At 42.7% G+C, this 137,819-nt stretch overlaps 7 protein-coding genes across 19 annotated transcripts; 5 read left to right on the forward strand and 2 right to left on the reverse strand.

Annotated features, from left to right (window-relative positions):
- Window positions 1–3,211: 3,211 nt before the first annotated feature.
- Window positions 3,212–76,391, reverse strand: SLC66A2 (solute carrier family 66 member 2). Of its 2 annotated transcripts, XM_066189640.1 has the most exons (6): window positions 76,313–76,391; window positions 75,639–75,995; window positions 60,257–60,390; window positions 55,982–56,035; window positions 26,505–26,721; window positions 3,212–5,992 (listed from the first exon to the last, which is right to left on the reverse strand). In XM_066189640.1, exons 2-6 carry the CDS (start codon window positions 75,839–75,841, stop codon window positions 5,785–5,787), a joined length of 816 nt encoding a protein of 271 aa, XP_066045737.1. In that variant the 5' UTR covers window positions 75,842–75,995; window positions 76,313–76,391; the 3' UTR covers window positions 3,212–5,784. The 2 variants fall into 2 exon arrangements, with proteins under 2 accessions (XP_066045737.1, XP_066045745.1); XM_066189648.1 differs by lacking the exon at window positions 55,982–56,035.
- An 11,154-nt stretch (window positions 76,392–87,545) lies between these two features.
- On the forward strand, window positions 87,546–89,329 carry HSBP1L1 (heat shock factor binding protein 1 like 1). Its single transcript, XM_066189683.1, has 3 exons — window positions 87,546–87,653; window positions 87,783–87,849; window positions 88,729–89,329. Exons 1-3 carry the CDS (start codon window positions 87,609–87,611, stop codon window positions 88,839–88,841), a joined length of 225 nt encoding a protein of 74 aa, XP_066045780.1. The 5' UTR covers window positions 87,546–87,608; the 3' UTR covers window positions 88,842–89,329.
- Window positions 89,330–91,602: 2,273 nt separating this feature from the next.
- TXNL4A (thioredoxin like 4A) lies at window positions 91,603–100,120 on the reverse strand. 2 transcript variants are annotated; one of them, XM_066189660.1, is made up of 4 exons: window positions 100,051–100,120; window positions 99,714–99,887; window positions 92,823–92,926; window positions 91,603–92,084 (listed from the first exon to the last, which is right to left on the reverse strand). In XM_066189660.1, exons 2-4 carry the CDS (start codon window positions 99,864–99,866, stop codon window positions 91,913–91,915), a joined length of 429 nt encoding a protein of 142 aa, XP_066045757.1. In that variant the 5' UTR covers window positions 99,867–99,887; window positions 100,051–100,120; the 3' UTR covers window positions 91,603–91,912. The 2 variants fall into 2 exon arrangements, with proteins under 2 accessions (XP_066045757.1, XP_066045766.1); XM_066189669.1 differs by lacking the exons at window positions 99,714–99,887; window positions 100,051–100,120 and adding an exon at window positions 98,323–98,400.
- A 100-nt stretch (window positions 100,121–100,220) lies between these two features.
- On the forward strand, window positions 100,221–108,667 carry LOC136293211 (probable 2-ketogluconate reductase). Of its 7 annotated transcripts, none has more exons than XR_010722110.1 (7): window positions 101,149–101,438; window positions 102,002–102,244; window positions 104,340–104,724; window positions 105,965–106,136; window positions 106,939–107,117; window positions 107,799–107,948; window positions 108,330–108,413. XR_010722110.1 is itself a non-coding variant. In XM_066189695.1 (7 exons), exons 2-7 carry the CDS (start codon window positions 102,050–102,052, stop codon window positions 108,484–108,486), a joined length of 1,185 nt encoding a protein of 394 aa, XP_066045792.1. In that variant the 5' UTR covers window positions 101,178–101,438; window positions 102,002–102,049; the 3' UTR covers window positions 108,487–108,667. The 7 variants fall into 7 exon arrangements, 6 of the variants coding, with proteins under 6 accessions (XP_066045837.1, XP_066045792.1, XP_066045801.1 ...); XM_066189695.1 differs by having other exon boundaries at window positions 101,178–101,438; window positions 107,852–107,948; window positions 108,330–108,667; XM_066189704.1 differs by having other exon boundaries at window positions 101,181–101,438; window positions 106,942–107,117; window positions 107,852–107,948; window positions 108,330–108,667.
- A 316-nt stretch (window positions 108,668–108,983) lies between these two features.
- On the forward strand, window positions 108,984–116,024 carry LOC136293244 (probable 2-ketogluconate reductase). 2 transcript variants are annotated; one of them, XM_066189754.1, is made up of 6 exons: window positions 108,984–109,940; window positions 110,257–110,641; window positions 112,030–112,201; window positions 114,175–114,353; window positions 114,562–114,658; window positions 115,463–116,024. In XM_066189754.1, the coding sequence occupies exons 2-6, from the start codon at window positions 110,260–110,262 to the stop codon at window positions 115,617–115,619; spliced, it is 987 nt and encodes a 328-aa protein (XP_066045851.1). In that variant the 5' UTR covers window positions 108,984–109,940; window positions 110,257–110,259; the 3' UTR covers window positions 115,620–116,024. The 2 variants fall into 2 exon arrangements, with proteins under 2 accessions (XP_066045851.1, XP_066045861.1); XM_066189764.1 differs by having other exon boundaries at window positions 108,984–109,865.
- A 4,301-nt stretch (window positions 116,025–120,325) lies between these two features.
- Window positions 120,326–125,114, forward strand: LOC136293249 (probable 2-ketogluconate reductase). Of its 4 annotated transcripts, none has more exons than XM_066189789.1 (7): window positions 120,326–120,412; window positions 120,881–120,952; window positions 121,440–121,824; window positions 122,458–122,629; window positions 123,593–123,771; window positions 124,276–124,372; window positions 124,760–125,114. In XM_066189789.1, exons 3-7 carry the CDS (start codon window positions 121,443–121,445, stop codon window positions 124,911–124,913), a joined length of 984 nt encoding a protein of 327 aa, XP_066045886.1. In that variant the 5' UTR covers window positions 120,326–120,412; window positions 120,881–120,952; window positions 121,440–121,442; the 3' UTR covers window positions 124,914–125,114. The 4 variants fall into 4 exon arrangements, with proteins under 4 accessions (XP_066045886.1, XP_066045877.1, XP_066045906.1 ...); XM_066189780.1 differs by having other exon boundaries at window positions 120,881–120,934; XM_066189809.1 differs by lacking the exon at window positions 120,326–120,412 and having other exon boundaries at window positions 120,691–120,952.
- Window positions 125,115–125,494: 380 nt separating this feature from the next.
- On the forward strand, window positions 125,495–133,625 carry RBFA (ribosome binding factor A). The gene is made up of 7 exons (XM_066189822.1): window positions 125,495–125,667; window positions 126,678–126,720; window positions 127,326–127,502; window positions 128,793–128,905; window positions 130,082–130,166; window positions 131,790–131,863; window positions 132,904–133,625. Exons 1-7 carry the CDS (start codon window positions 125,558–125,560, stop codon window positions 133,295–133,297), a joined length of 996 nt encoding a protein of 331 aa, XP_066045919.1. The 5' UTR covers window positions 125,495–125,557; the 3' UTR covers window positions 133,298–133,625.
- Window positions 133,626–137,819: the final 4,194 nt, after the last annotated feature.

The raw sequence follows: 137,819 nt of genomic DNA on the forward strand, positions 1-137,819 counted from the left end.
CTGACTGCAAACCAGCAAAGGGAGCATTGGTGGGGGGACAGTGTGGCCTGGAGCTGAGGGGCAGCACTGCATCTTCTGGTGGCATTCAGATGCTCAGCCTTAAGGTGGCACCCAGTAGACTCACTGGGTAGACTCACAGGTTCACTCCTCATGGGGATTTGGTTCATGCATACCAGGTGTGTTTCATGCTCCATCTCCAGTGTGAATGAAGTGACCATGGCTAGTGGACATGGAGGGTACAGAATTCATCTCCTTAAGGTGGTGAAACCCACAAACTGCAAGCACCCTTACCTTTCTGCTAGAAAAGCCACATTGGAGTGGACATCCTTGCAGAATAAAGTTTCACACTTGCAGTGCTAGCAAATAACCATGAGTCAATGCAGCTTTTGGCCTTGCAGCATGACAAAAGCAGTGCTGGGACAGCAAACTGCAGCTCAGCAGCTGTGCAGAAAAACAGACTGATGACACATACCAGCATTAATCAACAGTATTATTGCTGTTCTCCATCAAGTTGCTATTGTCCTACAATAGTCAGTTCTTTGTATTTTTCAAAAGGCACATAATTAATTCCAGCATGCACAGAGTTTTAATAAAGTGACAAAACCCTCTCATTATGTCGCCTAGTCAAAGCCTGGCTTTCAATAAAGTTTCATTTCATCTACTGGGATGACAGATGAGGAAACAAATATAAACCAGGAACCTTTTAAACAAATTATTTTTGGAAGCTGTATAAAGTTGTGATGCACACATTGCCAGACATAAAAGACACTTAGAGGAGAATGAATTTCACCCAGGGCAGCTGTTGTTATGGGTGATCCTTATTACTTTTGATCAGCTGCTGGAGAATGTTGCTTTTGTTGTGTATGGTGGTTGGGGTTTTTTGACACAGCACACAGATTATTTTAAGGCCATTTATCTCTAACTATAATAAATGACACACTGCTGTCTGCAGGCACACCGGTGCTGGCAGGTAGTTTTATGTGTTTCTTTGAACAACTAAGTGCATCACGATTGCAGCACACTAATTTTGCCAGAAGGAAAAAGAAAAAAGAAAAGGAAAAATAATGCTCCTCTCTCATATGGGACAAAGACTCGAAATATGTGAGCAAAGCCACCTCTTCTACATGTCCACCTTGGTGGCAGCATGCATGCATCTGAACCTAAAAATTCTGGCAACACTTGTCATGAAAACCATAACTTAGGAGAGTTAAGGATGTGTTAACTGGTAAAGGAGCAGGGGTAAAGAGAATGACACAAAGTCAAACACAACTTCAGCTCATACAGTGCATGTGCACAGCCACCTCCTACCGCACAGCAGCCTCAGTTAAGAAAAAGCAGTAATGCAAAGAAAAAGGGGACGCTGGTGTCATCTCCTCAGCTGTAAGCTGGACAGAGGCTGCTGTCCCACACTGCTGAGGACAGAGCAGGCACAGGCTATGGCAGACTCACGGCAGATGCTTCAGGGGGCAAAGCATCCTTGGCCTTACCCTTGACACCTACAAGCCACAGCCTTAGAGGACTGTGAAGCCTTGGTGTGGAAGAGGACAGAGGCACATGGAAGGGCTGCTGGCCCATCTGTGGCTGAGCAAAGCCCCTCAGTCTCCCAGTTAGCACCTACCAGAGCCAAGTGCATGTAAGCTGGGACACAGAAGGGCAGGAGAGGGGGTCTGAAATGCTGTGTTTGCTGTCAGTGCATTTCCAGATGCTGACGTCTGCTTGGGACAGGCTGCTTTACAAGGCTGTTTACAGGAAGACCTGTCCCTGCCCTAGGGTGAACCTCCCATTATGTTCTGGTCCCTGTCTTTTATTTACTGCTGTTGGCACAGATATCCAGGCTGTGTTTATTTATTGGCACACTGTTGACTTATGCATTGATGTCTTCTTTCTTACAGAAAGCTTCTAACATGGCTACAGTTTTCAGTCAGGTCCTGGAAGTTTGCTTGGTCCTCAAGCCTAAGGATCACAATCAGATTTACCCAACAGAACCTTTGGGCCAGTTTTTGCTTTATACCCAGGACCAAATGTGAGCTTTATTTTATGTTTTAAAATGTTTTTAATTGCACCTAACTGCATGCATCTCAAACATCTAACCATGAGATTTCTCCCTCCATGGAGTCGCACTGCCTACCATGCACAGCATGCTGCTGCTGCCCTGCCTGCTGCAGCATCAGAGATGGGGTTCCCCATTGTTTCCTTTGGGGCTAGCCCCATCATTGACTTCCCCACAGTGAATGTCAAAGCAGCAGCCAATAACACCAGCAGTATGTGAGAGAAGGTGCAGGCACTGTGAGTGTTGAACAGGCTTGGCTGCTGTGTGAACTGCTTGGGTCTCCACTGCCAGCAGAGCGCAACATAGCAGGCAGGGTTTACTCCTCACCCTCACATTCCTCCTCCTTTCCCCCACACTTCACTGATTTGCCTACATTTACCTTCATGTTCTGGTTTTCCTTCTTTCCCTTCCCTTCAGGAATATCACCCTTCAGGTCCTTATTTGAGAAAGCTCAGTCTCCCCCACATCTCTCCTCCCACCCTTCCCACCCCTCTCTCCTATGCCTCCAGCCCTCTGTCCTCCCCAGCTCCCCTTCTTCAGCTCTTGCAGTCATTGCACACAGCAATAGCAAACCACCTCTCCATGCCAGAGCAGCCCAACATCCTGGATCAGCAGCCTGGCAGGATTCAGGAGGTGCACAGCACCTGCAAGGCTGCTCCTGACAGTCTTGGCTTGTTTTCCTATCCAGAATGAACAGGGAGGGTGGCCAAATCTTCTCTTAGAGCAGCAGTTGGCCATGAGATGACAGACTCAGTGTCCTCATCTTCGGTGCAGAGGCTGCCAAGAGCACATCCCTCATCTGTGTCCCAATCTTCAGACTCATTCTGCAGTCTGCATGACACAAGGTTCTTTTAAAGTTACATAATAATCTATTAGTAATACGGTTTTTACTGTGAGCATTGCAAACACAAACAAGTATGTAGTCTCAATGGTTAAGTTTACCCTGGTATGTATGGAAGAGCAGGAGACAGAAATCCAGAACCCCTGCTGTGCATCATCACTTCAGGACAATTTATGCCTTGTGCTTACTCACTCATCAGAAGGAAAAACCACACTAGTTATTCATATCAACAATGCTCCTGACAAGATGATTTATAATAAGAGTTAAGAAGCATACATTTTGTACCTGAACAAAACAAAGCAACACTGCAATTTATATATAATAGGTAATTTTTATTAAAAAAACCATTGCAACTGACAGAAAAAAAAGTCCATGAAATGTGCCATACATTCAGAGATGTATTTAAAGTAAGAGATTTCTTATTCTCTGAGGTGATCATTGAAACAGATACTTCCTGACAATTAGAGAACAAAACAAAAGTTCTGTAACACTTTGTCCCTAAAGTACCTTTCAAGAAGTTCTAGAGTTCCTGGCCAAGACTCCTACTTGCTAAATGCCACATACAGAAGATGAATTAGACATGGTTTCACTGGCTTCTCTTCCAGCATTTGCTGCTCTGGTGTAAATGAGACTGGTCTGCAGAGCTTGCTGGTTTAGGTACTGATGACAGACTCAAGAATCTGCCCAAGGAAAAATCCCAAAAGGAAAAAAACAGAAATTGTTTTATCCTCAGTAATATCTGTAGTTCAAAGCCAAAGAGGTGGCCAAAAGTGTGCACTCCCAGGTGAAGTTGTAACATACAAAAGCATGTTTCTTATGAACCATTTATTTCTTACATCCATTTTGCAGAATATTAGAAAAAGACCACCAAATACAAAAATCTTACCATTACAAGTTATTAAAAAAACCCTTCAGACCATTAAAACAGACAAGAAAGTGGTTTTTTTTCAAACAGTAGAAATCCAATCCTCATTAAAGCAGCATACCGGAGAAGCCAGTTGTTAAGTTTTCAATTAAAAAAGACAAAAGCCCAGAGGTTCTTGTAACACAACCAGAACACTGCAGAAGAGAGAAGAACAAAACATTCATAGTCTGCCATGCTGAGTACATTGTCTTTGTAAGGTCACTTCAGGCCTAGAAGAGTATGGTATCAAACAAAGAGCATGGAGTCAGTGCCGTGGGCACAGTGTGATTCCCCTCCACTGGACAGTTTGCCACCAATGAAGACAGTCCAGACTCAAGTCATGAGATTCCCAAAGAAAGCACGGTAGGGGAAGTATCTGACTTACATACAGAAGTTATCAAACCTCAGACTTGCTGCCACTGCTAAGAAAACATAAACTCTTGGGCTATTCTTAAGAGAAAAAATCATTCTGAAAAATCTGTCCAGCACCTTGCCTGTGGCCAGACGGGACTCATCCAGCAGAGGGAGGAAGCCTCATGAAGGAAGCAGCACGGGCACAGCTGTTCCTGGGACCAAGGGCCTTGCTACAGCCTCCTCACATCACCCGAGGCAGTCACAACAGGAGCCCAGGGGCTTGGTCACAGCCCCAACAGGTCCACACCACCAGCAGCTGCATGTGAGACAAAGCACCGTGACCTGTGCTGGCTAACAGCTTTTAGAGACAACACCTACATAAACTCTGCTCTTTCAGCTTTCTCAGTCCCCCTCAGAACAAGCTGCTGATTCTTCTAAAAAAGGTGAATCTCTTCTTTAAGAGCCTAAAAGTTCACAACAGTAAAAGAAAAACATTGACTCCTTCCTAGTTGGGCCAATGTAGGAAACACCCCAAAACATAATCTGGCTCTTGTTTGGCATTGAACAACATGAACACGAATCTCAGCCTCAACAAATCAAGCTGTCAGATGCTGGTCCTACTCCAGGGGATAGAGCTTTTTCTCTGTCTCAAAGTTTTTCATTTCTGAGCCACTGAAAGTGGACCTGCTTCTATCTTTGTGGTTCAATCACCATCTAGAAATACTTGCCTGGCAATACTGGCAACACCCATCTGCTGGTCCCTTGGTTTGGGAAAGACACCCTATAGCCCAGCTCTGTCCTGTGCACAGCTGCAGGGGCAGTGCTGCCCCCCAAGTGCAGGATAGGCTATTCCCACACCCCAAAGCTTCAAAGCATGACTACGTAAGTTCCCTGCAGCCTCCTGCTGGCTCCTCCTTTTGCCTGGATGCTTGACTGGCTGTGCCAGCTCTAGACATGACTCCAGAACTATCAGACCCTCTCCATCATCTCCATGTGTCCTCCTGCAGCAGGGATGAACACCTGCTCACTCTTTAGCTTTACAGCATCTGTGGCTGGCTCATTTCTGGCTGCTCACCTCTTTGCAGGGCCTCCCACCCCCACCTTCTCTCACCAGACACCCTTAGAGAGAAAAGAGAAAGCCCCTGGATTTGCTCTTCAATACTTCTTCCTCCATCGTGGAGATACTGAATGCTAGTATATGCCACATACTTCCCGCCAATATACAGACAAATTGTATTATATTTATATAATACAATTATTATATTATATAAATAGGTAGAAGTTTCAGACAAAATATCCTGTAATTTCTGTGGTGTAACATTTTTAAATAGCATTAAAAACACAAACCATCCAGCCCTTGTGATTAAATATACAAACATCTGTGAATTAATAAGGCTCATAGGTACGTATGCAAAAATAAAGTGCCCTCCCCCCATCAAGAAACAGTTCTGTACAGCTAAGTCTGAAAACAGAGCAAGTTATTTAACACAGAACTTCCCGAGCTGGATGTGCTACCATATTTTCCATCCTAGTTCTTATTTCTGCTTTCAACTTGGAAAAACAGGAATATTTACAAGTGGAAGAAGAGATGCCATGGCTGACTCCACTGACCTGCAACCTGCCCAGCCAAGTTCCTCACAGGGCCTTGGTGCTGGCTGGGTGTGCAGTGTGGGACACTGGCTTCTGAGGGTAGTGGCTGTAAAAGTAAACCTGCAACAGGATAGCGATGTCCACGAATACCTGCAGGAGTCCACAGATGGAGAACTGGAAAGGGGCCTGATTCAGAATGAAGTAAACAGTCTTGAACGTGTCCCCACTGCTCCACATCAGCACCATCTTGATGCTAAAAGACAGAAAAAAGGGAAGAGTGTTTACTGAGAAGGACTTGGCTTTGGATTAGACCTGCTGTGCCAAAGGATCCCACCTACTGCAGCTACAATTTATACCCAACAGTGGGTTGGGACTCTCCTTGACAGGGGCAGACAGCGTGCCTAGCCAAGACAGGCAGCACTGTACTTGGAAGGGAGGATCAAATTCTCTGCTCCACAAACTGCACCACTCTTATTTCAGCAATTACAGCTCCAAACACCTGTGGCTATGAAGGTATCCAAGATTTTAAAATATCCAGCTAGGATATTTGACTCAGTGGTGTTCTGTAAACATGACTGCCACATGCTGACGGCATTGACCATAAACCAAAGTAAAAGACTGCATGGAAAAGAACAGCAATTCATCCCAGCAGTTACTTCTTGTGCATGCCATTCTGTGCTCATGCAAAGTAAAGTAACACACAGATTGCTCTCTCATGCATGCATACTTCCAGCACCTGCTGAAACAAAGTAGATAGAAGAAACCACTCCTTACTGCAGAAAATGCGTAACCGAAAAAAGCAGACAGACAGATTGTCCAGTAATACAGAAAGAGGAAAAATTACATGCCTGCAGCTGTTACTGGAAGGATGAACAGCACTAGGGATTTTTATCAAGGACACAGATCAAGAGCAATGCTCAGAGTTCCTTTTAATAACCAAACTTGCTTTCACCTTGCTCTTCTGTTGAGCATTCATTGTCCTGTAGTCCAGCTCCTGTTCCCCCACATCAGGAGAAACTCTGGGGAATAGAAGCAAGTTCTTCAAACGGACCAAATTATTTTCAATGTCCTCAACAAAACGTGAACAACCAAACCTGAAAGGCTGTTTCTGAGCTTCATACACTTTACCAGAAGAACTTTTTAAGCAGCTGGATAAGCTGCAGTGGACAAAAGCTTTGTAGTTCACAGTATGAGCACTGTACATGATTTGTCATAATTACAAGCAATTTACATTTTGCCAGCACAGACACCACCACACACAGTCAGGCCCATGCAGCAGGGCAGGACTTAATGTTCATTTTTCAAACACTAAGGCAGGAGCTCACAGGATTTGTGTTTTGGGCACAAGCACACAATGCCATTGCAAGCCAAATGCTGCAGCCCATTCTTTCCCCACATGGGAAGGGTGGCCAAGAGCATCAGTTTGTACAGCCTCATCACACTATGGAAATGGGAACCTTTTGTAACTCAGGTCATGTGACCCAGAGCAAAAAAAAAGAGCTACAATAAGGACCTTCCACAGAACCTGTGTGGAACTGCAAGCAAGGACATGGCGTTGAGTGAGAAGTCATTCCCCACCCAAGGTCATTCTAAAAATGTAAATAAATAATCAGAGAAAGAAAACAACTGCTGAACTCTACACATCATTTGTGCTTGGTGCATACAGCCTGCATCACCTGCCCTGTGCCCGTTTCCAGTCACACCATGTCACCTTACATCACACTTGCAGGACGTTTATAGATACAGGTGGTAGTCAGAATAGATTGAGATTTTAATTAGGAGGGCAGTAAACTCTGAGAGTAATAAAACTGGCACCTTGCTTGCTGTCAGTCAATATTTCTCCTCCTTTGATTTTAAGAGTATTAGTGTTTGCTGGACAACTGATCACAATTTAATTGTGAATCTGTCCTGGCATAGCTAGGCACTCTCACTAAAAGCACGTGCTCAACCAGGCCAATTAAATTAACTGCTCACTGTTGACAGAAGGGCAATTCAGGGATACCATGAGATAGCTGAATAGGAATTTAACAAATATTCTTAATACAAAGGATATTTGCCACTCATTTCCAATGGGGAAAGCCAGCTGGGTTTTTTGACCTTAAAGTGCAGTGCAGTTGTGGAGGAGAAGATACAGAGTCAGAAGATGTAAAGCCTACAGAAGAGTTAACCCCCTCAAAGAAAGAATAATCACTGAGGGAAAACTTAAGGACACCTGCAGTTCAGCAGCACCACAGGAGCCAAGCACACCTCTAGCTGTGCTACATACTGTGCCAAGTTTGCCAAAGCAAGTCTGTGTTTTGCTGGGAAGCCACCTGTGAACTCAACAGTCTGCAATACCGGCTGGAAAACTTGGTGCATGTTCTGACAGCCTCTGCACGTTCCAGAGCCCACACTTCAGCCCATACATCTGACACTGAAGGACATCATCATCATGCCTGGAGTTCTCACTAGGACATGACAACGCTCCACATACATGAAAATCTCAACTTGTCCTTGACAAAAATTATCTAAAAAAAATGCTATAGGTAGTTTAAAGAGCTAATGCCACTGGTCTGTCTGTGTACCAAAAAGAATACATCCTTCTCTGTCTAGCAGCTTGGACAAAGCACCAGAGAAAACCTGCAAATCACCAAGGTACAATGAAAATAAAATACAGAAAACACTTGACATCCCACAACACTCAGTCCTGCAGCTGCACCGAGGTTCTCAGGGCTGATGCAAAGTAGTGATGGCAGGAGTGCTGGCTGTCCTCCCAGAGGAGAGGCTGGGACTGGACAAAAGGAGCATGTCCAGCAGAGACCAAAATGTGCATGGGGTAATCACAAAGAGCTTAGCAAGGAAATGGGGACAGTGTCATGCAAGAGGTGAGAAAATGCAATGAAGGGCCACAGAAGAAAGCAAAGGAGACAGAAGAGGAGCCAAGAGGTTGGTCAGATGAGAAGAGGATAGAAAAAAGAGATTGGAACAGGAGAGGGAACGACAGGAACAAAAGAGAACTGGAAACATGGTACACAAGTCCTTGAAAATGACCTGAATTTGGGGTAGAGGGTTTGTGTGGCAAGGTTTTGGTAGCAGAAGCCAGGGAGGCAGGCTACAAAGTGACTTCTGTGAGAAGCTGCCAGAAGCTTCCCCTAAGTCCAAGAGAGCCAATGCCAGCTGGCTCCAAGATGGACCTCCCACTGCCAAAGGCTGAGCCCATCAGTGACGGTGGTAGCACCTCTGGGATAATGTATTTATGAAGGGGGAACAAAACTGCTGCACTACACAGCAGCAAGGTGAGAGGAAGTGAGAACATGAGAACATGCGAGTTGAACAGCCCTGCAGACACCAAGGTCAGGGCAGAAGGAGAGGGAAGGAGGGCAGGCACTGGAACAGAGATTCCCCTGCAGCCCACAGTGAAGAGATTATGGTGAAGCAGCTGTGCCCCTGCAGCTCATGGAGGTCCATGGGGGAGCAGACATCTACCTGTAGTATGTGAAGGAACCCACCCTGGAGTGGGTGGATGCCCAAAGGAGGTTGTGACCTGTGGGAAGCCTGTGCTGGAGCAGGTCCCTGACAGGACCTGTGGGTCCATGGAGAGTGTGGCCCAAAGCAGCAAAGCTGGAGGAGCTTTCTGTCAGGACTTGTGACCCCTGGGAAGACCCATGATGGAGCAATCCATTCCTGAAGGACTGCACCCCATGGAAAGGACAAATGGAAAGGACCCACACTAGAAGCAGTTCATGAGGAACTGTCTCCCTGGGAAGAACCCCAAATGGAGTACGGAAAGCGCATGAAGGGGACAGAGCAGCAAAAACAACATATGATGAACTAACTGCAACCCTCATTCCCTGTCCCTCTGTGCCATTTATGGGGAGAATGTAGGGAAGATAAAATAAAATTGAGCTTGGGAAGGAGGGAGAGGTCTGAGAAAGCTGTTTCAAGATTTGGGTTTATTTCTCATTATCATAGTCTGACTTTGATTGGCAATAAATTATATTAATTTCCTTGAGTGGAGTCTGTTTTGCCTGTAATGGTAACTGGTGAGTGATCTCCCTGTCCTGATCTCAACCCATGAGCCTTTCATCGTATTTTTCTCTCTCCCTGTCCGGCCAAGGAGAAGGAGCAGTATGAGTGGCATGGAGAGCACCTGGCATTAGCCAATATCAATCTACCATGAGGGTAAAGCTAGGGAATGAGCAAAGAGGTTTGTGCTGGCCCAAGACCCTCATCTCACCACTCCAAGCACCCTGGAATGCCCCCACTACCCTCTCCAAGTCAGTATGTGTCTCACTCCTCCAGTGCCCACTCCAGGGAGGGGAAAAGCTACAACTGCTATTGGCTCTGTCCATCTCAACCAGCACCCATTTGCATACACAGCCTCAAATTTTCAGCTTGCTGAGAAACCCATCGAGTATCTGTGTGGCACCTTGGGGGAAACAGAGCTGGCCCTGCCCCCACTACCATATCACAGGCCTGAGATAGGCTGGATGAAACTTACACCGTCAACACAGCTTCTGTCAAGTCCTAGTTCCCAGATTCACAGTGCAATAGTAATGCTCCTCCCCCTGACTGGGGATATGCAATTGCTCTGTCCTTGCTGCATATGCAGAGGTCACTTGCAATGATGCAGCAGTGCTTGTATGACTATGAGAGATGGATGGCATGGATACACTGTCACTGTTCTCCTACCTTCCAGCTATTGTGTCACTTTAGGATGCCACATTGCACAGAAAATCCATTTTTTGTCTGCAGCTTCTCAATTTTACCCAGTCACCTGGGGAAGAGAGGTAATTCTTATATTTGTTCTTACTTTTGGAGTAGACAAGAAAGACACCATTCTAGCTTGGGCAGATAGCTGCCCCCCCCCCCCCCCCCCATCCCTTACCTGCCCTGGTGGAGAAAAGAGCAGGGTCTGTGAAAAAGGGAGCATTTTATTGCCCAGAGGAAATGGGAATTTTCAACTGGTTGTGGAGAAGAAAAAACAAAAAGGAGAGAGCACACCTAAGCTCTTGCTCCGCTGCTCCATTGTAACCCTGTATTTGCTGAGTGAATAACAGAATCATTAGGTTGGAGAAGACCTGTAAGATCACTGAGTTCAACCATTAACCCAAACTCACCCAACCATGCCAAATCCACCTCTAAACCACACCCCTAAGTGGCGCATCTGCACATCTTTTAAATATTTCCATATTCTGGTGGATGTCAACCAGCACCCCCAGGTCCTTTTCTGCTGAGGACCCCTCCAGCCACTCTTTCCCAAGCCTGTAGCTTGGGCTTGTTGCAACCCAAGTGTGGGACCCGGCATTTGGTCTTGGGGATGCTTATACAACCAACCTTAGCCCATGGATCTGCACCTTTGCCATGTGCCAGGTGTCATGGGCTGGTAGATCACAGACTCTGGCACACCAGAGTCTGATCCTTGGCTTCACAGTGCAAGAGAAAATGCTGCATTGCTAATGCGGACGAGGCTCTGCTACAACAGCCAGTCAGGGCCCACCATCAACACTGTCTGAGACTGGAAAGCATGGCACAAAGAGGCTGCACACAGCAAAAATTTCCCAGACTATCTCACAAAGACCAACTTCACACTCCATCTTCCTGCTATCTGCAAAGTCACACAAGCCAAGCTGTTCTGTGCAGCACTGGCTACAAAGCAAGCAGGACTTAGAGGTAAATATTTCTTTCCCAAAATAGCCTAAAGCTAAGGTGGGGAGATGCAGAAGGCAGGAAATCCTCACCTTGTTGATATGGAGGATATGCTCTAGGAGGACAGCACAACTGCTCTTAGCACATATGAGCAAGCAGGTTAGGGGTGAGTAGTGCCAGAGAGCAACCTGGGGATGTAGAAATAAACAAATGTCTGTGTGGTAACAGAGATGCCAACTGGAAAAGCAGGAACTGCATTCAAATAGCTGGTATTGCCAGAGGCTGAGGCAGACTTGTGGTAAAAATAGCACTTCCCAGTAACGTACAACAGCACCGCAGTATCCCATGACAACAAACCTCCTAAAAAGCAAGCACCTTCCTCACAGCTGAGCTCGATAGAAGGAGTTGTTAATGTAGTAACAGCCAGTGCCAAGTCTGTGTAAATTGCAAATGACCACAAACAGGAAAAGCTGGTATTTTTTCAATTTTTTCTAAAATCTGAAAGAGCACTTATTTATTCTGCTGCTGGAATTAATTCTCAGAGAGACACCAGCCCTTCTGATTAGACACTAGACTAGGGGTGGGTTGCTAAAGGATGGGTTTTAATATGGTAATGTGAAAATGCCCTGCGGTGCTGCTGTTCTCTACCACCGATAGCAGATTTCATAAACAAGCTGCACCGGTCTTCATTTGCTAAACAAATTAATGACATGCTGGAAAACAGCATTCACTTTTCTCATGGAATAACTTGCTTCATTCAGGTTCCCTGTATGTTGTATATTAATCATGAAGTGACAGCAACTAGAGGTAAAAACCAGCTATCAGTAACATAGTATCAGCAGTCAGCCAATAAACCTTAATTTTTGTAGAATTATTTCTGGAATTATTTATTTGTAGAAAGTGCTACATTCAAAAGAGAAAAAAAACCCCTAAACTATATTCTGTTGCTTTTTTCTGTGGAACTATACTAGAGGCTGAGTAATTTACAAAACACTTATTTCTGCCAGATATTCAGGTTCAATATGCCTTATCCAGGACTAATACCATTCTAATCAAAGCTTTTCAGCATCTTCATTCCTTCTGCACAAAACCTGGCTGCAACAGTCTCAAGTCTCTGATTCTCCCTCAGAGTCTTTGCACACTCTGCTCAACATCAGTCACTCACAGATCATTACACCTTTCTTCTTCCTTCACGTGAAAGAACAAAAGTTACCAAAACCAAGGATCTTGTAAAAGAATATGAGATGTGAAGCCCCCTCTTCCACTTCCCTGGTGAACCAGTCTGTCTTAAGACTGTTGCAACTCTCCATCCAAACAGCAGCAGGGCTACAGAGCAGCAGTTTGCAGAACACACGCTGGGAGCACAAAACATGCAGAAGAAAGAAGACACAGCAGTCCTTGCTTCCTGTTTGCACTGCAGATTTTCTCACACTGATGTTATGACTCTGCATGTTTGTAGCTTAACACACAAACCCAAAAATACCCTGTATGCTGGAAGACACTGAGAGAATCAGACATTAGGCAGTGACTTCCATTGAAAAATCCTGTAGTGATTTGAGCAGACGTTGCAGCACAAATAGCAACAGGAGGTACGTGCTGCCCTGATGTAATTACATCCTGCTACAGTCAAAAACTTAGGGCTAACTGTGCTCAGACATTGGACGGACTCAAAATTTCTAAGTTATATTTGATAAGAAAAAAAAAGAATATAATTTTTTGACCTTTACCCATTTAAAGAAGAGAATTAGCGCAGACTCTTTGTTCAAGAATCAGTGGATGTTGTCCACAACTTCCACACATCATGGCCCCACATCATGGTCAATTTCCCCACATCTTGGCTATGACACAGGTTTTGCCAAATCAGAAAATCTGATTAGACTGCCACAGTTTCAGACATTTCTTCATATATTAGCACTTGACTTTCATACATGTTGAAACACAGTAACAAATCTTTGAATGACGGGATAAAAAAGCAGAATAAAATAATTTAAAAGCTGACAAAATGGTATTTCATTCAGGAATAAAGTCCACATGGCAGCAGCCTGTCAGTGAGTATTTTCAACACCGCATTTGCTTTTGGGAAGTGAGGAAGAAGGTACAGAAGGTATCTCTCCAGCAACCTTTTAAGCTGCTACCTCCCACAAGCCATTTGCACAGGAATGTCTGGAAGAGAAAGCAGATTCAGTTGTAACATCCTGACTTTGGAAAACTTTCAGCTCCCATTTGCAGCTCCAAAATAGTCTACTTAGAAAAGAAAGCAAGCATCCCTAACACTGCACTTCAATCAGAGGCTGGCCTGCCTACAGCAGTGAAACCCAGACCAGAAAACATGAAACACGAATGTTGTATTATTTTTAACGCTGCACAAAACAAACAAAATTTAATAAATAGAGCATTTGTTTCTAGCAAAATGCCATATGGATTAACAAAAAAAGGAGTCCTCCTCATGCTAACCAAATTGCTTAGCCTGCCAAAAACTATTAAAAGGAAAAGAAGAAAAAACACACAGATCAGATATTCAAAGTGTCTGAAGTTTGATAACATGGAAACTAAGTGTGCATACCCTAAGACAGGTCCTTCTGTGTGAACAAGCAAAGATCTTGTTTTAAATATTGCACAGCCAGCTGGGAATTCAAGCATGAAACTGTTCACCAGTCCTACGCGCCCTGCTTGGTGTGGGTGCCTTACCTCACTTCTCAACAATTCTTCTGAGGCTGAAGCTGCACTGACCATCTCCAGAGAAAGACATCTGACCAGCCCACAGTACTAGCAGGAGTTAAGAGGAGCATGCAGCAAGAGAGATCCAGCATTTATTTTGGATCTCTGTAACCAAGCTGAAGCAGTTGAGTTAAAGCCATATCCACAAGCAATTGATACCACAGTTGGCTGTAATCCAAGAGCAAATTTTCTTAAAGTTCCTGTGATTTTCGGTGAGGAAAGATGAAAAGCAAGATTTCACTCTGAAACACCATCAGGCAAACAAACCCGAAATGGTGCAGCAAAACAAAAAAGTTTCACAGAAAAACAGGGTAAATGGGTATTTCTCTTTTTTTTTCATGAATATCTGTTTTTTAAAGTCCTGATAATGGCAGTGTCACGCATTTTGATCCCATGTAGCATATCTACCCAAAAGCTAGCATTTGCTAGAAAACGTCGGTGAAAGGGTAGTCAGGGGGAAACTACAAGACATGCTGCACAGAGCCAGTAGATAGTCCAGGATCACTAATATGGCCTCCAACTATGCCAAGCAGCTGTACCTAAAGTTCAGTCTGTAGGGGTCCAGAAACTGGTAACCCTTAACAGCTACAAAGTACTTCTAGTACTCTACAACTTGTGCTGCAGAAAGAAGGGCAGCAGGTCTTAAACAGCACAAAAAACCCCAAGGTCTGTGAAGCAGATGTGAAAATAAATCTCTTCTGTGGATCAGATGAGAGATTTGAGCCACAATTCACACCAGTGCCCTTTCTGCAGGAGACACAGATGCATGTCCGCCAGACTGCAAAGCTCAGATCTGCTTAGACATGTAGTATGAACACAGATCAGACAGGCTCTGTTTCTGCTGCTGGTGAATTGGGAAGCTTGAGGCCTGCTGACACGGCAGGGACCAGACTTCCTCCGGTGCCGGGGCAGAAAATCACGTCCTGCACCTCTCTCAATAACCACAGTCAGCTGCCAACACACATAGTACTGTCAACATAATGAGAATGGTGCAGAGCACACCTAATTACACCATCCTTCAATATCTCACTCGTGAAGTTGTTCTTAAGGATCTGTCCCTGCTTTCCTGTCTCTCACCTCCCACACACAGCATTGCAATTGCTGAAGCTGCAGGCACAGCTACTGGCTCATGCTGCTCCAGATGCTCTCTTGCTGCCCATCTTCTCTCCAGCCAACTGGCACAGCCCACCCTGGGGCCCCAAATCATGCACTGAAAGGTGGGTGATGAAAGGACTTGCTGCCATGCAAGGGCACAGGGAAACAAATCCTAGGAAGCAGCATTCCTTCCCACGGCTCACTTCCCTGCAGGGTGAGTTGGCCTCCCATATCCCAGTAGTTGCAGCCTGCCCACTGCCAGGAAGGACATCACTGCTATGTCCTGCATGGCCAATGCCAAGAAGTAGCAACACAATGTCCCTGTGCAACACCATTCAGTGTATTTCCTGCTCCAGTTCTAAATAACTTGGGACAAATTCAGTTTGAAAGGTAATAAAAAAACAGGAGGGAACAGAGGTTTGCTTCAGCACAGCTTTGTATTCCAAGGCTCAAAGCAATGCTTTTAAATCTTCCTTTCTTCCTGCCCCAGACAACCAAGAGATCATCAGACTCTTCATCCAACTCCAGGTAATTTGAGCACATTTTCCCTTCATCTTCATGTGGTAAAAAGTACATCGCTTGAGCACACTTCTAGTATTCTACTTCAACAACTGCAACTACCTCTTTGGTCAACATACACAACGCAACAGTCCCAGCTCTAGTGCTTTCCTTGTTCTAGATCACTGGAGTTCCCTTGTCTTCAAAGCCAGCATCCACAAGGACAAAATCTAATGATGTTGCAGTCACTACTTTTCATGAATAATCACATCCTTCAGTTAGTAAAAATGCTTCTCACATCCTATGAAAACACTAGGAAATTAAAACCCCAAACACACAAGTGGGTAAAATAAGTGATCGCTCAGGGACAAAGTCCAGATTACTGTCTGGAAAGAAATTACAGATATTTGCAAGAACAAAGCTTGCATTCTCCTCCAAAGCACCCTAGCACTGTAAGGAAATAATGGCAGACCTGGCAGTGTTAAGTCAGTGGCTGGACTCAGTAATCTTAGAGATTTCTTCCAACCTTATTGATTCTATGACATAACCCCTTGCACGCTCTATATGAAGGTATGTCACCTCCTAATTCTTCATCTGAAATGCCAGGTTTCTCCCCTTCCTTCCACATGCTCACGTGCACACAGAGGTGCAGAAGTGAAGTTATGGCGAGAGTGACACACCATACACCTCTATGCTGCTTCTCAATGCAAAGCCCAGTGAGAAGGCTGTGCTTTGTCAGCAGGTGCCACCACAAACCAACCCTTTCTGAGCCACTTCCCACATTGCCACTGACCCACAGTGGCTGCAGAGCTTTGAAGCCCTGCTGTAGGCAGAACTGAATGCTGTAGGGGGAAATAAGAGCATCATGATCACATCCCACACACAGTAGCATGAAATAAATCTTAAAATATCAGCCCAGTTAGGGTTTTTGCAGTTCAACAAGGATGGACATCCCCTAGCCTATCTGCCCAAACTCTTGCCATCTGCTGCACTGTACACTATGAATTCTGTTTTAGGAAATTCTCTAATACAAGACTTAGTGTCTGACAGGACAAGGCTTCCACAATTACTCTGAAAGCTTGCCTGACAATGCCAGGACATCTGGCTAGGCATGTAATTCCCTTACAGTGTGATGTAGACAAGTATCATTCCTAGCCATCCTCCCCAGAACAAATAAAAACCCTACCTTTCGGCCTTGTTGAAACAGGTGTTTCTGATAAAGATTTTTTTCTTTCTACATTCCACTCAGGAATACTATGAGCACTTCCTCACCATCTCAGTTTTTGGGCATATCATTCAGTATGTCAGTCTCTGCACTTCCCACTCTTCTTCTGTTTGCCTGTCCCTCTGTGTCTGAGAAGCAGGGGACCAAACGTACCATTACAGGTCAAAGCTGAAACGGAAAATCTCTGTAGTCGACCCACTCACATCTGCCCAGCTCCCTTTCTCTATCCAGCTATTAGTAGTCTTTCTGGACCACCCTGCAGAATCACTTCTTGAGCTAAGGATCTTTTTCTGCTGTTCTGGCTCATCTCTTAACTACCTAAATTACTCACCACTCTGCTGACTTTACAGATCTTCATCACAGTCAGTACTACCATTATGGCTGTTTGCATCCTTGCATCTCAACCAACATTTCTTCAAACCCAAACCTCAGTTTACTTCCATTCCATATTTGTAATCCCACTCAGTCCTACTGCACTGAGGGAGACAGCTCTGCAATCACATAAGCAGGTAACTTAACCCACTGACACAATTTGGCTGTGGCGAACTCTAACAAAACAATACAGGTGCTGGAACGTCAAGAACTGAGGCACTTTTGTTCCCAAATTTGTTAGGTAACAGAGGAAGACAACATTATTAGAGAACTTTCATCTCTCAGGTGTCTTCATGGCAGGCTCAATTCCCACTTTTCCTGCCTTGACCTGACCTTATCTATGCAAAATACCTTGCATGACACTTCCTTGCCAGAGGAAGATGGAACACCTAAACTTAATGGAATGGTTTTGTAACAAAAGTACAATAAATTTTCTCTTGTAATGCAAATTCTCAGGGCACAGAAAAAAGCACCTATGAGAGAGCACTCATTAACATGAAACATGTCAGCGGAGCTTTATTCCTGTTACTGTACAGAAGCCTTGAACTATTTGTAAAAGATGAATGCTTTTGGTTTGAAGTAATTTGCTTTGAGTTTATGTTTTGAACTGAGGGGATGAGGTGCCAGGGGAAGAGAATTGAGAGAGAGGTTCAATATGTGAAAGAACTTTAGCAGCCCACACTGTGCTACAACCTTAGAGATGCTTAAGGGGAGTGGATACTGCTGCTCATGCTGTCAGAAGTGCTGGGAGGCTGAGGGAAGGAAGGTCTTCCTCCTGGATTTTTCCACCTGTCTCTTCCTTCAGTTCCTGAAACTCTCAGATGTGTTGAGTGTACAGGGCACAAGGAACTGTCTTTGGAGCCTCATACTGTGCACTGTAGGTCTTAAGAGAATTGCTCTGGGGAGACACAGCAGGTGAGCACAGAGGTGACTGCAGTGCTGACCCAGCACAGCAATCCACAGGCCATAGATCTGCAGAGAGTCAAGCAAAAACTGCAGGACCTTGAACCTGGGGCATTGATCACAGGTCTGTCCCAAGTGAAAAGAGGGTCTGGAGAAGAAGAGAGAATCCACTTAATTCCTACGATCAGAACAAAGTAGTTTCAGTCCATCTGTTCACATGCTGACAGGACTCTGCCCTCATCCTGAGTGCACCGAAACCAAGCCTGTTTATTTTCCTGATGTAGTAACACTTTCAAGGGAGAAGAAATTAGAAATCTTCTGAGGACTACAGACTACTTTCTTTAATCTCTTAGCCTTAAAACAGGCAGATTCAGGAAGGGAATCTGATGTTCCTGTTGCCTATTAGAACTACAAATGAAAAGGTTAAGAGAGAAAATAAGCTGTTTGTAGTAAACCTTACAGTTGTACAAAAACCTCGTCCATCCAGTCATGAAAATTGTTCACTGACTATTATGCAAACCAGGATGTGTATGCAAAGTCCAGAAATGAAAAACCTTGGAATATTTCACATAAAAGCCACAATAAAGGACAATAGCAACCAGCTGATCAGTGCCAGGAGCAGAAGAAGAAATGTCAGCAGAGCAAAACAATCAAACAAGTAAAACTTCCCCAGAAAACTATGAATGCTGTCTGGAGACACAGAAGCAATAACAACAATTGCTATAGGCCCACAAAGAAAACTAAGGATCTGAGTAAAGAAGAGCATTTAGGAAGATGAAAGGATACAAGAATAGAATACTGTAGAATACTACAGTAAATTATATGTATAGTTTGAAATAGGCAATTTGTAAGCACAGAGACAGTTCTGATTAACTTAGTGCAATAGGAAAGGCAGCAAAACTAAGGAATGGGCTATACAACTCTAAGTACAAACCACTTCTCAATATAGTTAATAATTTTACATTTATCCAATGTAGTTCTGGCTTATGCCTAATACCTTGGTTTCTCTATTTGCCAGGGTCACAGACTTAACTTTTAGGTCTGTTGGGGGTTGGGTTTGTTCCTTCTTTCTCTGGGGAATTTTTTCCCCACGGGTTGCCAAGGGGACCAGGTGTTGGATACTTAAGAGTGCTTGGCTGAAACAAAAAGATAGACAAAAGGTGAAAGGGGGAAATAACGCAAGTAAAAGACACAGCTTGAGGCAGCTGCGTGCTTTTCTGCTTCCGGCGTTCGGGAGACGCGTGTCGGCCGCTCCTCGAGGATCTCAGCCGCCGCAAAGCACGCCGAGCAGAAGCTAGGCCGCTTTTCTGCCTCGCCTTCGGCTCCTTCGGCGCTGCTCCTCTTGCTGCAGCGTGACCCTGCACCCCCTGCGCTGCCGGGACATCCTGCCCCTGCCTGCCGGGACACCCTGCCATCCCAGCTACCAGCCCGGGACTTTTCCACTGTTTCAGCTTGGTGCTCTGAGGATCCTGCAGAGACACCGAAACCAAACTGCCCTGAGTTTTGTGAAACAAAGCCCTCAAAGTTCTTGGTACTGTTGTCGTTTGTCATTAATGCTGTAGTTGTTTGGTGGGGGGGGAGTTTTTTTTGTGTTTGTTTGCTTTGTATTACATACTAGTAAAGAACTGCTATTCCTATTTCCCAAATCTTTGCCAAAGAGCCTCTGATTGTAATTTTACCTAACAGATACCTGTCTTCCTAAACCAAGACAGGTCCTAACTAGTCCCTTGAGAACTACTATCATAACTTAGTCCCTATGATTGTCTGCACAATGCTTTATGCCATGAAAACTTGCTTCTTAGTTGGGTCAGATGATTTGAATCCACAAAACAATATTGGGTTTTTTTTGTTTGTTTGAACTAAATGGCCCTCACCTCCCATACCGCTCTTCCATGTTCTCTGTTTTGTCTGTTTAATATATAAAGCAGCAGCCATTTTAAGAATAACAGAAGACACTGCTTAATCAGCATCTGGAGGGCACAATGCCAGAGCATATGGGTAACAGTTCTCTATTCAGCATCTTCCTTGGTTAGTTAGTTCTTGACTGGACACGATTTATTCCTAATTCAGGTGTTCACTGTACTGGCCAGTGTGTGCTTTGTGTATGTGACATACTCAGAAAAGGAAATCTTTCACAAAGGCATCCATTATTCCTAGTCCTATTTCTTTGATTTTGCTCTCATCCATGCAATTTCTGACAGTGAGAAACAGGAGCTGAAGAGAAAAAAACCGTAACATTCAATATGGCCACTGCCTGCAGCACTCTCTTTTAACTTCCCTTTTTTTTAGCGCTTTTTAAGTTCTTTTCCAGTTAATTTCTCTTACTCTTTTACTGAGCCTCCCCCAAAACGCACACATATGTAACAAAGTTGCCATAACAGATGTGAAGTGCCTCTTTTTTAATGCAACTCAATTTATTCTGAAGAAGCCAATACATAGTTGGTGCCTGAGCAGAAACATCCACAAGTCTTGTTACCTTCCTCTAGCACAGGGTTTGGTTTTCTTTAAAATAATAACTCATAAGTTACTCCGAAGGAAGTAACTCACTGAAGCTGCTTTACTTATTCACAAATAAAAAATTCCTTCCGGCTAAGAAATCCCAAGAAACCACAGAAGTAGCATTTTTAGAGCACTTGCCCAATCTTCTTAAATCTAAAATCTCACTAAAGGAGACCAAGCATTGGTTAGCCAGTCCTGAGTAAAGCATTCTACATCTGTTCATTACAGCAATTGGTTAATACAATAAAGGCAGAAAAAAATATAGCAGCTTTCATTAATCTTCACAGCATTTGAATAAACCCAGGATTTGTCTCTGGGACAAACACTGTTCTCTGAAGTCAAAAGTTTCTCCTGAAAAATGATATAAAGAGCTGCATGTCTCATAAAGGAAAAAGCTATACAGCAATATTCAATAAAAGCAACCAAAAATAAAAAATTATCTCTCTAAGAAATACTGTCTTCTAGTATTTTTAATATATCTATAGAGGAGAAAAATAAGTAATATATTAAGTATATATACATATTGGAATAATTTAATAGAATTTATTTCTTTCATACCTCTTTATACCACACTCATTTCACTGGACACATTTCAAATAAACACTTGCTCATAATTAGCTGACAGCTGTAGCACACCTTATAAAACATTTCTGAATGAAAAAGCTTCTCATAATTTGGAGCTCTTGACTACAGCAGCTCTGAGACAAAAAATGCCATTTGTTTCTCTTTCAGTGATCTGTGCTTTTTAAAACAGGATAATTACTGTGACTGACCCAGCACTGCCACAGGAGGGACTAAATTAATATTTTTCTTTCATAGCACAATAACCGGATTGAATGAAATGCTGAGATTATCTTCATTCAGCCTTTTCAGACTAGATTTCTCAAGATGGTCTCCTATCAACACATAAGCACAGTCACTGATTGTGTTGGCTGTCTCCAGGCAGTGAAATTCTGCACCCCCGACCCATTGTCAGCCAAACACAACAAGCAAAGTCGTGCAAAGGTTCCTTCCAAGCCGACTGATAGCTGTCCATGAGCAAGAGGACAGACATGGGAGACCTGGGAAGCTGCTTGTAGAGGGAAGACACAGATTTTCCCTGATTGTGTCCTTCTGACCCTGCAGCTGCATGTGCAGCCCGGAGCCAGGCACAGCAAGGGCCATCCCGTGCCCAGGGTGCAGCTAGGGAAGAGACAACAGTGTGTATCAGGACCTCAACTACTGCTGCAAAAAGGCCTTGCTTTATTGAACACACATGTTGTTACATATTTCCAAGCTAACAACTGATGATACCATTTGGGTATCCAATGGACTGTGGCTTCTGAGATTTCAAGATATGCAGCCCAGCTCTGTCCTACTGCCAGACCTCTTTCTTGGACCTGGGAAGATTGTGCCATGCAGCAGCTCTGACTGAAAAGAAACTGCTTCTCCATGGGGTTTGAGCAGCAGCTGGCAGTCAAAAAGAGTTACTGCCAGGTGATTTTGAGAAGCCTTTGTAAAAAGCTTTCAATGAAAGGGCAGTTATTTTTTTCTGGAGCAGAGCAGCAGACAGGAATGCAATACTGTCCTGGAGCAAATCAAGCCTCATGCAGTCCCAAGGTTAACACTGTCCTTGGGTAGGATCACACACTTACAACTTGGTCACAGACCTTACAGAGGAACACCCTCCATCCTCCTCCTTTGGTGGAGGAAGGTCAGATAGGATTATAAAGAGAGAATAATAACAGCAGTGCCTCCCCTCAGAGGCTCTCCCCACGCCTACACAAAAGCACACACTGCCCTCCTACAGGAACTCCACAAAAGCTGTTGTCCACACAAGAATGTGATTCTCCCAACGCACTGACCTCTGTGTGCAGCAGTGCTGCTGCTGCTGCTAGATCTAGAGCCAACCTTCCTGCCCTTTCCACTGCCCCCTGTTCAACACCACCTTTTCTCACAAATGCAGTTTATTAGAAAGAGAAAGTGGCTGGGAGGGAACTATCCTAGAAGGAGTGGGGACACAAAGATAAATGACAGAGAAAGTTCCTGTCTGTATGTCTTTTGTCCCAAAACAAAAGCAGTCAATAATACAAGAAGCATCAGATCCCAGCTGTAGAATTCAGCAGCTCTGACTCCAAACAGGTAATAAAGGAGGTGTGCTCTGGATGTCAAATCTTGAAATATTTTACGACATAATACAAAAAAAATTTACAAGCGATGAACAATCTTTTAAGGTCATAGTGCTTTTTTTTCCCCTCAAATACTCTAAAGCTCTTTAACTTTGAGGCAGCTTTTGTCCTTTTTCTAACAATCAGTTATAATTCTAATCCACCCCAATAATTAATTAAACTACTCTTACTAGGTGACCTAACAGAACTAGTTTAGTTCTTGAAAAGAATGGAGATTAAGTGAATATTTCTTTGATAGGTATTAACACAATTCATTACAAAGGACTTTATCAAGTTTAGCACCATAATTTATATAAATACTACTGCGCTATTTAGGTTTGCAACCATTTGAAAGTACTTAAACAGAGCTCCAAGCTTCCATATAGTACTCATTCCAAAAGTAATCAGGTGAATTGCCAAAGAGAACATGATGAAGATTTCTGTTGCTTTGATTAGCTTAGTTGTTTACGTAGTCATACGAAAAATTCCACCCATCAATCATCAGCCCACAAGGACATACTACTCCACAAAAGCTGTTACTCAGCATACATCTCCTTTCTACTTTTATTATTTCCATTTCTTTCCAACTTCTCCTTTGGTCTCTGCTCTGTCAGAACAGAAGAGGAAGCTACAGGACCTAATAGTAATAATCCTATAAAAAGAAGGAAAATGAGAGAGGAAGTGAAAAACAAAAACTTAAGATGTGAGGAGCTCTATCCAGCAGAACAGAGATATCAAAGAACTAGCAGACTCATTCTCAGAAGCACTACAAAGCACATAACTGTGACTCCTTCACTCCAGTCATGCTCTATTACAATAAAGTAACTGTCTAAGCTGCAGATGCCCTCTGGACATTTACCTCAGACACAGAGGACATTTTCATTAGGGGACTTTTCAGGCAGTAGCAAATGGAAATACAGGGATAAGATGATAGGACCCTTTCCACAACAGACTCCTAAAGAGTATCCTAGCTGCCACTGCAGCCACCTCTCCCATTTAGCTTTCTCATGGCCCCTGGTCTCCAAGTTTGTTTATTGGGAAATGACTGCTACCTCAAGTAGAGATGTCCTCAACTTCTCACTTAAACAGGTGTTACTGGGGGGGAAGGGTTGTGGGTAGTGTGGCCTTTTTTCAGAAACAAGAGTATGAGAGAAGTCTGGCAGGATACTCTGACCAGATGGAGCCACATACTTAGACCTTACTCTCCTTTTTCAACAGTTAACCTTTTGAAAGGACTTGTTTTCTAAACAGAATTAATGTATCAGCTGCTCTGACCCAGTTCTGAGACAGATGCACCTTACAGCTTTTCTGAGCCAAACCATGAGGACCTGTGAACCACTCTTCTGGCAGTAGTCAAGACTGTGATCTTTATCAGGGACAGACACTGCACTCCTGCACAGGGTGACAGAATTACTGTAGATTAAGAAGTTACCATCTCCAACCAGGACATGATGATTGACCAAAAGGTCACTATATAGAACAGCTTAATACTCACTGCTCTCCTCATTAAACTTAAAGTCACAGAGACACTAGAAACTCATCTCCTTTTCTTTGCCACTGAGGCTTGGTAAGAGCATGGCTGGCAGCCAGCCATTCTGGCCGAGATCCCCAATGCAATTGCTTCCAACAGTGTAACCATCCACACATGCAGTTATTTCTGCCCTGAGCTGTAAATAACTGCACAGAGCAGTGGGAACCAGCTAACCAGGGTATCAGCCAGCCCTCACCTGGTAAATACCCATGTAAGTAAGCTGACCACACTGTTGCATGCTCCCTTCAGTGTTTCCGTGACTGGAGTCTCTTCTTGATATGCTCTTAGAGAAGTGGGCATAGGAAGGGACGTTCAGAGGAAGTATTTCCAACAGCTCCGTCAACAGAAGGCAATACACTGGCAGAAGTCACTCACTCACAGGAGGAATAGCCCAGGAATGCTTAGAGAAAGTCAATTTAGGATTGCACAGTACTACAAAGTGTGTGTGATACCTGCAACATATATACAACTACAATTTAACCTGAAAAATCAAAGTTCACCAGCATAAATATCCTCCCACTACAGTACCACAGCACAAAGTTGGGCATTACCTCATCAGTGCCCAGACCCATCAATGTCCAATGCCACACAAAGTACTGCTTCAAAAGTGGAACCAGAGGGGAATGCATTCTGGAACTGTGGCCACAAGTGATAAGGAACGTGGCTATACTTGAGCTGGTTCTGTTCCATGGCAAGGAAACATGAGCTTTCATGCTATTTTCTCTTGACTAAACACAGCACTCTTTTGCCAAGCAGTCTTAGAGGAGAATTCTGCAATTCTATGCTTAGCAGTTTACAAACAAAGGGGTTTTTTAAATCCTTTTGCTAAGAGCACATACAAGAAATAAGAAAACTGAAACTCACATCCCCAGGAAGGAGTTAAGGAAAAGCAAAACACTACCAGTGGCCATAATTAATATGTCATTATGATTAACAAATGAAAAACAGAAAAGGAAAAGTCAAACCAGGGCATAAAAAAGGTCTAGAAGATAAATTGCCTTCTGGATATCACAGGTACAGAATTTTCCAAGATAATGGGTGCATGAAAAATACTCCAAGAGTTTGGAAGTAAATCCTGATTCATTCCGTACCAAAGGGGCTCCCAATCAGAAAATGCATAACGCATCAAAGCAAATTTCTGAACATTTCAATATTTCAAGTTAAAGATCTCAGAACAGCTAGTATAAGCATGCTCAAGCCAAACAAGTAAAGGGAACAATGTGAACAGAGGACAGAATTGCTTTGGTTTGGGGGTGGCATGGTCAATTGTTTTGACCAAAGTAAAAATTATCCCAGCAAATATTAAAATGAATGCAGAGAATCATAATGAAACAATGAAAGAGAAGACAGAGTCACAAATGATCACAGCACTCTCTGAACTGAATCTTCTGCTATATTGTTTCTACAGACCAGTGCACTGATGCACTACAGTGAAGGTTTCCTCTCTCAAGAAGCTTCACCAGTTGCCTTTGTAATCTTAGTATTACCATTTGAGTTATCCAATAGAGTGTGAAAAGATAATCTAATTTAATGACTCAAGAGTGGGCACACAATTAAAGTTTTCTGTCCCACATTTTTACAGTCATGACTGTAAAAGTTGCATCAGAGCTTTCATAAATGTCAGTTTCAAGCTTTGACACAAAAATAAATACTGATGTCATTTGCTACAAATGTAGTAATGGATTATGAAGAAGTGATGAGCAGATATGTGAGAAAAAGCTAATTATATGAGTTACACTGATAGTTATAGGCTGCAGGCAAAGTATTTTCATCCCTTACTTTTGATATGCAAGATCTCTTTAGACCATTTCTAATTATCAGTGCAGCACAGCTTCACTAGAACTGCAACATGTTGCTAATGGCAACAGCAGCGGTTTCACATGTTTATTTCACTAGAACATATTTCACCTTGGAACTCTCCAGCTGGACGTGGATAATAGGTCAGACTTCAGAGGTGTCATGCAGCTCCCATTGCCTTCAGCAGCGCTGCACCAGCTCCTACTCACAGCAAGTCTACTCTGATTGCTGCTGTGTTTTCAAGTAAAAATTGTAGACATGACATTGCGCTTCCTGGAAAAGTATTCCCACACTGCAGAGACAACCCATACAAAGGTACACACACATGTTTGACACAGAACAAGCCCCATACCTCATTCCTTCTGTTGATCTGTTCTGGTAGTTGCGGTACAGCTGGGGGACGCCCAGCATGGCCTCAGTGAACACAGCAAGGAATCCCAGTGTTTCCACAAAAAGGGAGGAGTCCAGCCACAGGTAAGTGATGTAACCAGTCACACCAGTGAAGGTGAGGACGCACTGCACATAGTCTGTAAACTTGCTCCAATGCCAAAAATAGTTCAAGTCAAAATCTGCAACAGAACAGAAATGCAAGAAGAATGAAATATGTTTTCCCAATCAACTCAAAGTTAATCAGGGTGGAAGTGAGAACTGCAAAGCATGAGGGAGCCACAGTCTTTGATGGAAGGGGTTAGTAGAAAATGAGGGATAGGATTAAAAAAATAAAAACAAAACAACCAAACACACTTGCAATCACCCCCATCCCCCCCCAAAAAAAATGCCCACAAAAGCATCAAGAAAAATAAAGAATAATAGTCCTGATTTCAAAAACATTTTGGGGGGGAAGTTTGATAAAGAAACAAGAAAACAAAGGCTTGCAAGCCAATAAAGTATTTACAAAGATAACTTTTTAAAAGAAAGCATTTCAAAAATACCTTCCTGTATCAAACATGAAGGACTCTGGATACTGCTGTAGTGGAGCCTGGCATAGGAAATGCTTCCCAAAAACCTTCCAATACTAATAACAGGCCCCAAGCACTGCAGTCCAAGTGCTCTTTTTCTTAGGTTCTATCTCTGCCTTCCAAGTGCCTCAATCCACGCTGCTTAGAAAGTCACCTGAAGTCCACAGCTCTGTTCCCTGGTGCCGTGCAGCTGCCTGTGGTGAAGGGCAAGATGCCAGTGCAACTGCTACAGTTTTACTGAGGCAGGTAGAAGACTGAGGCAAGATTTTCCCTGGAAAAATACCTCTCACAGACATCACCACTTTCACTCCTAGGCCAAAACTTTGCTCTTGCCTTTGCCAGCACCAAGGAGTGCAGGTTGAGCACTCATTTCTGCATCCATCACAACAAAATGCTCAGCCACAAAACAAAATATCCCCCCTTGATGGAAAAAGAGAAGGAACAAACCAATCATGGCATTTGCTTGGCACACTAACAGCTTATCTCTGGAAGATACATAGCTGTCTTATTGATGAATAATAAAATACACAATCCTATAGCAATTGACTGTATAGCAATATAACAAGTTCATTTTTAACAAAGATGCTACAATAACTTCTCATTAGCAGGTGCTGTTCCTGCCTTCCTTTCATAGAAGCACCTACTTCAGACCAACGGGACTCTCTGAACTACCAAGGTGATGAACTACTGTCCTAACAGGGATATTACAACAGCCCAACACCATGCAACACACAGCACATCACCAGAAGATTTCTGTTGCTGCCACTTCAGAAGTAGTTGAGAAAGCTACAGAAACAATCCCACTGCTAACTCAAGCAAGGAACACATCGACCTCCATTGACTAACACTAACAGAAAATTCAGTGAGATGAGAGTATAGGCACTTAGCTGCCTCAGGATACATACACACAGCAAGTAATAGTTTTATTTTCTGCATCTCTTCATACCTTCATATCAGTATAAATCTGGCCCTCAGACATCCTTTATTCTCTTTTTAGTACCTGGCAAACCGACACCTCAGGACACCTCCTGACTGCAACCAGTTGAATCACTTTATTTTGCCACCTAAAGAGGAAGGCACAATCGGCCAGGAGCCATACCAAACCTGCTGCATTGTTAGCCATTACCCTGAATTGAATGAAATTACCGGGAGCAAAACCACAGTCAATGTAAATGTTGATTTTCAGTATTTTAAGGCAGTGGCTCCTCAGCCTCAGAATTCAGAGACGCAAGACTAAATAAAAGATAGACCCAGAGCTGGCACAACCAAAACCACGCGAGCCTCGGCAATGCTGGAGCTTTGTGAAGGCTTTCCTTTTTGGAGATGAAGGGCCCATGGCCCTTCACTCATTAAACCTTCCTACCAGCTGTCACATACGCCCTGCATACACTGCGTTTTTCCTCCTGTGTTCTCCATATGCTCAAGGATCCTTTTAAAAATAACCATCCCTGGACACCAAATCCTAATTTCCCCAGGTCATTTTCATAATAGAAATCAAAGAACTAAAACTACGTGGAAGGAGTTTAGGAAGTTCATGAAACCAAAAAAGTCAACATTTACACAGCTAGCATGAGGCAAACTACAAAACCTATGGATCCATGCAAACACTTGAGCATAGATGAGAAAAACACTGTGTGAAACAGGATTTCACCTGAAGCAGAAGTAGTTACTAGCACAGAGACTCTTTTGCTCAAAACCATCATGATTTCACTGTAGTAGTTTATATGTTGTTGCTTCTGCTATAAATTTTGCTTGGTAATATAGTTAAGAAAGAAGGGAAGAAAAGCAAAATAGATAGGAGTAACCATAACCTTGTTAATAGTTTTGCAGAAAAACATATGAGTTACTGTAAAAACAAAGCAATATATAATCACTAACTACTCCACTTAACAGATGTATTCTCCAGATGCAAAAGCCGATTTTAGGACATTACACATCACCTCACTCAGCATTAGCAAAAAAAACCCAAAAAGTAGAGAATGATACACCTGACTTTCCATAAGGGTTGTAGGTTATTTAGCCCTTACTTGAAATGCTAAAATGTTTTGCACATAACTTTTTAACCAAGGCTTAAGTTTATTTTCTTTGAGAAATGGTTTCAAAAATTTAGAGAGAAAAAAGTCACACACCCATCACTTCAAGGTCTGGAAATAAACTGTGACTCATTTTTCCAAGTGGTTCACTTCTCAAGGGGGTCCAGATACATTAGTTCTGTAATGGGTGTGATATTTTTTAAAGAAAAAAATGTTGATTCTGTTGAATACAGTGACAGGTATATGCAAAAAAAATAAAAATTAAAAGCTTAAAAAAAAAAGTCGTTTTAAAAACAGAACAAAATTCATGTGTGCAAACCAGTCCTACCCCAAGAAGATAGGCAGAGGACACCAATCAGTGCCCCAGACCATGTCATCTGAGAATTGAACAAAGTTAAACATGTTAATGCAAACATCATTCATGTTTGAAGAAAAGTATTAATAATAAATATCATACTGGGATTTTGCGCCCGCCCCCCCAAATCATCTCTTTTCCTTAGAAGGACAAAATAAGAAATGCCACTGTACCACCATTTATTTCTAGCAAACATCTTAAAAACTGTTTAAGTTAAATGTGGATGCATATCTTTCTACTCCCTGAAATGGGAAGGCGCTGCCTACACAGCTCACTGCATTCTGCCCAGCAAGAAATCCCTGACGTGGGTTTGTAACCACACTCAGCTGATGCAGTTCAAGCAGTAACTCCCAGTCACTAACATCCTGTGTGGATCAGAAATGGCATTACTGCCGTGAAAGGTACTGTATTTTATTACCCATGGCTGAGCTCTTTAAACCACTCAGTGAGTTGCATTTTAAGCATGTTAATCCATTGATAGATGAGAGATTTATGTTGGAAAATCCTATTAATGCTGGGGGAAGGAGCAGCTCAGTAGGTTTTTTGTGCACTGACTGAAGAAAATTCTACACAGCCTGAGGGTGAAGAAGGATGAGATTAAAAGACCTCCTCTGAGAGGCACTCTGCATGTCAGATATGAAAAATATAAAGCAGGCAGAGACAGCATTGTAAATAACAATGGTCATTACCAGTCGGGCCAAAATGCAAGTAGTAAATTCAAGATTCTGGTGTGGGATAGATGCCAAGTGACACAAAGAAGAGTCCACAGTGTCAACTTTCAAGTGAGGGCGACACAGAGGTCCAAACACTTACATTATTTTTAGTCAAGAAACATTTTATACCAAGCCAGCTACCATGCTAGTTCCTTTCGGGAAAGTGAAGCAAAGACTTTGACATCCTAAAAATTATTTACTGTAGCTCTCAATTTCTCTTACTAGTTGCATCTTATTTTGTGCCTTGACCTTTCTATTTCTGTAGTGACATCCTTGCACTACATTCACTTACACTTGTCCTTAGACATTTGACCCAGCTCCTCCTTTTTGTTGGCTCTTTCCTAGTTTTGAGGTCAAGGAAAAGCTTGCAATTTCCTCTGCCTGTCTTTGCAAGGTGGAGACTTTGCATTTGAGCCCTTTGTATAGTTTTGAAAAGGAAATAAACTCTTTTCTTCTTACAAAGGCTGCTGGTTTTACCTTTTCTCCCACTCCTTATGAAAGCCATTACATCACAGTCACTCACCCAAACTGCCTCCCGTAATTAAACTCTTGACCTCCTGTATGAAAAACACTGCTCACTAACTCCTTCTAAGAGCATGCTGAGCAGACAGTCTCTACCCCTGAATGCCCTTCTAAACAGATGATTCAGTGGTTAATCCTCCTACCCCTTGGTATCCAGCTAATTCTTATGTCTTATGAGACTATGGTGCTGTTCAAAGGACATCCATTTTCCATCACCTGGCTGTGGACCACACTGCCTGCCCACCTGACCTGTTCCTGCCACACAATCAAAGGAGTCCAGCCCAAGCATTCAGATGTCCCATGCCTCCCTCAACAACACTGCAATCCAAAACCTGGCTTAGATGCTGTGAAAGAGCCTGATAAGAGTAATATATCCATCTTGGAACAGTTACAAATGCAGTCATGGCTGGGAATTATTTCAGGTTATTATCCATGGTCTGTTTCCTGTAAAACATACACACTTTGAAGATGAAGGAACCACAACCTGCAACTCTGTGCTTCCTGTGAGTCTCAGCCACTGGGCTCGCCTCCAGAACTCATGGCCTCTGCTGTAAATGGGGTTCAGCTCTAGTTGCAGGCAAGTATGATGCCACTCTTCATCCCAGCCTGGCAACAAGGGCAACTCTTTGGACAGCTGGAAGATGCAGACTTGTATCTCCAGGCTGACAAGAGAAACTAACTCAGACCTCTCACACTTCCAATGAATGCTCTAAGCTATACACAGGTCTTGCACTCAGCCATGGCATCTTAAAAATAAATTTTGCCACATTCTCTAAAGAGGACTTGCAAGGCACCTGCCACAAGAGGTTGGGCCAAGGCAGTGGATTCTGAAAAGAAGATTTTTACAGTTATTCAGCTGCAGCAAATGCTCAGACATTTGCCTCAGGCCTTATCTGTCTCCCTGGAAATCCTGATTTCAGCTGTCTCATCTAAAAATAGCAGCAGGATTGCAGAGAAGCATGCTGGCTAGCACTCCTCACCTTGCTCATTCTGAGCAGCTCCCAGTCAGAACCTGAGTTTCTCTGATCCTCTGTTCTGAAACTCCTGAGTACCCCACAGGGCACCCAGGAAATAACTGTAGTGACAAGGGCAGTAAGACTATGTATGACTGTTACTGAGTGATCCAAAACTTTTTCTCTTAACTCTCATCATCCACATATCCAGCTAGGCACTTTCCCCTTTCCTTCCAGAAAGAAGAAAGGAAGCAGCATTACAGACAGTGAGTACTGATACATTTAAATTTTCTTCCTTTTGTAAGAACTGACAGAAACCTGCAAATGCTGTCTGAAGCCAGCATTTCTTTTACACTCACTGGGACTGAGAAGGGACTTGTTATCTTTTACTCATGGTACAAAAAAGAAGAAAGGAGAGCACAAAAAACTTCTGGCTCTAATCCAAACCACTGTCTTTCTGAAAGGACATTGTCTATAAACAGACAATGCACTTCATCTCCATTCCTTCAGGCCCATTACCTAGGAATTTCTCAAACTCTGGGTTATTTTTATGTATCTGCTCAGCTCTGTCACTGCACTACTTCAGCATCTCTCAAACATTCCCTTCTATCTGGTCTTCACATTGACCTGTACCCAAACATTGTCACTTTTTCCTCTCTAGCCCATGTAAGATGGGAGCAAAACATTCCAGAGTGTCTTGAACCTCTTCTGAAAATATCACCCCAGCCTATACCAAACCAATTACTCTCTTCCAGTGAAATCCATTTTTGACATCCCTTGGCTCATACAGTGCCTTCTCTTGGCCACATCTAGACTAATATCAGTTCATTAAAGCCAGTCCTCTTAGTAACTAACTCTCCCTTAAAGGAGACTCCCAGCATGAGTCCTCTAGTCAACAAAAAGTAACCAGCAGATTTTCGTGTGAGAGGGGGAAAACGTCAAATCTTAATCACATAGAAAAAGGCTGAAAGCCTGACCCACACAAACCTTGAAGATTCATACAAAGAACTTTTGTTTTTAAAAGCTCAGTGGAGCTTTCAGTATTTGATGGGAGACAGAACACCTGAGACTAGAAGTTCAAGTCTCATGAAACCTCCTCTACATCAACATTATCCCTATCTCCCCTCAGTCTTCTTCTCTAGTCCGAAAGCAAGTACTTGCCTTGGTTTTCTTTGTCTTATTTTATGGAGCGTCAGAATCTTCTATAATCTTCTGCACTGGGTCTCTGTTTTGTCAGATCAGGTTCATGTTTTTTCCCTCCCATCAGGATTATTACACACTCTTCTTCCCCCTTCTCAAAAACACCAAGTGGGCTGACATATTTTCAGCACTATCCTGCCTATCCAGGGTTTTTCACTCACATTCCACACTGTCCCCCAGCACACACCTACAAGCATCAGCAACTGCTTTATCCTTCCCCTTTGGGTTCTGCAGTGTCTACCTCCTCACCAAAGGTAATTAGCAATTGCATGGTTAAGAAACACGTGTGAGTTACAACTACTTCAGAAAAATCTGACACAAATGCACTAGTACATTTGAAAAAGTCAAACAATCCACACTTTATTTCCTAATACCTTGCCTTTGCCATTAATGTGCTATTTCTCTGATTTTACAGCCTTTGGTTAAGGGAACCTTCGCATACCACCTAGCACAGTGGTCCTCACCAGAGATAATTAGCAATACCACATATCTTGACCATTCTATGACCCTTAAAAAGCAGCAATATAAAAGTTACAATTTATTCTGAAAGTTTTACCCCTGCTGCTAACAACACACACAACAATAGGAATGAAAAGCTAAATCAAAATATTCATACCCTGGACACCTTCTGCACAGCTGACAGCCTTTGCTGTGTTATCTGCAGTGTAATTTGCTTTGTACACAGCTTCAGTTTATGGGAGTCTCACAGTGAAGAAGAAAAAAAATTTTAGAGAAAAATGCAGTTATATAAACCCACAAAATTAGGCTGACCTTTACCTCATTGAGAATTTCCACTGTCTTACAAAAGGATGCAGAGTCGTTTACATCAGTTGTGCTGCACTGACACCAGCCCTGTCAACATTTTAATTTGTGTGTTTATACCTAAATATGCCCGGATACATGTACATGCCTCTTCCTCCTCACAGCACAGCTGGTGTTATAAGCATGAAAAAGAAAACAAAATTATAAAAACACGCAAAGGAGAACAAAGATTTTTTTGTTCTAATACAGAAGAAGTTTTCGCAAGTATGGTATCTGTGAACAAGGTTCCAACTGCTGGGCTCGGAAATTGCTGGTGAATGCCAGCTGAGCTGGCAAATCCTCATGGAGCAGTACAGCTCAGCTCAGCCATCTCTGAACATCACTGCAGAATGAGTGTAACCAACCTGGGGCAGCCAGAAGCAAACTCCTACTCCAGTCCCTCCAACAAAAGGCATGCAAAAGAGTATGGACTCTGGACTTCTCTTCCAAAGCAAGAACATTTCTTGGGGTTCTCCAGATGGAAGATGCTTTTGAGGCAATCTTGCAGCAGGTACACGTGCAAGCCCACTACCAGCATACCTTGCACAACATATGCTAACCAAATTCTTTGCTTCCCAAGTCCAGCTGAGGGAAAGCACCAGGTCTCTACTCCTGGTGTAGCAGTAGGCCAGTAAGATTAGAAGAAAAAAAGACAACCACCACACACGTGCTAATACTGCTACAAGAGCAGGGCACTTAACTTAAGGCTAGATATATCTAAATCAAGGTACTTACAGCACTATAATCTTCTACGCTGAGTCTTCTACTGTTACTACTACTCTTGCCTGTTCATTATAGAAGTCTCTCTCCTTTTAGTTCCAATGCAGTGACTGTTCTTCTTAGTCACTGTGTCCATGAGATTGTCTCAATAGCAGGCAAAAGCAGCAATTAGCTGACTTATGACCAATAAAGGAAAAGAGCCTAATAACCAGGCAGATCATGGGGCTTGGAAAGCCACTGGAAGAAGGCAGCCGTAGCCCAAAGGATTCAGTGCTACAGAAACAAGCTCTGTATTTGAAAGGTGGAGTGACAGCAGCATGAACAGCTTTAGAAGCCATGTGACTCAGAGTGAGCATGGACCTCAGGAGGAAATCCTCCTGTAAAGTTCCAGCAGTGGCAGTAAAACAGGAAGCCCAGGGAAATGACACAGCAGAGTTTTGACAACTCTGGGGCAGCCTCTGCTTTCACTGCAAATACTCCTGATTCTGCTCACCTCCTACACCAGAAGCATCAAAAACCCCAGAGCAAGTCAAACTAAAGAAGTGCCCCCACCCTTCACCAGCAAGTAGAGCTGTGAAGTCAGCCCTTTGCTCCCAACTGTGCCAGTGATGGAGGCGGCAGATAAGAGATAAGCTCACTCTTCTTTTGGCCAGATACGCCTTCCTATGCTAACTATAGAAAGAGACTTCTTTTTCTGACAGCAAGATAAGCAGAGATGATGAGAACGTCACAGCAAGAACATGTAGTACCAAGTTTCTATTTTTACAATAATTTTAACAATATTTTACACTATCATCTGCATAGTTTATCGAAGATATCACCCACAGCCCTAGCAGGCAGTACACAAAGGCCTCCAAAAAAGACTAAAAGGAGGTAAGTTAAGCATTGCAGAGCAGGCAGCCTTGACTCTAAAATTCTTGTAGTTGGGAGTTATAAACTTTATACGAAAAAAGTTTAATTTATTTTGATTAGTACTAAAACTTATTCTTTGCAGCTTAAATCTCAGAAGATATCAAGACTACTATAATATTAGAAACAATATGCCCTCTCTCATTTAAAGACTGTAATTAAAGAAATGAATAAAAGTTCTAAACATTACAAAACCAAGCTGTGCCTTAGACCAGATGCAGTTTGACTCACTTTCTACCGTGCCAGAGATTACGATGCCAGGTTGCATGTATAATGCAGCAAGTTACTCCCAGAAACTCTGGAAGTAACGGCTAGGTAAGACTTTACCATCTTTTGAACTGCAGATCTCTGAGAAAAATGCTGATAAGTGATCCCTCTCTTTTTTTAGCCTTGTCTGAGCTTGACTTGCCTCAGACCCTATCTCCTCTATTGTGAAGACGCCACAAAAAGAAGGCATTTGTGATTTTTTTTCAGATTTCAAAGTCAGACATGCATAAATGTCTAAGTATGTACACAACACACAGCTAAATACTCTTCATAAAAATACAAACATACATAAAAATACATAAAAATTCAAAAATCTCCTCATTTAGGATTTTTGGGGGCAAGTTTAATCCTTGTTTCCTAGGTAACCCGCCACCAGCCAAGACAAATTCTAGCCCCCAAACTCGCTCCAGTAATTTAGCACCCAAGCAGAAGAATGCCGTGTGCAGCTGCCTCCTTTGCTAAAACAATGTGATGTGGCCTGCTAAACATCTCTTGGCATTATCTCAGTTAACCTCAGAATAACCCATTTTAGTATCAATAGTTGAATACTTCAAAGTTATCACAAGCATGGAGGAAATTGTAGGAAGCTTCCACCTCTTTCTTTCACTCACCTCTCTCCTCTGCCGAGTCCCTGCTACACATAGGAAATTGTCAGACATGTTTTCTTTAATTATCTGAACTGTATTACAAAGATGCTAATGTCTCAAAATGATGACACAGTCTACTCCATTTCATAGCTTCCTTTCAAATATCTATTATAGTTAATAATAATAATAAGGTAAGCTGGTGAAAAAGAATCCCGTTTTCAAAAAAAAAAAGGATTTTTTCATTTTTGTTCTACACCGGAATAAAAAGAATGACTCTGGGAAATCTGAGGAAGGATGAAGAGAGGCAAATATACAGATGGGATCTGGGAAATCAGTTTAAACTTTTAATGTCTCTGATTTGAAATAAGGACCTTCCATGTAAGTTTTCCCACGTCCTATGGCAGTGGGTCATGAAGCTATTACCCACTCAAGTCTGGAAGCATCTCCTACATTCTGACCAATTTTTACCAAATTCATTAAAATAATTTATGTACCTGTGTTTGTGCAGATGTGACCATTCACTGGTGACAACCTTTATCACCACCAATCAATTCACAAATTTCTGGCCAGCAGTAGCAAAAAAATCTCAACTTATAATTTCTCATTTGCTACCATAAAGGTCATTTAAGTGTACTGAAACTTCAAAGTGTAAAGGTGACTATGGAAATTCATCTGCTATTAAAAAAAAAAAATTATATATATATATATATATATATATACACACACACACATATAGGTAGATGAAGTTTGGCAGTAATTCCAGTCTCCAGTGCAACTTTCTAGGGAAAAAAGAATAAAAGGATTTCTGGTAGCAGGTTTTCCAGAACCTCCATGCCCACAGTGTCCCCTGACAACCATTAAACCAAAACTCATTGTATTTACAAGTCTGCACAGATCTAAATTACTGTATACACACATCAAACAGCAGGAATTTCCACTGCACTAGCAGAAAGAATTTACAGGACGGGAGACCAGTAAAATTTCACCTAAGTGCTTGCAGACTGCCTTACTGATTACAGCTCTTGTAACTGGAAGAGTCAAGCAAGACAGAGCTTTCCTGAAACAGAATTTCTCCTCCAACTTCCCAGCTGTTTGGTTTGACCAGAGATAAATCCCTGTTTTGACAAGAGCAGTGGATTTTTTTGTAAGGTGCACTTCTAATACCACATTTTCTGAACACCTTGTGCCTGCAATTCAATGCTCCGAAGCTAACAAACCTTCAAGACACAGATCAAAAGGTAGTTGATTTAAGTAAGTGGCGCTGTCATGAAGAGTTTGGTGGTGACATAGGTGTGCATTCACAAATTGTTCACATTTCCCAGAACAAGTTTAAGCTCCTTTTACCGCCTTCAATCTCTAACAGGATAATTCTTTAGCTCTCTGAAGCATTTCCCACTGAAGCCACAAAATGCGTGCTTTCCTCTTTATATTTTAGGATTTTAGACACACACAAAAGAAGAACAAGCCTGCATTTTAAGCAAGATTGGTTCACTTACTTGGTTTAAAACATAATCCCACAAACTGTTCTGTCAGTACAAGTGAGGGGGCAAGAACAAGTGAGGGGGAAAAAGAGGATCAAGACTACCCAGCACTGCTGCTAAGTATCCTGGCACCCAGCCATTGCTAGAGGCAAAAGACTTTGGCTACTATGCTCCTTTACAAATATTTTTACTTTTAAAAAGGACAACAGAAGACCTCCAAACCAAAGCAGGCAAAAGAGACTGCACTGGAAGTGTTCACCAGAGAAATGACTTGGCTACCATAGGGCACAATCCTTTTATCCCTGGCCAAGTGATTCTGGAATTTGCCCTCCACTGCTGTTGTCCCTTTCACACCGTGTACTCAGTAGTGCAGGGGATGATGACAGGTGAACCAGAAGCTGCAAACAACAATCCTGTCCACAAAATCCTCTTTACACTTCTGAGTTCTGCTGTGAAGAAATAGTGAATTTCTTTAAAGAGTGATCAGTTCTTTAACATCTACTGTACACAAAACTTAAATGAGGAACTTGTGTACAAGACTATTTTAAGCAATTTCCATATGTAGTTTGCTCTATTCCCTAAGTGCAGTTACTTGTTCCACTACAACCTACTCTCAACAGGGGGTGAAGAAAGGCATTAGGAAGTAAATAGCGTCTCTGAAGACTCAGTAAAAATCTAAGGCAAAAGACATTTTCTTAAAATAACTGCTCCTGATTTTTTACATGCCAAGGGGTGTTTTGGGGGTTAGGTTTGTTCCTTCTTTCTCTAAAGAATTTTTTTCCCCATAAGTTACCAAGGAGACCAAGTGTTGGATACTTGAGGCTACTTAATCGAAACAAAGAGGTGGACAAAGGTGAAAGGGGGAGATAATGCAGGTAAAACGCAGAGCTTGAGGCAGCTGCGGGCTCTTTTTTTTTTTTTCCTCGGCGTTCGGGGAGGGAGAGAACGGCTGTTGGTGGCTGGAAGAGTTTCACTGTGGCCAAAGGGATCCAGTCCTGGGAAATCTACTATCACCGGTTCGGCCTGAATCTTGAGTTTTCTCTGCCACCCGCGGGAGCTGGGCCGGCCCTGCCCCGCCTTCGGCTTCTTCGGCGCTGCTCCTCTTGCTACAGTGTGACCCTGCACCCCCTGCACTGCCGGGACATCCTGCCCCTGCCTGCCGAGACACCCTGCCATCCCAGCTACCAGCCCAGGACTTTTCCACTGTTTCAGCTTGGTGCTCTGAGGATCCTGCAGGGACACCGAAACCAAACTGCCGTGGGGTTTGTGAAACAAAGCCCTCAAGGTTCTTGGTACTGTTGTCGTTTGTTATTAATGCTGTAGTTGTTTGGTGGGGGTTTTTTTTTGTGTTTGTTTGCTTTGTAATACATACTAGTAAAGAACTGCTATTCCTATTTCCCAAATCTTTGCCTAAGAGCCTCTGATTGTAATTTATAATTGAAAAAAGAAAAAAAAAAGGGGGGGGGGGGAATTTACACTCCTCATCCCAAAGGAAACTGCAGTTGTTTTTTTATTATTACCTGGCAGATACCTGTCTTCCCAAACCAAGACAGGGCGCAAGGACAAGAACAGGCAGCAATGGAAAACACTGACATAAGCAAGGAGTCACTTCAAGTTTGTCATGGTTTGTATAAATGGACAAAAAAATAGGGGTGACAGGAAGCAGAGAATTTCAAGACCAGTAACTGGTTTTTCCCAAAGGCTATAAAAACTGAAGATAAGGAGGGGAAAAATTTACCTAGCAACAACTGCAGTTTGTGACATTTACAAAGCAACCTACTAAAAAGCCACTTCAAGAAAGCAGAGGATGGCATAATTTTTATTATCGCAGAGATAAATGTCAAGTTTTAAAAACAGCTACGCATACATGCACACACAAGAAAATGCATCAAACTTGTAAGGGCTACTGAAGTGTGTGTAACACCAAAGTAGTCTATGTATTTTAGAAACAGCAGCACTGGTCCTGATTTTGATGGGAAAATAATCCTGACACTCATACCTTACACAAAGAAACAGAGATATTCTGAATATTTAAAATGTTCCATCTCCCAGATTCTCTTCAGACTTCTGAGTTGCAATGGGTAATAGTAAAAAAGACAACTTTAAGCAGCTTTTAAAAATAAAAGATGTTTCCATGAAATACTCAGGATCTGTCTTCCTTTCATAGATTTCTACTTCTCCACAGAATCCGTCGGTATAAACAAGACCCTTTTTTGTAAAAAATATACAATACATGTAAAAATAAATCAGTCAGAACTGAATTCTGGGATTTGGATTCTTTCCCCCACCCATGGGAGGGAACATAGGATCCTGATGCAGAGATGTAATGCATACTGATCATAGAGCAGAGCACAGAGAAAGTAGGGCACATAATAAATGCATCTGAAAGGAAATAACTTCATAACTTCAGCAACAATGGTGGTACAGTAATAATGCTGTTTACTAGTAATCCAAGTATTTGGAGGGAGATTGTGCACACCCTGCCTCTCGCCATAAATTCACAATTCACAAAAAAAACCTTTTCTGCTGCTGATTTGAGATGATACAGGAAGCAGCTTCTCACCCTTTCTTCGCAACCTCACTCAGCCTTACGTCACCTCCTCCTACAGACATAGACTGCACACCATTCTCTTAGTTACAAGATAACAGTCTGAAGCTAAAAACATTTGCTATGAAGCATAAAACATAATCAAATTTTGAAACATGATTATGTACCCTTCTAATGAAGCCTATATTTGCCAGCCTATTAACATCATTTAAATCACTAGTGCATTGCTTTAACGAGTCAAATACTACATCTGAAGAATCACTGGCTGGTGCGCTGGAGCCAGAGCTTTGAAGGCTTTGCCTGCTTCTGCAAGAACAATTTTTCTACTTTTTCAGTTTTGCTTAATAAAAATATCTCATTTACTCTAACAAGAAGAAATTGATTGGAGCTGAATAACATCTGCTTTGTTCTTGGGTCTTTGAATAGTGACTGAGAGTATAAAAGAATGAGAAAAAAAGAGAAAATTAATTTTACTAAAAATCTATCTGAAAATAATATCCACTTCATTTGTTTTTTAGAAAGAAACATTTTCACAAAATGAACCTTTGGAGCAAACACTGCACTTCATTTACCTTTTTATAATTTAAGTAATCTTGCACTCCTATTTTAAATCAATTTTCAACCCAAACAGTTTGCTGTAAGTTACAAGTAAAAGTAATGCAATATTTGACCATTTAATTAATTTTAAAGATGATAAAAAATGTACTTTAAATGGATCATTACTAAAATACAGTTATTCCATTTACACGTATCACCACATGAATCAAACTTTCTTTAGTAAAGACACACAATAATTTATTCCCATATTTCTTGCTAGTAATTTAAATCATTATATGCAAAGGCAACTCCAACACTAAACTTTCTTTGCACAAAGAGAAAAAAACTTTTACAGTAAAGGATTTCCTCGTCAGCTTTAATGAAGTAGAGTGTTTAGAAGTGAAAGGGAGATGGTTTGGGCCTTGAAACGGGAACAACTGTTGGTGGCACAAGACTTTGAAGCGAATTCAGGAACAGCTATGACCTACAAAATAATCCTTCCACCTTAACTCTGTCTGTTCCTTGACACAATGTCCCGTACAACCCTCCAGCAGTCCTGGTTGCAATCTGGAATGTGACTGACTGTAAGCCAGCACTGCTCTAAACTGTACTGTCACACCAGTAAACGTCTAAATAATTTGCCCCAATATCTAAAGCGACCTGAAATAATCTATATCAGGTGCATGCAACAGTAAAAAGTATCAAGCTAGAAGGTGGGGGAAGATGATGTACTGCCTGTCTCTGAAAGTTGACTGTCACATCTCAGTGCAGATGAGTGTAGTTGATACACAGGCAAAATCTGCTCCACTGCAGCATTCCCATCAAGCAGCCTTCACACTTACTGCCAAGGTCTGCACCACTTCCCATAACAATGTCCCCCTCCCCAACACACATGAACAGAACTGACAAATAATTTGTAAACAAGTTTCTTTTCTTCAGCATTCATAAGTCACTCTTCGGGCATCTGTTAACTGCCTAGCATCGGAAGTGATAACTTGGCATCCACACCAGAAGGGTGTTTGGTTTGGAGTTTGTTCTTCAACACACCTTGGTTTGTAAAAAATTATTCAAAAACCAGAAATAGATAAAGCCAGCTGTGAACTTATTATTGCCAAAGAAAATCAGTAAGTAAGTAAAAGTCTACAAGGTAGGCAGCTTTCCCTGACACAGTGCTGATCTCAGCACAACAGAAGGCAGTATTTATCTCATCAGACTTGAGACAGGAGTCCAAACCACCAGGCTGAGCCTTGGATTCAGGCTCTTTGCAATTGATGGGGAGAGACTGGCTAGCCTTCAGCTTCTGCAGGCCACTCAGCATGCCATGGATAGAACCAGATAGGATGCCTTTCTCTGTTACGGAAAACACTGAGATTTCAGATGTTTCTTCATCCCAAGTCAGGAAAAAAAATCACACTAACATTAAAAGATGGGGAACCAGCAGTACCCAAATAGCCTAAGGGTTAGGATGCAGGCTTCAGGCTCCCACTGAAGGCTCTCTCTCCTGTCTGCAGCCTGGCTTACCAAGAAACCATCAGAGCCACTTTGCTGAAACTAATACACTTGGAGTTACCTGTGCAAGCAGGAGCCTTCACCTCAGTCTCCTGTATCCCATGCAAGTGCCAGGACACTGCTTTGCAGCCTGCAAAACTGGAGTGCTCAGCTCCAATCTTTACAGGGCTAAAAACATTTAGGGGCAGACTCAGACACAATCTAAATGGGCTATGAGGGCTAAACAGAGCCAACTGCATGCACCTTCTTGTGGTGGCAACAGGGCATCAAGAACACACAGGAAAGCAGGAGCACATAAGCCCCCTGCCCTAATTCATCCTTGCTCAGCATTCACATGGGATACAGAGTACCTAGGTTCTACTGCTTCATTTTCCTGCTTCAGAGATGAAACACAAAATAGAATTTCCTGTGTCATCTCTCAAAAGTAAACAGACAAGGGAGAGTGGCTAAAATCTCTCTTCTCTCTCACTTGAAATATCCTCCTAGAGTTTGAACATCCTTTTCCAATGAACCTTTGGTGCATCACTGCTTGTGAAGTGGGAGTGTGGAGTGGGGAGAAAATGGGAATCTTTTCAGAAAATAAAGCTATCACAAATTGTTCAGTCCAGGATGGTCAATGTAGTGCATTACAGGCTACAAGCATGACATTTGTGTCAAGTTATTTGTGTCAAAATAGAAAAGGGTTTGTTTCCTGTTGATAGAGCAATGAAAATGGCAAAGTGCTGATGTTTCAGTGAAAGGTGCCTCTTAATCCCTAGCATAAGGAAATGTCTGGTTAAAATGGCATTATTTATAAGACCTTCAGAAGCATTGATTTATTAAATATATTCCCTATTTCTAGCTTACTAGAAACCAGTAACTTCATATTCCCAGTGATTTTTTAAATGATTAAATAAAGCTAATAAAACATATAGGACATAGAAGGTAGTGAAAAAATCCATCAGGTTGTGAACAACAATCACATTGTACCTGGAGAAGGACCTCTACATACAGTTCATAGAACAAATTATGACATCTTAGACATCCAGTGTCACACCTGCCCGGTGCAGCATTTTAACTGGGTCCAAGTGAGCACTGCCACCTAGCTCAGCACTTCAGGTCATTTCATTGTCCATTTCTTCTACTGCATACAGTAGTGGGTATGGTTATCTCAGCAGGCTCATTTCCAACAGAAGGCCTCAACATATCAAATGAGTAGCTTACCCAAATGACAACATCTGCCTTTCCTAGGGAGTACAGCTAGAAAGTCAGAAGCAGAAAATGAGTGCAAACTATGCCCCATCTCCTGTACATGACAATCTTTAATACTGGCAGGTGTTGACTCTGATGACATACTCATTTGTTGAACTGTTGATTGCATACCGCTTATGTAAATGCAAAGATAAGGTTCTTTAAAAACTCATAAAATCTACAAAATCTGTATGTTCCAGAATCTATAACAAGACTGTAAAAATGTGCTGCAACTAGAAGTTTTCTCCCTAGCAAGCTGTCTACACAATCCATTATGTCAGAGGAGGCAGCACAGGGCAACAGTGCTTCTTTAAGCACACATCATGCCAGTCAGTCCTACAAGCCACTTAGGAAACTAAAAATGCAAGCTATCAATGTATCTGTACTAACAATTAAAACCCCCTCACAGCCTGAAAGTTTATTCTGAAGTCTGTGGGGAATTGAGTCACACTTCAAAAATTTCATCACTTACATCTTTTGCACTGTACTGGCAACTTGGCCATTGTCTAGAAAATCATCATTTCTTTTCTCAATTTTTTGCTTACAGAAACTGAGGAGAGCTGGCAGGCAGCAAAGCAGGCCATCACCGTGAAAGCCAGATAACTAATTGTCACCGTAGCTCTAAACTCACCTCTTGCCTTCCTGCATTAACAATGCTTTAATGTGCTTTCACTGGTGAGGTCTGCCCCCTACAGCTACTCAGCCCTGCCAGCAAAGCTGAGGGAGTGAAGCAGTACCCAGGAACAGGAAAGCAGGAGTTTGGGACTACCTAAATTTATGCAAGTGACAGAAATAGGATGCATCTGAGGGTGCTGAGGGTGCAGGCTGATGTATTTACAAGGCTAGTCCATCGTCTCTGAAAGATCATAGTAGTGTGAGAGATTTTCTATTACTGGGGACAGAGCAAAGGAAAGGCAAAAAACCCCACACCTATCTGCAGCAAGGAGATCAGGGAACTACAGGCCAGTCAGAATAACCTCATCCCTAGGATAGTTATGGAAGAAGTCCTCATGGAAATCACTTCAAAACACAGGAAGGCTAAGAAAAGAGACCAGGACAGCCTGCATGGCTTTACCAAGCACAAACTGCAACTGACCAACCTGACCCATGGGATAACAACCTTCCAGCATCTGAAGGGAGCCTACCAGGAACTGGAGAGGGACTCTTCAGCAGCTGTAGTGATAGGACAAAGAATAATGGGTACAAATTGAAAGAGAGGAAATTTAGGTTAGATATTAGGAAGAAATTTTTTACTGTGAGGGTGGTGAGACACTGGAACAGGTTGCCCAGGCAGACTGTGGGTGCCCCAAACCTGGCAAGTTGTCTTGGGTTTTGTAACCAAGAAAAAAAAAACGTTTATTCTATTCCATCTGTTGAAACCCAGTTGGGGAGGTATTTTTTTCTTTATCTGTTGTAACTCCAGAAAGGAGGAAGTAACTGCCTTCTCTGATAACAAGCCAGCTGTTAAAATCGGGTGAGGCATTGTTTCTTATCTCTGTTCAGTCTTCCACAGCCTCCCAAGCCAGCTGTTAAAACCAGGTGGGGCATTGTTTATCTCTGTTCAGTCTTCCACTACCTCCATGGGGATATCTTCCTTTAATGGGGCATTAAAGCTCACCAATGACATGACACATTACATCATCCCATTGCAAGATGCTCAACCTGGGAGGAGGAGCCAAACCATTTCCACCTAGATAAAAAAGAGCCACAAGTGTCATCAAACATCCAGTGTTCCCACAAGACTCCCGAAGGAAGACTGGACCCATCTTTGAACCCTTTTCTCTACAAGACTGTCTCTACTTCCAACAAGACCACATCTGCCACTCCAGGAGCGCTTACTTTTGGACTGTTTCCAACACCCTAACCAACAGGGTGTGAAGTTGTATTCTGACTCTGTCAGCGGTCTTTTGTATTATTGCATTTATTTTATTTTACTTCTTTTTTTTCCCTCTTCCTATTAAATTGCATTTCTGACTTGGAGTGTCTCACTAGTTTTGCTTTCAAACCACTACACAAGTGTCCAAGGTCAGGCTGGATAAGGCCTTGAGCAACCTGGTCTAGTGGGACACATCCTGCCCATGGTCTTTGAGGTCCATTCCAACTCCTTAAAATTCTATGATTTCATGGTTTTAAGAGCAGTCGGTGTTGTTTACAGTGCCTTTAACAAGGCTGCTGACAGTCTCCTGCAGTATCTTTATTTAAAAATTACCAATTAGTTAGTGGACAACAAAAAAGGCAGAAAATTAGCTGGATCATCAGGCTCAAAGAATTTCTCCTCTCAGAGGAAAAACATACAATTTGTGACCAGTTACAGGGCAGTACACAGTACCCAATACTAGGGCCAACACTCTTTAATATCTTTTATTAGCAACCTGGATGATGGTGAGTTCACTAATACCAAATTAGGGAGAGTAAGCAATAAACAACTTCATCCCAATGGGAAGCAGAAAGGCAGATGCTGATCTCTTCTTTCTGCTGACCAGTATCAGGAACTCAGGAAACAGCATGAAGCTGCATCAGGGGAGGTCAATTTTGATATTAGGAAAAGGCTCTTCATCCAAAGAGTGGTTGGGCTCCTCTGAAAAGTGGTCACAGGACCAAGCCTGACAAAGCACAGAAGTGTGTGGGTAACAGCCTCAGAGTCACAGTGTGATTCCTGGGGCTGTCCTCTACAGGGTCAGTTGTTGGACTTCAGTGATCCTTGTGGATCCCTTCCAACCCAGGATATTCTATGAACTGAGGGCAGCACTGAAATCCAAAGGGATCTTAGTCTGAGGATATGGGCTGACATGAATACCGTTAAGTTCCAGGTTACTGTGCAGCTGGGAAGGAGTAACCACACACCACAGTACCGATGCAGAGGGCTGATTCACTAGAGAACAGCTTCACAGAAGAGCAGAGGGTAGCCTGGCAGGCAATTTGAGTGTGAGTCAAAGTAAAGTAAAGGCACAGTAAAGGCAATCAGTCACTTTCCAGGCTGTATAGTTGGGCAAATATGTGGCAAGCAGATGCCCACTCAATGCCCACAAGACATTATCTGGAGTAATGCATGCAGGGCTTCCAAGTACAAAAAAGACACTGGCCTACTGGAGTTACCTACTAGAGTGTACTCTCAGCAAGTTCACAGATGACACCAATTTGGGTGGAAATGTTGATGTGCTAGAGAGTAGGAAGGCTTTGCAGAGGGATCTGGACAGGCTGGATCAATAGGCTGTGGCCAAGTGTATGACTGTCAACAAGGCCAAGTGCCTTCAGTCACAACAACCCCATGCAGAACTACAGGCTGGGGCAGAGTGGCTGGAAAGCTGCCTGGTGGAAAAGGACCTGGGGGTGCCTGCCAGCTGTCAGTTGCCGAAGATGAGCCAACGTGCACCCAGGTGGCCACGAAGGCCAATGACCCTGGCCTGCGTCAGCAATAGTGTCTCCAGCAGGACCAGGGCAGTGCTTGACCTGCTGTACTTGGCACTGCTGAGGCCACATCTCAAGTCCTGTGAGCAGTTCTGAGCCCCTCACTACAAGAAAGACATTGATTGAAGTGCTGGAGCATGTTCAGAGAAGGGTGATGGAGCTGGGGAAGGGCCTGGAATGTAAGTCTGATGAGGAGCAGCTGAGGTAGCTGGGGTTGTTTAGCCCGGACAAAAGGAGGCTCAGGGTGACCTTATTGGTCTCTACAACTGCCTGAAAGGAGGTTGTAGCCAGGTGGGAATCAGTCTCTTTTCCAAAGTAACAAGCAATAGGATGAGCAAAAATAGACCCATGTTGGATCAGAGGAGGTTTGGACTGAATATTAGGAAAAAAAATCTTCACAGAAAGGATTGTCAAGCACTGGAACATGCTGTCCAGGGTAGCAGCTGAGTGACCACATGTGAAGGAATTTAGAAGATTAGGTGTGGTGATTAGTGACATGGTTTAGTGGTGGATTTGGCAGAGCTGGGTTAACAGCTGGACATGATGATCTTGAGGGCCTTTTCCAATAAAGGAAATTTATTTCCAAATAATTTTATGATTCTATAAATGAGCCCAGTGGTGGGCCACCAAGATGATTAAAGGGCTCAGGTATATGGTGTACATGAAGAGGCTAATAAGACCCATTCAGCTTTAAAAGAAGGGTTCTTCCTCCCTACAACTATCTAAGAGGGGAGTGTGCAGATCATGGAGGCAGGCTCTACTTGAAGGCAGTTGGGGACAGGACAGGAGATAACAGACACAAGTTATAAGAGAAATTCCGATTAGATGGAAGAAAAGCTTTATCATCATGAAGACAGTCAGACACTGCCACAGGTGTCTGTCAGAGAGGTTGTGGAATCTCCATCTCTGGAGATACTCACAACTCACCCAGACAAAGCCCTGAGCAACCTCATATAACTGGACCTGCTTCAAGCAGGAAACTGGATCAAGTAACTTTAGAAATCCCTTCCACACCAAATTTAAAGGATGAAGCTCACCATTCAGATCTAGATGTGACCAAGTATACAACAGCATGTGACAAGCTCAAGAAGTAGGCAACTGCAAAAGCTTCTCACCTCTACCAAACCAAAGCAGTAGCTTCGCTGCAGACATGCTCCCAGATGTGAAGGATGAGCAGACAAACCAGCTGTTTGAATATTTAGATATTTCAGTGCTGATATTATTAAGGCACCTAATTATTCTGGCTCCCACCGAGAAGGAAAAGATTTTTTCAACATCTTTGTTTATTCACTATTTCCACAGCCCTGGAAGCAAGCTCAGCCACTTCTCTGAGGTTCCAGTTGAGTGGCTCAACACTGAAGTTTTGGAAACCCCAGAGCACCCTCGTGTGGCTAGATGTTGCTAGGAGTTCTCCCTCCTCCCTCTGAACTGTGTGAGGCACAAGCAAAATTCACATTTTATTCACAGGTTTATCTCCCCACCGCGCCACCAATTTGGCATGGTTCTTAAGACATAAAATATATTTCTGCTACCACACAGCTCTTCCAACAGACCCTGTTTCAAGTCTCTTCTTCTGACCAGAGCAGAGCTGGATGATAGGCCTGCCGGATGGCTGGTCAGGGGCACCAGCAGCTGGAGCAGGTACCCCAAGCAGCACGCTCCAGAAACACAGTGTTGAACCTTGCTCCTGTGAAGCCTCCAGATATTATTGCTCACGCCAGGCTGGGTAGCAACCTTCACCACCCCTCTCTTTTCTCTCCAGACTGAACAACAGTTTTTCCTCAATTTAAGGTAACACTGAAATTTTTTGGTAGCAGATAAAGATTTTTTTCTTCCCCCCTCCCACTCCCTTTTTTTTTTTTTTTTTTTTTTTTTTTTTTTTTTAAATAAAGACAGGCTGGGAGAACAACAGCTGCACTGCTTCTTTCCAGCTCTCCCAACCACTGCAGTAGGCTCCTCATGCTGCACGGCAAAGAGCAAAGCAAAGCCCCTGACACTGCACACACATCCGTCACTCCACCTAACCCGTGCCTGCCAGTCCATTCCCTTTCTCCTTGCAGCAGATAGGCTCTTGGAACAGGTATGGGCCCTTCACATGCTACATTTAGCCTGACAGATCCTCTTCAACTATAAACACAAGCACCTTAACCTGCATTAACAAGTTCATAAAACAACAACCTACCCACATTTTCATGTCAAAGACATTCAAAAGCAGCAGCAGCAAGGCTGGTGCAAAGAAGGGGTCAATAGCTTAGGTCCAAACATACTGCTCTACCACCAAACAACATCTTACTGAAATAACTAACTCAGCAGAGATTGTACCAGTCTGTGGTTGGCTATTTTCCTACTGTCTGTGGAGCTGAACTCTGAAAGGGAGCTAAATAACAATTTTAAAATGTGGCAGCAGCAGAAACAGAACAGTCCTCCAGGCTCCCTGCCCTGATAACAAGTGAACACAGGTAATTCCTTCTCAAATCCCTGTTTTAGGGATAGAGAATATGTATATTTTTTGATTACCACCAATGACAGAAACTAAGTGATTTAACATGTTATGCAAAGCATTACAAAGCTAATAGTTGACAGAGGAAATTACAAATATTTTATTTACAATCCCACAATAGTTTGGATTGGAAAAGCCTTCTGTAGGACATCTAGTCCACTCTGTTCAACAGTAACTTGTTAAAAATTTAAAAACTGAGGACATTTCATTTTACAAAGTCGTACTTTGAACCTTGCTGATTAAGAATGGGTAAATTTTTTAACTGTGAAGAAAAACCAGTTTGACCACAAGTTACTGTGTGCCCTACAACAAAATATAAACAAAATGTTACTATCCAAATTACACGAGATCAGAATAACCCCTTCAGTCCTTAAGGCTTCAGAGGATTCAGTTTAATAACTAAAAGAAGTTGCATATGGCAGTTCCAATTTCTCAAGTGTTTTGAAAGAGTACTTTTTACAATACAGCTCTCAAAGCACAGGAATGCTACTGCATTTATCACTGAATGCAAAATAATTTGTATAGTGTATCAACTCTGCTGGTGCAAAATGTGTGGATAATATGAAACAATCAGTAGTCACCATCTCCCACACACAAACTAAGGAGAGAAACATTACTGGTCAGATAAGGTTTTCATTGCCAAAGGCACCACCTCTGATCTCTGAGTGAAGCCCAAAAGATGAAATTTTTTTTGTAAAGTTGCCGAACAATAAGTCCAGAAACTAAAATTCATCAATGGTTATCAAAAATTACAGACTCTAGAACTGTTGGTTCATTGCCCACTAAAAATACAACCCAAAATGCAACTCACCCCTCCACGTGCCTTGGAGGGTGTTCATTCCATTCTCCATCCCACAGGCAACCATGACTTGACAGGTGGCAACTATTCTTCCTGCTTAACTGCTGTAACTGATACACAAGTTAAACTTGGAGAAAAGCAGTTTCCAAACTGAAAGGAGCTTGAAGCTCACAGAGCTCTCTTGTGCTACAAGGACTTGCACAGCTGAAAACATTTTTTCCCCAAGTTGTCTATTAAAGCACATTAGGTCTCTGCCTACCAATTCTAGTTTTATCTTAATTTAAGATAAAATATCTAAGTTCCAAAACAAACCCCAAAATCAGTAGGAACCTGTTTGTCCATCATTATACTAACCAAAATTCTGGAAAAAAGGACTAAGAGTTACCACCCAAATAAGACCTCCCTCCTCTGAGTTATGCTACCTACATAAAGAAAACAGCAGGTCAGCAGCAAAAAAACCCTATTTACCTGGCAGATACACATCATTCCATTTTCAGATAACTGGCAGATGCTATGAAGCATGCTGACTAAGAACATAAGACTTCAACTTGAGAAGGAGGAGCCATGTGCTAGCATGAAGTAACAGGTGCTCCACAGCTCTCATACACTACTAAACCAGAAAGCAGAATTAAGGCAGGAGTCCTTGGCATTTCTTGGACTCTAAAAAACGCTGTGCGTTTTTTTGGATTTAAACCACATTTCATCACCTTATCTTTCTCCAAGAGGCAACTCAAGCATCTGTGTTTAGGTAACATAGGCCTGTGACAGCAGGCACCCTATCAAACATGCCTGAGATTCCTGCCCTGTTCTGGAGATAATCGAATCACAGCAGAGCCTGCCCCTGCTGGCTCACACATTCATCTAGTGATCACAAAAAGCGTAAGCAGCATGCTCAGGAGGAAGAAGCAGGGATGCCTGAAATTATGGATTTTGTCTCCATCATGGCCCCATAATGAATTCCTACTTCCCCAGAAATGTCTGAACATTTGCTGATGGGAAGCAGAGAAATAAATCCTTATTTTGCTTTTCCTGTACACAGAGCTTTTGCTTCACCTATTAAAGTATTTTTATCTCAACCCAGGAGTTTTCTTACTTCTAGCCTTCTGTCACTCCCCTCCCACCCACTGCAGGGGAGTGAGTGGGTGGCTCTGCTGGGAAGAGCTGCCTGCAGGGGTGAGCCCACAACACAGGATTACTTCCTACGGCTTAACTACAACTACTGATAAGTCTGCAGCTCATGAATGGAACAATACACACGAGATCCGTTGGAAGACTTGGAACCTATTGCCTCATACTTTACATATTACTGCAGGTAATGTCAGTCCTTTCAACTTCAATTGTCCAGTTCCTCCACACATCCCATGAAAAGAAATACCCTTAGATTTTCTAAAGGTTACCACCTTAACTCTCATGCAAAGCCATTACCTGTCCCTCAGGCCTAAACCCACTACATGCCATGCATTACAAAAGTGACTTGTCCGCCTGGCTCTCTCACCACTTCATCTCTAAGCCAGTGTATTTACTGCAATTCCTCCTCTTCCCTTGCTCCTCTCTCTAGAGAACCACGTGGTCCAGTTGCCTCCAGCACAGGGAAATGAAAAAAAAAAACGAAAATGCATTCCTGACCTCTGTGGTCAGGAATGTGCTTTCACAGCACTCAGGCAGGCAGGAAACAGACCGGCCTCATGCCTCCACCTCACTGCAGAGGGTGTGTGTATTTCTGATCTCTCACCTTAAGGAAACTGCAAACTGCCAGAGGCAGGGATCATATCTGCTCAGAGGCCTCAATAATCATTCTTTGGGTTTCTCCCTTCCCAGCTGTATTTTCTGAAAGCAAAGAGTCTCTCTGAAATACAGAATTTAAAACTTATCCTTCCCTTTTATACCTTCTGAATAATACCAGATAAGCCTGCAAAAAGGTATGCCCTCCTGCTGAACCACTTCCAACATTTTCAAAAGGACAGAAAAGGCAACTTTTATTTTGAGGCCCATTAGCCTCAGGGGCTGAAGAAAGATTTACACTGAATGGAACGTCAAAGCTTGAAAGAGTATCTACTGGGAAACTGGTCCCAGAAGACAGACTGATCCAAACCCATTTTTCTCATGTTTTCTGAAAGAAAATTATTTTAGTGTTGAACTTGCAATGGTTCGGGACAAATTCCCTATGAAAATAAAGGAACAACTTTTTAAATTAAACTATTCCCTCTCTATGTCTGTAGTTTAAAAAAAAAAAAAAAGTTATCTCTTCAATCTTTTCAGTGTGCCAACCATTTCTAAGCTACTTTAAAAAAAATAAATAGTGTTCTATTTCGACTGAATTATTCTGAAATGCTTGAATAGTAAGCAACTTAGACCTCCAGCACAGACTCATACATGTAAAGACAAATTATTTTCCAGACTTATGTTGGTCTCATTTGCAACATCAACTAAACAGAAACCAAAATTATGTATTAAAAAAGAAACCAATGTTTACCACTTAAGTGTTTACTTAAAAAAAATTAAAATTGTCCCTACATCCTTATAATCTCCATTTCTTACTCTCTTTTGTCTCCTGAAAGGTCTAAAAACTGATGCTGAGAAATGGGGAAATAACTGGTCCCATTATACACAGAATTACAACCAAAGTGTCAATGCAGACAGGTGTCATTTTCTCAGGCAAAGCAGACCTGAATTCTTCAATAACTAGAAATCCATCAATTTTTTTTAAATCCTTTTTTTTTAAATTAAAAAAGCAACAAACAAACCACAAAACTAAACACAGCAAAACAAGCAAAAAAAAATCCTTTTGGCATCCTATTTTCTCACAGACATGCTATTACAATCCCTTCTCTGGGACACCTTCCCTGAAATACTAAAAAAAGTACTCTGAAATTAGTCTAATGAGGATACATATAATCCTGGGAAGGAGGATCAAAATCGTACCAAGAACACTTCCATGGTCAGTTATGCACAGACAGAGGTGGTGACAGCCCAGCAATAACTCTGCTCTCGTCGTTCCAGCTGTACAGGGAATTCAACTACTGGGCAGCACAGCACAGAAGTCCAGCACTTTCAATGAAGCCCAGGTGCTGCCCACAACCAGCAAGGAAAGCTGTGCCTCTGCTGTGTCCCTAGCTCTGCTCAGGGTGTTGGGGCAGGACAGAGAAGCACATTGTGCATGTTACTTGCAGAGCAACCCTGGAAAAACACAGTGTTTACCCACAAGCTGTGCAGGATGGCCCCCTGAACCCAAACAGAGCTAACACTGACAAGAAGAAGTCAGAGAGCGGATTAAATAAAGTTTACATCCTTCATGGCACACGTAATGCAGTAGTGCTGTTCTAGAATATGTCAACACTGTGGTGGTGGTGTTGAACAACACAAGCCAGCTGACGCCCTGAGCTAGCTAAAGAGCTCAGAGAGGTAGAAGTGTGAGTTATTCACCAGGCTGTCACACTGCCAGTGGAAACCATGCCGCAGACGGCTGCACCTGCTAAATTCACATTACTATTTTCTCCTCATTATTATGCAGATATAAGTCTGCAAAGTTAACCATACACACATCTTACATTTTTGCCCCCCTAAAAAATGTTTAGTAGTTCAAAATATTTTGCAACACTTATTCGATGAATCTAAGTTTTTGTTGTTTCATTACCACTTTTGGTAATTGTTTTTATTACTTGTGATTTGAAATTTAATGTTATTTGATGAGTTTCAAAGGTTCAGGATTCAGTAATACAACAAGTTTTAAAACCATCTTCAGAGAGGGAAGGAAATCCCAGAAATGTCTTTCAAAATGTTTAACCACCTACTCAGAAGGAAAAATAAATCCAAGAAGTCCCATACACTTTGAGGCTCACCTGCCACACACTGAAACCACTCTGAACAACTTTAAACAATACAGGCTCTTTGGAGCAATGGCAGTGTTTTGTTACTCCTTTAGTGATTTTGTTACCCCAACAGTCTCCAACCCTCAAAGGGCTCAAAATACACCTATGCAATTTGCATTTTAGCAAAACAGATTAATATACTTATTCACATTTGTTGTAAATCATCTCATCATGAAACAAGAAACAAGCAAAAAAACAAATTTCAACTCAACTGCAGCTTATTCAGCCTCAGCAGTTGGCATGCTACCAGGCACTAGGCAGAACTAGATACCAGAATTAGAAAACAAGAAATAAAGCAAAAATCCTCCAGAACTGGAGCTACTTCTTTTTAATCTTTCCTTCGCCAAATGCAGTAACCTTCCCCCACACCCTCAACGCTCTCTCAGTACTGACTGATAGAAAGTCACTTTTAAGAGTTATATGCCAGAGATAAAGGCTTTTTCAGATCACATGTGGAAAAACAGTGGTATTAAGTGGTTTCTTTAACTACTGACAATAAAATAAACCTAAAAGCAATCTCTGGGAGCTCAGCGGGAGTTCAGTTCCTATTCAAAGAGAAGCACCATACAAATGCCCTCTGTATTACTCTAACAAGTTCACCTAAATTTCATTGGTAGCCCAGTATATTTTTAGATTAATTGTTCAACAGCTCTATAACAAAATAGCTTTCATAGACCATCTTCAATTACAAACATAATTTACTACATGACCAGAAAAAGAAAGTAATATAATCATTTCTGAAGCCTAAAAATATATTGAAAAAGTTTTTACACCACTCAAATATTCAAAGGAAATTAAAAAAGCAAATCGTTCTTCTTGAGCAGAAGTTTTAATTAAACCTAATGAATGGAGAACTGAACTCCTACTGAGCTCCCCGACGTTGCTTTTAAGTCTTATTTAACCTAAGCAGGGATGGCCCTATGGCTTCAAGAAAGCACTCAGGTTAATACCACTCTTGGGCAGTTTCTCAGAGCTAACTACAGCTGGATTAACTGCATGTTGAGAAATACAGAGACACTCCTTTTGCCACAATAATGTTCTTCTGTGCCCTGGATATTGCCAGTTGATCCCTCACTAACTCAGGAACTGCAGCAGAACACAACTGGTACCAATGGAAGATTCTGAATCAGTTCAGTTAAAACCAGTCTAAAAGTTGACTTCTGTGTCAGCATAACTTCTTTGATGCAATACCCCAACTAATTTAAAAGAAAATTACAATTACTTGATTAAACTCGTCATTCCAAACTATTAAGAGTGGAAAAAATACTGCAAGACTGGTTTGCACCTAAAATTTCCTGTTCCTTAGGTAAATTAAACAACATAGATTTCAACTCTGAAACTGAAGATTGGAAGCTCTCACCTCCTTGGGTATTACTAATTCCCAAATAGCAATTTTGAGGCTGCTCTATAATGAAAAAGAGGAATATTCACAAGGATGCAGGCACTTGGCTTGAATATCAAGTGTTGTGTGAAATTTCTTATCTAACATTCTGCACACTGCTGAAAGATACTTCTGTGTATTTCCTGGTTTCCTCCAGCGTTAGAGCTGAAAGAGGACAACTGAGTCTAAAGAGGTGGATCTCTGTATCAAGTAATATTTTTTTTTGTCCAGCTTGGGGAAGGACTAAGGAAGATATCCTTGAGACATACAGTGTGGTCAATTCAACTGCCTTCAAAGAACTGGTTTCTGAAATGGAGCTGAAAGCATCTTTTCCTCTTTTCCATGAAAGCTAAAAGTGAGCAGGTGAAAAATTAAAGGAAAAAAAAAATCAGACAGCACATTTTAGTATTTCAAGAAAAGGTAATGCAAACATTCTCCATGGAAATGATCATGCAGTCATTTCCAAAAATGATCACAAAAAGTAGCAAATCATGAAATATGTAGTTAAGGGGACAACTTCATGCAGAATGGGTTTGTACAGTACATACCCAGATAGGATCTCTTGGGAGGTGCTTTGATTTCTTCATCCTTACTATCTGCAGCTACATAAAAAAAAGAGTTGAAGGGGAAAAAAAAAGAAAGGAAAGATAGACTTTTATGATTAAATGCAACAGTGGTTATTTGAGTAACAGTTTAGTCAGTTAGTACATTTTATTCATTAAAAAATAATAGCCAGACCAAAACATGCCAGAAATTTTAGTCCCTATGCTTTCTTTAAGGCTCCCACCCCACAATGTTAAGATAAGACTGAGCAGTAGAAGTCCCAGAACAGTGTCAGTGCACAACCCAACAGCAGTGTACCTATGAGAGGAAAATAAAGGCTTAAAAAACCAATGAAATAGACAGCTTGATTCTTACTTTAGACTACATAAACTCTAACTTTTCAAGATCAGAGAAACAAGCTGTTACCTCAGCAACATTGGGTGTGTGTATATGTATGTACAGACAGCTGAGACAGTAGTTGCCTTGCCTGTCTCTGGTGGAAAATGCTGTTCAAAAATACTGTCACAAAGCTCAACATCAAGAAGGACAGAACAGACCTCAACTGCAACCATGCTGCATTTTTCACCCTAACCTTCCTCTGACAGTTGAAAACCACATACAAGAGAGTTTTCCAGTGCCAAAACCAAAGCTCTTTAAAGGATCAGAGTGCTATAATAAGATACAAGTTATAAAGCAGATTAGGTCAACCAGCAAAACTAGATTAATGACAAGAGGAAATCATCTTCATGTAAAAACACAGAAGACCCTGTTCTACTTGCGCAGCCTGGGCTGCACAAGCAAGGAGAGATGTCCAACCGTCTCCTTTGAGCAAATGCTGTCCACTGGTTTTCAGTATAGTTCACATTCAGGGAGCTCAAAAATCTGTGCCAATGTCTTGTGCATAACTAGAATCTTTGTTGGAGACAGGTGGGAGGCTGATTTGGGGAAAGACAAAGAAGGTTCTTCATAGAACCTTCATTCTTCCAAGAATATGAAGAAACCGCTCTGGCCTGCCAACATTCCCAAAAGTAACCAGATGTTTTCAGCTGTCTGTATCTATTACCACCTTGCTTCAGCCACCTCTTGGCTTTCAAGTCAAGACATAGCACAAGCACCTTTTTGCATTTCACTATTCAGCTCTTTAGCATAGTAGCACCATCATGCCCCAAAATACTACAATAATTTGGAGAAAAAACAATAACCACAAAATTAACAAGAACTCTGGACCTTTCTGTACTGAGCCAACAATGCAGCATACATATGGCTGCACAGATACAACTTTAAAACAAATATGGAAAACTATCATTACCACATCAATGGCACCAGGAAATCTGCACTAGAACAGTTAAGATGCAGTGAGGTTAAATACAGGATAAAAGATGAGAAGCTATTGTTCATGCCTGCTGATTTCACCAGAAGAGACTCCATGTAGCTTTCAAGGCATTCATATAAAGGGGAGAGAATTGTCCTGTCACTGGAGGTTTTAAAATCAAATTGGGGTATGTGCTAGTTTTGTACTTTGCCTAGTTTGGGTGCTGGCTTTTCCCAATCTGAATTGTTAAAAACAGGCTACACAGTCCAAGTTTTAAAAAAAAAGTAATAGAACAGCTGGATATATGAAGAGCACTTGCTCTGTTTTCAACCAGTATGTACTGAAAGATGAAGTCTGTGTATCCCAAACGAAAAAAATCAGAGAAGGCAACAACAGCACAAAGATGGGTTGCACCACTTTCAACTTAATTTCATTTTGCAATACTAAACGGGAGCGGGGGAAAATCCTGTAATTGAGAAGTAAGTGTGAGAAGTGAAAAAATTTAAGAAAACTCACATAATCTTTTTAAGTTCTCTATATATAGAGTCTAAAAAAAAATCAAACATTACTACAAAAATCTAGGGAGACAGCATTTTTCATGCTATGATAGTTATCCTACAAATCAAAGTACAAGCAAATTGACTGAATGGCTTTATATGTTCTGAATAGTTATTGACATTTTGGGTATTTTAAGACAGTAATACCACAAAACAGGCCAAAATATACAGAACAAGTCAGGATTTGAAGAGACTGCTTCTTAATGCATCAAGATAGGAAGCAAATTCCTTCTGAACTAGTTATTACTTAAGGGACCTAATTTCTGAGAAAAATAAAAACAAAAGGAAAAGCAGCAATTCCCACATAACTGAAAACACACTGCTAAGCATATACTTATGCCACTTGGAAGAAATACCACATTTAACAATAATATAAGAAAACAGCAAATTCCCTTCCACGGAAATATTCAATTATTTCTAAGTATTTTAGATTATTTTGCCAAAACATTCAAAGGGAGGACAGAAAAGAAAAACGTTTAAAATGAAGACCAACCATGTGAGAAATAACTATTATATTATCGTACAGAAATGGTGTACCTTCCCTCAGGGTTCTGCAAGGTTAACCAAAACAATGACTTCAAACCTAGCTCTTCACTGCCCCAGTAAGTTATGAGGAAAGAAAGTAAGTACACAGATTTAGCAGCTTGCCTAGATGGCCATAAAAATTTAGAGATAAGATTAGGTGTATGATTAGAAACACAGTTCTCACTCCTACTCATATCGTGCTCGAAACCTATCATTCTGTCCAGCTTGAAAGGAGCTTTGTATGCATCTGTATGTTTATTCTGAGCCCTCATACAGCTTTCCTTACTAAAAATCAATCCCATGAAAGAAAAATATTCCAACTATTCTCAGTGTTTGTGAGAGGATGCAAGCCTTTCAATGAAAACAAATAATTAAAGACCACAAGTGGGTAAAAATTAGTCTCTCAAATTCCATATGACAAACTGAGTTTTAGGAAAAAGGATTAAATAACACAATGCAACCGTAAGGAGTTTCTGACATCTATCAAGGGAAGAATTGATTGCCCCTTAGGAGATTGCACGTCTTTCAGGGAGAGTTGCTTAAAAGAGCAGTATATATTAAACTGAAGAGCCTCCCTTTTCTGTCCAAAGGTTACTGAAGGAGCCTGCAAATGTGCGTGTATAAATGTGCACAAGAACAATTTCCTCTCAGAAAGAGCAAACAGAGAAACCTCTCCATCACTCCACAAAATGATAACACAAACAGCAGAGGAGGAAGAAAGCATACATGCCCCTCCCAAATGCTTCCTGGATTTTATCTGCTGCTAAATCTGGCTGAAAGTAGTTTTTAAAGTTGTTCATCCTGCCAGACTGAAAACCCCAGTGAACACAGCAGCTTGTGTTCAGAAGCTGGAGCATAGCTCCTCTTCTACATGAATTCACTTACCTGAATAGTTTCTCATTACACTCCACAATCAGCAGGAATGGAAGTAGCTTCCTTAACTATTAGATAAATTACCCTACTGCACAGCCAGGAGTTGCTGCCTTCTAATGATGGCTGTGGGTATCTGGAATTGGATCAGACCCTCAATTATTAGACAGTGTGGAAGAGAACAGATGGAGAGAATAAATTATGCATCCTTAATGGCAAAACAACTGACAGAAAGCTGACAGTGTTAATTCTGTTCTTGCTGGTAATAAGCTGTTACATAAAATGTTGTAAGTCAAAGTCAACACAGAGAAACAAAAACCTACCCGTCTCACATTTTTTATCTGCAGGGAAAAAAGCAAGGTATTTGCACAAAGACTGAACCTTTTATTAAGTAGAGAATAATAGTCTGACCCAACTGAAAGTATCAAAATTAACCAAAATAAAGAATGTGGGAAAATTCCAATAAATCCCAACTAATCCCTCACTAAAGCCAAAGGAAATGGTACACAAAGAGATAGTTTTGCAACTATGATAAGAAGCACCTGGGTTTTTGACAGTCAGTAAATCAAGTAAATAGAAAATTATATTAGGTACAAAAGCAAATGTTTGCAATTACAACATTTAGATAATAGTGTAAGTTCATAACTAAAAACGTGGTTAAAAGTACAGCTGAAGAAAATAACTTCTTACCCCAGCCAAGATCTTTAAAAGAAATCCAGGCTAGCAAAACAGTGTAACAATCAGCTCTATATTCAGAATGTGATGTGAAACATTAGGGAGAACTCCAATTTCTACACTGAACCAAGACCTGTCTGAAATAAAATTTCAGCTGTATATTTTTATCCAGAAAATAGGCAGTTTAAAAAAAAAAAGTTCGGAAAGTGCTACAGTGAGGAGACTGTTCAGAAGGTGTTACAGTGGGGAAACTGAATTGCCAGACAGAACTTTTGTACTAAGCAGAGTACACCATATTTTCAGAAATATTTATCCTAAAAAAGCCAATTCCTGTCACTGACCTGCAAAAGAGCGGCGTTTCACATTCAGCTCATTGGACACACGAACTTCAGTGCACAGCTTCAGCATCAGTAACATCGTAATGATCATGATAATGCTCTGCCACAAAAGCGGGGATTCAAAACGCCTTCCAAACCTAAAAGAGGAAAAGAAAGTACGTGAAACATCTAAGCACTGGAAAAGGAAATGGTAACAGGAACAGGTATGGAAGACTGAGGAAGTCAGAGCCACCAGACAGACCTAGTTGCATATACAGTAGCTCAGAGCAGAAGTATCTGAGAACCTTATTTCAACATCCCAGTGGACTGATCCTAGAGATGCTGAAGAAAGAACTTTAAGTCTTTGCTTCAAAAGCCAATAGCAAACCTATTGTTTTGAAAGGAGAATCACATTCATTAAGCAGTAAGTCAGTACCGAGAGACCAGAGAGTTCTGCCACATTAATACCAGTTATGTGTGCTCTCCACACACACACTCCAAAGATTTCACATGGACTTCTGTGCAAAATTTCCCTTTATCAATTTTACATTTCTAAATTTAGTCATAAAAACAACAGCATTTGCCCTATGAAGAAATAAATACCCACAGCCCTGTCTAGACATGAGTGGAAAAGCCAGGTTTTCAGTACACACCAACTATTTAATGATTTTTTGTCTTATTTGGACCAAGTCAGGGCAAAGTAAGGAAGTACAAATGACGTGTCATGGAGCTTCCGAGCACTTCCTTCACACAACAGAGAAGGTGTACTTGGATTGTGGCCAGTCTTGACTGAAGAGCTTACTCTTAAGTACCTTACAGTATCTTAAGAATCTTACAGATTCTGCTGTAGGAAAAGGAGAACCCTTCAGTGAAGATCATTAATGCCACAAAATCCTCTTCCTACATTACTTGATGAAAGCTCAGCAATCCCCAACACGCTCAGTAAGTGCATAAGGGGTAAAGGATGGAAGCTTATCCTATGCAGCCCTCAAAGCACATTGCATTTACAACAGGAAGGTGACACACACATGACAGTGAGCTGCTTCTCTGTGCTCAGTTCTGCCAGGTTTTATGCCTTGAAGAGAGATGCTGAGGAAATTATTTGGTCAGAACATATTGCTGTGCTCCCCAGCTCCCCCACCTGCACCGTGAGGCACACAGGCTCTTTCTAAATTTCCTAACAGCACAGTGTCCTGGGTTGAAGTATATTCTATCACCATCTTCATAAACTGTTGAAACCAGGTGAGGCGGTGCTCCCTTCCTCCTCCACTCTGGCTTATCTTCTGTTAATGGGCCCATCAGCACCTTTGCTACACAGCTCACAGATAACCCCCTCCTGGACTACCTCCTGTTAATGGGCTCATCAGGCCTTATCACATGACTCACAATCCCATTGTGAAATGCTCTGCCCAGAGGGAGGAACCAAGCATTCCAGCCTGGATATAAGCTGAGACTCTGAACACCAGAGGGGCGCTTACCCACTGGATTCCCGGAGGACCCGAGCTACCAGACCTTCCTACAAGATCACTGCTTCAGGAAGACCACCTCATCTAGACTGCTTCCATCACTCCGCTCAGGTTGTATTCTGACTCTGTCAGTGGTCTTTTGTATTATTGCATCTATTTTATTTTACTTTCTTTTCTTTTTTTTTTTCCTATTAAATTGTATCTCTGACTTGGAGCCTCTCATTTGTTTTGCTTTCAAACCACTACATTTTTGGCGCCCAACGTGGGGCACAAGGCACTGAGAAAAGTCAGAATTACAATTTTGCATTGAAGAAGACACCTGTTCGCTATGATGCTCAATATGCTTACATGTGTCTTATATCTACCTCTCTATATTTTTCCACAACTAGGGCACTATCTGCCAGTCTTAATGCTCTTGTGTAAACCAGCGTATAGTACTAAAATTGCTTTAGTGGTCTATTATGTCCATTGCTTGATAAACTCCGAGGCAATGAACATTATTCAGAATATACACCCTGTTTTGTTTTCTTGTTCTAGTCTAGGATGCTACATCTGGGGCCTCAACAATCTCACCCAGCCCCTGTGGGGAGGGGTGAAGAATGATTTTTTCCAGCTTTTCAGGCATGACACAGCAGTTTTTGAAAATATGGAGTACCCTCTGGATGCCAAGAACAGCATGATGTTGTTTTAGTCCTGCTTTGTCTTCTCTGCATGGCCCGCACCATGCTTAGAATCAAAACACTACATGGTGTGATACAGCATGTTCTGAAGGAAGAAGAAGAGGGAAAAAGAAGCAGAGCAACAGTATCAGTGTCTACACAGAGTGTCTCAGAGGCGAAAGGAACCAAAGGCAAGGCAACAGTGTCCTCATCTACACAGACCCTCACAGAAGAGAAAGAAGCCAAAAGTGAGGCAACAGTGTCCACATCTATGCAGACTGTCACAGAAGAGAAAGAGACCAAAGGTGCCATCAGCATCTCCACACAAACCATCACCAAACCGGAACAGCCTAAACCAGTAGCAGTTGCCCCCGTTCAGAAGAAGAAATCAAGAACCAAATCAGTCCGCATAGTGACTGATGAGGGTGCAGCAGGACCTTCACACTCAGCAGAAGAGACAGAGCCAGAAATCATCACTCGCTCTCTATCTCTGGGTGAGCTGCGTGACCTGTGAAGGGAATTCACCCACCAGACCAACGAGTCCATCCTGACCTGACTGCTCCGCATCTGGGACGCTGCAGCCAATGACACCATTATAGATGGAAGTGAGGCCAAGCAACTGGGATCGCTGTCCCGGGATGTGGTCATTGACCAGGGGATTGGGAAAAGCCAAAAACCTCTCAGCCTCTAGCAGCGACTGCTAACAAGTGTGAAGGATAGATACCTTTGTAAAGAAGACCTCCAAGTGCACCAAGAAAAATAGAACACAATAGAACAAGGTATCCGATGCCTGAGGAAATTGGCTGTGTTGGAGATCATTTTTTCAGAAGATGAGAGATTTCCTAAAAACTCAGATGGTGTCCAGTGCACATCACGGATGTGGTTGAGATTTGCATGGCTTGGACCCGAGATGTACTCACGTTACCTGACAACACTACAATGGAGGAAAGGTGAGGACAGGGTAGGTGTCTTGGCTAATAAACTAAGGTGAGGACAGGGTAGGTGTCTTGGCTAATAAACTAAGAATTTACAAGGACACTGTCACTGCCCCAGTTCATACCCATGTCTCGTCTGTGGAAACAAGACTGGCTGAGCAAGTCGGGAGCTTGATTGAAGAAGGCCATCAGAAACTGAAAAAAGAACTTAAGGAAAAAATTTACCATATCCAACCGGAGCCAATGAGAGTCTCTGCCATTAGAAGCAGGCACTCCCCAGCCAGGGAGAGAGAATACACACCACAAGGCAACCTCTGGTCTTTTCTTCAGGAGCATAGAGAAGACATGAGGAAGTGGGACGAAAAACCCACCTCCCCCTTAGCAGCCCGGGTATGTGAACTGAAAAAAGAAACACCTACCACAAAGAACCCATCTAGAATCAATGTTGCTCTGGTCTCTCGTGCACAGAACTCCAGACAGTACAGGAATGATGATATGACTGATCCTCTTGAAGGAACCTCAAAAACATATTTACAAAAAGAGAGCAATGTATGCCATGACCAGGAATAGGGGGGCCCTGCCTCTAGCCAGGTAGAAGAAAGAGACAATCGGATCTACTAGACTGTGTGGATCCGATGGCCTGAAACATCTGACCCACAAAGATATACAGCTCTAGTTGATAACGGTGCTCAGTGTACTCTGATGCCATCAAGGTATGTGGGAGTGGAACCCATTTTCATTTCTGGAGTGACAAGAAGATCCCAAGAGCTGACTGTACTGGAAGCTGAAGTAAGTCTAACTAGAAAAAAATGGCAGAAACACCCCATTGTGACTGGTCCAGAAGCCCCATGCATTTTAGGCATAGACTATCTCAAAAATGGGTATTTCAAAGACCCAAAAGGATACCGCTGGGTTTTTGGCATAGCTGCTCTAAAGACAGAAGGCATCAGACAACTGAGTACCTTGTCTGGACTCTCAGACGACCCCTCTGCTGTGAGACTACTGAAAGTTGAAGAACAACAGGTGCCGATCGCCAGAGCAACAGTGCACTGTCGGCAATATCGCACTGACAGAGATTCTGTGATCCCCATCCATAAAATGATTCGTGAGCTAGAGAGCCAAAGAGTAGTAAGCAAGGCTCGTTCACCCTTTAATAGCCCTATATGGCCCGTGCGTAAGTCCAGTAGAGAATAGAAAATGACAGTAGATTACCGTGACCTAAATGAAGTCACACCACCACTGAGCGCTGCTGTACCAGACATGTTAGAGCTTCAGTATGAGCTGAAATCCAAAGCAGCAAAATAGTATGCAACAATTAATATTGCAAATGCCTTTTTCTCCATTCCTCTGGCAGCAGAATGCAGGCTTCAGTTTGCCTTCACCTAGAGGGGCGTGCAGTACACCTAGAACCGACTGCCCCAAGAATGGAAGCACAGTCCCACCATTTGCCATGAACTGAACCAAATTACACTAAAAAAAAGTGAGGCTCCAGAACACCTGCAATACATTGACGACATTATCGTGTAAAGAAACACAGCAACAGAAGTCTTTGAGAAGGGAGAGAAGATCGTTCAGATTCTCCTGAAGGCTGGCTTCGCCATCAAGAGAAGCAAAGTCAAAGGACCTGCTCAAAAGATCCAGTTTCTAAGAGTGAAGTGGCAAGATAGATGGCGTCAGATTACCACCAAAGTCATCAATAAGATCACTGCAATGTCTCCACCGACCAAAAGAAAAGAAACACAAGCTTTCCTAGGTGCCATAGGCTTCTGGAGGATGCACATTCCCAAGTATAGCCAAATTGTGAGCCCTCTCTACCTTGTTACCCGCAAGAAGAACGATTTCCACTGGGGCCCAGAACAGCAGCAAGCTTTTGCCCAGATCAAGCAGGAAATCGCTCATGCGGTAGCCCTTAGCCCAGTCAAGACGGGATCAGAGGTGAAAAATGTGCTTTACTCTGCAGCCAGGAGCCATGGTCTGTCATGGAGCCTTTGGCAGAAAGTGCCAGATGAGACTCGAGGACAACCACTGAGATTCTGGAGCCAAAGCTACAGAGGATCCGAAGCCAACTACACTCCCACAGAGAAGAAAATCTTAGCCGCCTATGAAAGAGTCCAAGTTGCCTCAAAAGTGATTGGTACTGAAGCGCAGCTGCTTCTGGCACCTCGACTACTGGTGCTGGGGTGGATGTTCAAGAGAAAGGTTCCTACCACACATCACGCCACTGACACCACGTGGAGCAAATGGATCGCCCTGATCACGCAGCGCGCCCGTATTGGAAACCTGAATCACCCTGGGATTCTAGAAATTATAACAAACTGGCCTGAAGGTGAGACCTTTAGATTATCCTCTGAAGAAGAGGAGGAGCAAGTGACACGGGCCGAAGAAGCCCCACCATACAACAAGCTACCGAAGAGTGAGACACGATATGCCCTTTTCACCGACAGTTCCTTCCGAATTGTAAGTACCAACCGGAAATAGAAAGCTGCTGTATGGAGCCCCACACGACAAGTTGCACAAGCTACCGACAGAGAAGGTAGATCAAGTCAAGTCGCAGAGTTCAAAGCTGTCCAGCTGGCTTTGGATATTGCTGAACGAGAGAAGTAGCCAAGGCTCTATCTCTACACTGACTCGTGAATAGTAGCTAATGCTCTGTAGAGATGGCTGGACCGCTAGAAAAAGGCCAACTAGCAGTGCAGAAGGAAACCCATCTGGACTGCTAAGATTTGGCAAAACATCACCACCCGAGTAGAAAAGCTGACCGTGAAGGTTCGACACATAGATGCGCACATACCCAAGAGTCGAGCTAATGAAGAACATCATAACAACGAGCAGGTGGATCGAGCTGCCAAAGTGAAAGTATCACAAGTTGATCTAGACTGGCAGCACAAAGGAAAATTATTCCTAGCTCGTTGGGCTCATGATGCCTCTGGTCACCAAGGGAGAGATGCAACATATCGATGGGCTCGTGACCAAGGGGTGGACATTACTATGGACAGCACCTCCCAAGCTATCCATGACTGCGAGACCTGTGCTGCAATCAAACAAGCCAAGCGAGTGAAGCCTCTGTGGTATGGTGGACGATGGTCAAAGTATAGGTATGGGGAAGCCTAGCAAATTAACTACATCACCCTTCCCCAAACCCGCCAAGGCAAGCGCTACGTGCTCACCATGGTAGAAGCAACCACTGGATGGCTGGAGACCTACCCTGTGCCTCATGCTACTGCCCAGAACACCATCTTGGGCCTGAAAAAGCAAGTCCTGTAGAGACATGGCACCCCTGAGAGAATTGAGTCAGACAATGGGACTCATTTCAAGAATAGCCTCATAAGCACTTGGGCCAGAGAACACGGAATCAAATAAATATACCATATCCCATATCATGCACCAGCTGCCAGAAAAGTAGAACACTGCAATAGACTGTTTAAAACTACCCTTAAGGCACTTGGCGGAGGGACCTTCAAAAATTAAGAACTAAACTTAGCGAAGGCCACCTGAATGGTCAATACCCGAAAGTCCATCAATCGAGCTGGTCCTGCTCAGTTTGAATCCTTGCACACAGTGGATGGAGATAGGGTCCCTGTGGTACACATGAGAAGTATGTTAAAAAAGACTGTTTGGATTAATCCCACCTCGAGCAAGAGGAAACCCATCCGTGGAGTTGTCTTTGCTCAAAGACCTAGTTACACTTGGTGGGTGACGCAAAAAGATGAAAAAACCCACTGTGTACCACAAGGAGACCTTATTTTAAGTAAGAACTGTGTGTAAGTTTTCATTATATATATATATGTGTGTGTGTATAGTTTAAGGAAGGTATTGATTTAGGATAATGTAGATGGTAATAGAATAAGGGGTAGATAATGTCCTAGGTTGAAGTATATTCTATCACCATCTTCATAAACTGTTGAAACCAGGTGAGGCGGTGCTCCCTGCCTCCTCCACCCTGGCTTATCTTCTGTTAATGGGCCCATCAGCACCTTTGCTACACAGCTCACAGATAACCCCCTCCTGGACTACCTCCTGTTAATGGGCCCATCAGGCCTTATCACATGACTCACAATCCCATTGTGAAATGCTCTGCCCAGAGGGAGGAACCAAGCATTCCAGCCTGGATATAAGCTGAGACTCTGAACACCAGAGGGGCGCTTACCCACTGGATTCCCGGAGGACCCGAGCTACCAGACCTTCCTACAAGATCACTGCTTCAGGAAGACCACCTCATCTAGACTGCTTCCATCACTCCGCTCAGGCTGTATTCTGACTCTGTCAGTGGTCTTTTGTATTATTGCATCTATTTTATTTTACTTTCTTTTCTTTTTTTTTTTTTTCCTATTAAATTGTATCTCTGGCTTAGAGCCTCTCATTTGTTTTGCTTTCAAACCACTACACACAGTTACTAAGGTCAATCTTTGACCACATCATGCTGACCGAGTCCCAAGCCTCACAGGCATGGCAATTATTGCCCTCTTCTTGACAATTCCTGTTTTACAGCACCCTGGCAAAATGTAATTTGTTAATGCTTGGGCTACTTTCATAGCCAAGCTCCATGCTAGTAAAAACCAGCTAGGTTCACCATCACGCTGCCTCACACTACTGTGTTTCCACTGCAGCCATTTCACCAGGCAGAGATTTTTTTGCTACAAGCCAACTAACAAGGAACAGGAGAGAGACTGGAAAGACCTTGACTAGCTTCCTTGGAAATCCTGTGCAGAAGAGCCAAGCAGTCACATCAGTGAAAACGCAAAGTATTTCCTGCCTAATGGCATATAGCTGAGGAAATGTACAACTCCTTGAGCCTCCACACTACTGCCAGAGGGCCCACCAGTAACTATTGCAGGAACAGCTGTTCAGTGACTTTTAATCCCCTACTTCTTTCTACCCTGGATAGAACCGTTACTGTAACAAACTGGAGAACACTATGAGGAAGGAAATAAAGAACACCACTGATAATCATAATCATACACAGTTGTGCTCTGGGTAAGGCTTTCACCGCACTAGTTCAAAATGCAGGGGAAAAGAACAGAAGTTTAGCCTAGCCTATGGCCCCAGGCTCATGATTCCAGAGCTTGTTCAAGCTGCGTTCCTGATTGTGGCCAAGTTCCCCTCATTTACGGGAATTCAATACTATTATATTTGTCTCTTACTCGGGGATGAGAAAAAATAAGGGAAAGACTTACTGAGAATTATGGAGCAGTTAACTATAAACCAGTTTACATCAGGTTTAGAAAAACCATTTCAAATTACAAGTGTATTTGCATGTAAAAATACAGTAATGCATTTAAAAGGGGCTGAGCTAGCAGCACAAGTTAGAAGCTATTATGACAGTAAATCCAGCCACAGGTCACTGCAAGGCTAGTTTCTGCCTGCTGATGAGATTATTGGTCATTCACTAATGGGTGCCCCACATAAATACTGCTTGCAGTATAAATACCTGCTCACTACAAACACAAATAAGCATAGCTGCCTGCTTGTCTGATCACAATTAGTCATGCGATTTAAGTACCGTTGCAGATCCCCTTCACTTAAACACTAGGTGGGAAAAAAAAAAGCAAAACAAAATTCAACACAGAAGAGAGTTAAAATGGAAATTTAAAAATTCTTATGGGCACTTCAGACAATGCAAACCACCCATAAGGTTTTTCACAACCATCCAGTCAAAGACAACAAAGGTTATACAACAAAACATACTCATCTGAAACATATCTCCCCAAACACGAAACCCCAGAATGAATCTTGCAGGTAACGCAACCCTCTAAACTGGATCACATATACAGGAAAACAAACAGCTGCCATGGAGACCAACAGGCAGAGCAAACTACATCACATGAATTACACGCTACCTGGGCAGCAAAACTGTCAAGGACCACTCTCAGGTATTTGAAGCTGCAAAAGTAAAGCCAGAAGATTCATTTTGCTCAGGATCATGGACATGAACACCACTCTGACTTGCTTACCCTATTTTGCACTGATATCAGGGCCTGCTAAAGCAACACTAATCCGGTTTAAGACTCCTCAGGCCAGCTTTAGCCAGGAGCACTATGGGATGTACGCCCTGCAGGGAGAGCATGCCATTCCATGTTCTGTTTTCTTTCTGCCTCACAGACATTATTCCTGTCTCTGCGTAAGCAGTAGCCAGGAGAGGAGGAACATTAAAGTAATTAAAGCACCCTATGAGAGAAAGATGAAGAGCCTTAGGATACACTAGAACACACTTGCAGAAAAGATCAGCTTTGAAGTCCTGGGGGGGAGGGGTCATCACCATTATTCTGCATTTTCATCCCATAACTACAATGTTGTATAACAAAGAGAACAGTGACACTAGCAGTATTCAAGGAACTCAGATTTCATATGTCAGACCGTAAAGAGACAAAGAGCTTTTCCACTCTTTACTTCACTTGTAAAAACAAAAGAACCCTTTACTTCCTGTACTAGTCAAATATGCAAATAAAGGGGGAGAGAATGGCTTACATGTTATTAGTGTTTCCACAGCCTTTAAATGACTAATGCAAGTTCAGGGTGATGAAGATGAGAGAAGTGCATGTTCAAGTTAGAGCAGAGACTAATAAGTTATTGAGAAAACGACGTCATTCCATTGGTACAATTCAATTCTGCAATAATCCTGCTATTCCAGTCCTGAGTCCACTTGAAACAGCAAATGCCAATTGTGAAAAAGAAGCCTAAGCAAGACCAAACATAAAAGGTTTGCTTACCACTTTTCCTAAGACATTTTCAAAAATAAATTGACTGCTTTTGGTGCAGCCAGATCACCATCACCCTGACCACTCTGTTTCCTCCTACACTCCTGGTATGCAGTTCCAGCTTTGATCTGCTGTCTGCTTTTCAGCTCTTTTGAGATTCTAGGCAACATGGAAAGCACACAGGATACACCACACTACCAGGACAATGACACATTGCCCAGGGTAGCAGCATGGCAGCTGCCCTGAAAGCCATCCCCTACAATTACAGAATTTAACCTGTAGGACTTAAGCAGGGAGAAGAAACAAACTAGTTCTGCAACAGGATCTTTTGATGCAAAGTTCCTCTTGACATGTAAACTTCCAAGACTTTATGCATCATCCCAAACTAAGCTTCTCACTTTGGCATACAAAATTCTACTTTACTTTCTGCACAAAAAAGTAGTGCGTCTTATCCCTGCTCTCTGGCACTTATACAAAGGAGGAGGAATTGCATAACACTTTTGCTCTCAATAGCTGAGCAAGATTCCACCAGTAGGCCATACATAAGGCAATCTTTCAAAGCTGTAGTCATTCTGTCAGCTTGATTCATAGCATCATGCCACATTCCACACATGGTAAAAGCTGGCAAGATCCATTTTAGTAACAGAAGCCTTAAAAACACCAGTTTCTCGCAGAAAGTCCTTCAGACATCACTGCTTCACTTTCTGAAGTCAGAGCAACACCGGACAGAAGGGATCTGGTCCACAAGTGGCACTGTAGGTGTTACAGCATAATAAATACCTAGGAATCTACCCCTGACAAGAGCAAGTTCACCATTTCTCTGTAAATTACCTCCACCCCCACACTTGAGCCTCTAAACTTCTGTTCTTAAACAGGGAACTCATTCCACTGACTTCAGAACAGAGGGCTCCCAGTTCTATTGATATTGCTGTTTTAAGAAGACTTCTTGTTTCAGGTCAACTGATCTGGAATGGGTAGAGGGTTACCTTTGCTCAAAAATAACACAGCCTATAGTCTCCATCCTGTCCCTGGCTGTCAGAACTTGTTCCCACGGTTTGCCTTAAGGCAACTATTTTGTAAGAACAACTCCAAAACTGGATGGTTTTATTTTCTGCTTTTAGATTTCTGTGGCACTGCTGTATGAGTGTTAGGACAGTGTCCCACAGAATTTCAGCTCAAAACCTTCGGAAAGAACACTGTCTTACCGGAAAATATACAAACCCTATTTTATAATTACATCCATTTTACAAAACGTAAAACTGAAAAACATCCGAAAAAACTTCTGGGGATACCAGGCAACGTAAGTGCTTTTGACTGCACTTAGTCAAGATACATATAAAAATGTCTACACTGGTTTCTAAGAAATCTATAGTTCCTTTTCCTCTAGCTATTTATTCTCATTTTCATATTAGAAGAAACTGTAATTTATCTCTTCATAAGCTCTGTTTTAAGAAAGAAATGGCAAAGAGAAAGAGGGGGAAGAGACAGAACTCACAAGTAAGTTTTTCTGCACCCTCCACCCCCAACTGATTACACAACTCTCACCCGCCTTCTCATCTCCTGTTCTCCATCATGACAATGCAAAGCTACTCAGCTAGCAACCTGCTGGCCACACCAACCCAGAAGATCTGTGCACCTTGGTCTAGTGCCACAGGGAGCTCTGGATCCAGTCCACAACTTCCAAACAGCCTGGGACAGCTTAAACAGATAATTAATCACCTCAAAGCTCAGGGTATCCCTTGAGTAAGAACACAGAGCTAACTCAAGAAAGTATAGTAAGACATAAGGCACAAGCTATCAAAAATGGTAATGAAGTGTTTAATTAAAAATGCAGAGCGAAGAAAATTGCTATCAGGGTTTTTTTGGTTGGGTTTTTTTTGGAGCAGATTATATACTTTCATATGCACAAGAATTACAAAGGCCTAGAGTTCTGCACTGCCTCTCGATATCTATCCACAGTGCAGACCTTCCCCAGGCTGTGGGGCTGGAGAAGACAGACAGGAGAAGCAGAACTGACAATGGCAGGACTAAACAAAGGGGCAGCTGATGCAGTCATAAATCATATCCAGCAGCTATACTGGCACCCCAAAATAAATACTGCTTTGATGTGTTAGATAAAATTGCAACAATATATTACTACTAAAAATAAATTAGTATCAAATCTACTACAGCACAAAATCTGCTCTTCACACTGGTAAACAGAGACTCCCTTGTGTGATGTTATAAGCACAAACTAACTACTTTTCAATTTTTTTAAAGAATCCTCTTTAAAACAGCAAAATATTTAAATGGCCAAACTTCTACTTTCTTTCTCCTAAACAAAAGCCATGCATGCATAAATAAAGTGAAGTAGAATCATGCCCATTGCTATCCATACCTTGTCTTCATTCTTCCAGACCAACCCTTTCCCAGTGTTTTTACACTAATTCTGGTACATTGCTGGAACATAGCAAGGCCAAACACACTTAACTGAAAGTAGAAACATCTCTTTAAAGGTGACATTTTGAGACATTGTGTGAAAGAGAAGCATGAAAAATGGATACTGTGCTATTGTCATCACTAGCAAACTAGAAGTCCTCTGGGCACATCTTGAAATTAAGTGATTAGATGTAAGAAAGATAAGAAGGAAAGGAATTGCACTGAGTCCTCCTGACTTCAAAAGATGGCTTACCACTGAAGACAGTCTAATCAGAAAAACAGAATTTGTGAGAACAGGTAACTGGAAACAAGATCGTTATCCTTGATCTCAGTAGTACTTTGTTCACTGACTACTGTCAAAGTGCAATCCACCAGCTGTGTCTATTGACACATAAAACATGCCAAGAAGATTAGAAGCAAATCTCCTCTATTTGGAGGGGAGATGAAAGGTCAAACTTAACCTGCAAAACCAGACATTAAACCAAAAAAAGGATAACCTCTGAAATAACCAAGTAAATTTAGAGGAACCTGCAGAATCCACCATTCCACAAAGAGGATGTAAGGGAATTGCCCCCAAAGCTGAGGAGAAGGAAGTATAATAAAGCCATAAGGGAAAGGTGGGAGGACTGGGTCTGTTACAAGTAACACAAATACAGAAACACCAGCACTACCCAAGAGCGAAATACAGAGGCATATAACCAAAAATACAGAGGCATAAAAGGCGTTACAGGCAAGAACAGTCTGTCCTTGTGAGCCGCAAATTCAATACATGAAATTTTAGGGAAAACCTGGAAGTAACAACAGAAACAAATTATGGAAATGTCTTTGAAGTTAAAAACAAAACAAACAAGAAAAAAAAAACAATAGAAACATCAGCCATCCTAGGAAATAATTAAGTCCTGAAAAGCAACACTATTAAAACTTCAAAGTTTTTAAGGCCTAACAATTTAAGTACTTATTTTTGGATCAGGGTGGAGGGGAAGTCTGTAAAAAATTACTCTGGCTTAAATCACGTGCTTAGTAATCAGAGGTAATGAAGAGAAACCAAATGAAACCAGGAGCTATACGGCAGTGAAGTTTTCAGAAGAGAGACCTGGATTAATACTGGGTTTGCTAAAGGGAAGGAGATATCTGGTACTTGGGGAAAAAATTATATACAGAACAAAATTACTTGTAGGAACAGTTCTCTCCAGGCACCAGAATGGATTAAATTATTTAATAAATTTAAAACAAAATAAATAAAACCCTTCCAATTTCTTCAAAAGAATATTACATATACAATTAAAATAATTAACGTCTATGTCATTACCGAGAGTGCTGTGTCCCAGATAATGCATCTGCCACAGGTGACATTAACCAAATAATGCAAAAATGGAATTGCCAAATGCTTGATGGGATCATTTTAACCATGTTCACAGAAATTGCAAGCTCGTGCTCTACAATCTTCCAGATGCTCAAGGATAACGTCTACCCTCAATGCTGTTTTCATGACTTACTGGTGCTTATAACTAACTACCAGGGATGCCTAATTTTTTAGGCAGACAAGCAAAATATTATCTCCCAGGAACACTGAACTACCATTATACAAGTACTCTTGTCTTTTAGTTCAGCAGAACTAGAAAGAGACAATTCATTGCCAGTACAGACAGAAAGATTTCTGCAGGCTCCTGTGTGAAGCCATTCCATGCCAAGTTCCAAGGTGACCAGAACTTACACAGGGCTTATACATGTCATGGAGTGATACTATTATGTGGCTTAACTACTTACAGTAAAACAATTACATACTCCTATCAATATAACTGCATTCTCTCTCTCTCTCTTTTGAGGTATTGACAAACCCTTCAACATTGACATAAATCATAACTTTTCATTACTTGCAGCATTTATACTTTCATATCTCTCTTAACCAGATGTACTTAAAATCAATTCAATTTAAAGATCTTTCAGTTCTTCCATAGTCTGAGTCACACTTAACAGATGCACTCACCTGAGTTACCAAGAAACTGCCAGCATCTCCATTCAGGTGCAAGTAATTTCAGTATTTTAACTACCTCCAGTAAAACCAACAATTAGACTATTTCTCTTTCTAAAACTGCCAGCTCAGGCTTTTCACTTCTCCTGCCAGCTCCTCTACTTCCCTCTTGCTCTCTGCTTTCTCCATATACTTCTCCCCAGGAAAACACAGTGCCAATGCAACAAGTAGCTCTGATCTAGTGATGACTTCTCTGTTTGACTGCCAGCTAGTGGTGCCAAGAAAGGGTCTTCTGTTTTCCACTCCAGCACAGTACTTACATGCTGCATTTTACTGTACCAGAACCCAGGAAGCCATTGTACAGTCAGAGGAGGTTTCTTTAAAAAGAAACTGGAAACCAACAAATGGATGCAGCCTGTTACCTATCAGTTCTTTATGGATTAAAAAGCATTATTTTGTAGTCAAAACTGAATCACAAAATAGCTGTCCTTAGTTGCAGTAATAGCCCAGACCATTTCATCTTTGGTATCCCAAGCACATTCTCAAAGGTGTGGCATCTATATAATCAGAAGTAACAACCAAGATGTAAATAACACTGATTCACAGAAATGATACCCTAGTAACATTTTCTTTGCCCAGCAGCACAAGACCTAAATATGGAAACATACTTGCTTTTAAGTACTGAAAGTGGCATTGAAAGCAAAAGAAAATTGTTTTTGAAAGGCAGCACATCTTTTCCTTGCTAATCCAAGAATAAAAATTTTCATCTGTAGTTGTGCATGAATATCTACAAGCGAACCCCCTCTGAAGCCAGCTGGCATCCTGTGAAAATCCAAGAATTTATGGCAAGTGTTCCAGTGACGTTAATGCCAACTAGACACTAGAATGAGTGTGTGATACCAAAGCTTTCACTATGAAAATGGAGATAGAGGAGCATGAGAAATGTAAAATACAGTCAGCAAGAAAAAAGACCTGACTTAGCATAAAGCTCTTTACCAACAAGTTAAAAAAGTTTCATCTTGGAAATCAGAGTGCTGATAATCAGCACTGGCAAGGGGAACAGACTATGCTCCCCAGCCCAGTTCATTCTATTTAATGCAGTATTATCATATCAGAAAATTGATGGAAAGACAGCATTTAGAGCTTCAAGAGAAGGGAAAATATACGTAAAACATTATTTCCTCGAACATTCCAATCAAAGCTTTACAGATAGCAAGCAAGCACGAACCTTTAGAACTGGGCAGAAACACGGCCAACATACCAAAAAAGTATCCGGAGAATGTTTGCGACCAGCAACACCAGGCAGACGTAGGTGGAGAAGCCCTCCGCGTTCTGGGTCCGCCGAATGTCCCGGTACTGGGGGATGTAGGGCACGACGCCGCCGAAAACCATGGCCCCCGCGGCGCCCCAAGACACCAACTGCTGCATGGGCACCAGCAGCCACTCCAGGCCGCCCGGCTCCATGCTGGGGGCGCGCGGGGAGGCGCTCAGGCTGAGGAATGCCCTCAGGCTGAGAGTGCCCCGCCGCAGCTCTCCGGCCGGGGCCGGCTCTAGCCACGGGCGGGCTCCTGGCCGGGATGCGGCACCATGACTGCGCCCTCTCCCGCGGGGCCCGGACCTGGGGAAAGGGACGGGGCGTGAGCCTGGCTCGGAGGAGGGCGGCTCCGGCTGCTGCCAGTCGGGCGCTGGCGAGCCCGGACCACCGCCCTGCCGCGGGCGGGTCGGGGCCGCCCCCGCTCCAGCCTCAGCCCCAGCGCCAGCCCGACGCTCTACAGGGGAAGCCCGGCCCCGGCACGGCAGCCCCGCCGCTCCATCACTGAGGAGAGCGGCCGACGGCCGGGCAGGGCGCGGACACGCGGCTCCGCCGGCATCCCCGCCCGACTCCCGCGTCGTGTCTCCGAGGGGACTCCTCTGCCACCCGCGCCCACCCCGCACCTGCTCCCCGAGCTCCGGCCGCCGCCGCCTCCTCCATCCCCCAGGCGCCGCTCCGCGGGCGGACAGCGGCGACCGGGGCGGCCCGTGACGCACCGCGAGCGGCCCCGCCCCCGCCAATGAGCGCCGGGGCCGCCCTTTCCTCTGGCGGGGAACGGTGGCGGCGGGCGCGGCCTCGGGTCCGACACCTTCCTCCTTTTCCCTCCCTCCACCGCGCTGCCGGCCGCGGACGAGACCGGGACACGGCGGGCGGGTTGGTGCCGGAGGGGCCTCGGCTTCCCCGGGCACACCTGGGCGTCTTCTCCGCGGACTGCGCTGAGCTGCCGCCCCGCATCCGACCCTCCAGGAGTTACGGAAAATTCCGTCATGCCTCATGGACAAGGGGGAATGGCTTTAAACTGAAGGGGAGTAGGTTTAGATTAGATATTAGGAAAAATTTCTTTACTTTGAGGGTGGTGAGGCACTGGAACAGGTTGCCCAGAGAAGCTTTGGCTGTCCCGTCCCTGAAAGTGTTCAAGGCCAGGCTGGCTGGGGGCCTCTGAGCAACCTGATCTAATGTTAAAGGTGTCCGTGGCAGGGAGGTTGGAACTAGATGGTCTTTAAGGTCTCTTCCTACCCAAACCAATCTGTGATTTCTGTGCTTCTGAATTGCAGTGGCTGGGGAGGGAAAATGTGCATCTTCTATCCAAAGTAGGGCAGACCCAAAGTAACCAGGGAGTCTACTACTGCTTGCACTGGGCTAGCAAAGGACAAGTGCTGCACCCAGATGCGTGGAGAATCACAGCATGGACGCTGCATCCACCTCCTTCAGCCACACTTAAAAGGATGGATCATCCACCATGCATCCAAGTGGCTGCACAACTGTCCTCAAAGCTTGTTCCTTGGGCTCCCCATAATACTACCGCAGACATGCTTCCTTCTACCTTGTAAGTGCCCCTGCTGCTCATCTAACAGGTAGGAAATGAGATGGGTTTTCCTGCATCTGAGTGATGTATTATTTTGTGTCCTATAGCAGCAACTGCAAATGTTTTTTGTGAGTCTTAAAGGGGAAAAGGAGCTGTATTAAAAATAGAAATGTCTGGTTTAGGACTTAAGAAGCCTTTTGTTTACTTCCTGCATAGCAACACCTCACTCAACTGCAACCATTTCTTCCACTGGGCAATTCTTGCAGCGTATGTGCAGCACATGAACCTGCACATTACCGCAGAATGTATTTGTCAAAGACATTCTTGGAGTATCATCACACAAATATCCAAAACAGCCTCCTATATAGATCAGGTGACCAGAGATAACATTGGGACTTACCTTTCCTACAAGGAAGCAGCAGCTACACTGCTTGAACAAAGCTCTATTCCATTACACAGACTTCATAGATTGATTGCTGATGTTAAAAATACATAGTGGATGTTTTGAATTCTGATTTTTGGATGAGGATCTTGAAGTTTCTTATTTCATTGCATCTAACTCAGAGAGAGTATAACAATCCAATTATGTATAAACTGCATTATTTAAAACATTTTATTATTTAATGGCTCATATTTCATATATCACTTGCACACTATCGTCAGGCAGCTACGCCAACTTCTTTACACGCTTCCCTTGGAGCCCTTAATACACTATTTTTCCTTAGGCACAATGGTCTAAACAAACCTCAAGCTGAAAATAGCAGTAGCCCAGATTAGAAAGTCAATTTTTGTTCATGTAAATACAAGTATTTTGAGAAATCAGGAAGAAATTATCTTGAGAAAATAGGTATTTTGAAGTAATGGTTACTGAAGTAGAAGAAACTGCCCAAGCTGGCACCAGATCTCCAGGTTAGCTTCCAGAATTATTGCAGTGCTCTTAAGTCTGTGCAATAACAAATGGTATACAATATTAAGATTCTAAAATACTCAACTGGAAACAGACAACTGCCTAAACTTAGGTTGCTCTCCCTTACTCTAAACTATAAGGGTAAAAACTGTGAATTCAGCACATTGCTGTGTGAACACAATTCATTCCTGGTCACTGAAAAACGTCCTAGTTGTTCAGGAGTTAATCCATGGATGTAAGCTAAACTGACCAGTGACACCAGACACTGGGTAGGAGGAGGAATGACAGATTGGCTGAACTCCTCGGGCTGAGCAGCTGCCAGCATCAGGGAGGGACCCTTCAGGTCTCAGGATATTCTAAAAAGCCAGGCTCGGGTTTTTTAGTAGCAGTACCATCCTGAGGTGCTTGCTGCCTCCAGCATAGTGTCCTGCCTGGCACAGGAACATCCAACCATAGCAGACCCAGCAAGACTCCAGTAGGAGAGTGTGCTGGAAGAAATTTATCTAAACCTGCGGTGATAACAGGTGATTGGAGTCTTGCATCATCAAGGAAAAGTTCTGCAACCTGCAGGTCTGAGTGCAGTCACACAAGAATGAGCCTTGTGAGGCTTCATATCAAAGCAGATTTCTTTTTCTGGGAGATGGTAACTGAGAGGGAGCTCAAAAGGACCACTCTCTTGGTGTAAAAGCGGAGACTACCCTAGAAACAGTACTGCTTCACTGCCAGACAGCAATCCTCTCTTTCAAGTGAGGAGAAAAAGAACAGGTGCATTTATTTTTTCACACAGACTGGCAAAATGCCCGCATTCGGGGGGAAAAAAAAAAAAAAAAACCAAAACCTCTATTTGCTAGGACTGCACTACCCATTCAGAAAACAGAAGCAGACAAAGTCTCACACCAGATCTTTGAAGACTAAATTAATGTTTTTAGGACATCTGCTGTAGGAGAATTGAAATTGATTATGTGAGCAACTCTAGCCACCTAGTTATGAACCAGCTTCTAACAGTTAACATTTTGGTGACAACATAACAAGAACTTTGATTTATTTTAGATTAAGAAATCTGATAATAAATGTTCCTGTATTATCTTTGGATATGGTTGAAGCAACCTGAAAATGGTGGACAGACATGGGATATTTTCAAAGGGCTTTTAACTTTAGTGTTGGTAGAGGTAGTAAAAATTACTATATAAGGTTTAGTTTTTGCAAATAGGTCCACTGACTTCAAAAAAGTAAGCAGAGCCCCACTTCTACAATTGGCCCTATATGGCCATATTCCTATCAGGATGACACTGGGACCAACAGGACACAGGAGTGAACCACACAATGGACCAGTTTCATGACAAGCCTTAGCTATCTCTTTGCAGTTTTTTACAGGATGTGGAGGAGGAAGAGAGCTGTTGGTACTTCACTTGTAGTTACTGCAGTAGCAAAAATAGCAGATTGCTGCAAGTGTCCTAACCAGTCTGTTGTTCTGTCAATTTATTTTGAAAGATGAGTATTAAAATTATTTTATATTCTACATTAGAGAAATGCTGTTGCACAGAAGCAAGCATATGAAGTCCCTGCAAGACCCTGCCAAAGTGCAGATAAGCTCTAAGTTACTTCTTGAACACATTGCTCAATAAATATTGTCATAAGGATAAAGTGAATCCCTATGGTAGCCAAATCCCCTTCAATTATCACATTATATATCTCATTCTACAACTACAGCCATGGGGAGATTAAAAAGAAATGTTCACTGTACTATTCATGAAACCAGTAAACGGGTCTTAAGTGTCTTGAAATTGGCAATTCCTTCCATAATGTATTATCAGTACATCAGCTGTCCTCTCAATTTTTTGATTTTTTTAAAGTAACCCTGCTGCAACTGGTGGCAGAAGCTACCTCCTGGCGCCTCTTAGCCCTGTTGAGCCCCTGTTCTGGCAGCTGATGGACGGAATCAAGCTAGCATTAATAGGAGATACAGTTTTATTGTATATCTTCACCACTCTTCCTTTCTCCTTCTGCGCTGGTCTTTGCAAGCAGAACAGTGAATATCAGCATGAGTGAAACACCCTCTGCACTTCCAAGGAGGAACTCTGACAAACATGCCCAAGCCTACAAACCCATCCCTGGGCAGTAGTCACATGCTTTGCACTGGGGAGCAGGAACCAGGACCATGGAAGTTTATGATTAGACTCCTCTCTGTACTTGGACTGCTACCATCTCCACAGACAAATGGAGAAAAAGCTATAAAGCAAACATTCCAGGGCAGGAATCAGCCTGACAGCTGGCAGAGATATATGAGCCCTTCTTCAACCCATTACAGCTTTGTAAACAATGGGCAAAGTTCAGAGTGGGGAAATAAACCAACAGCAGTCCCAGTTCAACTTCTTACCTGAGTAAGCAGCTACAGAGGTATGAAGCTGAACCAGGACTGCTTAACCCACAGCTTGCTCTTCTGTCAAACATGTCCAGCTGGCTGCAATTATTTCTTCCCCACCTGCTCTTGGGATGCCTTTGGTGTGTCCCATGGCCTCAAGGTCACCTCAGCAGTTGGCTGCAGCAGAGTCCTTAGGCAGCTCCCAATCCACCTGCATATCCTTGCCCATGTCCAACAATGCAGCCAGAAGTTCTCGTCTCAACAACCTTTAGGAGTAGAGCTGCTTCCTCTTGAGAAAATATGTAATAGAGGAAGGTCTCCACAGATGGGATCTGCACAATGTGCCAAGGGAAAGTACCATGCAGGCTCCATTCATTGCAGATCCAATGCATGGGGCTCAGCATCAGAAGGGACAGATTCCTCTTTTTGTTCCATCTTACTAAAATGGCTATTTTATTAAGCTGTTTTTTGTTGGACCTTTCTTGATATGATGCAGAAAGAGCTCTGCACCATCTCCCTCTCTCATGCACTTTGGTCCTCCCTGGCAAAATGCTCACTAATTACAGGATCAATTGCATTCCACAAGAAGCTGCTGATACCTGAGAGTGAGCTGGGAAAGGAGTGTGGTGAGTTGATCTTAGGCAGCTGTGAAGCCCCCATTGCCACATGCTCACTTGCTCCTTTCCTTTCTCCAGGATGAGGCAGAGAATCAGCAGGGTGAAGCCATAGGAAAAATACCTATGGCTTGACATAAAATTCTTGTTGTGAATAAAAAGAAGATAAGTAATGCAAAGGCAACCACTCACCACCTCCCACTAACAAACCGGTGCCCAGCCAGTCTTGGAGCAACAGCTACTTTGGAAGAAACTTCCTGCCCAGAGCCTGGTTTTATTGCTGAGCGTCATGCTGTGGGTCTAGCTTGTCCCTTTTATCACCTGGGTCAGCTGTCCTGCCTGCTTCCCCTCTCAGCCTCTTGCATACCCCCAGCCTGTTTGCTGGGGGGGAGGGCAGAGTGAGAAACAGGCAGCCTTGATGCTGTGCAACCACAGTTCAGTTACAGCTAAAACACTGGTGTGCTGCCAGCGCTGTTTTGGTCACAAGCACAGCACCGTACAGGCCACTGTGGAAAAAGCTGACTCCATCTTAGCCAGAGCCAACACAGGGCATGAAATGCAATTTGGGAGATCCTCAAGCTGACTTTATCGCTGAACAAGTGAGGCTGTAAATGCAGTGTCCAAAGTGTCAGGAGAACTATCACTAGCGTGCTCTGACTCCCTTTCTCTCCACTGTGGAGTAAATAAGAAGCAGAGAGAGAAAAGAAAAATTAAAGAGAAAACTACCGTTTCATCATGATTCAAAATACCACCAGGCGACCTGGAGTCAGAGCATTATAGCACTCAAACTGTTTTTTCTTTCTCTGTTCTAGGACAAGGACAAAGTGCTCCTGGTGGCATTTGCACACTGTAGCACACACCTGGCTTGTTTCTGTTAGATAAGCTCAACATCTCTGGTACACTTAAGAACAGAAAAAAACTAATTTTATGCTCTCCTTGCCATGAGTAAGGAGTGCAGAATGGGGAAAAAAAACCCCTAAAGACCAACTTTATTGCAAGAGTAATACTTGACTCGAAGATAGTTTAGACAAGATAGATACAAACACTGCAGACTGATTTTTCTGAAACCCCAAGGAGCTGCAGTCACAGGTGCTTTTGATTAGTACAGCATCTATCCCAGAGAGAAAATTAGCATCCTCATGTGTCCTCTGAGCCACTCTGGCCAGCTCCAAAAGTGGGAGCAGCCCTGGAGGCCCATGCCACTGCACCTCTTCCCCAGTTGTGGAAGGCCAAATCTCCAGTGCTCTTCTGCTCAGCTGATGCTTGTGCTACCTATGCTGGCAGTGTCCCTTGGCACCCTCTGGCCCCCCTATGCTCTTGTAATTTCAGATGTCTTTTGCCAGGCGTGCTTGGAATATGTACCCAAATGTCTTCTGCTGGCAAGCTCCATATGGAACACTAAATGGAGCTGAGGTGGGAGGGCCTTCTACATTACCCGAGCTGCATAAAATATCTGTCATAACTCTTAGCAATTCCCCTCCACCACAAATGTCTTACACAAGCAGGCAGGCCACTGCCAGTCAAGGTTTCAGTCTTAAGAGCATATCTGCAAAAGATCTTTGTTTCAGATGAGAAAGGGCAAGCTTTTTCTCCCAACAACAACAACAACAAAAAAGCCAAATAATCAGAGTACCACACTCTTGGCCTTTTTTATTATTGTCATTGCTCACTGACCCACATCTTGCTGTTAGAGCATGTGTCCTACACCCGATGTTCCCCAGTGTTATTACCCATATTTGCCCAAATCAGCTCACGTTTTATGCAACCACAGTAAGTGCTTTCCACTAATTCAAGGTGAATTTAAACTGCCTGTACCAGTGAAACTCCAGTTGCCTCCTCTGGGAAAAATTGTGTCTGAAGCTGCAGGGAAACTTTAGCATGACTGCAGTTTGGTCACAGAAAACTTTACCCACAGTTCTTTACACCTTCTGGAAATGCAAAATGGGCGTTTTCCAATTAACTACTCCCTCCTTTGCCCAGCTTCCAGCCTCTTCAGCACAGGGTCTCTTTATCAAATATTTTAGAAAAATACTCTTTCCATCACGCACCGCAACACATGCCATGTTTAATATCTGTGCACAAAATGTGCATTCTGCTCTGGACCACGAGGTCCCTGGAAGGGAGCCACACCAGGCTGTGGGATCTGAACATGTGAGGTCAGCTGCCTGTCCTTGTGCTGCAGGGGCTGCCCATCCTGCCCTCATAGCAGAGCCTCGTCTGTTACTGTGTTTTCTTTCAGAAAGCTCCGCTGTGCACGTGTGAGGAGCAAGGCCATAGGGAGTTTTGAGCACAGCTCCCAGATGCAATGCCAGGCATGCCAGCAGCAGGCCACCAGGCCAGAGAAACACACCCTGCTCCCTCTCCCATCAGGGACAAACACTTCCAGCTCCCTCCTGCAGCCTTTCAGGAGGCGATCTGCATGGTGGATACTCCTTCACCTTCACTATCCAAAGGCAATGGAACAAGGCTGGAGCAGAAAAAAGCATGGGAAGCAACATCGCTTACCAGTCATGTCTGGGAAACATAGCTGGAGATTTCTGGATCACCACATAATAATTCAGTCAACAGCAGTGGGTGGGTGATTTCACAGAACCATGAATTACACACTGCTCTTCACAGAGCCAAAGGATGCCACCACCACCCGCCATACCAGCCTCCACAGTCACCTTTCTGCTGCTCCTGCATTTATCCCGGTACAATACACTTACAGGGAAAATTATACCCTGTGTTCTGTTACAGCTGCTTAGCAATACATGATGCCCACAGCACACACTGAACTTCTGATCAAGATTATCCTTAACCCTATTAGTTTTCTTTATGAAGAAACTTGCAGAAAGGGGCTGACTGAAAAATTTCACAATAAGGGGATTTGTGAGCAGCAGTCGCAAAACAGAACATTTTTATTAAAGGCAAAGCACCTCCATCAGGGGTCAGGTTTTCCAATGGCTGGAATTACCCTTTTCTCTTCAAAGATCCAGAACCTGAAATTTGAACCATGAGCTTTTATTATTATTTATTTACCCAGGCTTTTATTATTCACCTCAAATGACTTTGTCTTTCAAAGGAGCACCAGCTGTCACACACCACTGACCCGAATGCCTTTTCCCCTGCCTGAGGCATTTGCATTTTGCTCACCATGTCTTTCCATGCTTTTGAATAACAACTTGTTAGTCTACTGATGTTACCATATGAAAGAAAAGTGATGCCTTCACCAGGAAGTACTCCAGTGGCACAAGCTGTCAGTGAACTGCATTATGCTGAATCAAAAGATCAGGTAAATGTTAAAGTTTGCAACAAGAACTATCAGCACCATTTAGGATTGCTGCATATTGAAAGCTGATGACCTAGCAAAGCCAGATGTTTTTTTCTGCACATTGTGTCCCTCTGAATCATGACTGCAAAGTGACACAAAAGAAGCTACCTGAGAGGGAAGGACCAAACACAGCATGACTCAAAGACGCAACCCAACAATTTAACAAAAATACCATGACCGTGGTGCAAGCACTAACTTGTACCTAGCCCTTTTCTCTTCAGAGAAAACTTTTAGTATTGACCATGCCTCTGCCAGGAAGAAAAAAAAGCAAACCCACAACATTTGCAGGGCCATTTGCATCCTGCTTTCTTGATCTGCAGCCAAACAAGCTGCCATGTTGGCCCAGGAGCGCTTGCCTACTTGTCTCCTTCCAGGACTAAATTTCCTGTTTTCTTTCTTACCACACGTGTAATATTCAGCTTCTCTTTGAGATGTCCTCTCTCCGACCTCACCTCCATTCCAAAGCAGCCCTGAGCCAGATATGCTTGGAGTATGTGACCAGAGGATTCCTTACCCCTGGTATAGTAAATCTTATTTGTCAGCAAAGAGGAGGGAGAGGCTCTATGTAACATCCAAACAGCAAGAGTAATGCATTTCTACAACAGTTCTTCTATCTCACCACACCACAGACTTTTACAGCATGGCCATGACCTTGGAGCTATGGTTTTATAAATGTTTAAACATGCTTTTATGTCCTATCCTGCTACCCTGAGTTTTCCTTCCAGCAGTGGAAGAACTAGGATTTCCCTAGGAAAGAGCAAGGGAAACATGCTTTGGAGACCATTTCAGCTCACACTGTGAAGAGTTCACAGCACAGGTCTGCAATACTGAAATAGGATGGAACCAGATGGCACCTCAACCTTGAGGTCACCCTACTTTTTATTTTTGCTTCATGTTCTTCATACTTAGACATATTTAGACTGGAAGTGACTAAAGTCTAAGCTTTTTACTGAAAGAAAGTAGCATAGAGCATATTTTGGCATGGAAAAAGAATTTATGTTGTCAAATCATCTTTTACTCCTGTCTCAAACCCCCTCAAGACCTGTTTTTGTACTCATTGCCAAAATTAACTTCTTGTTATCCTTTTAGTATACAGCATTCTTATTGCAGTAAATACTCTTATGAGCACTGGGGTTTACTGGTTCTCAGCTAGCCTTCTGCTTTTGAAACAAAACAAAACCAAAGGGTCTTTGCTCAGTTTCCCTTAGCCCAGGGGTGCATTCCGCACATGGACTATGCTTTTAAAATACGGCTCATCTTACATCCCCAGGTTTCAGACCCTGGAAATGTATGCAACAGCTCAATTCTGAATTTCTAAGCCCTCTGAGAAGGGAGAGACTAGAGGACAGCAAAGCAAAACCAAGCATGCTACTTCTATTATAAGTAAATTCATTGTTAAGCAAAGTCTGTTTGGTCTTGCCATTTGTCTCTCCTATTCTTAGGCTTTCTGAACTTTGGAACTTTTCCATTACCACTTTTAGCTTTAAAGACACTTCCATTTTTATTTCATAGACCCAGCTGTGCACTATTGGCCTAATTCAGCTTCAGATCTGAACTAAGAGGGCCATTCACATCAGCTGCTGAGCCCACAAAGAACCAGACCTTTGAAGGGGGAAATGCATGGTGAAATATTTTTCAGTCTCTTTCACACTTTTAATTGCTTGTCCTTCATTGCTGTGCCAGCTGGATATTTTTGTTTGTTTGTTTGTTTGATTGATTGTTTTGGCCACACTGACCTACCTTACAAAAATAAGGAGCTAATTACAGAAAGCCTTTATCAAGTCATGCTTATTTTCAGTTGAACTCTAACCTGGCCTTTGCTAAAATGTGGCACTACAAAGATGTAGTGGGATTCCTGCAAATTGATTGGCTGTATAATACTTGCTCCTCTGCATTTCCAGCTGGTTCTTTATCCTTGCAAGCTCTTCACTACAAGTAGGACTCTATGGCTTTGTTCAAGGCAACTCGGCACAAGTAGACAGAGCCACTTCAACTGCCTCTGAGGGGAAATACTGCTTTGTGAGAGAAAAGCTTTTGTAGCTCTTCTGAAAGGAGGGAAAACCAGGAAGATTATGTCTGTTATCAGAAGTAAAAATACCACAGCTCTACTACGTAGCCTTAAAGCAAAGAAGATTCATTATCGACAAATAAATAGGTAAGAAGCACCAATTATTCCTTATTACTTATGCAACAGAATAAAAAGGCTGTATGGTTGAAGCTAGTGCCTACATACCAAAGCAAACCCTATCTGCATGCATAATATTGTTCAAATTTTTTTTTTCTAGAAGCTTTCTAGAGCAGTAACACTGTTAGAACACTCAAGCTTTGCAAAACATGCTTGATTTTTCTTTCTACAACGAGGGCAACCTGCAAGAGGGGGAAGATAAGGCTCTACAGAGAAGCCACAATTATGAGAAGCAGATAGCAATGCAGAGGTTGGCTTTGATGGTAGAATTTCACCTCAGAGATTAACATACCCTCTCAAGTGAGGTGGGGTAGGTCAAGAAGGAAAACAATTAGGTTTATTAAGAAAGATTCTAAGTGGTAGGCTTACAGCAACTGAAGTCATTCCTAACTCAGAAGTTTCTTGTGGATGAAGACACATATTTGGCATAACTAGCATATGTAGTTACTCAAAGTAATTGACTAAGGTAATTTATTGCCCAACAGTGATATGCTCCTAACCATACAGACACAGTAAATTGAAAACCTTAATTTACATCAGGCAACTGTCCCAGCATCCAGAAGAAAGACACCTCTGTAATAGCTGCACCAGCAGCTTTTTGCGCTGTGCAGCCCAAAAGCCAGGGATGACCTAGATGCTGGCGCTGCAAGAGGCACCACGCGACTCTTGCTGATGCCTTTGGTGTTGTCTCGCTCAATACTGCAGTGCAAGGAACTTCAACCACCACGCTATTTTTACCACTTCATCTCACAAAACTAGTTACACGGGGAAAAAGGAAGCGAACCTTTAAAAAAATAACATAAAATGGTAAGACCTCTTAAGATCAAAACTCGGCGTCCTTATTTAGTTATTGCCATGCGGAATGACGATTTCTTCGGCAAATAAAGGATTAGTAGTTAAGGATGCCCCAGCTCCCTGCGGAGCGCTGCGGGCGGGGCCGTGCGCTCGCTGCCCGCCCCGCCGCGCCCGCGGAGGCGGGCGGAGAGCAGGGACCGGGGCCGGAGCCGGGACCGATGGCGGCCACCGACCCGGCGGGAGCCGTAGAGCTGCCGCAGCTGGTGAGCGGGGTCGGCTCCGGGGCGGGGAGCGCAGCGGGGCCGGGCTGGGTGTCCTGGCTGCGGGGCTTCTGTACGGCAGGGCCTTTGCCTTCTGCTTCCTCTGTGTTTATTTCCCCCCTCCCCTCGCAGGCGGAAAATCTGCTCTGCCGGCTGCAGGAGAATTTTCAGGCGCTGACGGAAAAGTTAACGCTGAGAAATATCCTCTTTGGAACGTGGGGTACCCGCGGCTGGATTTCGGATCCCGTGGCTGGGGCCCCTGCGCGCTGATGGGTGCGGGCGGGGTCTTTGCTTCTAACAACAGGATGGGCTTCTGTCAGGAAATTAGCGTATATGAGTGACGTGGCTAAACACCTATGACGTAAAGGCACCTGACTTCCCCCCCCAGCCTGTTTATATATCCCTTTTTCTAAGAAGGAAGTCCTAAAAAATGTTTCACTACAAGTAGCAAGGTAGTCTCTCTGCAGCAGTTCTGGCTTTCAAGTAAAATAAGCATCGAATTACGCATAAAGATTCTGGAGGTGCATTTTAAAAAGCATCCATCTCCAAAAATGCAACTCAAATGAGCCACCGTTTAAAAGCAGCTGTTGGCCTGAGCATGACAAGGTGAGCCCTAAAAAGCAGAAAATCAGACCAGAAGGGGCTCTGAGCTTTCTTATTACATGTACTTAGAGAAACTAGCTCTGCTTTCTGAAGCACTTTTTTTTTCCCAGAAACTTGACCTTTTAGGAAGCAGCTGCTTCCTGAATGTTTGAGTAGCAGTCATATTCTGCTTGTGTGGGTTAACTGTGTGGTATCACCTAAAATAGTTCCTCAGAAAGAAAACAATCTCTTACACAGTTCAGTCATGAGTATTTGCAAAGGCTTTTCATACTAAGAATTTGAATGCTTATCTGTTGTAAGAGAACGTGGGATTGTGTTCTAACAATACCACCTGGTGCATGCTTCATCTTGCATTAAATGTGAACAAGTAAAAGGCTGACACATCTGGAAGAAAGCTGCTTGTTCTTACAGAAGAAAAAAAAAATCTGTAAAATTGTGTAACTTATTTATAAATACGTTATCTTTAACTTTTTACTGCAAGAAATGGGCGAGCGCATCACTGACCTTGAGAAGCGCGTTGCTGACCTGATGACAGAGGCTGGGGTAGAAAACAGCAATGAAGAGTTGGGAATAAAGACATTGACTTAAGTTTTTCTGTTTTATACTTTTCCACTTAGTTTTGAGTGATGGGCAAGTACTGCTGTTCATGTATTTAGTATACGTGCATTTTCTTGGATTTGAAAGTGTCCATTTTAAAAACATTATTAAATATACCTTGGATTTTTTTTTGTCAAGAGCCAAAGAATGTAACCACTTTTACAAAAGAAAAACTGCATCTTGTTGTCTCTGTTCCAGCTGAGTGCCATATACAAGGGGGTAGTTCACACCCCAAGTATGTGAACTGAGGCTGTCCATTCATAGTGAAATGTGTGTGGTGAAGTGCTCCCTCCCACTATTCCTGTCCCTCAGGTATGCTAACCTAGCTGACAATTCTCGCTGGTATAAATTTATGTACCTCTGCTTTTAAACCTGCTACAGCTTCCCAGTGTGGCTTGGAGCACACCTCTCACATGCACTCACCCGAAACACAGCAGTAAATTACAGTCAATCACTTTATAATATAACATCATGCTACATTTCAGGATTGCATTCAGGATTTTCTATCCGTCTGTTGCAAATGCCAGCCCACTCCCTGATGGATGCCTGACTCTGTGTTCTAAGTGTTTATGAGGCAGTGCTGCTTCCGTGTTCTGTGGATGCAAGTGATCTTGTCTTCCTGTTGTTGCACACTTTCCTGATTCAAACTGAGACACAGCAATTATTCTTGTCATTGGAACTTCTTACCCAGTGAAAGACAGTAATGTCTGTAAATATTCTGAAGAAATTTAAGTATCTATTCATTCTGATGCCTTTTGCACAAGGTCCACAATAATATTCCGAAATGCAGAAAGACAACCCACGAAGATGCATTTCAGTGTACAGAGATCTTCCTATCTCCATACTGAATCACATTCATGAATAAATCACTAACCTACTTATTCACTGTATCTTTGCAGCACTGAAATGGAATGTGTTTGAGGAAGATAAAGGCATAGCAATGACTCCAAAATTTTACAGTCAAGTGTCACATTGATGAAAAATGTTAAGGGAAAACAAATGTGTTTGCATCATGTCATAACAGAACCTTGAAAAAAAATTTTTAACTATTGCCCCAGGAAAAAAAAAAAATAGAAAGCTAGGCTAGTTCATCAAAGTGAGGCACTGTATTTCCTGGAACTGAAAAAGTACTGTTAGTTTCAGAGAAGGCAAAGCCACAATTTTGGATAGAAAACTATATCCTGTATAGTGAACTTACCCAATCACAAATGTTTTCAATGTATGAAAATGCATTTATTTTACTATTAAAATAATATTTGTTGCCTTTTTAGCTTATATGTTCTTAGAACAAAACATTCTGTACTAAAAATAACAGCAGTATTTGTAGGCTACAACTACTCGGTTGTTGCTCTTTGCACAAGCCCACCCAAAGCTGTGCACATCAGTGCAAGTAACATCACACAGGTATTTATTTTGTGACAATTTCAGTTCTTGAATGTTAGCTGTTTTGATGAAAACAGTTTATTTAAAGACCTGGAAATAGATGAGGAATTCTAGTTACGAAGCATGTCCAGAAGAAGAAGTTGGTAGTCAGAAACAGGACATCTGCACTAACTTAAAGGCTGTACACCAAAACATTGGTAGTCTTTGCAGGGAAGATTTAGTTTGAAATGTAATGGGAACGTTTTACCATAAATGCAGAAACTGAACCATTGCCAGTTTAACAATACCTCAGCTAACGAGGGAGAAATGCTTCTACTCTTACAGCCTTCGTTAATATAAAGAAATCATTCCAATTAATGCTTTAATCAGTGTAGACTTGCACATACTATCAGACTGGGGGGAGAGGTTGGTATGCTGGAGGACAGACTGCAGAAATGGGCCAACAGGACCTTGATGAAGTTTGAAATGTCAAGCTGGGCAGGTGTGAGGGGCTGGCTGGCACTGCTTTGCAGGAAAGGGGTCTGGTGGAAAGGCTGAGTGAGTGAGCATGGTACTCAGGCTGCAGCAACTCACTGGTCAGTATTAGCACAAGTAAGCCCAGCAAGTCATTCACCCCCCATTCACATGGCTGGGAGACCACATCCACAACATTCTGTCAGACTGGAGGCTCCCCAGTTCAAGAGATGCAGTGGTGGGAGGGACGTAAAACAGAGCCACTAAGATATAGTGGAGTACAGCAGATCCCAGGTTTGAGAGAAATCTGTTAGTCCAGCCTTAAGAAATGAGCATGGCTTCTTGCTGCAAACCACTACCCCATGGCAGAGCACGGGGAACAGACATTGTTGAAGGTGTTGTACGCCAGGGTTACTTAACACAAGCTGAAACACAGAAGATTCCAGCTAGATGCAAGGAACACCTTTTTCAACTATGAAGGTGCTGAAACAGCAGAAAAGGCCTTGCATAAAGGCTGAAGATTCTCCATCCTTAGAGAACATGGAATCATCAAGGTTGGAAGACACCTTGAAGATCACCTGGTCCAACCAAGATACTCAACACTGGACACAATCCTGGGCAACCTGACCGTGTGGAACCTACTATGACTGGGAGGCTGATGGTCCCTTCCAACATAAATGATTCTAAAATCAATAATCACTCTAAACCGGATTAACTTGAGCAGAAATTGAGACCCTTTTGGTTTACTTCCTTCACATTTTCTAAATCCTCTACAGCACACTTGGTAGTAGAAGTAAATTATTCGTCTTCTAACTGAAAAAAATTAAGGTAAGTGGAACTCACTTTATTCTTTAAAAAAAAAAACCTATAGTATAGTTTTCCCAGATATTTTTGTAATAAAAGCAAACAAAACCAGTTGAAGTGTTTTCCTGCAAACAGGCTTTTTGTGTACAAAAATAAGTAATACCAAAAGGACAACAAAGGAGAAAGTATTTAAAAAAAGAAAACCCAAAATTCAGCTACAATATTACTGCAGTCAAGACAGTTCTAGGCTTTGAGTTTTCTACTTCTCAAATACAATTCAAATCTTTTAAAAAATTCAAATTATGCTCAAAATTCAAGGACTTGTAGGGGTTTTGTTCTTTTAATATACATATATGTACACACATACACAGAAATAAATTTAAATGGACATAGGATTATGAAAAAGGCAGCCCAAAGAAACATCAATATCTATATTTAGTGGAATAATCTTTTGGTGATACCACCAAACCTCGACCTTTGCGGGCTCCTCTATAAACAGTTTCTATAATGTCAATCATCTCCTGCTTATCTTCCATTGCCCAGTTGATCTTGTTGTTATTACCTGTACCTAAATCAATCATGATGTGTTTGTTCCTTTAAAGAGGAAGAACAAAAAAACAAGTTAATATGGTATTACAATTCAGAAAGAAATCTTACACCACCACCACCACCCCCCCTCCCAAATGCTTTGTAGGATCAAAGGAAGCCCTTACAAACATAAACAGGCGTGGAAAACAAGCATTAAAGGACATCTGCAGATGAATATTTATCTGGAAGAATATCCACTCCTCTCACTCAAGCTGACATTTCACTGTCAATTTTTAAAGCAAGAATAAAGACTCCAAACCTGTCCCCAAAATGGCTACTCATGCAATTATCCTTCAGCATTTTCCTTATTGTTTGTATTTCTCTCCCACTACTGTCAATCTCCAGAGAGACTTCCATGCTTGTCAGCTGAACATTTTATCTCATCAATGTAGAAACCTTACCTCCAAGAAAACCTTACTACTTTTGATTTATCTTGAAAGCAAGTTTGGCAAGCTTGACTGCTTTATTACTACAGCATTCTCTTCAGGAAGTTTGAGATTTAAAACTAAGAACAATGGATAATAAACCCAGTTTTCACTATCGCTAATTTGCATTCTATTATCAAACACTGTTACCAGGCTAATTGGAAAACAAGCCATTTTCCTATATAATCAGTTTGCTCTTCTGAAGAGCAATAAAACACAGGCATCAGTGTGCTGCTATGCATTTGGAAACAATCTGCTGAGACACCGTATTTGACAAACACAAAGTTTAAATGAGTTACATTCCAAAACCCTCACATACCTGAAGAAAAACATGACAGTACAGGGATCATACAACTCGTACATCTTGTTGAAGTCTGGTACTTCAGTGATGTCCACAAGATAAATAACAGCAAAGTTTTTAACCTAAGCAGAAGAAAACAGGAAATACAAAAGCAATATATATTACCAATTAAAAGACATAAGCTTTCATTATTGTAACATTTATTTTCCAAATTATTAAGTCATAAAATCAGAATAGACAGCCTTGATTTTTCTGTTAACCACAACAACCAATTAATATGGAAAATATTTTTCAGTATAGCCAAAAAGCTCATTTCACATCCAGTGTCAACTGGAAAGATACTATGCTAAATCAACATCCAGAGGAACAAACACCCTTTATATAGAACTGAGAACTCACAGTGGCATGCACAGCTCTAAACAAGCAGAATAACTGCTTTGTGCAAGCCAAGCTGACACATTTTGCTTCTCTCATCAGCTGCTTACGGACTTCAGAAAATTAATGATCTACAATGCCCTGGTGCCTGCCTCCAAGCATTTTTTCTCCCTCTATAACGTCCAATTTGTCTAACAAGACTCATTAAATGAAAAGGAAACTTATAATTTAATTTAAAAACTGGTTGCTTTTTTGAGAGGTGCAAAGCTAAAACTTGAAAGTGTAATTGCTAAAATGTAAGACCTTCATATGAAGCTATTGACGACAATTCTGGTAAACTGGCTTTCATTTTGCCAAGTTACTCAGTTACATGCAAAAGAATCCTTCCCCTCTAGTGTCAGTCAATGCCTTCAATCCTGCTAGAAAACCATGTCACATTTCTGTCCCCTAAACTTAGCGTACTTGTTGTTAAGTGGAATTAGGAGAAGTGTTGGTTTCTAAACTTAGCTCATAAGTGCACAGTAGAAATTAACACACTCACACACACTAGATTCTAAGTCAGAAGTAACCCAAATTGCACAAACATTTAACTGTAAGGTATATTATCAAATGTTTGTGCACTACATCAGGAGTGCACAATTGTGCCTCCCTATCCTCAGTCACCTGCTAACACAATTTTGGTCCCTCCCATTTGACTGCCCAGAATTACCAGCCTGAAGTTAACACACATGGTCTAAAATCTATGACAAACTCACTGTTCATGACAGTACTTCCCACTTGTTAATTTTGCTATCAAAAGTCCAGAAATACTTTGATGAGTATAACATCTGCCTGATGGAACAATATTTTATTTTAGTTCACAGAGCAGGATTAGTTTGTATGAGAAAAATATGACATATTGTGTAGCCTGTATGTAGACATCCTAGCAGGCACTTTACTGAGAAAGTATGGAAATGTTTATTTACAAAAAAAAAAAAAAAAAAACAAACTCAGAAGCACAGAGTAAATAAATTTTTATGGACTTCAAGACAGTTTCAAAATTATAAAAAATAATCACACTTCAAGAATGTAAGTATTAGACGCAAGGCAAGTAAAATCTCTTCTAGAGCAAAACAGCAAAACATAAAGTAAAGCACATTTTTACTGTGCTTTTATGGAGCCAGTTATAGTCCTAGATTCAGTCAATATTATAAAGCAAACATCCCATTTAAGCCATGTTCTAAATCAGGCAAGAAGTAAAGCCTTGTAAACTAAAATAGTCATAATATCAAACCCTCTGAAGGGATCCTTTACAGCCATTTCAATTTTACATTAAAGACTTCTAAGAACCTTATTGGGATGTTCGGAGTCAACACAATTTAGCCAAAAAGTGACTGAAGCTACTCCCTGGTGAGCCCTGGCAGGCAAAAGACAGTTCTGGGGGTTTTGGTCCTTTTTTTAGAAAACAAAACACCTGAGGAGCCATTTTCATTTTATCCTATCATTACTTCTTCCACCCTGCTGGCATTTTTAGCATCAGCAGCACACCTTCACCATGTGGGGAAATTTCTACAACACATTCAGCAATTTTGATGGAACACACCATCTTTGAACAATTACTTAATTTGGAGCTTGGAAAATTATTGTAAGATAAGCCTAGCATTAATAAAACATTCTTAGACCTGTTTTGTTTGGTGAAAGATTAGAAGATTTACATGTTGCACCAGAATACCACTCCAAAAGCACTCCTAAACCAAAATTTTCCTTCCAAGAACTCTCTACTCCATAAAGTACAGGAAGAAAAAAACCTTTTAAAGTTAGTTTGACATTATATGCATTTAATTTAGTTGAGCTGTTGCAGAACCAGAAATGCTTGTCACTACCAGTGATCATCAGTAGCCTAGGATTTCATACAAGAGAAACAGACTACACAAGTCTGTTTTTGTTACATAAATCTTAGTAAGAAGGACTGGATCACTCAAATCACCTTTGCACAGCACATATGCAAGTCATCACCTGAACCCAAGCATCCAAGACATTAATTAATCTTCCTTCTCTCTGACCAACTTTTATAGAAGTGAAACTGATGACAGTCGCCTGCTGAAAAGCTGGTATTAAGTCTAAAGCAGAGCTTAAAGCTGGACTCAAATTTGAATTCAAAACTTTAAAAGTGGCTCTATTCTTTACCTCTTACTTTCCTAATTTCAAATTTAGCAAGATCACTACTCCAAAACGAGTTAGCTTGCAAGCACATTGAATGAGGGTGTGCTTTGTTGAGTTTGGACACTGGCTGCCAAGGATAGCAGCAGGAGATTGGGATTCAGGCCTAAGGAGGGACTAAACACATGGAGAGGATTATGCAGAAGAACTGCAGTGGCCTATTTAATGTTTAGGGGCTGGGCCATTTAATGTTTAGGGGCTGGGCAAGCTTGTCACCAAGAGGCATTTTATTTCAACATGAGACAAGTCTTGCAGAGACTCAAATGTCTCTTTTTGCACAATATTGACCAGTTTTAGTGCCTGAAGAAGCAGTACCTGTCTCAGACACAATATTGGAGCCAAGACAGCAGCAGTACAGAGCAGCACCTGAGCCGGCTTCACACACAGCCTGCTCTAATTCACAAAGCTTTAGATTAGGCTTTGATTTAAGCAAACGCAATGGAAGTATTCATGGATTCAGACTGCTATGGATGTGCATGGTTTGTGGAGACAAACCAAAGGTTGACCTCTCCCTGTTGGGATGTGAATTCATTGCTCAGACAGAGCTGTCAGTTGAAAACCTACATTTCTGTACAAAACCAGTTTTGCTACCCTGTCAGTGCAGTGGTTGCTAACAAGTTTTCTTTCTGACTTGTGGGTTGTAACTGAGGATACAGTATGGACACCTCAGAACAAGAATAAAATACAACTCTAAACAAGCAAACCCCAATAAATACAAGCAGTTGCAGTAGTTACAAGAGAGACTACACTGAAGTTGTTAATATAAACCAAAGTTTTACTGTAGAGACAATATGAAAAAAAAAACTTGTAGTATTTTAGAAGCTGAACACATAGTAACACAAGTTTATTCTGAAAGTGCTTAACCTCATAACATACACTAAATCCAGTAAATTTGTTGCCGTAAGTCAACTGCTTTCTGAAGAAAAACAAAATCAGAACTCTAGTGAGAGACCTCCTTCTGGGCAGCACCTAACTTGTGCAACAACTGAAGACAAAAATATTTTCAGAGACAGATATTAACTATTTCTGACACTTCCCTTACCTGTCTTTTAATTCAAAACTTTTTCTGCCTTGGCTATTGGAGCTGCTACTCATGGGAACAGGGTAGAGTAGGAAACCTAAGTCAAACAGCAGCATGGATTCAAAATTTTATGACTTGCTTTCACAGGTTAGGCTTCAATTTTGTTGGTTGTTTTCCCCCTTTTCCTCAATGATGGTAGCTTCTATCAGTCTAATCAATCTACATTGCTGAACACACATGTAGAAAACCCAGAAGTACATTACTGCCTGCCCACAGTTAGAGGCTGTTTCAATACTTCACAGAACTGTGTCTGCCTGAGGACTGCCATGAAATCTTTAAACTGAATGCCTCAAGACTATAAAGCAGAGGAATCTACAGGACTTTAACATCAGATAAAGATTCTGTATCCTGTCTTCATGAAGATCACACACTTTGCTAGTAAACAAGAAACACAGATAAAGGAAAAATCACATGCCACAAGACTCATTTGTCCTCTGAAGTTCTCCGCCCTTTCTTCATTAACAATATCCTTCTAATAAATGAATAAATAAATTAATTAATTAATGTCTACAACATGAGATTGACACAGAAATATGATTAATGACTAAGATGAATGACAAAAATCATGAAGTTTCTTGACATTTCTGTCAGAGGTAAGTAATACTTTTTTTCAGTTTTTAAGATTTCAGCTGCCTTTGAAAAGCAAACCTTACAGCACAAATATCTATGGAAATCTGAAACAAGATCCAAGATTCCATCTTCTCATGTTCCTATCCAGTTTCTAGACAGTGTTTTTTTCTGTTTAGAACTACAGAACACTACTTTCTGGCCAAGAAACTCACAGGAGAAAAATACAGGAACTGTGACTAGCTTTTGCAGCAAATGACTCAAATTGAAGGTGGCTAGCAGACTTGCATTACTGAACTGAACAGAGCAAGTACAAACTTGAAAGTCTGTACTGGCAATATTTATTTGAATTTTTTTCTTTCTAATTATGCTGTAAATTTAGGTGATAAATTTCTAGGGGAAAAGAGAAAGACATTGCACTGCCAAGAGCAGTGCTTACAGCTAATAATTTTGAAAACCGGAGACATCAGTAAATGGATTAACTTTGCTCAGCTTTTAATTACAAACACCTAAAATACCAGCATGCCTTTTTTTATAGCTACCTCTTTCCCTGTCCCACCTTCTTTTCCTCTCTCACCTTTCATGTAACCTTAGCAGTAATGCAGAGGCACAACTACTGTTTGATGAAAAGCCACAGGTATTCACACTTCTGATTATGGTTAAATAAATGCACAGCATTTGAAAAATCCCCCCTAAATGCACATTAATCCACTATAACAAAGTGCATTAATTTAGCAAACCAATCCCTGTATTTCAGGAGATAGGTTTTCATAATTATGAATTTCCTTTAATGAAAAGAAAAAAGTGTATTTTTAGAAAAGGTCTTTGAGATGAAATTTGTGAAACTCAGTTCTTGTTTCAATCAGTATTTGATTGATACCCTGACAAAGAAAAGAAAATCTAACATCTTACAATTATGATTTGTTTTGACATTCAATGAAATGCTTCTTTTTAATGTAACACTAGGGAAAAAAACCCAGTCAAGTGCAAGTGGAGTACATTTCAGTGAAAATTATCTACTTTGTATATTCATGTAGCATTCTAGTTTCTTTTTCCACTAAAGGATTCAAACTGAAAAAAAAAAAAAAAGAAAACCAACCCTGTTCTCCTATCATAAACTACAGATAAATATTACTGCTACCCAAAAACATGCTGCAGTCTAAAAGAATATTGTACCAGGGTAACAAATGTAAAATATGGCCACATTGTCTTCAAATGTAGCCTGCAATTATAGCACTTTAACATTCTGTATTATTCTGTAGAATAAACACCTGTACAATTGGAACTTTTACTCACTCTTTAAAACAGCAGAGATCCAAACATGGCTTGTAAGCAAGAGGATGAGGTAGGATCTCCCCCTTTAATTTGCCATTTCTGCAGAGGGAGATTTTTAAATAAGAAGTTACTTTGTTCCTTCTTCCCCCAGTCACCCCTAGCTGCTAGCAGATCTGCCAAATTGCCAAGCATCCTGCCACAGGTCCACACTAACAGTATCTGAGCATAACACTCCCACCAGGCTGAATACAGAACAACTGAATTAAAACATCACAACTCTTTACTGCATTCTAATATGTCTTAACACATGGCTGTGGGTATAGATCTTTCATTATGGGGATTTTCAAGACACAAGTTAATTTATTTAAAAAAAACCCAAAAACTTTAGAAGACAGTACACCACAAAAACTATTCCATGTCAAGCTATGCAGCATGCACAGAATTTTGTATGAAGGCAGCGAAGTTGTGGGTGCCCCCTTCCTGGCAGTGTTCAAAGCCAGGTTGGATGGAGCCCTGAGCAACCTGGTCTAGTGTAAGACATAGCAGGAGAGTTGGAATGAGATGATCTTTAAGGTCCCTTCCAACCCAAATGATTCTATCATTTCTATGATAGCTAGCACCTTTTCCTACCCAAGTTACCATTTCAGATATTTTTCTTCTTTCTTCATGTGGTTCAAAGAGCTGTCAATATTCTACATCTATCGCTATGCAAAACCTTTAGCAAATATATGAGAAGGTAAATTTTAGCTGATTATGTATTCTAACAGTCTAATTTTTCCTATCTGTGTATCTTTCTTAAGCGAGTGACCAGCTGTTGGTAATCATTCAGTTTCCATCTGAAAACAGCTGTGGAGTTTGCCTCTTAAAATTTAATTTAGTCCATGCAACTCAGTGGAATGCTATTGGTCTCCACAGATAATATCACTGACATTGATATCGCTGATGGATTAATCAGAATTATATAAATGACAGATTAATCAACACCATTCCGCACATTTTAGCACCTCACCATTTTTAAGACCCAAAATGAAAGTAACTTTTCAAGTTACTCAGATGGAAACCTGCAGGTGCCACACATTTCCTCTGTAAAGTGAGAGTGCTGCGTTACCTGGAGCCGCAGCAGCTCTACCACCGAGCATTGTTTCTGTCTGAATGCCGATGCTCATTCAATGACGGGTTATTAACAGGCAGCAACCTCGATTTCCGAATATCTGCGATGCTCTTTTCACCCCCCAAAATACTGCAAGCATTAAGGCAGTCTTTAGGAGACAGTCGTGAAAGTAAAATCACACAGCTTTCCCGCTGCCTCCTAAAGCTTGGACACCTGTGCAGAACCCGTTACAAGCTGCCCCAGGCTCCAAGCAAGCCACGGGGAACACTGAGCTCAGAATGAGCAGAAAGCTTCTGTTTACCTTTTCGGCGATGCTGTACAGGACCTCATCCATCTTCATGCACGTGGGGTCCCAGTCGTGCCCGAAGCGGATAACCACGACCCGGTCCTCCTCCGACAGGATGGCCTGGTCCACCTGCCACCCATTGTGCAAGTGCGGCAGCATGTACGACATCCTGGCGGCCGGCTGGCGAGCCTGCGGGACGACAGGGATGCCCCTGGAGCTGACAGCCCGCCCTGCCTGCCCTGCCCCCGCCCGCCCCCTCCCCGGGCCCTCCCGGGGCGCCGGTGGGCACCGAGCGCCGGCACCGAGACCTACTGCAGCCCGCCCATCCCGCCACAGCCCGTCCCCAGCGCACCCCGCGGGCGTCCTCCCCTCAGAGACACGGAGCGACGGCAGCGGCGGCACGGGCAGGAAGCGGAAAGGCGGGCTCGGGAATGCGCGCGCAGGCGTGGGGACGCGCGCTTCCGGCAGGGCGCGGGGCCGGGCGGGGCGGGACAGACTCGGCTTCCTACGGGAGGAGACCACGCCCGGGAAACGCGGGTGCGGCACAACGGGAGGGGACCCCGCCGGCGAACGGGCGGGCACGTGGTGCCGCTGGCCAGGGACACCCGCGTCCGTCCGCGCAGGTGGGAGGTGGAGCCGTGCCGTGGGGATCGGCGATGCCGGCTAGCACGGCGAGGATGAAACAGAGGGGTCAGAGCCCAGATCTTCGACTCTCTGCTGCAGACCACTCCGATATTAGTACATTTCCTGTACCTCCATGGGATTTGATCAAGGAAATAGGTTCAGAGAAGCTGTGGATGCCCCATTCCTGGAAGAGTTCAAGGCCAGGTTGGACGGGGCTCTGAGCAACCTGGTGTAGCGAAAGGTGTCCCTGCCCGTGGCAGACGGGCTGGGTCTTTAAGATGCCATCCAGCCCAACCATTCTGTGATTCTGTGATTCTGTGCTGTTGCTGTCTCTTGGCTGTGGAAGGTTTTTTCAATGTATTCACCCACAGCAGTGACAATCTTCATGCCCCAGCCACCCCCCAGACCCGCCCCTGCCGTGGCAGCTGCACTGCCCAGCCACTCCCAGGCTGGCGCCGCGGTTCCATGAGCTCTCCCATCGCTCTGGTGATCAAAATGCCACTACGGGAGCACTCTGGGCAAACGTTCCAGTAGAAGTGGTCAGCAGCGAAACCAGCACATTCTAGCACTGGGTTCCAGAATCGAGCTGGCTATTGGCATAGGCCTTTCCACACCAATCTGTTCCCGTAATTCCACAGTAGACACTCGTTTAAAAGCTTAGCTTGCAGCAGGCAGTGAGAAAAGCATCGTTTCCGCTACAAAAATTCCACACAAGCTGCAGCTTGGGCTGTGGGGAACAATGTGAATTTGTGGCAAATAACTTTGCCCCACATTTGCTGAGCTCCCCAAAAACTATCCAAGTCCTGTTTTTGCTTTATCGCCTTTTCAGGACATCCGGCGGTGGTAGAAGGAGGAGAGGGAGGGGGAAAGGAGAGGCAGCCCAGTCTGGCTGCAGACAAGCATAGAGGCAGCGGGGGTGGTGATCCCCGAGCCGGAGCTTCTCTGGAAGCCGCCAGCCCCGGAGTCGGCGGTGCCCGGGCAGGGCAGGGTTAAGCGAGCGGGGCTGGGCAGGAGGCGGTGTGCCCGGCCCCGAGCAGGAGCCATGAGCTCCCGGCTCTTCCAGCTGCCGCGGGATCGAGCTGTGAAAGGCACGTCGTCAGAAAGAAACCAGCTCTGGTTAGTGCTTTGGTTGTTCAGCTAATTAGTCTTCTTCTTTAGAGAGGTTAGTGGGAGGAATTGATCCTGGATAATGCGGGGTGTTAACTTTAATTGAAAACTGAGCTAGGAAAAATTACGTAGTTTATCTTGCTATGATTTGGTTAAGTCCAAGGTGATACAGCAGTGCTAGCCAACAAATCTGCGAGTAAGGAGTCAAGCTCCAGAGATTAAATTAGACTGGCTTCAATTAGCACTGAAGTTAATACTTAAACGTACTCTTTCTTATTTGCCCCGTTGTCTGAATCTAAGTCATATTTTCAAAGTTTTCTCTACAGTGCCAGGACCAGAACTTAGTCACTTACTTTATATCAACAATTTATGTATGATTATGACTGTTTACCTACATGGAAGCATATAGTCATATGTAATACAAAATGAGAAGAGACAACTTAAACAAGCAAACAAAAACAAAAAAACAAAACCAACGCGCCCCCCCCCAAAAAAAAAAAAACCAAAACCACCACCTTAGTGATACTGCAGATGATACTAGTCCAAAACCAAAATTGTCATATCCTTGACAGGTGTTACATTTAGCACACTGGACAAAGACATCTGATAAATGAATAATTATGTTCAGGAGCAAAGCATTGAATCTTTTGAAACTGATTCCCTTGATGTCTGGCCAGTCAAATTTGGCTTACAAATTTATTCATCCAATTACTGCTTCTCATGGACATCGCTGTCACAGAAGCGTGATTTACAAACAGAGGTACAGGATGTGCCCACGTAGTGCTGGAAGACGAACAATAAGTGCTGGGACCAAGGTTGGTATCTGGAGGGCCCCCTTCCTTCTGTGAGGTTCCTTTAAATGTTTTTAATTTCCTGCTATCAGTGTGATTTTTTAGGATTATACCTGAGATGAGCAGAACACCAGTTGTTGGACCAGTGCTTCAGGTCATGTGTGCATCAAGCATGGCTGGAATGGTGGTGGGCTCAGCATGAAAAGATCCATCACTGTGACACCAGCCTGTTTCTAGTGCACCAGCTGGTTTGTTTATAGCTAGAGGCTTCCTCATGGATCACCTTTCTGCTTGTGAAGTGTAGGAAGTGCCTCCAAAGTGAAAGCAAGTCTGGCTATGGCCATCATGTGTGGTGTATTGTAATGGGGAAGGAGGTGGTGATGAAAGCAAATGGAGTAATACAGTGCTGCCTCACTGGCATTTGCCAGTCACTTGATTGTGTCTGGTGCCCAGTTTTCCCTGGTTAACAACATAAGGTTTAGCTGGCATCCACGATTACCACATTCTGATCGTTAATGAAGCTGGACATCGCCATCACAATATGACATCAGCTCCTTTTATTCTATGTGTCATTCATTCTGGAACACAAATCTGGTTTATCCTAGTAATGTTATGTGATATTCTTAAGAAATGCAGACTACACCTGTGGAAATTCGCACAGTTTTGACAACCACATGGGGCTGACAACTTCAGTTGGCAAAAAAAGGATGCGATACATATAAAAATGTGGTCTTCCCCTGCAATTTGGTTGCACTGTTCATCTCATTGCTTTGTTTGATGCTGTTGAGAACCAGATAGTATTATCAGAGACATTGTGGTGAACTGCAGACCTGTCCTAGCATGGAGGCCTCATCAAGCCCACGTACAGCAGCAGACTGAAAATGAGACAGAAATGCACATCAGGGCCAGGATAAAACTGGTGCCGAGATTGTAACCATTTAATAGACGTGGTTGGGATAAATCTGAGTTTGCTCAGGACAAGGGTAAATAGGGTTGACAAAAACATCCAATCTACATTGACACCTTTTTGTCACAGGTTTAAGTTCTGATTACTCACAGAAGGCTTTTGTGAGAGGAGTGAAGCAGCAGGACACAGCTGGCCAGCACTGTGTGCCCAGAATAAATCAGCATACTGCCATGGAAAATCGTTCTGATTCAGGTAGCACAACATCAGGTTTCCTGGACACAAGTCTAGGAGATAGAATGGGATGGAAACAGAAAGTCAGTGGAGCACAGCAAAAAGAATTGTAGGAAATTAGGCACAGCTATTGTTAAGATATACAGGAAATCTTCAACTACCATTTTTGCCAGTAGGAACTCTGATTAGGTGTTTGGTTGTGTGTGGAGCCCCTGTCTTATTGCTGAGTGCATTTGCAGGAGTGTTGTAGAGAGGACTGGGCACAAAACTCTCATGGCAGAGGAAAGTTCTAGCATGAAGAACTGTGTTATCAGTGGTATCACCCCTAGTGCTCGTCTTCACTGGTTCAGCATATAGGCATGGGTTTGCTAAATTTTGCATGAGGTAAGTTCAGGTACAGATCTGAATGTTTAAAACACTGAAGGCAAGCAGTCTAAGAGCTATCCAAGAGTGGCCCTTCATCGTGCAAATTTGTTAGAGCTAAACCATCCCTGACAGATGTTTGTCAGACCCATCTGGGCCTCAGCACCACCTTACTTGCCTATGGCTTCACCAACCATAACCAACACGCAAGAAACTTACAAGTAAATTACTAGCAGCCTCTGTTTCATAGCACTGCTTATAGGAAGGCATTAATGAGTAAGCTACCAGAACAGCCACTAGTTTTGTATGAAATCAATATTGATTCAGGACTAAAATTAAACTCTTTGAGAAAAACAGCTTGTAGGACTGGATTTGGATGTAAAAGTGTGAATATTCCTTGGTTTTATAGTCTAAATCAGCACTTGGTAAAAGTACTTGAAAAGTTGTCTGACATACCGCACTAGTACCAAGTGACTGTGGATTAAATGCACTATTGAGTTCCATCAGTTTCCTGATCTACACATGTGAATTTAAATGATAACTTTTAAAGGAACATCATTGCTCCTTTCAGGGTGTTCTCCTAAACAAAGGAGTATTTCTTCTATTCCCCTGTTGCAGGTCATGGCAGAAGAAGAGTTGCCAGGTGTTTTGATTCTGGATATTGGAGGAACTCATGGTGTGCTAGAAGACCTTGCAGCACTTCTGAAGAAACACTTTCACCTTATCACCATGAAGGAATTTCTTGGAAACAAAGAAGAAATGAGCAAAAAAATCCAATCTGTTTTTGTGTTTGAGTGCAGGCCAACTATTGACCGTGAGCTTCTAGAAAGCCTGCCTAATTTAAAGGTAATTGGAAACTCCGGGGTTGGAGTGGATCACTTAGACTTGAAAATGATCTCAAGCTTTGGTGTAAAAGTAACCAACACCCCGCACGCCGTGGCAGACCCAACAGCAGATATAGGAATGGCCTTGATGCTGGCCTCAGCCAGGAGACTAGTGGAAGGTAATATTTTAAATTTACTTGGTCCTAGTTACTTCTTTGACATACCTCACTTTTGCTTTGATAGAGATGATCTTTCTGAATCAATATTTGGGATGCTTTTACAGGGAAAATTTTTCAGAGGCCTTAACTTTCAGAGGCATCTACTTCCATGCCTCACTTCTTTTTAGGGCAGCATTGACAAGAGTAAGGCTTTTGTCTGAATGATGCACTTGAAAGTCTTGTGATGTCCTGTTTGGAATAATGTCTGGGGCTTAATTCTTCTCTGGCTGTTCACTGGGTGGATTGTTTATATCCGTAAAAACTGAATACAGAGTGCATCGAAACTGAATGTCACCACTTTCTATTTCCCCTCGAAAGAAGCATTAGGAGGTACACGAAGATACAAAGCATTAGTGGCCTCATCTCCAACTCCAGAGCAGTAATTAGTATAAATTCTTCTTCTTCCTGCCTCTGTGAGGAGTTTGTCTAAACCAATGGGTTGTATTTCCTGAAGAACATCAGCATTATTTTTGAAATAGCTGATAATCCTTTTGACAAAGCTGTTATAAGTTGTACCACCAGCATTAGTTTGTGTCCCTAAAAGCAGGTTCATTCCCCACTTCCTTGCTACTCAATGTCTTTCTGGGGAAGGAAGGTGTCAGTAGAGACTTCCACAAGAAGCCACCTGTATCTTCAGGGACTCACAGTCTTCTTGTCACTGCTGTTCCACCCCTGAGCATGAAATAACATCTTTTTCCCCATGATGTTTTCTCACTATTGCATCTTTTTGAACCTCAAGTTCTTTGTATAACAACTCAAAGAGATCCGTGGCTGAGCTGGAATTTGAAACCTTCACCCCTACTGAAACAGTGAGGCTGCCTTGGGTTGTAATCCAGGAGACAAATGGAGAGATTTATCCCAGTTAAAAGAAAAAAAAGTGAAGTCAATGCTTGCTGGGTGGTTTCAAAGAAGCTATTTTTGAACTTCCAAGAAAACACCCCAGCTGTGGAAGAGTTAAGTCCCCAAGGAGTCATTCCTTCCAGCTCAGTACCCAGCCAGGATCCCACTGTGTTACTGGCTTCAGGCCTGTGTGCAGGAATTGGCGCCATCGAGGCCCTTATATAAACTGGTCAAAATCAACAAAGGTGTTTTGTAAGGAGTGCTCCAGAGCCCCACTGTTGTGATGGTGATAAACCTTTTCTTTCCCCCAGGCCTACGTTTATGGCTGATTTGTATCCATTCACCATGTATTTACACACAGGTTGCCGGATTGCTGTGTCTCCAGACACAAAGTATTTTGCTGTTGACTGGCTGGGAGTAGAAGTAACCAGAGCAACACTTGGGATCATTGGGATGGGCAGCATTGGATACAAAGTGGCTCAGAGAGCCAGAGCCTTCAACATGAGGATCCTGTACCATAACAGAAACCAGAGGTAAGGGCATCTGGTTTCTGCATTTAATTGTCCAGGGGACAGTGATGGAAGCCACAGCTCTGCTCTGTCCCCAGCCTTCCTTTGCACTTGTGGCAGTTGTAAGCAGTGTGAGAAGCACCAGTATGCCACCACTTCCTCACTCTGGCTCCCTCCTGCTCCCCTCAGGAAGCAGTTCCTCCTGCACTTGCCCTGCCCTGGTTAGTCACTACCAGTTTGAAACAAGGGCCGTGTAAGCATTCGGGAGATGCTGTCTAAGCAAATCAGGTCTTGTGCCCTTGTGGTGTCCCCTGTCCTGATAGACCCTTCTTCAGGTTTCTGGCAGCATCCCTGTTCCTCCCAGCCAGTCTCCTCAGCCTAGCCAGATTGTTCATCGCACTGGCCCCAATGTCAAAGGTCTTAATTTCTCATGGATTTGTAGTTCCCTTTCTTTCACACTTCATTTCTTTTCAACCACAAGTCTTAACTGGCATGTCAGGCAAGGCAAGGCTCCACAGGAATTCGCATAGACACAGAAGAGCAGGGTCTGACTGCATCTCCAGCCTCCTACCCTCATATTGCCTGTATGCTTTGCTCTCACACATACATCACTCCTTCAGTGTCCCACCACTTCTGTAGCCTCCTGCTCCCTCTAGCCCACATCCTTTCTGCATCCATTCCACCATCTGTGCCTATCAATGACTTTTCCTTTACATTGGTCTCAAACCTCTGTTTCTGTGCTTTCTGGAACTCTCCTAGGGCTGATTGATTGTTAAACTCAGTTAGAAATAGTGTCAATTTGGGGATATTTGCATTTTTCCTTCAGAAGAAAGGAGGAGGAAGAGGCTGTTGGTGCCCACTACTGTGCAAAGATGGAAGACTTGCTGCAGCAATCTGACTTTGTTATGTTGATTGTGAACCTGACTCCTGAGACTCACAAACTGATTGGGAAAAAGGAGCTGGGGCTGATGAAACCCACAGCCATTCTTATAAACATCAGCCGAGGTAGGAGGGTCTGAAATCACTGTGGCTCCACACTTAAGGTTGTGTTTTGTCTGATTGTGTTGACATTCCCTTCTCCAACCACAGTCTGTGATATCCCTCTGTTGTTTGAGTCATGAAGTAGCTGGCAGTCTACAAATGGGTGACTTACATGGTTCATATGCTATGTCTTCAAAGGTCCTATGGAAATTAGGGATGTTCAGCAGATGGTTGGTTCTCTTTAGCCTTATTCTAGGGACAGCATGTTTTACTGGAAATAATTGAAACGTTTATTATCAGTGAGGGTGAATGGAGTACAGGGGACAACATTAAGTAACATTTGGAACAGCAGTGTAGAAAGGAAGCCTCGCATGGGACGACACATCTGTTGGCACTGAACAAGCATATGAGAGAGATTATTGTTACAGTAAACAAAACAGAGATAAAAGAATGGAAAGTCTGCAGAGATTAAATAGTTTATCTATAATAATACAGGAAGTGTCAAAATGAGGAAAAGACTGAAACTGGTCTCATCCCAGAAAAAACCTTATGCAGTGGACCATAATCATCCTGTAATTAAAGATTTTTAAATAAAATCTTTGGTTTGTTTGGTTAATGATTATTAAAAAGGCATTCTATTTTCTAACAAGATGAAGATCCTCTAGTTTTCTCAGTTGACCCTGGAGACTTTCCCCCCCCCCATAGGTAAAAGTGTGTTCATTAACTCATCAGGATATCGAGATTTCATTTCAATGCAGGAGCAGTTATTGATCAAGATGCATTGACAGAAGCTCTCCAGAATAAGGTTATTAGGGCTGCAGCTCTGGACGTGACATACCCTGAGCCTCTGCCAAGGTAAAGAAACTAGTTTCCCATTCTGTTAATCTGAAATATTTTAAACTGTGTTCAAAGTGTGCTCATCATTTTGATCTCCACAGGAGACTCATTGTGTAAGGGCAAAACCTCAGCCTGGCTTGCACAATCATAAATAAACAAGGTATTCCCCTTTCCCACCTCTGTTAGTTCTTAGCCAGTCTGACTCATGGGCCAGGCAATGAGCAAGATGGAGAGGAAAAAGAAATGTGTAAGCAGGCATCCCACAGCTTTGTGCTCGTTCTGTGCTTTGGTCTGAACTGCCATTGCTGTTTCCTGAGGTTCAGTTCTTCACAACTAGCATGGGATAGCAGCAGAGTAAGTTCCCTATGTAATACATTCTGTTCTTTCTGTTTCTTCCAGAGATCATCCTTTATTAAACCTGAATAACGTCATCATAACCCCTCACATTGGAACCGCAACAGTCCAAGCCATCCATATGATGGCAGAAGAAGCAATAGCAAACATGCTGGCTGTTCTCAATGACCAACCCATTCCAAGTGAAGTGTTTCCCAAATGATGAGGGCCACATGATGCCACTGAATCTCCTGTATATGGGAAAGCACTATTTCTTACGACTTTTAAGCTAAAAAAAAAAGCAACCTGTTCCTGCACTGCTCATCACAATGCTGCAAAAGTGTCAAGACTTGATCTGTTCTGTTGCTTACAATTCAAAAAAATAAAGTGAAGCTCTTAAAATAGATTTGTTTGAAGATTTAACTGAGCAGTTATGCATTTTGATATCTTCAGTCTATTTCAGTGAATACCAGTGTTCCGTTCCCAGTTTTTTCTGCTACACAATGATAAGCACGTGCACCAGGCAGTTTGTGTAACACACTCAAATCTTTGAAGATGAATGAGCACTGATTCCGTGCAGAAATTTGACTGTACCTGAAACACTTTTCAGCCAATATTCCAATATTCTATTTTGTTTTGAAAACACTGAAGAAATGTTCTTTAAAGTGATCATAGGCCTAAGGTTTTCTAATCTAAGAAGAACCCTGCTTCATCTACATGTTGAAGCAAAGCCAACTGTTGAAAAAGTGTCTTTATTTTTCATGAGGGGATCCTCTGAAAACCAAAGTAAATTCCAAGAGATTTAGTTCCTTCATGCAGACAAAAATGATGCTTTTATCTTGTCTGGCCATGAAAGAAAGGTAGTATTAGCATTGAAATCACATGGGTGAGGGCATAACCTAAAGCAGATTAGTGATCAGTCCTGACTTGCAGACCAGGATCAAGCTTTTCCTTACATTCTCTTTCCTATTAGCAATCAAAAAATTCAGAAAATTCAATAAAGTGGTTGTCACCTCCAGAAAGTCAGGAAGACTCCATTATTTTGCAACATGGTCAGGCTCCCTGAAAGAATGGTAAAACGAAATTCTAGCACAGTAAGTGTAGACAGATCAAGAGTTAGGCATTCTGTTGAAAATAGTGAAATAATACTAACAAGGCATCAGAATTGCTACAAGATTCCTATTCCAAGATCTTCAGCCCATGAGCACTCTCCCCACAGCTCTTCCCAAAACTGCTATAACAAATCAAAAGCAGCTATAAATACTCTGTCAAAAAAACCCTCCAAAATAACTGTCAATTCACAGACCCTCTCGGGACCAAAGCCAGATGGTCACAGATTCTGGAAAAAAAGCCAAACCAAACAATTTCTTTCTTGGAAAACACTTGCCTAAGCATATATTATTTTGTTATTTTGGTAACTTATGATAGGCTCAGGAAAAGGCTCTGCAGTCACTGGGGTCTCTTCAGGACAGGTGGTTGCAAAAATCTCTGCAACAAAGCATTTAAAAATTAACCTGATATCTCAAAGTTCATGATGAAGCTGTGCAATTTATATTCATGATGTAGATTTGGTCCAACGTTTTTCTAAACTACTTAGACAGGGTACTTTGTGATTTCAGGGTAGCAAAGGAGATTTATTGCACTATTTACTGCAGACTACTGATGATCTGAAACTAAGTAAATAATGAGAAGTGTTGTGTTTTGAGCATGGTAGCAGTAATATGAAATCTTTGATCATGAGGATAGAACTTGTTCCAATTGATTATGTGAATACCTCTGTGTGTGGGGGGGGGCACCTGCATGTATGAGTATAATTAGTAGCATATTTTAAAGAGCTGCTTGCTTGTCTTTGGTTTTCTTATCTTCCTATGTGGTTTATAGGATCTCTTGACATAAATGTCATGAAACAGGACATGGCAGTTATTATTCTTTAAAATGTCTGGAAATAATAATGTCTTTCTTCTGACACTTTGTGTCTTTCTTCTTTGTGCAGATCATGGAAGGAGGAGAACTACCTTGGCTTTTGGTAAATGAAATTGGTGGCATACGTGGGATACTGCATAGCCATGTGCCATTCCTGAAGAAACATTTCCACCTCATCACCATGAAGGAATTTCTTGAAAACAGAAAGGATGTAGGTAAAAAGGTCCAAGCAATCTATTTGTGGTGGCACAAACCAGTCATCGACAAAGAGCTCCTCCAGAGCCTGCCAAACTTGAAAGTGATTGCGAATTCGGGAGTGGGGATGGATCACCTGGATCTGAATCTTGTAGCTAGCTTTGGTGTGAAGATGGCTAATGCTCCACATGCTGTTTCCAGCACCACAGCAGATACTGGGATGGCTTTGCTGCTAGCATCTGCTAGAAGACTAGTGGAAGGTAACATCTCAATTCTTTTGTGGCTTCTAAATCGTACAAGATTTACCTGCCATTAATTTGTCTTTTCTTAGAGTTACCTCTAGTGCATATGATTTTACAAAAACTGTGAAAATGTAAGTGTGTTAGCTTGGCAGATAGAATGATAGGTATTTTCATGTATTTTATGTATAATAGTATACTTAAATTATTATATTATACACAGACATACATAGCATATATTTAAACCAGTTATAAATAAAATGTGATGTCATTACAGTGCTATGACCAAAAGTGGAGGATGTCAAAAGATCTGATGATCACTGAAGTCACATGCTGGCAGAAGAAATTAGTGTGGGAGACAACAATGGGGCAGAACAAGGTTATATAGAATCATGGCAGATCCTGAGTTGGAAGGGTCCCACAAGGCTGATAGAGGCATGGGCATATTCTTGGAGACTGTAATGGATTAGTGCAGAATTGGGGCATTTAAGGGGCATTAGAGACTAATAAAGCAGCCTACTCCAGTTTTTGTTAATTGCATCCTTTCTAGTTTCATCAACAATTTTTTCATGCTATTTTGCCAAATAGACCTACCCTGGGCTTGGTTAGAATGCCTCCTTCTTCAAGAAAAAATCCTTCAGGTTTATCCTTTTATATTTACCTGGCTTTGACTTGCCATCTGTACGAGAGGATTCATACAAACCCAAAGAAGATTTGTGTCCCTCTGTTTCTACCTCACAAGAGGGAGACAGATTAAAAGGAAGATTAATTTCTTGTCCCCTTCTACTTAAACTGTCCCTGGTGGCATTTCTGATAGCTTTTTCCTGACATGACTGAGTTTTTCCTGAGAAAAAACTTTTTTTGTGTTTTAGAAAAGCTGACAATATCAGAAGACTGAAATATCAAAAGGCTGTCACCTTGCTAGCAGTGCTAATGCTGTGCATATAACTGTATTTTATGTGTTGTAGAACTATCCAGAATTGTGCAAGTTTAACGGGTAATTACAGAAATTACCAAGTTGTGATTTTTAAAGAAATCACACTTTTCTTTCCAAGGAGAGTGGCAGATGTGAAGAGGAAACCCAATATCTGATTCTTCATGTGACATCTCCAAACTCTGCATTGTTATTGGCAATAATTATTTTGATTGTTGATGAGGAACAGGGCAATATTTTCATGATTCCAAAGCAGTAAAGAAATTTTTGGAGAAATTATATCAAAAGGCTTTTTGTGTTATGGTGACAATAAATTGGAATATCATATACACATGTAGCAGGGAAAGATGATACATTTAACGTGTTTTTAACCTTAAGAAGTGTGCTATAGTAGCACAACAAGTCCAGACCCTTTTGCCTTGTTTCTCCATGTTGGACCACATTCATTTCTCAGATTTATGTGTTTTTCTTGCAGTCCATAACATTTCAATTTCTCCAAGTATGGAGTACTGTGAAGCTGATATTCTGGGAGTTAAAGTTGCTGGAGCTACTCTGGGCATCATTGGCATGGGCAGCATTGGGTATAAGATTGCTGTGAGAGCCAAAGCATTTGAAATGAACATTTTGTACCACAACAGGACACGGAGGTAAAGATATGTCTTGATCCTAATTGCAGCAGAAACTCTTCCAGATAGTCAGCATTTTCTTTTCAAGGAATTATATCAGAAATATAGCAAGAAATGAGGGAATAGGACCAAGATTAAAACAAAAGGAAAAAAAAGAATGATTGCCTGAAATCAGTCCTATAAAGAGTTACTCCGTGATTAAACACTTGAAAACTTAATTTTGGTTTCATATTAGAAATTTCAAGGTTTCCTGCAGAAAAATGGAAATCAAGCATCTACTTTTTTATTATCACATTGTACTATAGTGACAACATAACTCTATTTGTTGTTCCTTTTTTCCCCGTATTTTGAAGTTCAGGAGGGATATTTTTGAAACAGTGGCTGGAAACTAGGAAGCACATACTGGGCACAATATGATTGAGAGCTTTTCTTAAGAAAACCTTGTTTCTTCTCAAGCCAGTAGAAATGTTAGCAAGTATTTAACTGGATTTCACCCTTTATTTCTAGCTCCCCCTAGCTTGTGTATCTGGGAATCTGAACCTTGTTAGATATTCAGCACAGGGGCTCTTTAATTCAAAGTGAGCAAGACCCCCATGAACAACTCGAGGCCTTTGCAATCAGGCAAGGTGCAGCTAATGAGCAGAACAAATATTTGCTGCTATAAACTATGACCTACCCTGAGAAAACTTTACTCCTCTGTGACTGAAGGGAGAAGCTGCAGTGCTAGGATGTGGCTTTCAGAGATTTTCCCCATAAGCAGACTGCAGGAGGAGGGTCACTGCTTTAGTTAGCCCTAGGCAATTCACAAGGGTGAGTGAGACCAGGAATTTTTAGCCATGCTTGGCATTCCTGTTGCTTCAGAAAAACAGCTGAGCAAACTCTTACTTAAAAGAGAGATCTTTCAGAATTTCTTCACAAACCACAAAAAAAAAAAAAAAAAAAGATTTAAAAGGCACGAATCCCTTTCTTCTTTTTTATGTGTATCATCCTTAACTCCCTCTGTTTAATATTTTTCAGTCTTAAAAGAAATATTTATGCAAGAGTGCTATGATGAATGATCAATGCACAGTGCAACAGAGATTAAAAGCCTAAAGTACATTTAAAGTACACTTACACTTCCAGCATGTGTGCTGAATCAAACTGCACTCTGCATGCTGCAAAACTGGCTGTAGTTCCACTCTGTTCTTTTCCCATTTACTCTTTGGTCGTTGACCTGAAAAAAAAAAAAAAAAAACAGTGATGTGCATTTGTTAGGAGAGACATGGGTCAAAGTTACATTGAAGTTATTTTCTTAGTGTGACCTCTTTATTTCTAGATTAGGGAGGAGACAACTTAAAGCCCTTCTCTTGCAACCAGAAGCAAAAGATTGTACACATGATCCCTATAATTTCTTCTTTATTTTCCAAAGTTCAGACAGCTAAATTTACAAAGAACATGAGAAATGGCAAGTATTCCTCTGCACTGTGAAAAGTTAAAACTAAAAATCTCTCTACTCTGGTAGCTTTTCTGCTGAACACTTTGTTCTATGAACATCCTAGGGCAGCCTGGCAAAGAGCTGCCTTGCTGATTTCACTCATAAAAAAATGACAAGCTTACTGGGACTACTAACAGGATAAGGACCACTGCCATGCCCAGATCTTGCATGAGTGAGTTCTGGTGAATACCTCTCCTCTGGTTTGAGCAGTGACTACATCCTTTTGAGGTGCACAGGGGATCCTGGAGAATGGACTGTGTGCTGCCATCTGCTTCAGTGCTCAGTCTTAATTCATTTGCAGACTTCATAAGAAGCCCTTGGAACCCTGCAGTGGAATGGCTGAGGCAGGCATGCAATCTATCCTGTGCAGTAGGGCTTGAAGCTTTCCAGAAGGATCTAAACACTGAGCTGAGGGTAAATTCACCTTTGTTTGCCACCTGTTTGCTATATGGATGTTTGTATACTGGTGATATAATTGAAGAAAATGTTTCCATGACTGAAATGCTTTTTTCCCCACTAGGAAAGTGCAAGAGGAGCAAGCTGTTGGTGCCAGTTACTGCAGAGAGATAGACAGCTTGCTCCAGCAGGCGGATTTTGTGATGCTGGTGGTGAGCCTGACACCTCAGACACACAAGCTGATCGGGAAAAGAGAGCTGGAGCTGATGAAACCCACAGCTACCCTCATTAACATCAGCCGAGGTATCAAACAGATCCATTGGCTGGCCTCACAGTGTGGTCCAGCTCCTGCTGTGTTCCACGCAGGACTGTGCTGCATCCAGCGCAGCCAGGGCACAAGCTGAGGATGATCAGGCATGGCAGAAATTCCTCCCTCTCCCCTTCCCTTCTCTCATTGCTTTCTGCTCTTTACCTGCGAGGTGCACTCAGAGACACTCTTATTCCACACCAGGTGCAGTAGTTGACCAAGAGGCCCTGGTGGCAGCTCTGCAGACTGGTGTGATCCGGGCCGCAGCTTTGGATGTCACTTCCCCAGAACCACTGCCCAGGTTGCCATCTCTGCTTATTTCTTGGGAAGTATGGGTGAGCTTTGCTGAGCCAGAGGCAATCCCTCCAGCAGGCAGGAAGCTGGTTTGGTTAAAAGTGCCATGAATACAAATGGGATGCAGCCCAGATGTTGGGACTGATAACAGACCAAAAGGAAGCCTGGGAGCTAGGAAACATCAGGAGGCAGGGAAAGCATTAAACCCAGTCCTTAGAATCACCTTGTGAAGCTGCAACAGTGCTTCACTTGCAAATAGCCTTATTAGAAAGTGCAGCTTGCCAATTTAAATGGTTGGAAGCTACTTGAGGCCTAAGACCAGCTGCATAGCCCAGAGATGTCCTTCCCCACAGGTTTCTTTCCACAATACAAGGCAAACCTCTTCGGCCCAGAGACTGCTTAGCTTCTCTAAAAAAACCACACTGCCAGGATGGTGCCTTTTGGATTTAAGCGTGTTTGCTGCATTTTGGATTGTGGAGAGTTTGGTCTTGTTGTGCCTGTGTGCAAATAACTACAGCTGAAACTGTTGTGTAGGGTGAATGTGTCAGGAGGGCTTAATCCTCTCTTCTGACATAGTTCAAATTGCTGCCTCATGGCAGAAGTATGTTTCTGGAGAAAAGAGTTGATATGAAACCTTTCCATGTCCTATTACAGTCCTAAATTACTTCAATGTAGGTGGTCATGTTCTCTGGATCTGAGTGGGACTTGTAAAGTTGTATCAAATTAACTTTGAATAGTCCAAAAGCTAAGGTAAGACTCCTCTTTATTTAGATGAACAACAATAGTTTACTCTTTTTTTCTTTTCTTCCAGAGATCATCCATTGTTAAAATTAAAGAATGTCATTATAACACCTCACCTCGGCATTAAAACAGACAAGGCCACCTACATGATAACAGAGGAAGCAGTTGAAAACATACTAGCAGCCCTGAGTGGTCTCCCCCTACCCAGTGAAGTGCTCCCTAGCTGATGTATGAAAGGATATCACATCTCTTTTTATTCTCCTTCTCTTTTTATTCTTATCTTTCCTCTCCACATCAGCTCTAAAGATCTTTTTTAAATACAAGAATGTCCATACACCTCACTAAAGCCTGGAAGGAAACAGTTTGCCATCCTCTCAGTTGTGTTTATATACTTTCTGTTGTCTAATGCAAGTCCAAGAGGCAAATAAACCAACACACAAAGTGGCAGTGCTATGCCTTGTGTTATGTAGCTGACTTTATGAATAGTATAACTATCAGTAAAATTTATAGCAAAGTTGTCATTAAGTGCAGCCAGCATCTTGCCTGGAGCCTTATGCATCTTTCCAGAGCCTTTGTCATGCAGGTGGTTGTCACCAGGTGCTTGCCGTAATACACTTACTCTCATCACTTTAATGTATGATGATGTTACCAACTCTTGCAGCTCCAGGAAACAAGACATGGCAGTTTTTTCAGGCACAGCAAATTGGCTGTCAAGAATTTCAAGACTGCCCCAGCGACCTTCCTGCTCTCTGAGGTACAGGTGCCCAGTACACCTTTCACTGTTCCATGTATAAGCTTGAAATAATAAGTTACATTTATTTAAAAATAAAAGGCTAAGCAATAAATTACAGAGCTGAAAAACAAGGTTACTATACAATAAAACAGAAAAGAGAATAAAATGCCTTTTCTTAGATCAATATCCTAAAACTGCCAGAACACACAAGGCTGTTGCACATGCAAACTTTTCTCAAGAGGTGAAGAAGCAAACAAAATCGGATACAGTACTTCACTTCTACTTAAACAATTGTACATGTTTCACATTTGCTTGGAGTTTTACTCCTGCATTTGCAGATATTTCAAGAATCTGGGCTGATTAGTTACAGAAGTGCTCCCTGCCACTGGGGTGCTTCCGAGGGGAAGACACATCTCCCTGTTAGTCACTGGAGTGAGAAGTTGGTTTACACACAATACATTCAATCTCATGACTACTGAAAGTGGATCCAAAAATGCAATGGCTACATGAGAGAAGAGATGATCCATCATAGTTCACTCCATCAGTTCAGGTTTTGTGAAATATTTTGATGTGCAAAAAGCAGATGATGTGGAATAAAGTGCCGATGCAGAAGTCTACTAGGAAAGCTGGCCTTACCTACAGCAACTAGACAGGCTGATACCAGATAACACTTTATGATGGTTTATAACCACTGAAAACAAATGCATCTCTTGGTTTGACCTTGCCTGAAACAACAAGCTCATGAACACAGATTTCCTGCCTCAGCTTTTTTTTGTCCTACAAATCCTGTTCACATATAATACTGCCTTATAAAACTTAATGTAGACATAGGAAATTTATGTCTTTATCCAGCTTCATGCTTAAGCTAGTCTGTACAACCCACCTGGGAAATAACATTGTACAAAAGTCTTTTAGGGTAATGCAATACTTCAAAAGCCTAATCCTAAAAAACAATGATTATGCAAGCACCTTATTAACACTGCAGGCATCAGCTCACCCTGCAGGATTACATGGCAATATTACAACGGCAATATTTAATGATGGGGATGAAGTCCACAGACTATGAAATACTTCTCTCTATGTACCCACAGACCTAACTTAGAGTGCTCTGTACAATGCTGGTATGTCAGATCCCTTTCTGTGAGAGAAAACTTGGACACAGCAATGATGTACACACAATGTAATTCAGCTTAACACATTACATGGAGGTCTATAAGGTAGTTTACAAACTAAATATACTTAGAACATGATAGTGCACTGGTGCAATTGACAACTTTCACATATGATGCTAAATAGATGTATCTTCTGTAGAGATGTATCAGCCTCTGACCTATAGCTTGAAAATCTGATGTTCAAGTTGCACAAAATAGCTTTGAAAACATCCTATTCTCTCCACATCTAACCACATAACACACCCATTTTCTTGACATTTGATTTGTATGTCCTGGATTTTTGCTTGGAGGAACATTCCTTTGAGTGTTGTTTTTTTGGCCCCTCTGATTAATTCCTCCTTCATTTTGTTCATTCAATTTATGGATTTGATATACAAAGGCAAAAACTATTGTGTTGCCCTTCCAAAGGTTTTTCTTTACCTTCAAGACTGAAATGTGGTAGGCCTTCCTCAGACTTGTGCCTTTGACAGGGACTTTACAAGGGTCCTTCAATCTCAGTGAGCAGTAAGTTAAAAGCTTACTCATTACATCTTATCACCAAAGTAGTCTGGAAACTTTTGATGTGAAAGAGGTAATGGGTAATCATTTTATGTTTGCTGGGTTGTTTATTTTTTTTTTTTTAAGGAAGAAAATGCAAGTAAACTTAACTGGGAATCCAGTTAACATGCTGTAACTCCATATTGCTAGTTAATTAATTTTTGCTTTAAAGTTTAACTGTTTGAACTTGAAATTCATGTAAGCAAAAATCATCACCAGGATAACAAGAACAGCTTATGGTTTTGTGTAATTGATATGAATTATTATTTTATTTTTAGTAGCAATTTTATAGAGGATTGGTGTTAAATGTGACTGTCCATGTTCAGCATATCCAAATGTGTTTGACAGAATTCAAGAAGACAGCATTTTGTAATCCATTCTTTTGAAAAGCACTACAGTAGTCAGGAGAGACACAGCAGTACCCCATGGCTGGTTATTCCATAGTGTGAAAGGAGAAAGATCCCTGGATGCCCACAGCAGTCATGTGTCCTAGCTCCTGAGCTGCTGTGACCCCAGAAGCCAGGCATCTTCCCCAGTGAATTATGACCACCTGCACAGCAAGGGGAATCACTTCAGTAGAGCTTTTGTGAACTGAGAACTGAAGCTGTATTTCCCAGCCCCCATCACTGGGTATGGAGATCAAGGGAGGTCCTCCCCTCTACTCTGGTCTTGTGGGATCCTAGCTGGAATGTTGCGTCCAGCCCTGGGGTCCTCAGTACAAGAACGACGTGGACCTATTGAAGTGGGTCCAGAGATGGCCACTAAGTTATCACAGGACTGGAGCAACTCTGCTATGAAGACAGAATGGGAGATTGGCATTGTTCAGCCTGGAGAAGGGAAGGCTCAGAGGAGATCTTACAGCAGCCTTACAGTACCTAAAAGGGGACTACAAGAGAGCTGAAGAGGAACTCTTCACAAGTAGTGAGAGGACAAGGGGAATGGCCTTAAATTGAAGGTGAGTAGGTTTAGATTAGGTAGTAGAATGGAGAAGATTAGGAAGAAATTGTCCACTTTGAGGATGATGAGGCACTGGAACAGGTTGCCCAGAGGAGCTGTAGGTGCCCCATCCCTACTGTTGTTCAAGACCGGGTTGGGTGGGGCTCTGAGCAACCCGATCTAGTGAAAGGTGTCCGTGCCTTTGGGAGAGGGTTTGGAAATAGATGGGCTTCAAGTTCCATTCCAACCAAACCCATTCTGTGATTCAGTGATACAGACCAAGTAACTTTGTCAGAAAAATTCTCACTCATTCTCAGCTGAAATTTGCACACCTGCCTGTAGCTGGGGTAACATCTCAAGTGTCCAAGCACCTGAGCATGCCCCAGCCGCTTAGCTCTCAGTGTTCTTGAGGGTATTCCTAGAATCATAATAGGTTGGTGTTGGGGGTTAGGTTTGTTCCTTCTTTCTCTAAAGAATTTTTTCCCCACAAGTTACCAAGGAGACCAAGTGTTGGATACTTGAAAGTACTTAACTGAAACAAAGAAGTGGACAAAAGGTGGAAGGAAGAGATAACGCAAGTAAAAGACAAAGCTTGAGGCAGCTGCGGGCTTTTCTGCTTCCGGCGTTCAGAGAGACGCGTGTCTGCCGCTCCTCGAGGATCTCAGCCGCCGCAAAGCACGCCGAGCGGAGAACGGCTGTTGCTGGCTAGAGAAGTTTCACTGTGGCCAAAGGAATCCAGTCCTGGGAAATCTACTATCACCAGTTCGACCTAAACCCTGAGTTTTCTCTGCCACTCGCGGAAGCTAGGCCGCTTTCTGCCTCGCCTTCGGCTTCTTCAGCGCTGCTCCTCTTGCTGCAGCGTGACCCTGCATCCCCTGCGCTGCCAAGACATCCTGCCCCTGCCTTCAGAAACACCCTGCCATCCCAGCTACCAGCCCGAGACTTTTCCACTGTTTCAGCTTAGTGCTCTGAAGATCCTGCAGGGACACCGAAACCAAACTGCCCTAGGTTTTGTGAAACAAAGCCCTCAAGGTTCTTGGTACTGTTGTCGTTTGTCATTAATGCTGTAGTTGTTTGGTGGAGAGAGAGGTGGTTTTTTTGTGTTTGTTTGCTTTGTATTACATACTAGTAAAGAACTGCTATTCCTATTTCCCAAATCTTTGCCAAAGAGCCTCTGATTGTAATTTTACCTAGCAGATACCTGTCTTCCTAAACCAAGACAGTTGGAAAGGACCTTCATGTGTGCAGTGAGAGCTGTCACTGGTGTCTGTCGGTCAGAGACAACTCTTCATCTTACATTAATTCATGTGCACAGAGTGTAATGACCAGCAGAAAGACCAGACCACGTCCGGTTTTCAAAGGCAGTGTGGAAAACACAGCACGCAGGACGTCAGTGCAAAATCCCGACTATACTGAAATCACGAACAGCACAGAAACACTTCTACAAAAACACAAACACTCGTGAGCTCCCGTTGCTCTCTCTCGGCTCCCCGAGGGTTGGGGGTGCCCGTCCCGTACCCTGGCACCGCCTCTCCTCCCCACTGGCCCGGGTGCGGGCGGCCGGGCAGTGCCCGCCTCGGCGGCCGGTCCCGCTCCGCCCCCGCGGTGCGGCTGGAACGGCCGGGGCGGCGGGCACGGCGGGGTGAGTGCGAGCGGTCCGCCGGGATCCCCGCAGGGCGCCGGGACCACCTGTGCCGGGCGGGTACAGGGCCTTGAGCCCCACGGGGGCGGCGGCTCCGGCGGTAGCCCCGGCCGTGCGGGGTTCGGGGATACCGCGGTCCTGCGCGCCCCGCCCGGGCTGGGAGCGGCAGGGATCTCAGCCCGTTCCCAGCCGTCCTTCAGGGCTGGACAGAGCCCTGCGGCTGCCGCTCCAGCTCCCTCCTGTCTTTAGTCCCAGCCCTCGGCCCGCCGGCGCAGCGGCACACGCTCTGCCGGCCCTGGGCAGGGAGAACTTCCCGGGACACCGCTGGTCGGGGGCGGCTGGTCGGGGGAGAGAAGGCGGAGCCCGCCCGGCGGTGCGGGAGCAGTATTGGGAGCATTGCCTCGGGCTGAGGGGCGGCGTGAGGGGGTCTCGGCTTTAACCTGAGATCACTGCCTTGGCTCTTTGCAGAGTCAGCAGAGTGAAGAGCTGGCAAAGCACTGAAGGAGACGGAAGAAAAAAAGGGTAAACTTATGTTCATAGGTAACTCCGAAGTTCATAGTTGACAATTTATAGCTCTGTTACATTAAATGAGATTTTTTTTACTGAGATAATCACATCAATGATAATTGCTTAATATAATTGCATAAGTGGCAGAACTTGCAGACTAAAAGATACCTTTCCACTCACATGGCCACATTCTTAAATTATCAAGACTTTGGCTTTAAATGTTGAGCATTCAACAGGAGTAACAACGGGTTGCTCATTTGTTTAAGTGCTAGCATACTTGATATGCCAGAAATGTTTTCATTTCTTATTAACAAGATTATATAGAAATTGAACATCCTTCTGAGTAACACAGGGAGAACCCAAAAGTCTTCTGCATGTGGGAATGGTTATCTTCAGTCAAATCCTTCATCAAGTGGGAAAACAGCATGTAATTGAGCCAATCAATTCCTGGTTTCTAGGGAAAAAAAAGTATAATGGATCACTTCAGACCATGTCTTTTTGGTTCTCTTTGCTTTTGTAGGGCATGGAGAGTCAGGAACTGCCTTATGTGCTAGTTGACTGCATAGGAGAGAAGCTTGGAGTATATGAAGACCATGTTGGATTTCTGAAGAAACGTTTCCATCTCATCACCATGAAAGAATACCTTGAAAACAAGACAGTTCTCAGCAAAAAGATCAGAGCTATCTATATGTGGTATCACAAACCAGCTATTAATGAAGAGCTGCTCCAGAGCTTGCCTAACTTGAAGGTAGTTGCAAGTTCTGGAGTGGGAATAGATCACTTGGACCTGAAACTCCTCTCCAGTTATGGTGTGAAGGTGTCCAATACTCCATTTATTGTTTCTACTGACACTGCAGACATGGGGATGGCTTTGTTGCTGGCATCTTCCAGGAGACTTGTGGAAGGTAATAACTTAAATGGTCTTAGTCTTTTCATAGAAAGGATGGCTTTGAAATATGCAGAAAATGCGTGCTGATGCAAAAGTAAGCTTAAAACTAGACATATGGGAAATAGGAGAAAAGGAAGAAATTAAGACAAATCTGTCCTGTTGACAATAACTGGCATTCTATTTCCAAACTGGCATATGGACAAGGTAGACTTGTTCCTTCTTTGGACAGCTCTAAATTCAGGCCTCTTCTCCCTCAGCCCACTGCCACTTATTCATTGTACTTGTTCATTGCAGCCTTGCTTTTCCAGTTATAATAAAAGGGGATTAAAAGAATGTATTTTAAGGAGGCTTGAAGCCTATCTTTGCCAAGCAGCCATGTATCTGAGTCATTACAAACAACCTGTCCAGAAATCTGCCCACCATGCTCTGTGTTTCTTTTCCCTGCCAACCTTGGTCTATCTGCAAGGAAGCTGGGAACCAGATGGCCTTACTGCTGCTTTGGCTTTAACTTCCTTGCCTTCTTTCTTGCCAAAGAAAATTGCTCCTGTGCTTCTGCCTTGTCCTACAATAAAAAGTGTGTGTAGGGGGGTAAGTAACCAGATGCTGGACCGTCCCTTACATTACATAATTCTTCTTTTCCTCTTCCAAGGCCATCAGATGGCAGTCTCCCCTGACACAGAGTATTTCCCTGCTGACTGGCTGGGGGTTGAGATTTCTGGAGCAACCCTGGGGATCGTGGGAATGGGCACCATTGGTTACAAAGTGGCCGAAAGAGCCAAAGCCTTTGAAATGAAGATTTTGTACCACAACAGAAATCAGAGGTAAAACTGGTTGCAGCTTCATGGCAACTCTATTTTGTCACTGCTTTTATGTGTTATTTGTACTTTTCACTGTGCTTTCACTTTTTACGGTGCTCTTTATTTTAAGTGAGAAGTACATACACTTGCTTCTAGATGGTCATTAATTTCCCAATTTATACAGAAAGAAAGTCAGGAAGGAATGGGAGAGATATGTCTCTCACTGTTCTCCCATTCTCCCCTTAGTTGGGGCTCCCGAGTTCTTCCTGCCATGGTGGTGACATTGCAATGGACTGGAAAGGAGAAAACTGGGAGGACTTAACTCCTGTGATTTAGGTGAGGCAGGGATTCAACCGGAGACATCTCACCCTTCCAAAGCCATGTGACAATAAAGGGCCAGACTTGCCAGTCTGTTTGCTGTCTTCTTGATGAGGTGTATGTGCCCCTGTGCTCCCATCAGGCCCATTCCATTCTTTTCTTTTGTGGGAATTTGATGAGAGCCAACCAACCTCATCCTGATACAGATCAAGTGTACCAGCAGGTCCTGCAGCATGTGGTTTCCGTGAATCAGCACTGATGCACAGCACTATCAGGCTGTTGCTGACATAGATTTGGGAAGACTTAACCTTTGCCCTGTCTTGTGTGTTTCCTCAGTAATTTTCACAAGACACCAGTCTTGCTTTTGGGTAGGAAAAGAATCCCCATTATAAGCAGAAATTGTGACACAAATGCATTTGCTTTGTCATTTATTCAGTGTGTTTACGTGATACCCATTTCTTACTTTCCATCCCCACAAGTGTAGTACATTTGTGTACAGTTCACTTGGTATTGTGGGAAATAGCTTGACCGTTGTCTCTGCTGAGTTTCAGACAAACTGCTTTGCACTACACAGTGAAGACAACAATAAAGAAACATTTTCTCTACTGGTGATTTGATATTTTCCTTGTTTCTTGCTACTGCAGTTTAATTTTGGGATTTCTCCTTCAGAAAAAAGGAAGAAGAAAGTGCTGTTGGAGCTGTTTACTGTAAGAAGATAGATGATTTGCTCCAGCAGTCAGATTTTGTGTTGCTGGCTGTGAACCTAACACCACAGACACACAAACTGATTGGGAAGAGGGAGCTGGAGCTGATGAAACCCACCGCCACTCTTATTAACATCAGTAGAGGTAAGGTGCAGAATAAACAAAACTGCATTAAGGTTTGCTGACATAACAAGGCCTGGGAAAACCTCTAATACAGAGTCTCCCTCTGAAATTTTCTGTAAATTTTCTGATTACTAGTTTAGACACCCATGGTCATATCTCAGTAAAACATTTAAGTGTTCTCATAATAATGAGAAAGTAGGTCTCTGAGATGTTAGTGAGCTTGGAGCGTTAAAAGCCCATTTGTATTTATATATCTCCTACTTTAGCCTTTTATTTATCTAATGCAGTGTTGTTGCTCACACACATTAGGGTGGCACACCCTGCTCTCACGCCTGGCGCTCTGCTTCATACTGCTAATTCCCTGATGCACATACCCAAGCTTCCCTCTCCCACTCCACCACACTCTGCTGCTGCAACTGCAACCATGGTCTTGCCCTGCTGTTTGCCTGACCACTGTGCCCAAAAAAATGCTGAGAGAACAGTACGGACTATGAAAATAAACATATCCTTCTTACTGTGACCCAGGTCTGATAGTGGATCAGGATGCTTTGGTGGAAGCCCTTCAAAACAAAGTTATTAAGGCAGCTGCTCTGGATGTGACATATCCTGAACCTTTGCCAAGGTAGGACATGTATTTAGGTTAAATACAAAAGGGTGTATGTGTGGTGTTCAAACTGAGTAAAATTTTGTGAGCATGTGAGAAGTTGCATAATTTTGTCGGTAGGAATACTTGTATGTGCAGTAGTGGTATGTGCACTAGTCCTGCTGAAACCATGTCCCTAATCCTTCTGTCCCAGCCAAATAAAATTCACACTCACTCATTTGGAGGATTTGTTGAATAAAGCCCCACCAAGCTAGGCAGCGCTTGGAACTCCTCTGAATATGCTTAGGTCATGCAATTAGGTTTTGTTTTCTTTTTAATTATTATTTCCCTGGCTGCCTGCAGGTGATGAAATAACAGATGAATGTGCTGTGAGTGACTAGCTGAGCATTTCTTTTCCTCTCTCAGGGATCACCCCTTGTTAAAGCTGAAGAATGTTATAATAACTCCTCATATCGGAAGTGCCACCAAGAAGACGCGCTGGGTTATGATGGAGGAAATGGCAGAAAGCATAGAGGCGGGCCTGGCGGGTCTTCCTGTCCCTCGTGAGGTGCTGCCCTGAAGCAGCTTGCATTTGGAATTAATGCCATCAGTGCAGAAACAGTAATTTGATTCACTTTTTGTGCTTTTTGTGTAATTATCCCACACTGTTATGCAGATAAAATATATAAAGCACAGGTTTAATTTATTTAAATACCCAGCAGCGGTTCTGCGTGGAAAACTGCAGTGTTTTGTCTTGATCTTCAATGGAAAACTCCAGAGCACAGAATCTTGCCTCAGTGTCGTTTTTTCCTCGCATCCCCTTACAACTGTCCGCCGCTGCAGCAGCGAATTGAAGGACACGTAAATGGTGTCTTAGAGGGACAGCCTGGCACAGCCACAAGCGCAGCCGGCGTGTCGGAGCGGCTCCTGCCACCGCTCCAGCCGCAATCCCGACCCTTGGGTGCGTGTTCCCACCCCGGGCCGAAGGGCAGAGCCTGTACACAGACTCTGCGTGTGCGAGCCCTGCCCAGCCTGAGGGCTGCTCGGCCTCTCTCCCGCCCTTCTCTCCTTCCTTCCCTCCCTGGGACCAGCCGGGACTACCCGAGCCGCCGGCCCGGGCCTCCGTGCCGACAGGGGGAGCCGCAGCCGGAGCCTGAGCCGCAGCCGGAGCTGAGGCGGGAGCTCCCCGGGCCGGGCCGGGCGGTGCCGGCGGCCAGGGCAGCAATGTGGGGTGCCCGGGTGGCCGCGGTGCCGCGGGGGTGCCGGGCCCTGCGCAGCTCCGCAGCCCTGGGCGTCCCGAGGAACCTGCTGCGGAAAATGTTCCGCAAGAATAAGTAGGTGCGGGGCCATGCCGGGGTGGGTTGTGGGCGCTGGGGCAAGGGGAGTAAGAGAGGCTCTGGGGCTCGGGCGCTCCCTCGGCGCCAGTGCCGCGGAGGAGAGAGAAACACCGACCCCGAGCCGCCGATCTGAGCTGGTCGGTGGTGGCTGAACATGTGCGCAGGTGGGCAAGAAGGCCAGTGGCGCTGGCCTCTATCAGCAATAGTGTGTCCTGCAGGACCAGGCCGCTGATCGTCCCTCTGTGCCCTGGCCTCGGTGAGGCCACGCCTCGAGTGCTGTGTCCAAGCCTCTCAGTACAGGAGAGACATTGAAGTGCTGGAGCGTGTCCAGTGAAGCTGGGGAAGGGTGTGGAGCACAAGTCCTGTGAGGAGCGGCTGAGGGAGCTGGGGGTGTTCAGTCTGGAGAAAAAGAGGCTCGGTGGGACCTTATCACTCTACAACTGCCTGAAAGGAGGGTGTAGCCAGTTGGAGATCGGTCTCTTCTCCCCGGAAACAAGTGACAGGATGAGAGGGAAAGGGCTTCAAGTTGCACTAAGGGACATTTAGATTGTATATTGTGAGAAATTTCTTCACGGTAAGGGAAGAATGGTCAAGCAGTAGAACAGGTTCTACTGGAACAGGAAAGTGGTGTAATCACTGTCCCTGGAAGTGCTCCGAAGAAAACAAGTAGAAGTGGTGCTTTAGTGACTTGGTTTTGTGTTGGACTCAGCAGTGCTGGGTTAATAGTGGGACTTGATGATCTTAGCCATATTTTCGAACCTTAATGATTCTATGAACCTAAGGAAACCTGAGAGCTTTTCTTTTTCACCTCCTTGCCGTCTATGTGCAGCTTCAGCTGTGGATGGGAAGCATTGTTCCCCATACCCCAGCTGTGAGGAGAGCTACTTGCATGAAAACCTGGGTACTGTGGTGTGCTTTTAGGCAGGTAGAATATTAATTACACAGGGAATCCTTATTTCTCAGAGCTGCTGAAAGATAAGGCTGGTTTCCTTTCCTTTTCCCAAAAGAAAGAAGTTCTGGTATGACAGCCCTGCCCTGGGATCACAAACGGTAAGTGCAAGCTCTTAAGGCAATGTGTTTATTTGTGCCCGGAGGAACAGACTCGTGTTTCTGCCATTGATTCTAACTTTGAAGCATTTTCTGATAGAGAAATAGCAGGATTTGGTGAACAAACAGTAGGACTCCAGTCTGACTGGGACAGGATCGCCATTTGGCTTCCCTTGGCTGTTTTCTCTTCTGTACTATCTTTCATCCTTGCCAGCATCAGTGCTCTCTTGCACACTCCTGAGTACTGATCCAGATTAAAACTTCTGTGAGTTTAGTTTAATGATTTTTTTAAATGTTGTTTTTCCAAACAAGCAAAGCTTTTCAATCAGTACATGCTTTTTTTTGAGAAAACAGATCTATGGAGCTTTGTAACTTGCTACAAAATACAAAAAGAACTTTAGAAACTTTAACTGTAGTACATGAATGTCAAAGATTTTGTGAACAGAAGTATTCTTTATTGAAACACTTGATATGTAGGACCTATATAAAGCCATCACAGCTGCAATAATGAAATAAGAGCATACTTAGTAAAGTGCATGAAACTATATATAGTTGCCTAATAGAAGTGTGTAACTACTGTTTAATGTGTTGTTTGTTTCTTTTTAAAGTTGTATAAACCAACCAAGTTGGACGTTTTAATGAAAAATGATATGACAAAAACAAGGAAAGAAGATAATGTGCGTTGCAGAGTCTTGAATGGTCTTATTCATAAAGCTGTGTTAGAGATGGCAACTACCTGTGAAGTCAGTCAAGAATTTTATGATCTCAAGCTGGAAATCTGCAAGGCAAGTGCCAAAGCTACAGCTTGTGCTGAGCCACTCTGATTATGTTGTGAGGTTGGCATGGGCATGCCAAAGGAGCTCCCCTGGGTGTTGTGATGTGTGCTAGAGGAGTTTTACTGCGTTACATCTGATGTGGCAGAGTGCAGCAAGATCAGGCTCTGGAGTACACACGAGCAGAGCTTTGCCACTGTAGTACCTGGCTTAGGGGACCTTTGCCACTCTAACACAAATGCAACTCACACCAGTTAAATGGTGATTCTCCTGATATGACCTTTTTTTTCTGTTACTCAGATATAAACTTTGTCTTGCCCTTTCAGAAGGAGTAGCTTAGTTTTACCAACAGGAGCTTAGTTTTACCAACATGTGTCTTTCCAAGAGTCTGTTCTTCTTGCAGCTATGTGAGAGTTCTCACTTCTTTGTGTCGCTCACATATTACTGGCAGAAGACGTAAGTGATGCATGAGATTAGTTCAAAAAAAAGGGCAAGCCTAAGAAAATGTCATTGTCAAGCCATATCTGAGAAAGAATTGAGATTTGTATGTAATTTATCTACTGGTGTCATAATTTGTGGATTTGAAAGGGACGTTAGAGCTCTGATACAGGAACTAAGTCAGTCTCTACATTCTTGTTTGTTGTCTGCAGTTTCTATCTTCTACATTTGCTGTTTAGTAAAGATTAAATTATACCAGTGTTCGGCTTAAAAGCTTGGTGGGCTTAGCTTTGATATTAGAAGCATGGGAAAAAAAGGTACCTCATAGCTGCATCTATGAAAAAAGGTTTGTCATTCATGACTGAAATAGATGTTTTTCCTAGCTGAATTAATTCTGTTGTCAGACAAGTGTTCAAAATTACATGGGCAAGATGGGTCTTTTGGCTCTATATGTGCAATATCCTTCACAGAGTATTTCTTCTCTCTAGGGCTTTGAGGATTGCTTGTCTCAGATCACATGTCTGCATGTAAAAATGCTGGCTGGTGTGGGCAGGACACAGTGGTCTCAGGAGGCATTGATGTAAATTAAACAACTTACAACATGAGAGAGGGAAAGAAACATCCTTCTTCCCAGTACAGTACAGATTTTATAGCTGCAGAGTGTTTGTGCTGCACTGGGACATGGCTGAGTGTAGATCAGTCTTGATTTACTCATGAACGGATTCTGGTCCGATATCATTACTTCTGTTATCAAAAGATATTTTCTAATAGGCTTCCTGTAATCCATCACAGACTTCATTGTATATGAAGTGTGTGTGTGTGTGCATATGTGTCATTTTAAAGACAGATTTGCCTTTTTTACAGGTGTCCCTGTCATCCAGCTTTTCAGTGTGTCGTGTGTACTGGAACCCTGCTTCCACTATGGAGAAGGAAAGTTATGTTGAAAGAGTGCTGCAAAAGAGTGCTCCACGTATACGGTACTGCTGTGGGATAGACAGGCCACTTCCTAAATCCAGAGCCATTTCCTAAGTATTTCTGACAATCTAGACCTGACCTGCTGTGATGCTTTAGGTTTTTAGATACTTGGAGTAGAGCATCTCCTGTGATGAGCCTCACAGGGACAGGTGGCTGTGTCACACCAGCAGTGTGATCTTTTGCTGGAGCACAGCTGGCTTATTTGATTTCTGTGCTTTCCCAGGGCGGGTGAGCAGAAAGCAAGAGGAGTGTGGTTGAGGTCTCACTCCAGTGTTCTGGTGGTGGTGGCTGTACAGGCTGTGCAGGACAGTAGCCCAGAACTGGATGCTGCACAAAGGACTGACAGCTGCAAGGATCTCCTTGCAGATTCACTGGGCAGTTCTGATTGCTAGGGATGAGTTGGGCCTCCAGACGGGATGACTGTTATTAGAGAAATTCTTCACAATACCGATACCAAAAAACCCCCCAAACTGAGAATGCTACCGTGTATTGTGATGCATTTGCCCATTTTTCCAACAAAGAGTCTGGTGATTTTTCATGATATCATTGAGATTTTTGTCTCTTCCCCCCTTTCCTTGGCTTTTCTTCTGCTATCCAGCCAGTCTGTTGGAAGTTCAGGACTTCACCCATGTGGCAGGTGGCACAGAAACATACTTGTAAAGCCATTTCCTTTCCTCCTGTTTCTCTAAGCTGTGTGATTCCTGCTCCAGTATAATGCTTTCTTCTACTCCACAGCTTCCACTCTTTAAGAAGGAAAGTTGCTAGAAGAAGACAAGGGGAGCCCTGTCAGTCCTGCCTGCAGCTAGCATGTAGGATAAGTTGTCTTGCCCCGCTCTGAGGGCTCTATCCCCCACTGCTCTTATCCCTACAGTGGGGATAAGGATACCAAATGAAGTGGGAAAAGACCTGTGCCACCCTATGCACACAGATATGGACAAATCTAATATCAACACTCAGCTGGGCCTGCAGCCAGTAGTTTTTGTATGCTATGCATTTGAAGTTGGGGTTCTGCAGTGATGTATTGCTTAGCATTAACCTGAATAGCTCCTCATCAGACTGAAAGTTTTGTAAGCCATATCTTTAAATGTACAGTACTGCTGGATTTAATTTAACACCTTTTACTTGTCCTGGAGGTGCTATACTGATACTCACGCTGATGAATGCTCTGTTTTTGCCAGGTATCTTCTGAATAGTCAGCAGATTGTAGGAAATGTACCCCCAGTAGTATTTATAAAAGACAAAGAAGCTGCAGCTGTAAAAGAGGTAAATCTAATCTTCGACTCTGTGTACAAATATAGTAACTTAGGAGAGAGCTGATCATCTCGTTGCTCTACCAATTTACATTAGAAATCAGTCTGTCTTTATAGTTGCAAAGATCCTTTTAACAAGTGATATTGAGTAAGATTGATGCCTGTATAATATGTAGATGAATTGTAGGCAGTATCATTAGGCCAGTGAAGAAATTTTTAAAAATTAAATTGCCATTTTGAGGAATAATATAGGGTTGCCTAGTGTATATGATTATAGAAATAAGGTTGGAGGATCTGTTTTCCACGTTTTAAATGTTATGTGCTTTTAAGATTCAATTAAATAACCAGTGATGTTTTTATTTTTATTTTTTGCCCAAATCTTTTTCCATCTCTGAGTTGTTCAAATGTTTGTAGGGAAGTGCAGATCTTTGCATAGGGGATATAGGCTTATTCATACTACATTTTTTTCCTTAACTTTTAAAGTTGTCTTTACTATTTCATGTTTCCTGTCAAGGTGTTGCTAGTTTTAACTAGTTGACATATTACTAGAATACTGATGTTTCGTAGGAATTTGCTGTCATTGAGACTGTGAAGCAAGGTCTCTAAAATAGTGAGATTTCCAGAAGAGAAAAATGACACCAATGAATAGAATTTGATGAGAAATGTCTCCTCAAGCTGCTGATGTGAACAGAAGTTGAAAAGAACCGGTTCATGTTTCTTTGCCCTGAAGTGCCTTATTATTATAATAGTGTTACTGTTACAGCCAATTTCTATTAGACCCTTGAGGGCTCCTGCAGTGTGCATGAGCGGAGCTGGAAGGGATAAAAAAAATTTCAGATTCTCTGGAAATGCAATGAACTGTTTGAACTTTCTGGGATCAGAAAAATTCTGAGTTTCACAGAAGACAATAAAAACCCTCTTTATATCACTTCTGTCAGGGAATGACACTGAGGAGCAGATAGATGGATCATTTTCTCCCACTTTGCAGATCATCATATTTATGTCAACCGTAGTTTTTAAGTATTGTAAGTAAGGGAAGAAACATCCAATTAATCTCCTAGAATAATACAATGGATTAGAAGGGAATTAATGTAAAGAAAAGCCGAAATGAAATTTCAAACAAGAAAATTTTCACAGTTACATACAGTCTGTAAGCACAGCATAAAATAGATTTGTAGCATTTACTGGTTAGATGCCATGTTAAAAGGGGTTTGGGAACTCCATACTTGCCTGTAAGAGAAATGCAAACTTGCAGAAAGGGAGAAGAGTTGAAAAAAATTTCAGTGTAAGGATGTTATGAAAAAGGATTTGCAAGACTGAGGTAAGAACAAATAAATCAAAAAATATGTATGTCAGACAATCCCTAACCAAGGGTTCATAATGTACATAAGGCAAAAAACTTCCTAGGAGTCTCTGGATCCACTATTTGACAAAAATATCCTAGGCAAGAATTACAAGCAGTTCCATGTAAAAGAAGGAAAAGGCTGTGGTGAACCACTTTTTGAAGTGGTTTTGCTAAATATTCAAGAGATAGAAAAGAACATATTTGTTGTTCGATACTTGTCTGTTTCTTGTGTAGGTGGTAACAAAAAAAAACCCAGGACCCTTAATATGTCTTGCCTTCATATGTTTACAGGTCGAGGACTTACTGGCAATTGCTGATTTTGGACCTCCAGAAGAAGATGAAGAAACACCTCAAAATGATTCAAGGTGGGTCTTTGTGGTTCAGAATTGTACAAGTGTCTGTTTTCATCTCTGCTGGCCAACTTAAATTGGGTATTGTTTGATGTAAGAGAAAGTGTATTTTAATTAGATGTGTACATTTTTAATCACAGACCCAGTACTTATTCCAGTATTAATACCTTAGTTTTTATGAGGATTTCAAGATTTTTCTAGGATTTCAAGATTTGATGCGTTGATGATAATCAAAATTTTAAAAACGCTCTGCAGCAGTAATATTTGTTTCTCGCTGGTAATTGTCTCATGAGGATGAAAACCACATTTACCAGTACTGCTCTACTTGTCCACTTTTTTCTGATATAAGTTTGGTATGTTATACATGGATTGCAAGTTTTCTGACAAATCTCCCTAAACTAATTTAATGTTCTTCTGTGAGGGATTTTTAACCATTGAGAGATAGGGCTGAACAACCTGTTGGAATAGTGATTCTGTGGACTGGATGCTCTCAAAGCCAACAGCCTTTGCACTTGTGTGCTGCAGTCTGTTGGTAGAAATGCCTTCTGTGCCTCAGCATCTCACAGGAGGGTCCATCAGGTTCGAATCAGAAATAGCTTGCTGTGGGAAGTCATTCTGTGACAGATTTCCCAAAGGGCACCTAACACCTTCCTCTGTGTCCTGAGGAAATAGTCAAGTCCAGCATAAGGTGTCACTTCGCACTGATGTGTTTTGGGCACAGGCTGCTGCTTCTCACTTCTTGGAAGAGCTGGGAGAAGTCTTGGGTTCCTTGAGGCTCCCAGGTCCAGTGCTCACCTATGTACACTTTTTCCCAGACACAAGCACTTTCGCCTGGCATGTTGTTGCTCTGTTGGCTTTCTCCCATTAAATCTGTTGACGCAGACTGCTCTTGGACACATGATATGGTGGTATCTCTTCCTTCATGACATAGGGAGCACAGGGTGTTAATAAAGTTAAGCTGAAAAATCCAGTTGATTTCTGTGTCACTGAAGTTTTCAAAAATAGAAGTATATGTACGGAAAAAGCCAAGCCAATACTTGTTTTCTTTCCCACAGTAAACTCTTCCCTTCAACAACTCAATCTTCAGATTCACCCTTGCAGCCTAATCTGTTTGGTATTGATCATGAACTGCTGAATAAACAGATAATGGACTATAAAAAAATGAAAGTGTCGAGACATACAGAAAACATTGCCTGGACAGAGAAGCAGCAGCAGCAGCTTTCTAAGATTCAAAACAAAATGAAAAAGAAAAAAGCAAGGAATCCTCCTGACGATGATGACGTTACACCACAGAAACATTTACTGGACCGATACGAAGCTGATTACTGGGATGATAACACTGAATCAGCCTCAGACTATGAGCTGCAAGATGAATTACAGGAAGAAGTGAATGAATTGGAGGTGGATGATGACAAAACTTTAAGTCAGTCTACTGGTAAACTGAAATGAAGTGAAAAAATCACTCCCTTCAAAATGAAGGCTGCCAATAACAAAAAAAAAAGACTGCTGTAGCTACTGAAAGATTAATTTTGTACAACATGTTTACCACTTTCTCAATCAAACTAATAGATTTGCCCCATGTGAGCAGGTTTGCTAGCACAAAGTATGTAAGAAAACCTGCCATTGGTGACATGCTGTTAAGCAGCTCTCAAGTTGCTGCAGTTGAGGAACTTTAAACCAGAGACCAGTTTTGTAATGATAAAATATACCTATTGCAGCACTGATTTAAAACTTCTTGCAGTTGTGTTGATTATTTCCAATAAAATTATGGTTTCTATATTGCAGTATTTCTTTTAATTATTATTACAGTTTTTTTAGTGACATGTATAAAAGTTACCACGAAGTGATGGTGCCTGTTATTCTGATATCCAGAAGGAAGAGGGAAGCAAGATAATGACAGTGCTCTTCAGCTTCATCGCACAGAGACGAAGACAAGGTCTTCTCTAGAGGACCAGTCTAATGGGGGCACACTTTCTACAAGAAGCTGACACTCATTGAAATGATGGCCAATGAAGTTACAACTCTGAAAGAAAAAAAACATTATAGTTGTGCAAGGGGAACTGCAATCAGAAAAATAAGGACAACTACTCATCCATTGCATAAAATCAGGCAAAACATTGACTGTGACTTAGAAAATTTATTAACAACTTGAAAAGCAGAGAAAGAACAGCAGGGAGGAATGTCCCAGAAACCGAGATTTGAAAATTAATAGGGAATCATACAAAAAGTGAGAATAAAGCTTTCTTACTCAAAGCACATAAAAAATAATAGCATGACTGTATAAAGTCAGAAGGCTGCAAGCTTCAAAGAAATTACAATGAACACTAGTAAAAGAGAATTCTACCAGAAATACAGAAAATTTAATTCCAGTAGTTAATGGGGAGGTAAAGGAAGTCAGCACAAGGGAGGTTGCTCTACAATATAGCAGAATCACAGAATGGTTTGGGTTGGAAGAGACCTTAAAGATCATCTAGACCCAAGCCCCTTGCCATGGGCAGGGACACCAGGGACACACTGGACCAGGTTACTCAGGGCCCCTTCCAACCTGACCTTTGAACACTTCTGGAGCTAGGGCATCCTGGACAAGCTTCTCTGGACAACCTGTGCCAATGCCTTGCCACCCTGATGGAACAATTTCTTCCTCATATCTAATCTAAATCTACTCTCTTTTCATTTAAAACTTAGGACTTGCCCTGTCACTACACTTTAAGAACACTGCAATCATCAGTCATGGTCAATGCAGATGCATTAAAAAAAAATTTTAAAAGTCCAGTTTAAATAATTTAGTATCCTGTAGTAAGTTCACCTGCCAGCAGATGAAGAAAATGTAGTGGATATAGGTTTTCTGAGTTTTTGTAAGGTTTTTGGTACTGTACCTCAGAGCATCCTTTGGGACAAATTTTCCAGCTGCAGGATGAGTGGGTTTGTGGTGTGCTGAGTGAAGATCCGGCTGAAGGGGCAGAGCTCAAGGGTTGTGGTGAACAGGGCCACATCTGGCTGGTGACTGGTCACCAGCAGTGTTCCTCAGGGATCAATCCTAGGGCCAATTCTGTTCAGTATCTCTCTCACTGATCTGGATGCAGGAGTTGAATTCACTGGGAGCAAGTTTGCTGATGATTCTGAACTGGGAAGTGCTGCTGGTATTACTGAGGGACAAGAGGCCTTGCAGAGGGATCTGGGTAGCCTGAAGCATTTTGGCAAACATCAATGGCATGAAACTGAACAAGGATAAATGCCAGATTCTGCACCTAGGAAGGAGTAATGGTAGGCACAAGTCTAAATTGGGTGAGGAGTGGCTGGAGAGTAGCTCTGCAGAAGAGGTCTGGCGGTGCTGGCTGGCAGGAGGCTCAGCAGGAGTCAGCAGTGGGTGCCTGGGCAGCCTAGGGGGCAAACCATGTCCTGGGATGGATCAAACACAGTTTCACCAGGCACCCCAAAGAAGGGATTATCCTGCTCTACTTGGAGTTGGTGTGGCTTCACCCTGGGTGTTGTGTGTGCTTCTGGACCTCACAATTTCAAAATGATGTGAAGATCCCTGAATGCATCCAGAGGAAGGCCCCAAAGCTGTGGAAGGGACTGGCAGGGTATCCTGTGAGGAGCAGCTCAGGACTGGGGTTTTCTTGTTTGGAGAGAAGGAGGCTGAGGGGCAACCTCACTGGTCTCTACAACTGTCTGAGGTGAGGAAGGAGAAAAGGTCCCTCTTTTCTCTGGGACCCAGTGCTAGGTCATATGGGAATGGCTCAAAGCTGTGCCTTCAGAAGAGGTTCAGACTAGACATGAGGAAGCATTTCTTTACCCAGTGGGTGATCAACCCTGGAACAGGCTCCCAAGAGAGGTGGTCTATTCCCCAAGCCTGTCAGTGTTTAAAAGACATTTGGACAATGCCCTTAATACCATGCTTTTTATTTTGGTCAGCCCTGAAGTAGTCAGGCAGTGGAACTTAATGATCATCCCTTTTAACTCACTTCTTTGATTCAATTCTATTTGATTCAATTTTATTTGATTTGATTTGGCTCTTGTTGCTTCCTCCTCCTTTCCTTACCACTAGATGCTCAGGATATCTTTGATGACATTTCTTTCCAGCCCTACACTAGAAGAAGGAATTGAATGAGCAGTTGTGTCCCAGCCTGGGCATTGGCTCTGTCACTTTGTAGGAAGGAGGCATGTACCTTTTCATGGGGATGAGAGCTGTGTATCACCTCAAGAGCATTTGATCACCGGAACACTTTGCAAAAAGCACATGGAAACTGTATTTTTTGAAAGTCTTCTGTGTTTATCCAGTTTAGCTGGGCTTCCACAGGATGACAAACCCCCACATCTCTGACACTTAGATCAAAGATCTAGGCTTTGAGATCAATCCCTCAGTCAGAAGCAGGAGGTGCTTCAGAACTAAATGGTTACAAACTGTTTGATGTGAGCAATATATGTTCATTTTACTGTGGATTTTTTCCCTCCTTGTACTCAGGTGTAGAAATACCTGAGCCATTTCCCTTGGAAAAACACAAGACACAGAGAACAACAGTGCTCCATCAGAGCTGAGGTCCATCTGGCCCAAAACATTGTCTCCAAAGTGGTCAGCCATCAGTGTCTACAGGAGAGCACATGATCAGTGCAGGTCTTCTGCCAGGGTCCTGGCTGTGCTTATAGGCTGCCCTCCCCTCTCCACCTCCCACTCCTGGTCAGGGCTCCAGGGTCATATTCCAGCTCAGACTGAGTGATGATGTAGGTGTCTCTGACACTGCAGAGAGCTGCTCTCCTGGATAGTACACTCAGATGTGGGTCATAGCTTGTCATCCAGAATTTTGGGCATAACATATTCTGTTCTATTCTATTCTATTCTATTCTACTCCCTACGCTCACCATGAGTCAAATAATGATGAGACTTATTTGCCTGAAATACCAAGGCTTTTTCATCTTCAAAAACATGTACAAGGACACAAATCTGGAAATGGTATTTTATTTTTATATCTGAATTTATGCCTTTTTTTTAAGTTTTTTTTTTAGTTTTTAGTTTTTCTGAATCTGTTTAATAGCTGATGCTTGCAAGCATTAACACAATGCACATGTAGCCAGGAGCAGGCTGGTGCATTCTTCACTTAGATTGAAAAAACATCCCTTGCAGTCAAGCAAAGAAAAGCTACAGAGGCACAGAGAGCAACAGCAGAAATACAGGCCAAGCACTCCCTGTTTCCTGAAGAGTGAGGAATGAGAAGAATGAGGATTGGTACTGACCACATACAAAAGAAGAAAGCAAAGAGGTGTGTGGTATCATGGGATATTATCCAAAGTGGTCCACATTTTGATGACAAGCATACTTTTTGCCTTCCAAAATGTGCTCCACTGTGCTTCTTGACCAAGGATGAATGAAATGTGCTCTTGTGCCTGTCCCACACTTGTATTGTCCTCTGGAAGAGCTGAAAAATGGCAGTAAGCCATTTGGCACCCAAGCCTCTGGATGGGGCAGCGAGCCTGGAGCCCTTCCAAGCAAGGGAGGAAGGCTTCCAAGGCTGTTCACCAGAAGCAAGAACCCCTCGGAAAATGAAGTGATATGAAGAGCAGAGCTCACTCTTGCTCCAAGCCTGCAGTGGACAGAAGAGTCAGACGGAGCCAGGGCACCAGTAATGCCTGGGAAGTGCAAGGGCAGCAGGCAGGAACAGAGCTGTAAGGGCCCAGAGGAGCCCTGGCAAGGGGCCGTGCTCATTGCTGCAGACAAAGGCAAGAAAACCTGCTAGAGACACTTGCTAGCCCACCATGGGGGGTAAAACCCTTTTTCCCTTCAGCTGTAGGGCACAAGAGGCCATCTTCGAGGTGCATGAGCAGCCTGGAAGAAAGTGACTGGAGAGCTCTGAAGAGTGGTCATGCTTGATGCTGAAGGGGAAGGCAAAAAACCCCTTAGACTAGTGCCAATCTGCACTGGGGAAATGTCCTTCCTGAACTCAGTGTTAGCAACTGGAAATCCCCTGAGTGTGTG

Source organism: Chamaea fasciata, unplaced genomic scaffold (assembly GCF_029207755.1).
Source record: "Chamaea fasciata isolate MVZ Bird 193981 ecotype frontalis unplaced genomic scaffold, bChaFas1.0.hap1 SCAF_1, whole genome shotgun sequence".
Classification (NCBI taxonomy): domain Eukaryota; kingdom Metazoa; phylum Chordata; class Aves; order Passeriformes; family Sylviidae; genus Chamaea; species Chamaea fasciata.

What these genes read in the sequence shown, in the direction of transcription:
- RBFA (XM_066189822.1), top strand. Translation starts at nt 125,558, where the DNA reads ATGTGGGGTGCCCGGGTGGCCGCGGTGCCGCGGGGGTGCCGGGCCCTG. An exon ending in AAAATGTTCCGCAAGAATAA is followed by an intron (nt 125,668 to 126,677) that starts GTAGGTGCGGGG and finishes TTTTCCCAAAAG; the next exon opens with AAAGAAGTTCTGGTATGACA. An exon ending in AAGCTGCAGCTGTAAAAGAG is followed by an intron (nt 130,167 to 131,789) that starts GTAAATCTAATC and finishes ATATGTTTACAG; the next exon opens with GTCGAGGACTTACTGGCAAT.
- HSBP1L1 (XM_066189683.1), top strand. Translation starts at nt 87,609, where the DNA reads ATGGCGGCCACCGACCCGGCGGGAGCCGTAGAGCTGCCGCAGCTG. An exon ending in CCGTAGAGCTGCCGCAGCTG is followed by an intron (nt 87,654 to 87,782) that starts GTGAGCGGGGTC and finishes CTCCCCTCGCAG; the next exon opens with GCGGAAAATCTGCTCTGCCG. An exon ending in GGAAAAGTTAACGCTGAGAA is followed by an intron (nt 87,850 to 88,728) that starts ATATCCTCTTTG and finishes TTAACTTTTTAC; the next exon opens with TGCAAGAAATGGGCGAGCGC.
- LOC136293211 (XM_066189695.1), top strand. Translation starts at nt 102,050, where the DNA reads ATGTTCAGGAGCAAAGCATTGAATCTTTTGAAACTGATTCCCTTGATG. An exon ending in AGCCAGGAGACTAGTGGAAG is followed by an intron (nt 104,725 to 105,964) that starts GTAATATTTTAA and finishes ATTTACACACAG; the next exon opens with GTTGCCGGATTGCTGTGTCT. An exon ending in TACCCTGAGCCTCTGCCAAG is followed by an intron (nt 107,949 to 108,329) that starts GTAAAGAAACTA and finishes TGTTTCTTCCAG; the next exon opens with AGATCATCCTTTATTAAACC.
- LOC136293244 (XM_066189754.1), top strand. Translation starts at nt 110,260, where the DNA reads ATGGAAGGAGGAGAACTACCTTGGCTTTTGGTAAATGAAATTGGTGGC. An exon ending in TACCACAACAGGACACGGAG is followed by an intron (nt 112,202 to 114,174) that starts GTAAAGATATGT and finishes TTTCCCCACTAG; the next exon opens with GAAAGTGCAAGAGGAGCAAG. An exon ending in CCTCATTAACATCAGCCGAG is followed by an intron (nt 114,354 to 114,561) that starts GTATCAAACAGA and finishes ATTCCACACCAG; the next exon opens with GTGCAGTAGTTGACCAAGAG.
- TXNL4A (XM_066189660.1), bottom strand. Translation starts at nt 99,866, where the DNA reads ATGTCGTACATGCTGCCGCACTTGCACAATGGGTGGCAGGTGGACCAG. An exon ending in TGTACAGCATCGCCGAAAAG is followed by an intron (nt 92,927 to 99,713) that starts GTAAACAGAAGC and finishes TCTTCTGCTTAG; the next exon opens with GTTAAAAACTTTGCTGTTAT. An exon ending in ACTGTCATGTTTTTCTTCAG is followed by an intron (nt 92,085 to 92,822) that starts GTATGTGAGGGT and finishes TCCTCTTTAAAG; the next exon opens with GAACAAACACATCATGATTG.
- SLC66A2 (XM_066189640.1), bottom strand. Translation starts at nt 75,841, where the DNA reads ATGGAGCCGGGCGGCCTGGAGTGGCTGCTGGTGCCCATGCAGCAGTTG. An exon ending in ATTCTCCGGATACTTTTTTG is followed by an intron (nt 60,391 to 75,638) that starts GTATGTTGGCCG and finishes TTCCTCTTTTAG; the next exon opens with GTTTGGAAGGCGTTTTGAAT. An exon ending in GAAACGCCGCTCTTTTGCAG is followed by an intron (nt 56,036 to 60,256) that starts GTCAGTGACAGG and finishes TTTTTTATGTAG; the next exon opens with CTGCAGATAGTAAGGATGAA.
- LOC136293249 (XM_066189789.1), top strand. Translation starts at nt 121,443, where the DNA reads ATGGAGAGTCAGGAACTGCCTTATGTGCTAGTTGACTGCATAGGAGAG. An exon ending in TACCACAACAGAAATCAGAG is followed by an intron (nt 122,630 to 123,592) that starts GTAAAACTGGTT and finishes TTTCTCCTTCAG; the next exon opens with AAAAAAGGAAGAAGAAAGTG. An exon ending in TCTTATTAACATCAGTAGAG is followed by an intron (nt 123,772 to 124,275) that starts GTAAGGTGCAGA and finishes ACTGTGACCCAG; the next exon opens with GTCTGATAGTGGATCAGGAT.